Below are 135384 nucleotides of genomic sequence, written 5' to 3' on the forward strand. Positions count from 1 at the left end.
ATGTCCAGAAGCTAACCTTAGAGAGAGGGCTTGCTAGGTATTTGTCCATTCCACTCTTCTTTGTGAGTGGCCCCAGCTGCTTTGCAGACTTGTCTCCTACCTGTAGGGAATTTGCACCAACAGCACAGCATCTCACCAGCCAGTTTAGGACTGACTCTCTTGATTCTCTTGCACATTCCTTTCTAATTTCCCTGATCTCTTTGAGGGGATCATTGGAATCCTAGATATCATCCTTCTCCTCTTCCTCTAGTCGTCCTGGTTGTCCTTGACCTAGAAAGAGAACTTTCCTAAGAGCACTCTTAAACTCAAAGCCATCCTCCTTCTTGGCAGCCAATCTTGTATAGCTTTTCTTGTCAGAGTATTGAGATCTGAGTATATTGATCAGATCTCTAAGGCTGTATTTTTTGCAGCCTGTGACAGCACTCAAACTCCTTAGAGTCATCCTCTTTCTTGGCAGCCAATCTCAAAAAACTTCTCTCGTCACTGTATTGCAATTTCTGTATACTGGTGAAATCTCTAAGGCTGTGTTTCTCCTCTTCATCCTCTTGTGTACCAGAGGTGCCTTCTCCTAAATCCTCTCTTGACTCTCTCTTTGTCAAATGTTTTTTCTTAGTCTGTGCCTTTGTGGGAGTAAGAAAGGCTCTGGAATGACCTTTTAGTGGGTCTGAATCATTGAGGGTCTGACCTGATGCCTGTGAGTTTGAATCTGGCTTCTATCTGAGGAATTCAACTAGGTGAAGAGACAGCAGAGACTTGAACAGCTGGACCTGTTCTTTGGCTGCCTGCCGTGTTATTAGCAACAACTGAGACTTTGGCAGTTGACCCAGAACCTGAGGGAGGAGGTGCAGCAATGGACAGGGAGGACTCCTCTCCCTCTCCCCCCAAACAGACATTGTTTTCATTGTCTGCAGGTCTTGTCTCTAAATCTGTTTGTGAGGAAACTTGTCTCTTTTTCTGTTTCTTAAAGGAGCCACATTCAAATTTGTCATGCACAATGCTAGCAGTAGTGCCAAACCCAGAATTATTAGGGCTAAGATCACACATGATAAATACACCACTGTGTTACATGTGTAAAACTCGCTACAGGGATTTGGAAGTTTGGTTTTGGGCAAAATTACCCTCCTCACCATTGTTTCCTTTTCACCATCTATAATCTAATTTCTCTCACTAAAATATTCCAGCTAGCCACGAGCTAGCATGTGGCTAGAGAACTGCCTGGCAGGAAGGGATCTGGGGGTTGTAATAGACAGGCAGCTGAAAGTGAGCCAGCAGTGTGCCCAGGAAGCCAAGAAGACCAATGGCATCCTGGCTTGGACTAAAAATGCAGTGGCCAGCAGGAGTAGGGAGGTGACTGTCCCCTTCTACTCAGCTTTGGTGAGGCCACACCTCGAGTATTGTATTAAGTTTTGGGCATCACAATACAGAAGATATGTGGAGGAGATGGAGAGGATCCAGAGGAGAGCTACAAAACTGATAAAGGACAGAGAGAATAAGTCTTATGAGGAGCAATTGAAGGATCTGGGGCTTTCTAGTTCGAAAAGGATGAAGCTGAGAGTTGCTGTCTACAACTACCTGAAGGGACATTGTGGAGAAGCTGGTGCTGGTCTCTTCTCACAGGTAATAGGAGATAGAACAAGGGGAATGATCTCAAGCTGAGACTGGTTTAGATTGGACATTAGGAAAAAGTTTTTCATTGAGACAGTGGTCAGACACTGCAATAAGCTGCCCAGAGAGGTGGTTGAGTCACCAACCCTGGATGTGTTTAAGGGTTGTTTGGATGTGATGCTTATGGATATGGTTTAAGGTGATTCTTGTAGAGTAGAGTTATGAGTTGGACTTGGTGATCCTGAGTCTCTTTTCTAACCTGGATGTTTCTCTGTGTGGGATTCTGATTCTGTGTTCCGACTTTTAGAAAGGATTATTATATCCTATGGAAACAGTTTCATGGAAGACCAACAAAGGACTAATACATGTCTTGGCTTGCCCAGGCATAATCCCATGGTCCACTTCCCTCTGCTAGGGTGGAGAGCAGAGTGTGGGAGAGAAGACTAAAGGCTTGGAGACACGCCGTCTGACGGTCCAAGACTTGCCCAGACCTGTTCTATTTTGCAGTGGCAAACAAGATGCATACTTGTTTATGCATGGCTTATGTCTTTCCCAAATAACAGAAATCAAGCTCCTGACTTCACCTAATATGGCCAGTTTTGCCAAAATGCCATTCTGACTGATGAATCTCTGTGGACAAATGAGCCATGTGTACTCAGGCAGTTGATTAAAGATATGAGCTAAGTTGCAAGAATGCTCTTTGCCATGCTCTCTCTGCTCTGCCTCATGGCTCTCTGCCCTGTCACAATGTGCTCCCTGCTATCATGCTCTGCCTCGTGTTCCAATCTAGCTCTGCCCTGTTACAAGCTTTGATGTACAAGCTTAGTTCACCTGAAAAGTTTGCCATGCCTCAAGCTTACCAGGAGAAGGCATCAAGCGCCTTCACACTGTGGAAACACCAGCAAGACATCGTGTCTGCCTGCACACCGTCCATCCTGGATGGAGTCAAGACCAGTTCAGAGACTGTGCTGAACCTCCAGCATCTCTGCTAAAGCCTGGAGAAAACTCTAATGGCTGCCAACCGCTGACAGCAATCCCTCCACGTGCTTTGGGTACTGTCTGAAACTATAAAGCAGTCCCAGAAATCTGGAGATATCTTGTGAATAAATATTCTAAAGGGCCTTTTTGTAATTAAAGTTCTGATTTCATTTTGTAACTAAATTCCACTGTGTCTTCTCCCTTAGCAGAAATGAGCCTTTGAGGTCTCCCTAGAGGCCAAGCGGCACATTGCCAACAACATTCTCTTTCTAACTGAATCATTATCATTCACATTTTTGCTAGTTTCCTTAATTGTTCTAAATTGCCTATTTCCTCCCAACCATGAGATCAAACATTGTAAGTTTTCTAGTGAGATTTAATATTAATAAACAATTTTCATAATTATTAGTAACATATGCCTGGGTATCAAATTAATAACTGAAAATTAGTTTTTTTATAAATCATAACACAGAGATACCATTTAACAGCTGGGCACTTTCCCCCCTACCCCCCTTCTTCTTTTCTGTAGGGATAATTAAATTTGGCATGTTTGAGTTAAAAAAAAAAAAAATCTATTTAAGTGTACTTTGAGAGTAAACCTGATTTGCTAAATGCATTAAAAGGCTGATCTGTGTGAAATATATTAGAATTAGAGTGCAAACAGCAATTCAAGTAGTTTTGTTCCTCTAGCACACTACTGTGGTACTGTAAGTGGCAAATACTGTATTTTGTGTAAAATGACAGAGTGCCCCTGTCATGCACTGCCAGCTTTGCCAGGAGTTTGCTGTGGCAGACAGTGTCAAAAGCCTTGCTGAATTCCTAGTAGACTACATCCACAACCTTCCCCATGTCCACCAAGCAGGTCACCTGGTCATAAAATGAGATCAAGTTGGTCAAGCAGGACCTGCCCCTTCTAAATCCATGCTGGCTGGGTGACAAGGTCCGGTGGAACAGTGATTAACAGTATCTCTGTCCAGAAGAGCAAGACCAGTTCTTATGGATTCTGTGTTGTGAAATTAAGGTGCAAACGAGACCAAATATCACCATGAAACTGTTTATTAAAGGATAAGGTTGGGCAAAACAGAGGGAGAGAGGGGAGAAGGGGGAGAGGGAAAGATAAAGAGAACAATGGAGAAGAGAAGAAGGAGCAGGGAAGGAAAAAAACTGTGATCATATTACCCTCAGTCGCAGATGGAGAGGAGAGAGAGAGATGGGTGCGTGGCCCAGGGATGATCTTCTGTGGAGTTTGTCAGAGTTTCTTTGGGTGGTGTGCAGCTCTGGTGGTCTGATGATAGTCCGCCCTCGGTGGTCCAGTAGAGATGCCACTGGTGGTCCGATGGAGATGCCACTGATGGTCTGGTGGAAGTGCACTGGTGGTCCGCTGGGAATGCCACTGGTGGTCCACTGGAGATGCCACTGGTGGTTTGCTGGGAATGCCACTGGTGGTCCGATGGAGGCGCCACTGGTGGTCCGATGGAGATGCCACACTCTGGCAGGCATTTCTCCTGCCTTTTTATACAGTTTTCTGTTCAGTGTCCATCTGCAGCTCCCCAGGGCATCTTCCTGTGCATTCTCATGCATTCGCAGGGGTCTGGCACCCCCAGGGAGAGGGCCTCCGCCCCTTCCCTGGCTGCACCTGTCCATACCCTGAATACACATAAACCTTTTCCCTTGGGGGTAGCTGAGATAAGATGTAGGCCTCCTGGGCATTCCAGCCAGGCTGAGGTCCCGGAGTTTTGAAGGTGTTGTCTGTTGATTTGCATCCCTGAGCTTTGGGCCAAGCCCTGAGTCTGAGTCCCAGAAGTAACAAGATTAAGGAGAGATGATGCAATCTTCTTTATCTTTGTTGATTAAGGAGAGATGATGCAATCTTTATCTTTATTGATGAAAGAGAGAGAGGATTTAGACTCTCACACTGGGTCTGATCCCCTGGCCATCCTGTAGGTGCCCTGTGATTGCTTCATTATCTTGCATGGCACTGAGGTCAGGCTGATAGGTCTGTAATTTTCTGGGTCCTGGCCCACATTGGCCAGCTCCCAGAGGTTATCCTTGCCCATCTTTTTGTCATTAATATATTTATAGAAACACTTCTTGTCATCATTCACAACAGTGGCCAGACAAAGTTCTAACTGTGATTTTGCCTCTCTAATTTTCTTCCTACACAACCTAGCAACATCCTTAAATCTTTCCTGAGCTATCACCCCCTCTTTCCAAAGACTATATGTTCTTTTTTCTTCCCTTAATTCCTTCACAGGTCCCTCACCCATCCAGGCTGGTCATCTTCCTCAGCAGCTCTGCTTTCTGCACGTCAGCACAGCCTATTCTTGTGCATTCAAAATTTCTTTCTTGAAGTAGGGCCAACCTTTCTGGACCCTTTTGTTTTTAAGGGCTTTTTTTCCCCAAGGTACCCTTTGAGTTAGTTCTTCAAATAAGCTGAAGTCTGCCCTCCAGAAGTCTAGTGTGGATGTTTTGTTGATGCCCCTCCTATCTTCACTGCAGGTGGAAAACTTTATTATTTCATGGTCACTGCAACCCAGACAGCCTCCAACCACCACATCTTCCAACAGCCCTTCTCTATTCATAAACAGCAGGTCCAGCAGAGCCTCACCCCTGGTAGGCTGGCACACCAGCTGTGTCAGGAAGCTATCCTCTATACGCCCTAAAAACCTTCTAGACTGCCTCTTCTCTGCTGTGTTGAGTTCCCAGCAGATATTTGGCAGGTCAGAGTCACCTACAAGAACAAGGGCTGGCAGTCTTGAAACGTCTTGCAGCTGTTTATAGAGTAACACATCCACCTCCTCTTCCTGTTTGGGTGGCCTGCAACAGACTCCAACAGTATGTCAGTCTTATTGGTCTGCCCTCTGATTTTTACTCATAGGCACTCAAGTGCAGTAAAGTAAAGGTTGCCCCATGGTCAAAGAATCCAAACTGTCACTTCAGGTACCAGCCCTTGAGACACTTTGCTGGTGTTCCTGTACCTTTCATTGTCCATCCCTGTCACTTTAGGGACAGAGCAGAACACCACTTGTGTACTCTTTATGTCAATTTCATCACTGCCAGCCTGGACAACCAGCAGTCAGTAGTAATCAGAGGGATTAATTATTTTGGGTAGCCTCTTTGCGATACCCCATACCTAGGCCCCAGTGAGACAACAGACCTCCCTGTGGGATGTGTCTGGACAACAAACAGGGCCTTCTGTTCCCTTCAGAAGGGACTCACTATGTACTATGACCTTTCTTTTCTTTTTAATACCAGAGGTTGTAACGCATGAGGCTCTTGGCCTAGACTTTGGTGACAAAGCTGGAAGAGCCATCGTCCTCAACCCCTTGTAGAGGCACTGTACCTGTCTTTGTTTCCATCTTCATCCTCATGGCTGTTAATTCCTAAAGCCCCATACCTATTTTACCATGTCAACTGGGTAGCTGAGAGGAGCTGAGGAGGTTCTTGCTTACCTCTCCAATGAGGGAACTTTTTCCATTCCCCCTTGTCCCTTATGTCTCCTCCCTTTGTCTGGTGACAGGAGGAGAGGGTGTCCTCTGCTTGTAGAGCCTCTTCCTGCTGCCTTGGCCACAGAGTGTGGTTCCACCAATCTGTCTCGCTTCCACACTCCCTGATTGTTCTCAATCTCTCTACATTCTCTTTCAGTTCAACCACCTGCCTGAGTAGGTCATTTACTTGACCACACGATACACAAGCGGTGTCTTTGGCTCCTAGTTCAAGCACCAGACTCAGGCACTTCCTGCAGCCAGAAACCTGCACAGCTGCATGTTTGTGTGGCAGCATGGTCTGAGTTCCCATACTCTTCCACCCTCTGCCTCTTGGCTATGTTATGACCATAATCTTTTCTCTGCCCAGGAAGGAACGAACCACTGCTTGTTGGTTCCCACTCAGCCTGCTCCCTCACTCCTACACACAGCTGTTCCTCCCCTCCCCTTGGGGGCTGGTCACCCTAGAGCTGTGAACTTCTGTAGTGCACTGGCAGAAGCTCAGAGCCCTGCCCAATAAGCTGCAAACAGTTGAGGTGCCCCTTGGAGTATAGTCAGTCAGTGTTTGCCCTTTGGGACTGTTTGTAAGTCTCTCAGCATGCAGGCTGCTCACTGGGATCCAGTGAAACGTCTCCAGTGCTACCTCTCCTGAATGGCGTCCTGTTGCTGGCTTGCCCATCTTTGTCTCTTGCGCGGGAACCAGAGCCATGCCCCGAGTGCATCAGTCCCTCACGCAGGTGTATGAGTTAGCCAACCATGCTGCCCTTCCTCTCCTCTCTCTGAGTGCCTCCGCACTGGGGAGCGCCCTTTGCTTGCAAAGCAGAACTGCTAGTCGCTGGAGCTGTTTTCCATGTCGGATCTGGTCATGGTGCTGCTGCCTCACCGGATTGGCATAATAATGATGTAATAATGTAATATCCCCAAATAACTAGGGCTTACACTTCACCTGAAATTTTACATCTACTTTATACCTTTCCATTCAAAACAACAGCCATGCTGGTTCTGTCTGGCTTTTTGATGTGATTGCATGTAGGAGACTAAGGAAGATGAAGGAGTGTTTGTATATTTGAGTGAACTGGTCCACATCACACAGTGAAAATACAAAAAAAAAGAGGAAAACAAGGAACAGAAGAGGTGAGAATGGAAAGAAAGAGAAAGAGAAAGGGAAAGGGAAAGGCAAAGGGAGAGGGAGAGGGAGAGGGAGAAAGGAAAGAAAGAGAAAGGGAAAGGGAAAGGGAAAGGGAAAGGGAAAGGGAAAGGGAAAGGGAAAGGGAAAGGGAAAGGGAAAGGGAAAGGGAAAGGGAGAGGGAGAGGGAGAGGGAGAGGGAGAGGGAGAGGGAGAGGGAGAGGGAGAGGGAGAGGGAGAGGGAGAGGGAGAGGGAGAGGGAGAGGGAGAGGGAAAGAGGTGGGGAGAGGGAGAGAGAAAGGGAGAAGGAAAGGGAGGGGGAGAGGGAAAGAGGTGGGGAGAGGGAGAGGGAAAGGGAGAAGGAGAGGGAGAGGGAGAAGGAGAGGGAGAGGGAGAGAGGAAGAGAAAGAGGAAGAGGAAGAGAAAAAGAGAAAGAGAAAGAAAAAGAGAAAGAGAAATAGAGAAAGAGAAAGAGAAAGAGAAAGAGAAAGAGAAAGAGAAAGAGAAAGAGAAAGAGAAAGAGAAAGAGAAAGAACGAGAAAGAGAAAGAGAAAGAGAACGAGAAAGAGAAAGAGAAAGAGAAAAAAAAACACAAACAAACAACATTAAACCCAAACAAAACAAACAAAGAGGATCTCGATGCGGTTTATGGTGCTATAGTAGCTGAGGGGAAGATCTATACACAGCTAGTAAGAGAGTGAACTGCTAATCTGTATGTGATAAGCAGTAAGTAATTCCATAAAATAGATTTTAGAGTTGTACAGCATGAATCAGGACCATGCATTATCAATGGTTTTGTGGCTTTCCATAGCAAGACTGTTGCTAGAATTGCATATAACTTGGACCAAAGAGCATTTAGCAAAGGTATTTTAAAGTTGTTCACAAGATCAAGGCTAACTTTAATAGTGGAAATCTCCTTTTAATACATGTAGGTAATTCAGAAGTCTACAGAAAACTAATTTCTATTTCACTCAGGAATGTAAGTTGTTTTGTAGATTTAAAAGTAACTGATAGAGATAGTTCTAGAATCCTATTTTTTCAGCAGTTGTATAAACTTGTGATCTTTTCCCTAAGTGAGCAAATTTTCAAGCATAAACTGCGATCAGTTTGAATTGTCATATGTTGTGCATACTTACAACATTAGGTGGAAAAAGCCTGCTTTAGGAGAGCTTGTTGCTCAATGAGGGTATGTTTCTGAGACAATTTGGGGTGCTTCCATGTTACAAAAAAGAGGACCTGTGAGGTGACCTTATTGTGGCCTTTCAGTATCTGAAGGGGGCCTACAAAAAAGCTGGGGAGGGACTTTTCAGGATATCAGGGAGTGACAGGACTAGGGGGAATGGAGTGAAGCCGGAGATGGGTAGATTCAGGCTGTACATGAGGAGTGAGTTCTTCACCATGAGAGTGATGAGAGCCTGGAATGGGTTCCCCAGGGAGGTGGTTGAGGCCCCATCCCTGGAGGTGTTTAAGGCCAGACTGGATGAGGCTCTGGAAAGCCTGCTCTAGGGTAGGGTGTTCCTGCCCATGGCAGAGGTGTTGGAGCTAGATGATCCTTGTGGTCCCTTCCAACTCTGACTGATTCTATGATTCTATTCTATGATTCTATAAAGTAGAAAGACACTCCATTATTTTTTTTTCTGCAGCTTTCATAATAACTTCAAAGAATAGTACTTTTATTTTGCAGAAACACTTTGGACTGTGCCTGTGAAGTGATGCCAAAAGAAGGCTGATGCAGCAGAAGAATTCCATGCGCAATAAAGTGCATCCACATACCACTTACTCAGTAAGCACACCTAGAGATAAATTGAACTATGTTTCAGCTGCTTCATAGCAATGCAGTGGTTTATAGTTTATAGAGTTCATCTTGTGGTTCATACTTGCATTTATAGGTTTTGCTGGACTTATTTGTAAAGAAAAGTATAAAATATGTTTAAAGCTCATGTAGTTGAGTCCTAATGAAGCACAGGTGACAAATAGCATCTACATCTTCACATTGTAAAAGGAATAGCACTTGTGTAACAGCGCTTCCCTGAAATTCTTTCGTAGCAACAAAATTTCTGATGACTACTGAGGAAGAGCATGAAGAATAGGTAGGACTAGAGATTAGTCTGTACAAAGTGTCAAGCTTTCAAACAATTCCTAGATTAAAAAAAAAAAAGGATGTAATGAAGCCTTGCAGGGCAAGGTGGGAAGAGTAAACTAATGGTTGTAAAGACTCACTGTGGTGAAATGCACTCAGATAAAGCTGATTTTAAAACGAGAGCAATCTGAAGCATATGAAGGAACATGAAGACTTTGTTTCAGGGCATTTCTACCCCACTTAAATGAACTCTCGTTTTCTTTCTAAGCCTGAATTTCTATTACCTATCATCACACAATCATTTACTAAGATTTTTTTTCTTTTTTTTTTTTAAACTACTACCTTCTATGCTAAATGATGATACAATAAAAGCTGTTTGCTACATCTAAATCTTTCGTTGCTTTCTTTTAACACTATGGTTATGGATGTGACCAACAGGGATCAACTATTATCTTGAATCTCAGCCCCAACATAATCAGTATTTACAGGTCTCCATGCTCTGTTCATGGCGGGCTTGCAGAAGGTAAGTATTGTTTCCATTTCTGCATTGGTTTAATAATAATGGTTTAATATATTTCACAGTATCACAGTATCACAGTATCACCAAGGTTGGAAGAGACCTCACAGATCATCAAGTCCAACCCTTTACCACAGTGCCCAAGGCTAGACCATGGCACCAAGTGCCACATCCAACCTTGCCTTGAACTGCCCCAGGGACGACGACTCCACCACCTCCCCAGGCAGCCCATTCCAGTGCCCAATGACTCTCTCAGTGAAGAACTTTCTCCTCACCTCGAGCCGAAATTTCCCCTGGCGCAGCCTGTGGCTGTGTCCTCTTGTTCTGGAGCTGGCCACCTGAGAGAAGAGAGCAACCTCCTCCTGGCCACAACCACCCTTCAGGTAGTTGTAGACAGCAATAAGGTCACCCCTGAGCCTCCTCTTCTCCAGGCTAAACAACCCCAGCTCCCTAAGCCTCTCCTCGTAGGGCTTGTGCTCGAGGCCTCTCACCAGCCTCGTCGCCCTTCTCTGGACACGCTCAAGCATCTCAATGTCCTTCCTAAACTGGGGGGCCCAGAACTGAACGCAGTACTCGAGGTGTGGTCTGACCAGTGCAGAGTACAGGGGCAGAATGACCTCCCTGCTCCTGCTGACCACACCATTCCTGATGCAGGCCAGGATGCCACTGGCTCTCTTGGCCACCTGGGCACACTGCTGGCTCATGTTCAGGCGGGTATCAATCAGTACCCCCAGATCCCTCTCTGTCTGGCTGCTCTCCAGCCACTCCGACCCCAGCCTGTATCTCTGCATGGGGTTGTTGTGGCCAAAGTGCAGCACCCTGCACTTTGAGCTATTGAACCCCATCCCATTGGCCTCTGCCCATCTGTACAGGCGGTCAAGGTCCCGCTGCAGAGCCCTTCTGCCCTCCAGCTCAGTCACATCTGCCCCCAGCTTAGTGTCATCTGCAAACTTGCTGATGACTGACTCGATTGTGCAGTTTCCTAATATAATACTTGTGAAGCACTTACAAACTTTACTGAACCTTTCATGCTCAGTCCTCTATTGATGCTGAAACTTTTGATTGTGTTCAAGCTTTTAGGAAATTCAGTGGTGCTCTTCTGTAGCCACGTTATGCTTTACCATGTTTTCAAATGTCCCTAAAAGCAGGCTTCAGGAAAGATGGTGTGGCAGTTTGACTAACTCAGTCATAGGGAAATTAAGGAATGAAGCAATATTTATAGCGTGGCATATATAAATTTACAGGCATATATATACAATATATATACAGATATTTATGGCTATATACAAGTTAAAAGTAATACAGAAATACAAACCCCCCTCATGAACAGCAGAACTGCCCAGGACAGCTTTCAACCAACCCCCCACCTTCTTTCCATCCCTTCTCCCTTATCTCTGAATCTCTTGTGTGCAAGGGATGAGAATGCAGGAAGCCAAATAAGTAATTAGAAGAAGACTGGTTAGTTTGTGTCACTGTATATATTAATCAATGATGGACAAAACAACAGCAACGCAAGCAAAAGTGGACATAGCAGTCAAAGCTGAAGCCAAAGATGTTTATTGCTATAACAGCAGTCTTTCTATATGCCATCCTACAGATTGTGGTAACTCTAATAGAAGTTGTGGAATACAATGATTGGATAAAATATTGGGTTTTAATATTCTTATTGGATAACAGTGAGGTTATGGCACAGACTACTTTCAGTTCTTTGTTCTAAATTTACTATGCTTCTATACAAATGTTACATGTTTACTATGCATATGTTTACTGTGCTTCTGTACAAGTCAAGCATACCAGTTTCCTGTGTTTCTAACCTTAATCTCCCTGTGTCAAGGGTACACAGGGATACTCTCTAGCTGACTCCCTTCCTTGGTTCACATAAGTTTGAGTTATGTGGGTTCAGACAGAGGCATCAATGAAGCAAGAGCAACAGCCAGAAACTGATTTGCTTTATTTACTCTTTCTTGGGTTTGTATCTCTCAGCAGAACCTATGAGTGGTATAGACATCACTATTAATTTCTTTTTGTAGCCAATGATCTAATTTCTCTCTTTAAAATGTTCCAATTAGCCTCAAACCAGCAGAGGTGGTCTAAGATGTCACAGTAGAACTGTGTCTCTTTGGCAAGCTGTTAGCCTTCTCTCATATCACGCCAAGGTTGCAAGGCATTTCCATTCCATTAGATACAGAAAACTGAATAACAACTACTGTCATTATTGCTCGTTCAAATAAAATCATCACTTCAGAAGTGTGGTCTATGATTGGATGGCAAGTTATCTCTACTGTCAGTGTCACAGTCTCTTTCTATGCCTAGGGACGGGATTAAAAACAGAAGACAATTAAGTTCACAGAGCCTGGCTGAACTTGAAATGTTTGTAGCCAAAATGAAATTGCTTTTCATTACTTCTCCTTGGTAAGAAAAATCATTCCTGTGTGTATAAAATTTATTTTGAAAAAAATAGTTTTTAGAATTTTTTTTAATAAAGGAGCAGCAATAGCTAAAGCTGAAATGGCAAGTGATTTGAGAAAACAAGAGTGTAAGAAAGTGATCCCAGTCAGACCCAGTAAACAGCTTCCTATTTGATCAGTATTTACTCTCCAGGGAATGGGGCAATCACAGAATGGAGAGCTAGGAAGAAGGAAGAACTACAAAGCCAGAAGGAGTGTGAAAAGTCTTCAATTTTTCCAGACCAAGTTTCAAAATTAATTTCTTTGTTTTCCCGTTGTCTTAATGTTACTTCTTCAATATTTCTGATACTGAAACACATTAGAATATAGGAGTCATCCAGTGACCAGTGGTCCCTTGGAAACAGAGATGGAAACTTGTTTGCAACTTTAAACTGCTGTCATATTAGATTGCCACTTTACAAAGAGTACTCACCATATCTTTGCAATAAAACAATACCACTGCATATACTGGACCAGTATTTGCCAAAACAAGATTTTTAGAAGTGTCACTTCTTCCTTGTAATCCAGCTTATTTACCTCAGTTGCAAGGCTCAATAACAGAGTAATTTATCTGAACAGGAAGAATTTTAAACATAAAAATGCAATTTATGAAGGACTTTTTTATTATTATTATTGCAAATTTTCAGAGTACAAAAAAGCACTACTACTGTTTTGTGCATGGTATTTGTTAAAACAGGGTGTTTTATCAGCCAGATTTTACACCAAGATTTAATTAAAAAATTATGCTGCTTAGTGTGATATTGCTGAGGGGTTTTTTGATTGCTTTTCCACTCACATGATAAGAAGAATGGGGATTCTATGATTCTATGAATGGTCACAGTAATTTAATGTCAAATTAATGTAAAATTGTATACATCTGTCCTAGAATAGTCTAAAAGGAGGTAGAAAATTTGCCACCATTAAAAATATATGATTGAGATCAAAAAGATATTTTACAAACAGTTGGAGGCTGTCTCAAGATCATCATATCTTGTCCTTGTGGGTGACTTCAACCTGCCAGATATCTGCTGGGAACTTAATTCAGCAGAGAGGAGACAGTCCAGGAGGTTTCTAGAGTGCATGGAGGACAGCTTCATGACCCAGCTGTTAAGTGAGCCTACTAGGGGTCAAGCTCAGCTTGACCTGCTGCTCTCCAACAGAGAAGGGCTGGTAGGAGATGTGACAGTGGGAGGCTGCCTGGGGTGTAGTGATCACGAGTTAGTGAAGTTTTCAATATGCAAGGAGGTAGGGAGGCACTACAACAAAACCTACACCTTGGACTTTTGGAGGGCAAACTTCAGTTTGCTTAAGAAACTTATTTCCAAAGTCCCCTGGGCAGTAGTCCTCGAGAACAAAAGGGTCCAGGATGGTTGGACCTACTTTAAACAGGAGCTCTTGAAGGCTCAGGAACTGGCAGTTTCCATGTGCCAAAAGATGAGCCGGCGGGGAAGGCGACCAGCCTGGATGTGCAAAGAGGTCCTGAAGGAAGTGGGGGAGAAAATGAGGGTGTATCACCTCTGGAAGGAGGGGAAGGCTTCTCCTGACGTGTTTAAGGAGATAGCCAGACTATGCAGGAGAAAAATTAGAGAGGCTAAGGCCCAGCTAGAATTTAGGCTGCCACCTCTGTGAAAGATAATAAAAAGCACTTTTATAAATTTATCAACACTAAAAGGAAGGGCAAGAAGAGCCTCCACTGCTTACTGGACCAGGAGGGGAACACTATAACTGATGATGAGGAAAAGGCTGAGGTCCTGAATGCCTTCTTCGCCTCAGTTTTCAACAGTAAGGAGGGAGGAGTTCAGGGCAAGAGGCCTCTTGAACTGGGGGATGGGGTCGGGGAGCGGTGTGTTCCCCTGGGAATTCATGAAGAAGTAGTTCAGGACCTGCTGAGTCATCTGGACACCCACAAGTCCATGGGACCAGATGGGATCCATCCCAGGGTGCTGAGAGAGCTGCCAGCTGAGCTGGCCAAGCCACTCTCCATCATTTTTCAGCAGTCCTGGCTCACCGGTGAGGTCCCAGGAGACTGGAAAATGGCCAACGTGGTCCCCATCCACAAAAAGGGTCAAATGGAGGAATCTGGGAACTACAGACCTGTCAGTCTGTCCTCAGTGCCAGGGAAACTGATGGAGCAGGTTATCTTGGGGGCAATAACTGCATACCTGAGGAATGGCCAAGGACTCAGGTCCAGCCAGCATGGGTTTAGGAAGGGCAGATCCTGCCTCTCCAACCTGATCTCCTACTATGATCAGGTGACCTGCTTGGTGGGTGTGGGGAGGCCTGTGGATGTGGTCTATCTGGACTTCAGCAAGGCCTTTGACACTGTCCCCCACAGCAAACTGCTGGCTAAGCTGTCAGCCCATGGCTTGGATGGCAACACTCTGTGCTGGGTTAGGAACTGGCTGGAGGGCCGGACCCAGAGAGTGGTGGTGAATGGTGCCACATCCAGCTGGCAGCCAGTCACTAGTGGTGTCCCTCAGGGATCAGTGCTGGGCCCCATCCTCTTTAACATCTTCATAGATGATCTGGATGAGGGCATGGAGTCAGTCATCAGCAAGTTTGCAGATGACACCAAGCTGGGGGCAGATGTGACTGAGTTGGAAGGCAGAAGGGCTCTGCAGCAGGACCTTGACCGCCTGGACAGATGGGAAGAGTCCAATGGGATGGGGTTCAATAGCTCAAAGTGCAGGGTGCTGCACTTTGGCCACAACAACCCCATGCAGAGATACAGGCTGGGGTCAGAGTGGCTGAGAGCAGCCAGACAGAGAGGGATCTGGGTGTGCTGACTGATACCTGCCTGAACATGAGCCAGCAGTGTGCCCAGGTGGCCAAGAGAGCCAGTGGCATCCTGGCCTGCATCAGGAATGGTGTGGTCAGCAGGAGCAGGGAAGTCATTCTGCCCCTGTACTCTGCACTGGTTAGACCACACCTTGAGTACTGTGTTCAGTTCTGGGCCCCCCAGTTTAGGAGGGACATTGAGATGCTTCAGCGTGTCCAGAGAAGGGCAACGAGGCTGGTGAGAGGCCTTGAGAACAGCCCTATGAGGAGAGGCTGAGGGAGCTGGGATTGTTTAGCGTGGAGAGGAGGAGGCTCAGGGATGACCTTATTGCTGTCTACAACTACCTGAGGGGTGGTTGTGGCCAGGAGGAGGTTGCTCTCTTCTCTCAGGTGGCCAGCACCAGAACGAGAGGACACAGCCTCAGGCTGTGCCAGGGGAGATTTAGGTTCGAGGTGAGGAGAAAGTTCTTCACTGAGAGAGTCATTGGCTACTGGAATGGGCTGCCCGGGGATGTGGTGGAGTCACCATCCTTGGGGCAGTTCAAGGCAAGGTTGGACGTGGCACTTGGTGCCATGGTCTAGCCTTGAGCTCTGTGGTAAAGGATTGGACTTGAACTGTGAGGTCTTTTCCAACCTTGGTGATACTGTGATACTGTGAAAAAGGAACATCCTTTCTTGTAGTATGTAAGCACTACTAAATGTTCTTCAAATGTCTGAACATTCAGAAATTATTTCTGAAGTCACTTTAAACTGCTGCACACAGCATGTTTTAATTTTACAAGGACATTCAGCAGGCTACACAGCTCTGAAAGGAAATGTGTCTTGTCTTCCAGACTCATCTTCAAGTTATCAAGTTTTCAGAAGCATGGCAGCTGTTGCAATAAGGCATGGATTGTGATTTTTCCCCTTCCCTGCTCTGTTTTGCCTTTGTTTTAAATTAGTTTCTGTAACTACCTGAATATATAAAACACTCACCCTAGTGCCAGAAATTTGTTTGGTTTATTACTAAGGCATTTTTTGTTGTTTATTTTAGAAAATATTATTTTTCAAATAGCATATTATAGAAAATGAAAATCTTACAAATATGTGTCACTGCAATACTATGGCAACCAAAAAGCTGTGCAGAGAAAGGCTGTGGACTGTAGATTCTAAATAAAATATTGGTAAACACATTTTAAGCATCTTCCTGGGCAGCTTTTCTTTTCAGTGAGAACTGGTGCTGTACAAGTGGATTGAAAAGTTAGTATCAAAATAATGGCTGCTATCAAATGAGTCATAGCTCTTTGTCTATAATAAGATGAGAAAAAAAGTTGGACTTTGTGTGCCATTTTTTCTAAGGAAGTTACCAGTACCTGGTCAGGGGATAAATCCCAGAAAAATTGAGAAGTGCTCTCATACATTATATCGGTAGGTGAGAGAGCACAGGCTTTCACTCTAGCAAGAGTGTTAAAATTGAATTATGTCAACCTATTTACTCCTACTCCTTTATCACTGCTAGAATTTTGCACAAGTCTTGCCAGAAAAAGTCACTTCTAGTCTGATTTTCTCATAACTGACCCTATAAGGATTAATTTCCTGACATTTAAGAGAGCAGTTAGCCCAGGAGCCCTGGAACTTGGCTAAGGGAGAAAACTTCTAAGTTTTGTGCTGTAATGTTGTTAAGGGTTACCTTCTCCTGGAGGGTGGTCTGATCCTGATCCCAGGACCTCCTCACTCCTCCCTGGTGGTGGTCCGAACCTGTCTTCAGGTGCTATGGTTAGCCCATTCTTATTTTCTGGTTTGGATCCCCATAAAAAACAGAGGAACTTCTTGTTTCTCTCTCTCTCTGCCCTGCCTCACCTCACAGCAGCACCCTGTTCCTGTTGCTTCTGCTTTGCCACATGGCCAGCCGACCATATGGTGGACCAACTGCCTCCTGAATCTACCTCCATCCATTTCCATCTATCAGGTTTTGTATATATTTTGTATTTTTTCCACTTTCCTATACCCTTTTGTAGTTCCCCTTACCTTAAACATGTTTTATTTATTGTTAAAGTTTTCCCTTTTAACTTCCAAATCAGAGGAAGACTATTCTTTGGGTATTTTACCCCTTTTTCACTCGCTATTCCTAATTCTTTTCCTTCCAAAAGGAGAAGAGGGGGAGGTATCCTGTATATGTTATTGTTCTATTAGGCTTTGGGTCTCTGGGAAGCTTAAACCAGTACAAACAGTCAATGCTGGGAACACGGAAAACAATAACAACAATTGAAAAACCTCAGAAGAACTAAAATCCTTCAGTCAATGCAGAAAACTTCTTCATTTACGAATTGATGAGACAAGTGTTAAATGATAGGAAGTGAAACAAGGTCTGAAGGGAGGTTGTAGCCAGGTGGGGGTTGGCCTCTTCTCCCAGGCAACCAGCAATAGAACAAGGGGACACAGTCTCAAGTTGTGCCAGGGGAAGTATAGTCTGGATGTTAGGAGGAAGTTCTTCCTAGAAAGAGTGATTTCCCATTGGAATGGGCTGCCCAGGGAGGTGGTGGAGTCACTGTCCCTGGAGGTCTTCAAGAAAAGACTGGATGAGGCACTTAGTGCCAGGGTCCAGTTGACTGGATAGGTCTGGGTGTTAGGTTGAACTGGATGATCTTGGAGGTCTCTTCCAACCTGGTTGATTCTATGATTCTATGAAAGAAGCCTGCCCATTACAGTTATAATGACTGAGATTTTTTCAGCCAAACATATTCAAGCCTGTGAAAAACAAGAACTTCTGAAACTAATATCTCCTTTGCTGCATTACCAGCTGGTGAAGAGGACAGAATGGCTTAGGAAAGCAGGGGAGAAAATACCATTTCTTTCCTTACTACTGAGCACAGTGAGGGTGCACAGGGCATGTCTTTTTTCTTAGTAGGTCAAGTTCAGGTCCAGCTAGACAAGGAGAGCAAAACCCAAGCCACTCACAGAAAGTAAATTAATAAATTCTCTATTCCAGAGGCTTCTCAAACAGATCATTCAGGTGTATTTATTTGAGAGTACATTTGGGCAGTGAAAACCAGAATATCTTAAAAAAGTTTTGTTGCAAACTGCCTGTTCTCTAGAAGGGTGACCATGGACAGGCAAGGTCATGCCTTCCTGCAACTGTGTTAATGATACCTATCATGTAGCAGTAGCTGTTTGAGCCTTCATTTGGAAAGATGAACATGTGGACAGCACAATTTTGCCGCATGCTTTTAGGCAGACCAGAAATGTAAGGGAAGAGCACCTGATGGATGGGTCATTACCAAGTGCAATCATCAGAATAGAGGCATCCAAAAATGCCCTCTTTACCAAAGAAAAATATTCCTCAGGATGTCATTAGTGTCTCCTGATGTGATACATCAGAAACGTTCAGTTTTCTCACACACTTGGTGTTCTAGAAAATAGAGTTTTCTTTGTCTTTTTTATCTATTATTTATCCAAGGTTGTCTTCAGTACCGTACAAAGTAGATGGCTTACATGCACACAGCAGCTAACATGAGCTTGCAAATGGGAACAAAACATGGTCTATGAAAAAAAATTAAATCAGGGTAAAAAATGTTACCTTACCTGTGGCCTAGGTTATCATCAATAAAAGGCAAATGCTTCAAAAGCTGCTTGACTCTGCATGGATTTATTATCAGGACAAATGTACTTACACTGTCCCTGATGTCACACATGGTGACTCCAATGTCAGGCCAAACCAGAGGCCCATACTTTAGCTGGCACAAGTAAACCTGAAGGGTGTTTGGTTCACCATGTCTTCTGGCTTTGGTCAATAAAGGTCATACAGAAACTTACCAGGTGGGAAATTTTTTTCATCTTCTCCCTGTGAACCGCTTTGGTCAAAACACAGCTTCCCACAATAGCTTCCAGAATTTTGGAAAGCCTGAACAATCCTCTTCCCCATAGCCTTCTGGGCTCTTCTTTTTGTCAATTCAGGTGAAAATGTTACTTATTAACATTATTTATCCTTCTTGTGTGACATGGATACAGTAGTGTAACTATAAATTCACTCAGAACTCATTTCATTGAAAACAGACAAGTCTAGATACTATCTTGGTACGCAGTAAGTCAGAAAGACTTTTATTCCTTGTACATGGTTGGATACATTTTAGTAATCATTGTTTTGCTTTGCTTTATATTTTAAATATTTTTCATAAGCAAACATAGCCTAATGTCAGCCAAAGGATGTTGGGAATAGTCAGCAGGTTTAAGAGTGTTGATATTCAATTAATAAGCACATCTACGACACCTTAGGCTTCAAGTTTGAACAAAACCACCTTTTTATTGATAGTCTTTTTATTGATTTTGTTTGCAAAATTTAGAATCTTTAAGTTTGGGGTGGTTTTGGTTGTCTCCTATTTTCTTAATCTTTAGTCCTTTACATTTCCAGAGTGTTCAGATTGTAGTCAATGCAATAAGCGTTCAATTATACATGTCATTGTTAACACTCAGTTATACAAGATCAATCTCTAATGCAAGCTGTTATGGTCTACTTCAGATGCAGCTAAGATGGTTTACAAAGAAAAGAGATATATAGGAGAACATTTTCAATTCGCTGTTGAGTGATGTGCTGGTTTGAGGCTCATTGGAATATTTTAATTAGATTGATTAGATCATTGGCTGTGAATTGAAAATAATAGTGATGTCTATGTCAGTCACAGCTCCTGCTGAGAGAGATAAAAACAAGGAATAAACAAATCCAGTCAGTATCTCTGGGTACTGCTGCAGCATTAATTATCTCTGCCTGAATCTGCATAACCATATCTAACCATTTCCTTCTAGCTCCTTATCTGGCAATCTCACCCTGCATGCAAGCCGTCTGAAATAAAGGATGAGGGGTGGGGGAAAGGAGGTGTGCTAGTTTGAAGCAGGGTAGAATGTTTTAGTGAGAAAAACTAGATCATAGGCTGTGAAAGGAAAACAGTGGTGATGTCTACTGCCCTCAGAGTCTTCCTGAAGAAGAAAATAAACATTAGATAACACTCTCGACATTTTGTCTCACTCTGCCTCGGGCTGCTGGCTGAACAACATCTTACTCCCTAACCTCACCTTCCACTCACCTTTGCTTCTTAACCTCTTGGCTGAACCTCTATTCTTCTTTAGGGCTGGGGTAAGGTTGAGAGGGGCAGGGGGAAGGTGCAGTGGTGGTTGAGAGCCCCTCCTGGGAACTCAGGTTTCTGGGAGGGGAGTTGTGCTTCTGTATTACCTTTTACGTTGTATATTTCTGTATATAACTGTATGTACTGTAAATATCTTATTGTATATTGTGCTAGCTGTAAATAAGTAGCTTCATTTATATTCCCAGAGCTTCATTTATATTCCCAGAGCTGTCTGAGTCTAGTCTGGGCGATTTTCTAAAGTGTGGGGGGGTGGGGAACACCCAAACCATCACATGTCTTTATTTGGCTTCCCCAACGTGGGGCAAATTCATTTGAGTGACTGTTAATTAACTCTGGGAATCAGAATGAAGCTAATGAAGCAGCTGTTTTACTTGGTGGGGGATACTGCGTGGCCTGTTTTCTGTTTTCTTGCATACAATTGGATCAAAGCCCAAATTGTTTATTACTTTCTTAATGTAGCTTACAAGAAGGCTAAAGCTAAGCTCACAACCATTTTCTGGTCCTGGTGCAATCTCATTCTTGGGTATGCTAGTTTTAATGTCACTGAAAATTTTACCAGTAACATTACAGGGATATTTACCAATAATTTTACAATCAATGGAAGTACTGCTTTATCCACTGCATTGATGAGAGTAATTTACCCCAGAACTGAGATGACAGACCCTTGTTCAGGATTTTGTTCATGTAATACTATGATGTTTCTCTCAGGTGTCAATTTATGTCTTGTAATTTTGATTTTCATATTAATTCGGGCATTATGTAAGAAAAATTTGAGTGCAATGCCTGTAAGAACTAGGAAGGTCTCTGTGTCGAAAGTGAAAGGGACAGTGTCGCAAAAACAATGTACCAGTGGAAACCAAAACAAAGACGTCAGCTGCGGGAGATTTAAAATCCCGCCGCGTGCCGCGCCGGCCGCCATTTTGGCTGCCGAGCCGAGAGAGTGAAAAGCTCCGCGGGGGTTGCTGCTGGGTTCGGTTTTGCTGCTCCATTCTGCTGCTCTCCGTGGTTCTGAGACATGATAAGGTAAGCAGAGGGGACGGCTGGGCTGTGGTCTCGCGATACAGCGTGAGACTGTGACGGGGCTGGTGACGTCAGCCGCGGGAGATTTAAAATCCCGCCGCGTGCCGCGCCGGCCGCCATTTTGGCTGCCGAGCCGAGAGAGTGAAAAGCTCTGCAGGCCTGCCTGCGGCTGGGAGATTTTTATTTTTTTTTTTTCCCCTTCTCTTTCCGACTGTCGGTATCTCTGTTCACTATGCCTGTCACTCGTGCTACAAAGGGCAGGAGGAGCGTGTGCACACAGACTGACGTGACCTGGGAAAGCACAGGAGTCCAGGCCACTGGATGCAGGGAGTGCTACAGCCTCTCACTTGCTGCTGAAGGGGAAGGGGAGAACAATTGCACCAGGTGTGAGCAGGTGAACTTCCTTCTCACCTTGGTGGCGGAACTGAAAGATGAAGTGGCCGAGCTGAAGGACGAAGTGTCCAGGCTCAGGTCAATAAGGGAGAATGAAAGGGAGCTGGATCTGTGGGTGCAGGCTCTGCAGATCCCCCCTGCTAAGGAATCTGCCCCTGGAAACAGTGAGGGATGGGTGCAGATCCCTGTCAGGGGTAGTAAGGGAAATCCTCCCCAGCCCTCTCCTTCTCCTCCTCTGCCCTTGCGCAACAAGTATGAGGCGCTGCATGCAGAGGGTACAGAGGGTGAGAGCAATGAGGAGCCTCCAACTGAGACATTGCCTAGGGTGGAGCAGTCACCACCAACTGTGGTGACTAGCTCCACAAAAAACAAGAAAAAGAGAAGAGTTGTAGTTGTCGAGGACTCCATCTTGAGGGGGACAGAGGGACCCATTTGTCGTCCCGACCCGTCTCACAGGGAGGTCTGCTCCCTTCCTGGTGCCCAGGTTAGGGACATCACCAGGAGAATCCCTAACCTCATCCAGTCCTCTGATTATTACCCCTTGTTGGTAACACAGGCTGGCAGGGACGAAATTGAAAAGAAGGGGACCAGGGCAATTAAAAAGGAATTTAAAGCCCTGGGGAAATTGATAGATGGGGCGGGAGCGCAGGTGGTGTTCTGCTCAGTTCCCTCTGTGGCAAGGGAGCTCACAGAGAGGAACAGCAGAACCTACGATATCAACAAGTGGCTGAAGGGATGGTGCAAGCGGCGGCGTTTTGGGTTCTTTGACCATGGGGGAACTTTTACTGCGCCAGACCTGCTGGCTTGTGATGGGGTGCAGTTATCTAGGAAGGGCAGGAGAGTCCTGGCAATGGAGTTGGCAGGGCTCATTAGGCGGGCTTTAAACTAGGTCTGAAGGGGGTGGGTGAGGAAATTACTCTCTCTGAGAAGGAGAGAGATGGAAGGAAACTAAAGACAATTGAATCGAGAGCCCAGCTGAAGTGTATCTACACCAATGCACGCAGCTTGGGTAACAAACAGGAGGAACTGGAAGTCCTGGTCCACCAGGGGGACTACGATGTAGTTGCCATTTCAGAAACTTGGTGGGACGACAGGCATGACTGGGCTGTTATACTGGAGGGATGTAACCTTTTCAGGAGAGATAGGCAAGGGAGAAGAGGAGGAGGGGTGGCCCTGTATATTAGGGAGGCACTCCATGCCATTGAGCTTGAGGTGAGGGATGAAGGGGTAGAGACCTTGTGGGTTAAAATCAGAGGTAGGACTAATAAATCTGACATCCTGGTTGGAGTCTGTTATAGACCACCCAACCAGGATGAGGAAACAGATGAGATATTTTACAAACAGTTGGAGGCTGTCTCAAGATCTTCAGATCTTGTCCTTGTGGGTGACTTTAACCTGCCAGATATCTGCTGGGAACTTAATTCAGCAGAGAGGAGGCAGTCCAGGAGATTTCTAGAGTGCATGGAGGACAGCTTCATGACCCAACTGTTAAACGAGCCTACTAGGGGTCAAGCTCAGCTTGACCTGCTGCTCTCCAACAGAGAAGGGCTGGTAGGAGATGTGATAGTGGGAGGCTGCCTGGGGTGTAGTGATCACGAGTTAGTGGAGTTTTCAATATACAGGGAGGTAGGGAGGCACTTCAACAAAACCTACACCTTGGACTTTAGGAGGGCAAACTTCAATTTGCTCAAGGAACTTATTTCCAATGTCCCCTGGGCAGCAGTCCTCGAGAACAAAGGGGTCCAGGATGGTTGGACCTACTTTAAACAGGAACTCTTGAAGGCACAGGAACTGGCAGTTCCCACGTGCCGAAAGATGAGCCGCAGGGGGAGGCAACCAGCCTGGATGTGCAAAGAGGTCCTGAAGGAAGTGGGGGAGAAAAAGAGGGTGTATCACCTCTGGAAGGAGGGGAAGGCTTCTCCTGATGTGTTTAAGGAGGTAGCCAGACTATGTAGGAGAAAAATTAGAGAGGCTAAGGCTCAGCTAGAACTTAGCCTGCCACTTCCGTGAAAGTTAACAAAAAGCACTTTTATAAATTTATCAATGCTAAAAGGAAGGGCAAGAAGAGCCTCCACTGCTTACTGGACCAGGAGGGGAACACTATAACTGATGATGAGGAAAAGGCTGAGGTCCTGAATGCCTTCTTCGCCTCAGTTTTCAACAGCAAGGAGGGAGGAGGAGGCAAGTGGCCTCTTGAACTGGGGGATGGGGTCGGGGAGCGGTGTGTTCCCCTGGAAATTCATGAAGAAGTAGTTCAGGACCTGCTGAGTCATCTGGACACCCACAAGTCCATGGGACCAGATGGGATCCATCCCAGGGTGCTGAGAGAGCTGGCAGCTGAGCTGGCCAAGCTGCTCTCCATCATTTTCCAGCAGTCCTGGCTCACCGGTGAGGTCCCAGGAGACTGGAAAATGGCCAACGTGGTCCCCATCCACAAGAGGGGTCGGATGGAGGAACTTGGGAACTACAGACCTGTCAGCCTGACCTCAGTGCCAGGGAAACTGATGGAGCATGCTCTCTTGGGGCCAATAACTGCGCACCTGAGGGATGGCAAAGATCTCAGGTCCAGCCAGCATGGGTTTAGGAAGGGCAGATCCTGCCTTTCTAACCTGATCTCCTTCTATGATCAGGTGACCTGCTTGGTGGATGTGGGGAGGCCTGTGGATGTGGTCTATCTGGACTTCAGCAAGGCCTTTGACACTGTCCCCCACAGCAAACTGCTGGCTAAGCTGTCAGCCCATGGCTTGGATGGTAACACTCTGTGCTGGGTTAGGAACTGGCTGGAGGGCCGGACCCAGAGAGTGGTGGTGAATGGTGCCACATCCAGCTGGCGGCCAGTCACTAGTGGTGTCCCTCAGGGATCAGTGCTGGGCCCCATCCTCTTTAACATCTTCATAGATGATCTGGATGAGGGCATGGAGTCAGTCATCAGCAAGTTTGCAGATGACACTAAGCTGGGGGCAGATGTGACTGAGTTGGAGGGCAGAAGGGCTCTGCAGTGGGACCTTGACCGCCTGCACAGATGGGCAGAGGCCAATGGGATGGCATTCAATAGCTCCAAGTGCAGGGTGCTGCACTTTGGCCACAACAACCCCATGCAGAGATACAGGCTGGGGTTGGAGTGGCTGGAGAGCAGCCAGACAGAGAGGGATCTGGGGGTACTGATTGATACCTGCCTGAACATGAGCCAGCAGTGTGCCCAGGTGGCCAAGAGAGCCAGTGGCATCCTGGCCTGCATCAGGAATGGTGTGGTCAGCAGGAGCAGGGAGGTCATTCTGCCCCTGTACTCTGCACTGGTCAGACCACACCTTGAGTACTGTGTTCAGTTCTGGGCCCCCCAGTTTAGGAGGGACACTGAGATGCTCGAGCATGTCCAGAGAAGGGCGACGAGGCTGGTGAGAGGCCTTGAGCACAAGCCCTATGAGAAGAGGCTGAGGGAGCTGGGATTGTTTAGCCTGGAGAAGAGGAGGCTCAGGGGTGACCTTATTGCTGTCTACAACTACCTGAAGGGTGGTTGTGGCCAGGGGGAGGTTGCTCTCTTCTCTCAGGTGGCCAGCTCCAGAACAAGAGGACACAGCCTCAGGCTGTGCCAGGGGAAATTTCGGCTCGAGGTGAGGAGAAAGTTCTTCACTGAGAGAGTCATTGGGCACTGGAATGGGCTGCCTGGGGGGGTGGTGGAGTCGTCGTCCCTGGGACACTTCAAGGCAAGACTGGACGTGGCACTTGGTGCCATGGTCTAGCCTTGGGCACTGTGGTAAAGGGTTGGACTTGATGATCTGTGAGGTCTCTTCCAACCTTGGTGATACTGTGATACTGTGATACTGTGATACTGTGATAACTCAGGGGCACAACAAACCTTCTTCCCAACAAGGCACAGTCACTACGCTTCCCTCTCCAGATTCTGGGAACGCTGCCAACATTCCTAGCGGGAATGATAACACAGCAGGATTGGCAGGCATCCCAGGAGTACAGACAAATAATACTACTAATACTAGCAACACTAACTCAGCCAGTTCGAATCCCCACCCAGCCGACCCGAACCCTGTTAGCTCCAAGGCAGATCTGAACTCACAGACCTCAGGCCAGACCCCCAGTGATTCAAACCGTCAAGCAGACATGTCAAAGTCTGTCACTGTGCAGAACGCTTTTTTGGCACCTGTAAACCGAAAGCTAAGATGACACCTTTAACAAGGTGTGATTCAAAAGAGGATGTAAGAGAGGGGACCTCTGGTGAGCAAGAGGAGGAAGAGAAGGCATTTAGTCTTCAGGACCTGGTGAACATGCTCAGATCCCAGTGCTCTTATGAGAAGAGTGCTGCGAGGTTGGCTGCCAAGAAAGGATGGTTCCAATGAGTTTAAGAGTGCTATGAGGAAGATTCTGTTTCTAGGCCAGAGGCAACCAGATCAACAAGAGGAAGAGGAGGACAATGACATCCAGGACTCCAGTGATCCTCTCAGAGAGATCAGGGAAGTTAGGAAGGAATACACAAGGGAATCAGGTGAGCCAATTCTAAGCTGGCTAATGAGATGCCGTAGTATTGGTGCTAATGCCCTGCAGGTAGGAGACAAGTCTGCCAAGCAGCTGGGACCACTCACCAAGAAGAGTGGAGTGGACAAATACCTAGCAAGTCCTCTTGGTAAGGTTAGCTTGTGGGTGCGCCTGCTATTGGCTGTGGCAATGAGATATCCTTCCCGAGATGATTTGCCATGGGCTGCCAAGAAGTGGAATACTGCTGAGCAGGGAATTAAGCTTCTGAAGGAGTTTGCTGTGAAGGAAGTGCTTTATGGAGATCATGGCACACATGAGCCTGATGACATTCCTCTTGGAACAGGTCTCATGAAGAAGCTTATTAAGCTTGCTCCTTCATCCTATGCTAACATCTTGGCCAGCAAGTTTCTAGCAAGGACTGATAATGGAAGGTATTTCACTGTTGGTGAATTCACTGACCAGCTCAGGCAGATAGAAAACAGCTTGTCACATTCTGGTATAATCTGTGCCATAAAAACTCTAGGTATTGAGAATGGCATTAAGAATAGCATGAAAGAACTGAAGGAGGATCTTAAAAACATTTCCAATCTGGTAAAGGATACCATTCCTGCATCATCTGAATGGGTGCATGTTTCTGCCATCAGGAACAGATGCCCACCTCCTTCAAAGCAATTCCAGCCCAGGAGGAGACAAACTCCACCTAGACATCAGCAATCAGGTGCGTCACTGTGGATACTTTTGCATGACAAATATGGTAACAACATGAACAAGTGGGATGGTCAACCTACTTCAGCTCTTTCAAAGAGAGTCAGGGAACTGCAGAGTGGCAGAAACAGAGGCAGCAATGCCAGGAAAGTAGCTGTCACTTCTTCAGCTCCTGAGAACAACTGCAATTATTCCAACAATTGCAATTTCTCTCACAACAACACCAATCACTGTGTACACCCCACATGCCATGTTCAGCATTAGGGGTGCCCTGCCTCAAGCCAGGAGGAGGAGAGGGATAGTGGAGAAAACCAAATCTATTGGAATGTGCTCATTAGGTGACCTGGCAGTTCAAAAGTTGGGAAATACAGGGCTTGAGTTGACACAGGTGCTCAGTGTACTTTATTGCTATCAAATTGCAAAGGGACAGAGTCTATCACTATTTCTGGAATCACTGGTGGATCTCAGGAGTTAACTAAGTTGCAGACTGAAATAAGTTTAACTGGTAAATAGTGGAAGACACATACTACTGTAACTGGTCCTGATGCACCTTGCATTCTGGGAATTGACATTTTGGGACAAGGTTGTTTTGAAGATCGTAAAGGACACAAATGGGCTTTTGGAATAGCATCTGTAGAGATTGAGGATGGTAGATTGAAATTGTCCATTAGACCTGAACTTTCAGATGAATCTGCAGTTGTGGGACATCATGACATAGAGGATCTGGAGGTGCCAATTGCTACTCAGACTGTGCATCATAGGAAGTACATAACTAACCATGCCTCTTCATTGCCCATTCACCAGTTGATTCATCACTGGGGAGCCAGGCTGTCATCGAGAAAGCTCATTCACCTTTCACCAGTCGCATCTAGCCTGTGCATAAGACTAACAGAGACTGGCGTCTCACAGTGTAGAGAAAAACCGTTTGGTGGAGCGCTATGGGAAAATGACTCTTTGTTCACCAATATGGTTAGATGGTCAAATCCACTTTATTTCCGTGATGCAGTGACTTATATGCACTTCTAGCAACAGGTGTGCTCCACCAAGATTGGTTACAGTCAGAGGGTCCAGAGTTACATATAAGGTGTGCATAGGTTAACTTATCACAACATTCTAAGGGTCAGCCTCCACCACCACCCACTCCAGCCGCTTTGTTTATCTAGTCTCTGCCCACTGCAGCTGTGTGTGGGGTGCTCAGCTGTTTACAGCTTGATTTCCTGGGCTACCAGGGCTCCAAGGACGTTCCCAGCATGGGTTGCTCATGTTCATCAATTCTTGTGTGCTGTGCTAACAAGAATTTCTCCAACATCACAGTAGACTTTTGTGCTCTCAACGAGGTGACGCCACCCATGAGCGCAGCTGTGCCGGACATGCTGGAACTCCAGTACCAGCTGGAATTGAAGGAGGCTAAATGGTATGCAACCATAGACATTGCTAATGCTTTCTTCTCTATTCCCATAGCAAAGGAGTGCAGGCCTCAGTTTGCATTCACCTCGAGAGGAATCCAGTATCAGTTCAATCGTTTGCCTCAGGGGTGGAAACACAGCTCAATAATCTGTCACTCAGTCATCCACAATGCACTGGAGAAAGGTAAAGCTCCAGAGCACATCCAGTACATCGACGACATCATTGTGTGGGGCCAAACTGCTGAGGAAGTCTTCGAGAAAGGTAACAAAATCACTGACATTCTGTTGCAAGCAGGTTTTGCCATTAAGAGAGACAAGGTCAAAGGACCTGCCGGAGAAATTCAGTTTCTGGGAGTGCGGTGGCAGGATGGTCGCCGTTACATTCCTCAGGATGTGATCAACAAAGTCTCCACCATGGCAGTTCCCACCAATAAGAAGAACACTCTCTCTTTCTTGGGTGCAGTGGGATTTTGGAGACTACACATTCCTGGTTTCAGTCAGATTGTCAAACCTCTGCATGATGTGACTCATAAGAGAAACAATTTCGAGTGGGGACCTGAACAACAAGCAGCCTTTGATCAGATCAAGTGAGTAGTCGTCCATGCAGGGGGCTTGGGACCTGTGTGATCTGGTCCAGACATTAAAAACATTCTGTACACGACTGCCAGTGACAATGGTCCAACTTGGGAGCCTTTGGCAGAGAGCTCCAAATGAGACACGTGGTCATCCACTTGGTTTCTGGGGTCGTGGCTACAGAGGTTCAGAGGCAAATTACACACCAACAGAGAAAGAGATACTAGCAGCTTATGAAGGAGTGAAAGCAGCTTCTGAAGTGATTGGAACTGAGTCACAATTGCTTTTAGCTCCTAGACTGCCAGTTCTAAACTGGATGTTCAAGGGCAAAGGTTCATCACTGCATCATGCCACAGATGCAACCTGGTCTAAATGGATGGCTTTGATAACCCAACGAGCACGAATGGGTAATCTTGATTGACCTGGTCTGGTGGAGGTGATCACCAACTGGCCGGAAGGCACAGACTGTTCCAAACCTCCAGAGGAGAAAATAACTCGTGCTGAGGAAGCTTCTCCCTATGGTGATCTCTCTGATCAGGAAAAGAACTATGCTTTGTTCACAGATGGTTCTTGTCATCTTGTTTGGAACAAGTGAAGAAGGAACTTACTAGCCAAGATGTCCGGTGGGTGTAATTTTGTGTCTTATAATTTTCATAATAAAAGTATGTGATGGTTTGGGTGTTCCCTACCCCCCCACACTTTAGAAAATCTCCCAGACTAGACTCAGATGGCTCTGGGAATATAAATGAAGCTACTTATTTACAGCTAGCACAATATACAAGCAGCTATTTACAATATATACAGTTGTATACAGAAATATATTAGGTAAAAAAACTGAGTTCCCAGGAGGGGCTCTCAACCACCCCTCACCTTCCCCCTGCCCCTCTCAACCTTACCCTAGCCCTAAAGAAGAATAGAGGTTCAGACAAGAGGTTAAGGAGCAAAGGTGGGTTAGTCCAAATGGAAGGTGAGGTTAGGGAGTAAGATGTTGTTCAGCCAGCAGCCCAAGGCAGAGTGAGACAAAATGTCAAGAGTGTTATCTGATGTTTTCCTTTCTTCTTCAGCAAGACTCTGAGGGGAGTAGACATCACCACTGTTTTCCTTTCACAGCCTATGACCTAGTTTTTCTCACCAAAACATTCTACCCTGCTTCAAACTAGCACAGGAGGGGAGTTAATTCATAGCCCTCCTGGGAGGCCTTGCTGGTCAGGAGGAGGTTTGAACTTCTGTATTACTTTTAACTTGTATATAATCGCATATAGTTGTAAATACCTGTGTATATTGTGTATAAATGCTTGCAAATTTTGCCTTTCTGTAAACATAGTTTAACTTCTTTGACTTCCAGCTGGCTGAGTTAGTCTGGTGAATCATGGGGGAAGGGAAAACTTCCAGTTGGCTGAGTTAGTCTGGTGAATCATGGGGAAGGGGAAAACTCTGAAACCACCACAAATGAAAATAAGGTTGTCTGAATAGAAGGGGTTTGCCTCAACCAAACACTTGTAATAATAATAAAGCTGAGGGTAACAACAGATAGGATTTGAGTTTACAAAGAAAAGCCAGTAGATCAACATCTGATCTGCAGAAAAACTCTAACAGTTCTGCTGCTGTTCTTTGAAAGAGCTCATAAAATTGAATGAAGACTGACAGGGGATCTGATCTAGGAAATACATAGGACACCAACACATGTCTGCTGCCCAGGGCTGCTTCTGAATGAAGCAGAAAGATGCATCATTTCTCAAGCACTGTAGCATCTTGCTCAGCTCAGCTGCCAAGCAGTCAAAATCCTGTCAAAGTAAGTGATGCTTGTCCATATAAAATGGTGAGCTGCAGGACAGGGTGCACTCTCAGCTTTCTTAAAGCACTTTTTAGTTTTGTTCATCTACCCTCTAAGGCATTTGGCTATACATTCATGTGCAATACTGCAAGTGGCAGGAGAAACTGCATTTATCTCTTGCTGCTACATGCCTGGTGCTGTATCTCTGGAAATCTTCTCATATATTTTGTGGTATAAAGCTAGAGAGCAAAGTTATGTTTGTTGATTTGATTTCTTGTTTTCTCTGTGTATTTTTTGATTTAAAAAAAAAGTTTCATTTCCACATCCTAGCACCTAATTGAATCTTTACCCGACCTCTTATCTGTCTCCCAGCAAAATGTGCTATGTTGCTGTGCTACAGGTGTTATAATAAAAGAAATGACAAATGAAGCAATATGTTAAAATTTCATCATCTTCTCATTCCTAGTATACTTGTGAATTTGTAACTATGATGGGTTAGGGATGGGCAATTGAATATTTTCATGCAACACTTTTTGTGCAATATGGCTTATTTGGGTGGATGAGGGCACTCCTGATCTTAAGAGAGCTTGGAACTTGTAAAAGAAAACGTATGCTAGATTACAATGTTATCTGCAAATGAGAATATTTACTGAAGAAAGATCGATTTTCACAAGTACTTGCAGAGGAGTTTCATAAAATTGTCTTTCTGTCTACGCTTGGTGAAATTTTGTCAGGTGATGGGAGCTACATCAGGCAGAAGGGAGAACTGGAAATTCACAGTATCACAGTATCGTCAGGGTTGGAAGAGACCTCACAGATCATCAAGTCCAACCCTTTACCACAGTGCCCAAGGCTAGACCATGGCACCAAGTGTCACGTCCAATCTTGCCTTGAAGTGTCCCAGGGACGGCGACTCCACCACCTCCCCCCCCAGGCAGCCCATTCCAGTGCCCAATGACTCTCTCAGTGAAGAACTTTCTCCTCACCTCGAGCCTAAATCTCCCCTGGCACAGCCTGAGGCTGTGTCCTCTTGTTCTGGTGCTGGCCACCTGAGAGAAGAGAGCAACCTCCTCCTGGCCACAACCACCCCTCAGGTAGTTGTAGACAGCAATAAGGTCACCCCTGAGCCTCCTCTTCTCCAGGCTAAACAATCCCAGCTCCCTCAGCCTCTTCTCATAGGGCTTGTACTCAAGGCCTCTCACCAGCCTCGTCACCCTTCTCTGGACACGCTCAAGCATCTCAATGTCCCTCCTAAACTGGAGGGCCCAGAACTGAACACAGTACTCAAGGTGTGGTCTGACCAGTGCAGAGTACAGGGGCAGAATGACCTCCCTGCTCCTGCTGGCCACACCATTCCTGATGCAGGCCAGGATGCCACTGGCTCTCTTGGCCACCTGGGCACACTGCTGGCTCATGTTCAGGCAGGTATCAATCAGTACCCCCAGATCCCTCTCTGTCTGGCTGCTCTCCAGCCACTCTGACCCCAGCCTGTATCTCTGCATGGGGTTGTTGTGGCCAAAGTGCAGCACCCTGCACTTGGAGCTATTGAATGCCATCCCATTGGCCTCTGCCCATCTGTGCAGGCGGTCAAGGTCCCGCTGCAGAGCCCTTCTGCCTTCTCATATTTTATATGTAAGTGTTTTGAGATTAAAAAACAAATTACAACCAAAGCAACCTCCTTAACTTTAGCTCTTTCTCAGTTAAAGAGGAAGAGAGAAGTGCTGGGCCAGGGTTTTCATGCTGCAGGTCACAAAGAGGCCTGCTGACCTGTTCCTGTTTTCTGAAAACATGAGAAAGGTTTCGTTTAGACGATAGTTCAGAGACAAAAGTTGAAAGAAGCACAATATCAGTAAAATGAAGCTTGTTTTCCAGATAGTTTCATTGAAACCAATGTGGCATCCTTGTGGTGAAAATATTTAGACCACTGTAAGCATTTTACAAATAAACCGGGCAGGATTTGCAGAGAGGCAGCTTAGTGCCCGCCTGCTGTGGAGCTGTGCACAGCTTGCTGCAATGCTGACAGAAGCAGCTGGGTTCTAGTTGGTTTCACATTATGTTGCAGGCAACACCCAGCTACTTGAAGCACCAGGTACAAGAGGAGAAGGAAGAGCATGGAGACAGGAAACCTGAGAACTGCTCTTAACGCTGATACCAGTGACCTCTTGTGGCTCCGATGCTGCTGTGTCGGGAGTTTATTTTGCTTGAACCAAGATCGGAAGCTGTCTAGAGAATCTGCATGTCTCATCTGTTGCTCTGCATATATTGCTGCCCACTTCCCCCACTGTATTGGAAATTAATAATAAGTTATGAATTATTAATATTATTTTCTGTATGACTATTAATTTTACTACTAATATTTTTTTAATCAGGAAAATTGCTCAAGATTCTTTGGATTTTTTGGTCAAGAGGAAGTAGTTGCACAGAATTAACAGTTCAAACAATCAGAACTTGGAAAATAGGTACCCAGGAAAAATTCTCGCTATGCTTATGGAGTCTTAGCATTAACTCCAGTGTATGTAATCACGGCACTTTTTGGTCTCTGAGTAAGTCTCCTGTACCAAAGATTCTTTCTAACTCACTATAATAATCCCGAGGCAAAACACTAAATATCCCAGGCAGAGGGAAGGAGAGAAGAGATGCAGCTACTGAGCTACTAGGGCAAGCTGCATACATGTGGCCTCCTTGATTCCCATTTAATGAGCCACAAATGAGGACAGACAGAGAAGCAGAAAAGCGCAGTTTCTAAATCACACCTCCCCCATTAAATACTTCATTTTGAAGATGAAACTGGCCAATAGGCACTAGCACCATTGTTCTAGCCAAGGAATTCAAAGCTTCATGCCTTGCTTGACCATGCAGGCACTCTGAGGGGCAGCACAAGACACCTGACAAGTGGTGCTAAGCCTCTAGCCCTCAAGGCTTTGCTGGAGCCAAACCCTTATTTTTTGCTCATCTAACGCAACTTCCTGGACCTGCAAGAGGAGAAGGAGTGCAAGGTCTAAATCAGCCTGGTAGGATTTATGCCCTACTGGGACACCCACTCTGCCCTCCAACATCTGTGTATGAATTGTAAATTTGCATATACACCGAATCTCTCCTTCTAAGCCACATCTGAAGAAAAGGATGAGTTACACAGGGGATAGCTTTATGTGCTGCTAAAATCTTGGGATTTTTATTATCCCAGAGACTGTTTTCACCATGGTTTCTACCTAGTCACTTCTCAGTCACTCCCTTCTGCAAGCTGGTGGGTTTTGGCCACCGTAAATTCAAATCATAGGTGTTACAAGCCTTCTTCCATGAAGCCTGCCCCAGTTTATGTACCACATTCTGGAAAACTGTAAGTTGAGAGGGATTTTTTGGTTGCTTGTTTTTTGCATTGTTTAATTTTGTTTTGCTTGATATTGCTGTCTACAACTACCTGAAGGGTGGTTGTGGCCAGGGGGAGGTTGCTCTCTTCTCTCAGGTGGCCAGCACCAGAACAAGAGGACACAGCCTCAGGCTGCGCCAGGGGAGATTTCGGCTCGAGGTGAGGAGAAAGTTCTTCACTGAGAGAGTCATTGGGCACTGGAATGGGCTGCCCAGGGAGGTGGTGGAGTCGTCGTCCCTGGGGCAGTTCAAGGCAAGGTTGGATGTGGCACTTGGTGCCATGGTCTAGCCTTGGGCACTGTGGTAAAGGGTTGGACTTGATGATCTGTGAGGTCTCTTCCAACCTTGGTGATACTGTGATACTGTGAAAACCTCTGTGCTTTCCTGGACATGTGTCTGGAATTTGCATTTATGAGGTGTTATTGAAGTAAGTTGGCAAATAACAGGGTTCCATGCTGTAACAAACCTAGGCTAGGGAGTGTATCAAGTGCACAAAATGCCTGCAATGTCAACACTAAAAACAACATTGGCAAATCTATTTCCTCCTACTTTGAGGAGTCTGAGCCTTGAGCTCGCATCCCACTGACCTATTCTCATCAATTACTACCCAGTGCAGATAAGAATTGAGCAGACTGGGGGAAGAGGCAGGGGGTGCTGGGAGTTAAGCTCAGTGACAGATGCACAAGCAGTGGTAGCAGCATGACTACCGAGTTTATTGCTTGCATCTTCTGGTCAGTCCAAAGAATAGTTTGAATAGAGTCCAAGCAGCAGCTCCTGTATGTGGTATCAGGAAGCTTTTAGGAGCTTCAGGTAGACTGCAAGTGGTTGTCAAAGAGTATGGTGTCTTGGATCAAATGAGGAGAGGCTGAGGGTAAAAAGGAACATAGATTTTTTTGTTTGTACACCGTCAGAGCAAAAAAGATGAAAAGCACAGGATAGTTTAACTTGCCGTTCCTTGTAACTCCTAAGCAGTCTACTTATTTGCCTTCATAATCCATGCTGTTGAAACCAATGTTTTTTTCATACAATCATAGAATGGTTTAGGTTGGAAAGGACCTCAAAGAGCACATCTAGTTCCACCCCCCTGCCATTTCTGCTCATAGAATGCCTGCAAGACAAGTGTCCTTGGTTGCCTCTATTTCCTTTTGCCCACAGGTGTAACACAGAACAGAGTCTACTGTAGTAACACCAGAACTATGAACAAGTTGCTTTTCTGCAGTCCCACTTTTTGCCTTGCAAATGTACAGTCTACTGGCAGCTCTGGAGCATCGCTAAGCTGTTGTTTTGTGGAAATTGTGTGTTGTTTTTACAAAAGTTGTGTGGCTGAAACACAGCTAAATCAGCTACAGTGGTAGAGGGTAGGGGACACAGAACACCCGAGTAGCACTCTCATTCATACAAGGAACTGCTCTGTTTTTCTGCATGTACGTATCTGGTGTATCCCCACACAGTGATTTATGAACTGGCATCCATTAACAGTTGCCATTAATTAGTGTGTGCATTAAACACTGGCATCCCTTGGAAAGTAGTCATGAAGGACAGAGGTGTCCAGTAAGGTTGGACATTCCTGAAGGCACAGGAACAAATTGTCCTTGTGCATCAGAAAATGAGCTGGCAGAGCAGGAGACCAGCCTCACTAAGCAGAGAGTTTTGGGTAGAACTCAGGAAGAGAAGGAAAGTCTACTGGCTATGGAAGAAGGTCAGGCAATTCAGGAAGAGTACAAGGCTCTTGCAAGGGTATGTAGAGAGAAAAGCAGAAAGAATAAAGTTCAACTAGAACTCAACCTGTTTTCTCTTATGTAATAATGACTTTTTGTTTCAAATTCTTTTAACTTCAATAACCTTGTCATACCTACTGAACTAATTCGAGCTGCTCTTGTTCACTGCTCTGGTTTTCAGAGTAACAACTTGTAGTCCAGACAAAGTGTGCTAGTTTGAAGCTAGCTAGAATGTTTTGGTGAGAAAAAGTAGATTACAGGCTGTGAAAGGAAAACAATGATGATGTCTACTCCCCTCCAAGTCTTGCTGAAGAAGAAAGTAAACATTAGATAACACTATCGACATTTTGTCTCACTCTGCTTCTGGCTTCAGACTGAGCTGCAGCTCCCTAACCTCATCTGCCACTAACCTTGCTTCTTAACCTCTTGGCTGAACCTCTATTCTTCCTTAGGACTGGGGTAAGGTTGAGAAGGGCAGGGGGAAGGTGCAGGGGTGGTTGAGAGCCCCTCCTGGGGACTCAGGTTTCTGGGAGGGGAGTTGTGCTTCTGTATTACTTTTACCTTGTATATTTTCTGTATATAACTGCATATACTGTAAATATCTGCTTGTATATTGTGCTAGCTGTAAATAAATAGCTTCATTTATATTCCCAGAGCCAGCTGAGTCTAGAGGGGTACTTCTAAAGTGTGGGGGGGTGGGGAACACCCAAACCATCACGTATTTTATTTGGCTTTGCCCAACATGGGGCAAATTCATTTGAGTGACTGTTAATTAACTCTAGGAATCAGAATGAAGCTAATAAAGCAGCTGTTGTACTTGGTGGGGGCTATTGTGTGGCCTGTTTTCTGTTTTCTTGTGTACAATTGGATCAAAGACCAGATTGGTTATTTCTTGCTTAATGTAGTTTTTAAGAAGGTTGAAGCTAAAGTTACAAGCATTTTCTTGGGTATGCTGGTTTTAATGTCACTGAAAATCTTAGCAGTAACATTACAGGGGTATTTACCAATAATATTACATCCAATCAAAATACTGCTTTAACTACAGCCCTCATGAGGGTAATTAACCCCAGAACTGAGATTCCAGACATTTGTTCAGGATTATGTTCATGTAAGACCATGTTGTTACTCTTAAGTGTCAATTTATGTCTTGTAATTTTGATTTTCATATTAATTCTGGCATTATGTGTGAAAAATTCAAATGCAGTGCCTGTAAGAACTAGGAAAGTCTCTGTCTCGAAAGTGAAAGGGACAGTGACTCAACAACTTCATTTATATTCCCAGAGCTGGCTGAGGCTAGTGGGGTACTTCTAAAGTGTGGGAGGGCGGGGAACATCCAAACCATCACACAGAGTTTTTGTTTCTTTGCTCATCATTCATAGATAGAACACCGAATGCCAGATTTTCTGACAAAATAGAATCATAGAACACATTGGGTTGGAAGGGACCTTTACAGACCATCTAGTTCAACCACCCTGCAGTAAGCAGGGTCATCCCCAATTAGATCATAGAAGCACAGAATGGTTTGGTACAAAGGGACCACCAAAGGTCATCTAGTCCAACAGCTCTGCAGTGAGTAGGGACATCCTCCATCAGACCAGATTTCTCAGAGCCCTTTCAAATCTAACCTCGAATGTCTCCAGGGCTGGGGCCTCTACCACCTCCCTGGGTGACCTGTTTCAGTGTTTCATCACCATCATGGTGAAGAGCTTCTTCCTGATGTCCAACTTAAATCTACCCTTCTCCAGTTAAAAAACATTTCCCCTTGTCCTAATGATACAAGCCCTTCTAAACAGTCCCTCTCAAGATTTCTTCTAGGCCCCCTTCTAGTACTGGTAGGCAACTATAAGGTCTTTCTGGAGCTTCTCGTCAGTGGGTTGAACCAGTCTCTAAGCCTTTCTTCACAGAAGTCGTGCTCCAGCCCTCTTATCATCTTTGTGGCCCTTCTCTGGACCTTCTCTATCAGGTCCATGTCCTTCTTATCTTGGGGTGCCCAGAGCTGGACACAGTACTCCAGGTGAGATCTCACCAAAGTTGTAGAATCACCTTTCTCTGTCTGCTGGCCACACTTCTTTTGATGCAGCTCAGGATGCAGTTGGCCTCCTGGGCTGCAAGTGCACACTGCTGGCTCATATCCAGCTTCTCATCCACCAGCATCCCCAAGCCCTTCTCCACAGGGCTGTTCTCCACCAATCATCCCCCAGCCTGTACTGATAACAAGGATTGTCCTGATCCACTTGGAGCACCTTGCACCTGGCCTTGTTGAATCTCCTGAGGTTCATCTGGGCCTACTTCTCCAGCTAGTCCAGGTTCCTCTGGATGACATCCCATTTCTGTGGCATATTGATTGCATCATTCAGCTTGGTGTCATCTGCAGATGATGCACTCAGTCCCACTGTCTGTATCACTGATGGAGATACTAAATGGCTTTAGTTCCTGAGGGACACTTGTCACCCATCCCTATGTGGACATTGAGCCATTGACCACTAGCCTCTGCATGTGACCACTTAGCTAATTCCTTATCCCCTGAACACTGAACCCATCAAATCAATATTCCTCCAATGCAGAGAGAAGGATGTGTGTTCTGGTCTGAGGGGTTCCAGATTATCCCAGAGTTCCTAAAAAACCTATAGACACCAAGATCCATCCTAGGGGATGAACCAGTCACCCCCAGATATTGTAATTAAGTTACTCAATCCCATAAATCCTGAAAATACTTTAAAAGCAGCAGGGTCAATTAATTTATTTTCTCCCTGCCTCTCCAACTCTCCAGAGGGATCTTTATCTGGTAGCCAGGTAACTATATAGGAGGACTGTGCTAGTTTGAAGCTAGCTAGAATATTTTGGTGAGAAGAATTAGATTATAGGCTGTGAAAAAGAAATGATGGTGATGCCTACTTCACTCATAGGCTTGTTGAGATGTATAAGAACAAGAACATATAGATAAGAGAGTCACTCTCTGAGTCTCTCTCTGGGCTTTGGGCTGATCTCTCTCTAACCTAACCTAACCTGCCTTACTAATTCATCTGCTTCCTATCTGCCCTGGCCCACTCTCTAAACTACCTTGAGCGTAAGGCAAAGTCTTGGGTAAGGTAGAGGGGTGGGAGGAAGGTGGAAGGGTGGTTGAGAGCCCCTCCTATGGACTCAGGTTTCTGGGAGGGGTGTTGTGTTCCTGTATTACATTGTAATGTGTATATTTCTGTATATAACTGTATATGTTGTAAATATCTGCTTATATATTGTGCTAAGCTGTAAATATAAAGCTTCAGTCAATTTCCAGAGCTGCTGAGTCTAGTCTGAGTGATTTTATAAAGTGGGGAGGGGTGTGAGTAACAGAAGAGTGCAGAAGTGGGGAGAACCATCCAAAAGCAGGGATGGGGTAAAAATGAAAGCCGTGCAAAAAGGTAGGAGCCATCTAAAAGCAGGGACAGTCCAGTCATGACAGGAACCTGCCCTGTTGGGTAATCTGTCAGGAGCTCCTTTTTCAAGGTGGGGAACTCTCAAGATGGGGACCTTTTTGCCTCCTCCGTTGCTCTATTTATCCTTTTCTAGACAAAGGGTCCATTTACCATTTATACTGGGCGTGAAAACATAGCCAGCCACCAGCCTGATTCCAGTGTGGGCTTCCACATGGGTCAGTCCATATGTGGAAGGGCGCCTTTTGCCGTTCCCCCTTCAAGCCTGCAGGACAGGAGGGGAAAAGCAGTTTTCATGCCGCCTTCTCCCATTCAAACCCGTGGGGGAGGGAGAAGAAAGGAATTTGGGGTACCCCAGCACAGAGTCCTATTCCAAGTTCTTCAGACCTATTGCTGTTTGTTTCTATCTCCTGACATGATTGAAGTACACAACTAACAGTGTCCTGAAACACCTTTTGTAACTTCAGCTCATGTGTTATCTCAAGAAGCAGCAGATTGATGGCCTGGTAATTTCTGTTCTATGTTCCATTTCAGTGGCTTTGTTAGAAGGTGGCAGTGCCTGAAAATAAATCTCTGCTTCAGTGACACACGCTGCATGCTTATATGTCTGACTTTGCAGTACATAAGTGAAATGATTGCAAGGTCAGGCTAACTTTGGCAATCTTTGGTCCTTGATATAAAAATTCTAAAACAAGAAGCATGATGCTGTCTTTAGAAATCATGATTCAGGGGGCAGGGAGGGTTCTAAGCAGGAAAATGTGTTAGAAAATGGGTCATTGGAATGTAAATATTTAATGTGGCTGTAACTATTGCAAGCAAATTACATTTCAGGTACTGGGATATGTAGGAGTTGGATACAGTAAGATAGGGTTTTACCTGAGTGCAGTAATTTGAAGATTATCCACATGGACTGTTTTAGCACTAACTTCAGTATAGTTTGAGAAATGTCCTACTGTTTCTTCTAGAAAACAGAGATTAAGCATTTGATTTTTAGTGAAGCAGACAGAAAATTTATTGATTTAGCTTGAACAAAACTCAAATAAACCAGAACAATCTCTGTCTCCTAACAGAACAGCACAACTGATTTCCAATAGAAGACCTACACACAATTCAACCAGAAGCACACAGAACAACCTTCATCATGCAGTTAAGAGACATCATGAACTTGACTGCTTTAATTTTGCTACTTTTCTTAAAACATTACTTTCATTGTTACAAGACTGAATGCAGATGTCCTTGGCAAGAGTCTTGAATTTAGTATCTAAATGCCTGTAGTGACACATGCGCTGGAGAAAAGTAAGGGCACTAAGTCTGCAAAACTGTATACTGTATCATCTTACTCCAGCTCTAATTCCTTCTAGCTATAAGACTTTTGTAATGTTTTATCTTTGGTTTGGTTTTCTGTGTATTTTTTTCTGATAAATCAAAACTTAATGCCTACAGTTAGGCAAAAAGTAATTTATTGCCCCAAAGTTTTCACAGTGCTTTCTATTTTACAAGGCGAGCAGACAGTTGCATGAGAACAACAAAGCTGTAGGGAAAAGATCCCGAAAAAACAACAAACAATAGTAATTTGGGTCCTAGAAATAAATTACAGCAGTAGCTATCTGCCTTTCAATGTAAATGTGCCTCCTTCAGGACGCTCCATTAAGAACTTCAGAGGCAATCTTTGGGCCCAGCTTGTGCTCTGTCACCATTCTTCCTTGCAGCACCTACATCTTTCTGCAGAAGAACATAAGGTCTTGTGGCAGTACCTAATTCCCCAGACAAGAGGATAACATAAAATTTTTAAATCAAATGTTGCAATTGACTTGCATGATATCGGACCCATGGTAGCAGAAGACATCACCTTAAAAGGTCCTTATGAATACAAATTCTACCGCCAAAGCTTGGTAAGGGAAAACAGTGACTTGGGAAGTAATTTTCTCCACATCCCATGACACTGAAGAATTTTAAGCTTTTGAGCTTCATGTATGCTGGGAAGAAATGTATGTAACAGATATAAGAACCTCTTCACTTCTCTAGCCTATTACAGGTCCTTGCTTGATGGCAGTGTGAAATTGCATCATATTAATCAACAAGCATGAAGCATAAACATGTGGCTTGATTGTGGTAAAAGCCTGAGCTAGTAAAATTAGCTGAGTGCTAAAATGCAAAGCAAGAATCTCTGTTTATTATGAGCCATGTTCAAGAACTGTTCTAACAAAAGCTTGAGAAAAAAACTTGGTGGCTTTGGGATTTTTTTCTTCCAGTATAGGACCTGCAGGTTCATACAAAATAAAACGGCACTGTTCAGTTGACCCTAGTATTTCATAGGGCTAAAAGATTTTTCTATGGTTTTAACATTCTAACTGTTTAGAATTATAGCTGCCAATGACTGTTTGTGCAATGCCTCTAACTTAAAACAGTTCTCATCCATGAAATGATGTCTTCTTTGGTGAGTGCTCATGTAACAGGCCTTACCAGTATCTCGTTTTTTCCAGGATAATAAAACTACAAAAATGTGCTCCAATATTTTTTTAAAAGGGGGATTTTAGGGTGCTCTAGATTTCAGTTAATCTCTAGAATACTAGTGTGATTTCACTTATCCCCAACCTTTTCCGAAAGCTTTTTATTTATCCCCAGTTCTTCACAAGAGTTTAACATTTATCCCCAGTGTTTCACAAAAAATGCCTTTGTCTTTTCCCTTTTGTTTTCTTCTTTCCCTCTCCCCCTCTCATTTCTCTGAAGCATGATACAAACTCTGTCGTGGCTGAAGCTTAACTGCTACTAGAGAGGTTAGCAACAAAATAGAAAATGAGATTGTATCTCAAATACCTGTAACATTTTCTTACCATCTCAGGAAGGAAGGATTCCTCAACAGTGTAATATTTGGCTGCAGCTATTTGAGCAATCCGAAGAAGTATTTCTTTAACTCTGCAGGGAAGCCTGAAAGTGGCTCAATTTATTTTTTAGTTGTCTTTAATTCACAGGAATAAGAAGCAAGTTTTTAAAATTGTTATTTATCTTCAGATGCTTCTTCTAAAGATACCAGCACACCTGACAATAACTTGATGTACATCTTCCCTCATTCCTTCAAATATAAGTAAGCTTTGAGGTAACTCAGGACAAAACACAGAACACTTGTGAAAAAAAAAGCAAGAAATAAGTAAAAAAGAAAATTAGGCAAGATAAATAGAAAAACAGTCTATCTTACTTTAATTATTAATAGTTTCAGCATAATGCACTTCAAAAGCAAAATAATCAAGTCACTAAATCCAAAATTGAGTGTCTTTCTCAAGAAAAACTGACTTAAGCAAACATTTCACCTGAGTTTACATTTCAGGGATTGGGTCCATAGCAATAGAAAAGACAAAGCATGGAGGGCAGATTGTCTCATGTCATTCCACCTCTTATTTAGAGGGGTACAAGAAAGAATGAAGGTAAAAAAAATGCGAAAAAAAGACAACAACAAAATCACATTGAACTTTGTCTTGCTGGCTCCGTGTAGGCAAAAGATGGTCACCCTGTATGGCAGTACTTCCATTCATGCCTGTTAGACAGTGCTTACTCCACCAGTATTATCTGCATACAGCAACCTATATCCAGGAAGATTTGGGGAAATGTTAACAGTGGTGTTCTGCTGTCCAAGAGGAAGCTTTCAGTTTGAGGAACATATTCCATACATGTAAGGCACTTGCTGGGAAGGCCTGAGAAGAAACCTATGAGTTTCAAAGATGGTTCTCTGCCCATTCAATGATGTGGGTATGTCACACTTCCTCTCTGAACTAATTCCAAAGGAACTCTAATTCAAAATATGACAGCTTCTGTCACACGTAAAGATTACTCCTTTGGAAAGCAATATTTTACGCTCTCATTTATATGCTACATTGGAAGACTGCAATACTCTTAAGTAAGGCATTTTTACAGGTGTAAATATATGTTTTAGCAATGACATAGGCAATGTAAGTTATAGTTCTTTTATGGTGTATGAAGAAAACTAATCGGAGTCTTCATCATCGAGGTATTCCTCTGCATTACTTAATGTTCGGACTGCACCTGTAAAGAAACAAAACTCTCTCTTAATCCAGGATAAAATCAGAAAAAGCCTCACATTTGCAACGCTTATAATACAGGATCTAAGAAACTTCATTCCTCTACCATTTAGAGGTATTAGAGCTACACAGATGGGGCTGTGATACAGATCTCAAAGGCAGGGCTAAGTCAGTAATCACATCTCCTACATAAAAGACTTAGTCCTTCCATGACCCGGAAGAGCTATCTTCTGACTCCTTGGAGCCTGTACAGAAGAGGTGAAACTCTTCAGTTATATTTTCTGTGTAAGTTACCTTTAAATCAGAGAGGAAAAAATGAGTGAGTTGGTGGAAGAGTATCATGGGTTGAATTGAACCTGCTGCTGTTACTCATACCACGCTGCAGTCACGCCAGCTTCAAAAAGTGAAAATGCTAAATGGAGTAAAGTATCGTAGGGCTTGAAGTTCAGATTGCAACATGGGAAGCTTCCTGTTCCAGTTGTTGCTTCTGGGTTCTTGGGTGTGGGTGGCTCTCTGCAGGCATGGTGGCAGAATGGGTTGGAGTAGGATAGCTGCTGGGTTGGGTTTTCTGTTTTATGTTGATTTTTTCCCCTGTATATTTCACTGTGATTCTTCTGCAAACAGGCTAAGATAAGGTAATCATCAAATCAACCAGGTTGGAAGAGACCTCCAAGATCATCCACTCCAACCTATCCCCCAGCCCTGTCCAATCAACTACACCATGGCACTAAGTGCCTCATCCAGGCTTTTCTTGAACACCTCCAGGGATAGTGACTCCACCACTTCCCTGAGCAGCCCAACAGTAAATCACTCTCTCTAGGAAGAACTTCCTCCTAACATCAAGCCTACATCTCCCCTGGCACAACTTGAGACTGTGTCCCCTTGATTTGTTGCTGGTTGCCTGGGAGAAGTGACTGACCCCTACCTGGCCACAGCCTCCTTCCAGGTAGTTGTAGACAAAATGAGGTCACTCCTGAGCCTCCTCTTCTGCAGGCTAAACAACCCCAGCTCCTCCAGCCTCTCCTCACAGGGCTTGTGTTCCAGGCCCCTCACCAGCTTTGCCACCCTTCTCTGGACACTTTCCAGTCTCTCAACATCTCTCTTGAATTGAGGAGCCCAGAACTGGACACAGTACAGAAGGTGTGGCCTGACCAATTATTCAGAATAATTAGGTTATCAACTAAGTTAATTATGAACTGTGATTATGGGAACTCATGTTACATTAAACTCTTGTCTTGCCTCTTCATCTCAACCCTGAATTTTGTGTGTTACTCTCCCCCTGACTTCCTTGTTGGCGGAGCAGGCAGGTTAGCCATTGTGCTAAACCACTGCAATGAGTCTGTATGGTTTTATTCTGAATGCTTAGCTGGCTGCCATTCTCTGCTTAAATCCAAATATATTCTCTCCTCTCACTTTTTTTTTCTTGAATATATATTTCTTGAATCTAATTAATGAGCTTTTGAAAGACAATAATCAGGAAACAGAAGTATTAAGATATATTCACCAGATGTGCAGCAGTATCTGGAGAGCTACATCTACCTTTAGGACTATATAAAGATACACAGCATAGTGTTTTGGTGATATGTGATTATTTGCCTAGAGATTTTCAAGTATATGGGAATGAAAAAATACATAAAGTATAATACACTGCATTGCTGAGATCCAGGTACCACAAGATCCTTATCAGTCATACCTTTCCAACAATATATGGAAACCAAGTATCAAAAGTATCAGGTGCAAACATAGCAAGACTGGCACAAAGTGGGTACCTTTTAAAGTGGGGGGGGGCGGGTAACATCCAAACCACCGCACCATATTATCCCAAACTTTAAACAAGTAAATTTAAAACTGTGTTTTGGTAAAAGAAATGTAAGATGAAAAGATTTTTTTTTCCTTCTATTTGAGTAGAAAGAAAAGAAAGAATTTTAAAGTTCTGTCTTCAAAGAACCATACATTGAAAAGGGTAAATCCCATTTCTTCTGAATAACAACTGTTCCCCCATTCGGGACCACAAATGAGACAATTATTCGGCATTTCTATGACAGGATTTTAATAACTTTCTTGTCTGATAATATACTTCAGCAATCATGACATTTCTATGTGTGAGTACAAACATAAAACACAAACCTGAACATTTAACTGGAGAAAAGTAAGCTTCCTCAGCAAGAGAAAATGTTTTATAGATAGACTATGATAGAGGATATATCTCAAGAGGGACATATTTGAAAATAAGAATAGAATTACTGATATGGGACTGAACCTATGAAAAGGAATAATCATTTAAGTCACAGACATTGGAAATACTGAAATATAGGATCAGTTGCCATTGATGAATGAATCTATTAAAAATAACAAACAAACCAGAAAATATAAGGAAAGTATACAGATCAGTGGTGTCTCAAGACTATAAAAGACTAAATTAAGACAGAAAAGCAAACAATGAAGCTAACACTGAAACTGCAGTTAGACTGAGAACACTGGTATGAAGGCAAACAAGAAGAAATACTGTGCAAGATTATCAAAGACTGGTGATAGATTGACTAAAGACAAAAAAAATCAGTCAACCCTGAGACAAAATTTAGAGGGAGGGAAGCTAATGAACCAGAGGTGGAAGTTACCTAGTATCAGAAAACATGAAACAGTAATGCAATTATTAGGGACATTAGAATAGAAAATACTTTTGTATCAGCTGTGTACAATTGACAGGCAAAGAAGCTCCTAACAGGGATGAACTAACATCAGAAAAAAATACGGAAACATAAGAAATTCTGCCCTTTGTTACAACTGTTTTCTTCAGAGTCAAAGTTGATGGAAAAAATTGTGAAAGTTTTCTGTTAAGCCCTGATATTACTTGTTAGGTAGTGTTTTTGCTTTAAGTGCTCCTCGTGGCTTTCTAAAGCTACAGTCAGCTATTCCAGCATTTAATTCCCACCACCATTCACCACCCATAGGTTATCATTCCCCTTGTTCTCACTAGCCCACTAACAGTACAGCTGCTAAACTGCACATCCCACTCACACAAGTAATTCTGCTTGTTTTTTTCAAGTAATATCTCATTTTCTGTTTAAGTCATCTAGGGTTTCCACTCTGCCTCCAGACTCCTGAAAGCTACATGTAGCACTAATTATGAAAAACACTTCAGTCTTTCATTAGCTTTTTCAAATAGCCTTGTTTCTCTTTAACCCTTTCTTACAAGTACAATGTGTTATTAGGAAAGATTGAGACAAGTGCGAGGCAGTGAGACTATTTTCATAAATATCTCAAAACATTATTTCCTTGTTTCTCTAATAGTCACTTGGAGAGACACAGGAATAAGAAGTTTTTAAAAATCAGCATATGTTGGTATTTGTTTGGTTTAGCCTGAAGAAAGAGACAGGAGTACAAGGCAACATACCACATAATTTTATTTTCACACCCTGTCTCTTGTGGGATACTGCTCTTAAGGTAGTTGCCATCCTTGCTTTCTTTTTGTCTCTCCACTCTGAAGAGCCTGTTTTCCATTTCTTTCTCTTCTCTTGCTATTTCCACATCTTCAAAATTCTTTTGCCTCTTTCTGACAGAAGATGGCATTTTATGTGGAGTTCAGCTACACTGAATGTAATAGAACTCTATTATAGCTGTGCTGAACTAACCTTCTGAAGTGAACCCTCTCCAAATGTAACTTTTAGCCCATGTAGCTCCCAAGTGTTTTTAATGTCTATCGGCATATTGGTATTTGATGTAACTATTAAGTTTCCCCTTAGAAAGGGAAAAACGTATTAGAACAACAGAACTAGACATACCTGCACTCTGTTTTTTCTTCAGCAAGGATGCACAAGCTGCATTGGTTGCCATGTCCAAAGCCAGTTTCTTCTCATTGTTCTTCAGATCTATTCTTGCCCCTTTGTAATACAAAAACATAATCATGAATCACTGTTCCAGCTATTTCTTGAGCAACAGTATTATGAAATGAGTTTCAATAGCACGTGTAGAACAGTACACTGACAGGGAACGTCATCAGTAAACTGCTCCGAATCAGAATAATAGTTATGGATGCTCTTCCATAAGCTACAGTTGGCTATGAAACTTGCTGACTGTTCTCCCTTTCCAGGAAACAGACATGATTGCTTTTCTGGGGTTAAGGGCCTAATTTTATCTGCAAAGCAGGACAAAATTATTTGTGAGCAGGTGAGATGCCTACTTTCCAAACAGCTGCCAAATTTTTTTGCAAGGCTTACAAGTCAGGCAGGTAAGCTGGCTAAGGACTACACACAGGCTATAAGAAAACATTTTTTAAAAATCAAAATAGATTAATAAACATTCAGAAATCCAGCCTGCCACACAGACTGTTGAAATATTGGTGAAGATCTTTACCCTTTGCCAGCAGCATCTCTACAATATCTGCATAACCTTTCCATGCAGCAGCATGCAAAGCTGTGTCTCCCAATTTGTTCTGTGGAGTTAGAGGGAAAAGCAACAGGATTAAAACACAGAAGAAAAATTTCAGCTAGTACCAAGGATGAATAACACCACACCTTTACTGTAAGGGTCTGTTGGTTTAACTTACCTGTTGGTTTAATTCTAGGTTTGCCTGGGTAAACAGAACATCCACTATATCTGTAGAACATTAGGTGGGGGTGGGGTAGGAGGAATAAAAAGAATAAAATTACTGGAAACAAAAGAGACTTTTTATGCATCACAGCATAAATTTTGTTCAAGATTTAATGTAGAACTGATCCAATTGGTTATTGAAAGCCTTTAACAGTCAGACTGCATTGTGCAACAACCACTAGTCACCACAAAAAAATGCTGCTGCATAAAATACCCAAAACAATACAAGACTTCTTTTTAGATTGTCCTTCCTCCCACTCAGGTTCTAACAGTTACTTTGATTAGAATTACTGCTTCAACAGCAATAACAAACAGAGAGCATTTGATAGAATTTAATGTTGCTTCTATTGTTCCTTCTATCTTGATTTTATAATGACATTTCAAAAAATCTGGCTTTATTATTTAGTACTGCAATTCTAGAAATCAGTCTAACACACAAATCCATGTAACAGTCATTTCAAAATAATTCTCTGATACCTTTGTGGCCACCATGGCATGCCCAGTACAGAGCTGTGTTTCCGGCTTTGTCTAAGCCATTGACCCCGACTCGATTATCCAAACACTCTCTCAACCAGCTCAGGTTACCTGAAAGACAAACTCAGTTTTAATTTATTTACGTTAACAGAACCATACAGTTCTTTCTGAAGAGTGTCAGTCCTCCTGTGAACTTAGAAGAAGAAAAAGTGATTAACAGCAACACTTATAACAACTAGTCCAAATCATACTAAACACCTTTTCTTCTACTCTCAGAAGATCTTTAAATCTCTGTGGATAGTAACAATACTTTTTGTTGCGTATACAATCATAGATTCTATCTGGCTGTAAACCACTCCAGCTTCTGAAAGCTGCAAAACCTACTAACTGGTTCAAGATACCAGACAGTCAAGAACATGCAAGACATCTTTGTTCTAAATATATTATCTTGGCAGAAAACAAGCAAATAATCTTTTAGCATTACCCAAACAAAACCCAGTTCACACTTACCACGCTTGGCAGCTTCATGCAGTGGGTTATCAATAGACTCAGCTTGCTCTGCCACTGAAACAGAACAGAGAGTTAGTTCTAACTACTTCTGAACAGGTATTTGACACCTATGTGTAAATAAAAGTTTTATTTATTCTATAAGAACCAGTAGTACATATTTGATTCTGATGTGAAAAGGACTTGTGAGTGGTAAGTCAGTCACATACACTTCTATTTTCTGTGTATGGAAAAGCATTTCCAAGGACAGCTTGTGAAAACCTCAAAGAACAGAATCAAATTGATCAGTAGTTGCAAGCCACTAGGAATCCCACAATACTTCATCTTGGTTGTTACTTCCCTTTCTACTGGCTTTGAGCAGTTGCACGTGACTAGGCTTTCTACGTGCAGCTCGCCAAGTATACTTACAAAAGAATTGTCAGCAGGCTTTCTACTTGTTTTACAGGGACTTCTTCTTTTCTCTGTGTAGTGGGGTGCTCCACACTGGCCTCCAAACCCTCTCCGTCAGCGAAGATTTGAAGGGTGGAAGACAAAGGCGTGAAAGTGCCCTCCCCTGGCTCCCACCTTGTGGGCTTGCATGGGGAAGAGCAAAAGGCCTTTTCTTCCCGCTCTCACACATGTACTCACTCATGGGAAAGCCCACACTGGAATATGCCATTGTGACTGGCTGGATTCTTTGTGCCCAGTATATAATGGCATTGGACACATTGTATAGGAAAGACTTAAGTAAAGTGACCAGAAAGCGCATGCAAGTCCAGCAAGTCCACAAGCCCATTAGGTCCATTCAAGAGATTTGCCTGTGGCACTTGGTCTGGGCTTCTCCTCAGACCAGCGTATCTTGGCTTCCGGCTCCCCACTCCTGAGGCGGAACAACCCTGCCACAGATATAAACTGCTGAGGTTGGCAGGAACACGCCAGCAGTGTGGATTTCCCTGCGCTGCTAAGGCAGCGCCGGTCCATGAGATCTGCCTTGTGGAAGCTTTGCCTGCAGACATTTTGATTTTGGTGGGTTCCATTCACATTGGATTTATGCCACATGGTTTACAAACTGGATTATAACTTGCAGTTTCCAAAGGCTGCCGCAAAGAAGATCCAGGGACCATCTCCAAACTCCTACTCTGCCTTTGCAGGTCCCGTGCTGTCTCAGCTTTTCCCTAGAGCTCTGCTCTGCCTCTGATTTCTAAGTGGGGTAAAGCTGCCTTCCTTGGCCATTTTCTGATTTCCCTAAATTACCAAAATTGTCCATGAGCATCCTTGTGAAAATTCCTGAGTGAATTAGAACCTATAAATAAAATGTACCTAGTTTTGTATATAGTTTTGGGGTGAGGATTTTCATGAAAATAAAAAATAATTATATTTTAATAATTTCTGCTTTGTCAAATTATTCCAAATTAAATCACTCTGAAAAACTTGCAGGAGGTCTGCAAATAAAAAACACTTAAACAATGAATATAGAGATCAAAGTAAATGCTTCTGCAGACCTTTTCCTCCTGCAAGCTTTAGGTTTTACCAGACAGGAGTAGCAAAGAGTTCCAAGTCACTCTGCTGTTGCAACAGCAGAAAAACTGTACAGCTGGAAGTTGGACTGTGATCTGCAAACTTTAAAAAATACCCTCATTTTTCAGATGGAAAACCCCAGGACTACTAAGGGTACAGGCATATAAGACAATGTGCAATCTGAGATGACTAGGGTCTCTGAGCCCTTTCACTATGGCTTGTTAAAACAGGTGGAGTAAGAAAATGGGTTTCACCAAACTGTTACTGTTGTAAGCCTCAAGACTGTTGTGGCCTATGTGTTCCTCTACTACTTAAACACATATTCCTCCTGTAACACCTGTAATTGCAAAATTTCATATGCTCATCTCTCTAGGTGTCAGCAAAATAAAATGAAAATGTTAGGTTCTGATTATTTCAGTTTAAAAAAAAATAATTGTGCAAACAGTGAACAGAATCTTAAAGCAGAATGAGAGAAACCAGTTCCAGCATAGTCACACATAACACAAACAGGACTTGAAAGTGACTTCAAGCAGGGCCTGTTGCGCACAGCAGAAAACATTAACAACTCACATCTGTCTCAGGAGCCTAAAAATAACTTTGTTTTTAAAAAAATCTAGTCAGAAGTTCAGCAAGTAATTTTAATGCAAGTAACACCAATTCTGTCTTCATTAGATTTTCTGTTCACAGTCTTCTAAAGTATGTTCCTTCAAACCCAGCGGATGAAGCAGAAGACCTGACAGGACACAGCAGTTTCAGATCTGTCCTACCTTTTGCAAAAAAGTTGTAGAAGACCACAGGAGATTACAGTATCTTGATGGCTAAGATGGAGCCTAGGCAGGCAGTCCTAATGGTGGCAACCAGTGAAAATAGACCTTTGGGGATTTTGTGGTTTGCCTAAATCAGAAGACACATTCATGGTAGTCTCCTTTTTAAGGTACGCAGAGGCCACTCTTCTGCTTATGCATGAAATTTTTGCAACTGTTCAGGCAGAGACACCACTGTCCCCTATCCTCCCACTTGGCTTAAAACAGGGAACGGTTCTTTGGGTAAAATTTCAGTACAGCACTATGTGTTGCAGTAGGCCAAAACAGGCCCAATATGAGCCCTGACATGTCCAGGCATGGTCCCCTGATCTCCTTCCTCCTTCTGGAGTGGGGGGAGATGTGGGAAAGACGACATAGGGATGCCATAAAGCCTAAGGACCTGGCTTGTTCAGACTTGTTTTGCTCCCGTTTACATCTTGTGGTAAAAAAGGTACACACACTTGGCATATTGTGATGAATAGGAGTATGATTTATGTTAGGAGGAAACAAAAGGGGTAAAATGTGATTCCCTGAGATGGATAATTAGCGTGGGAACTGGCAGGATTTTTACTGCGCTTGTGCCAGGGAGGGTCAGTCAGGAGGACACACAGAGAAGATCACCAGAGGTGACTGGACAATGCAGGCGTACGAAGGATCTCTGGCATAGCAAGGATTTCAGGGACTGGTTTGCATACTTGATACATTTGCATGAACTGAGTGTATAATGTTGTGTGCCTGTGGTACTAAGTTGGTAGAGCACAGATTTCCCTCATGCCCAGAGCTGCTTATTCCTGTTTTAACAATTAAATTTTATATTGTCTTTGGTACTAATCAGTTTGTGCTTGAGATCACTTATAACAAATTCCTGGTGATCCCCAATGTGATCTTCCTCGCCTCTGGGTGACTGGGACCCACAGAGAGGGGCCCCCACCTCCTTAGGCAGCCTGTCCGTGCTTTCAGGAAACCCAGGAGTGCGGAACACACAGAGTTATGGTGGAAGCAAGGACCTGTATTCCTAAGGCATGGCAGATGCAAGGAATGTGGACAGACTGGACCTCTCCGGGAAGTTACTGGACAGCAAGTAACACTGCCTGGTTGGGTGGGAGGAACAGGATGTCGGTGAATGCATACAGATTGGACCTCTCTGGGATTAGGGGGGGGATCAATGTCAGGAGACACTCAGGTGGGACCTCAGACAAAATCTACAGAAATTGGAAGGGTGGCAGGAAAAAAGTTTACAAGAATTATTAAGAGAAGCACAGAAGGTGTATGTTAGGAGCAATGAGGAAAAGGTGAAGGATAAAGCCAAGACCTTTGTGGGGAGACTCAGCAGATGGGGCAGCCAGGGAATGCACAAGTGTATCCAAATAATGGTAGCAGTGGTCCCTGAATGAGCACCGCAGATGTGCAAGCTGGGGAGTGCTTTTACTGCAGGAAGAGGGGACACCCAAAGAGGGATCGTCTTAAACGACAGCAAGATTTGAAGACATTCCAAGAGGCAGAACAAGATTAGGGGGGTTGGGGGCTCCTCCTCCTGGGGGTAAATTAAAAGACTGAGCCCTTGATAAAAGTAAAACTTGGATGCCAGGAGGAGGAACATGAGTTTTTAGTAGATACTGGAGAGGAAAGATCAAGTATTAGACAGGTACCCCAGGGGTACAAAGAAGGAAAGGAGACTGTAAGGGTAATTTGGGCTAGTGGGGAAGGGGTTGAAGTACTAGTTATTAAAAAAGTAAGGATTAGGACTGGGGATACGATCATTGTGCAAGATCTACGCTTTGTACCTGAGGCAGGATGTAACTTATTAGGCCGAGATCTCCAGATCCAACTGAAAATTGGAGTGGTTCCCACAGAAAAGGAAATGGTAGTAAAACTAATGAAGTTAAAAGATGAGAAATGTATAAACCCAGCAGTGTTTGCCACAGATGATAATTTTGGAAAATTACATATAGAAACAATTAAAATAAGGATCACAGATCCAGACTACGTGATAAGGGTAAAGCAGTATCCCATCTCACCTGAAGGGAGGAGGGGGCTAAAGCCTGTAACAGAGAAATTAATCAGGGAAGGGATCCTAGAACCCTGCATGTCAGTACATAATACGACCATACTCCCAGTAAGGAAGAGGAATGGCACCTACAGACTGGTACAAGACTTACGTGCTGTAAACCAGAGAACAGTCACCCTGTTCCCAGTACTGTCAAATCTTTACATGCTGTTGAGTCATGCACCCCTGGAATATAGCAGTTATAGTGTGATAGACCTAAAGGATGCATTTTGGGCTTGTCCACTGGACAAAGAAAGTTGGGATATTTTTTGCATTTGAGTAACAGGATCTGGACACTCAGAGGAAACATCAATTATGGTGGACCATGCTACCCCAAGGATTTACAAAATCTCCTTATTTATTTGGTCAAACCTGGAGAAATTATTGTAAGTATTTGAAATATCTGAAAAGGCAGTTTGGTTCAATATGTGGACGATCTATTGGCAGCAGGAGAGACTCAAGAAAATACAATCAGATTGCTACGTTTCCTAAGTGATAGGGGATTGTGGGTCTCTAAACAAAAACTGCAGCTCACCGAACAGGAGGTGACACATTTGCATAACTTATTGGAAAAGGGATCTATATAGGGCGAACACTCCAAGGGGAGTAACCCTGAACCTGACCCTAGGTGGTCTTGACTCCTCCCCAGGGGTGGGTCTGGACACCACCAGGTGATGTTTAGCCCACTCCCCCTTCCTGTCTAGAGATCCATAAAAACAGAGGGACTTCCTGTCTCTCTCTCTCTGCATCTCTCTGCCACTCCCTGCTCCCTGCATACCACCATCACCATCCTGTTCCTGGTTTCTATTTGTTTTACCACGTGGCCATCACCATCATGGTCAGGTTGTATTTATGCATTTTGTATTTGCTTTCCCTTCCCTATAACCTTTTGTAAATTCCCTACCTCAGATACCCTTTTTAAGTTATTGTTAAACTTTTCTTTTTAACTACTAAATCGAGTGAGATTTGTTTATTTGGGTGTGATTGTTTTTCCTCTCTCCACATCTAATTCCTTTCTTTTGGGAAAGAATGGGGAGGAGGGAAGGGTACTCTATAAAATTGTTATTGGTTCTATCAAATTTATCTGAGTCTCTGGAAATTTAAATTAGAACCGAGACAGAATCAAAGAAATCAGACCATCAGTGGGTCTCAGAAATATTAGCCCTTCCACCTCCCCGACCAAAAAGGGAAATCAGGTGAGTTTTGGGTTTACTTAGATAACCAAGTAGACTGGATTTTGGAGTATACTCACTTGGTAAAATGTATGAAAAACTTGCATCTGATACCATTAAATGGACACAGGAAAATGATGAACAGTTCAGTAAAGTAAAAGAGGCACTGGTCATAAGCTTGCCAGATTTGAAATGTCCTTTCCAGTTATTTTTAAATATAGAAAAACAGGTGGCATATGGAGTTCTTACTTGGGACTGGGGAGGTCATCTCAAGCCTGAGGCATACTTCTCAAAACTACTAGACCCTGTAAGCTGCAGCTGGCCCACTTGTCTCCAGGTCGTGGCCGCCACAGCCTTGTTTGTCAAAGAAGCTCAGAAACTCAATTTTGGAAAAAAATTTAACAGTATGTGGCCCACATAGTGTGAGAAGTATTCTGGAGCAAAAGGTGGAAAGGTGGTTAATTGATGCCAGAATACTGAATCATAGAATCAACCAGGTTGGAAGAGACCTCCAAGATCATCCAGTCCAACCTATCACCCAGCCCTAGCCAATCAACTAGACCATGGCACTAAGTGCCTCATCCGGGCTTTTCTTCAACACCTCCAGGCACAGTGACTCCACCACCTCCCTGGGCAGCCCATTCCAATGCCAATCACTCTCTCTGGCAAGAACTTCCTCCTAACATCCAGCCTATACCTCCCCTGGCACAACTTGAGACTGTGTCCCCTTGATCTGTTGTTGGTTGCCTGGCAGAAGAGACCAACCCCCACCTGGCTACAACCTCCCTTCGGGTAGTTTCAGACAGCAATGAGGTCACCCCTGAACCTCTTCTTCTCCAGGCTAAACAACCCCAGCTCCCTCAGCCTCTCTTCACAGGGTTTGTGTTCCAGGCCTTTCACCAGCTTTGTCATCCTTCTCTGAACATGTTCCAGCACCTCAACATCTCTCCTGAATTGAGGAGCCCAGAACTGGACACAGGACTCAAGGTGTGGCCTGACCAGTGCTGAGTACAGGGGAAGAATAACGTCCCTCGTCCTACTGGCCACACTGTTCCTGATGCAGGCCAGGATGCCACTGGCTCTCTTGGCCACCTGGGCACACTGCTGGCCCATCTTCAGCCTGCTATCTAACAGTACCCATTCCATTACATAATGGGGAATTTAAATTTGTCATAACCTCAACAACTAATCCTGCCCAGTTCTTGTATGCTAGTCCTGAGAAGATAGGAACATTAGAACAAGACTGTCTAAGCCTTATGCAAATGCAGACAAGGTCTGTGAGGATTTAGAAGAAACAATTAGAAAAAGGAGAAAGACTGTTCATAGATGGATCTTCTAGCTGCAAAGAGGGGAAGCAAAACTCAGGGTATGCTGTGATAAACGGGCTAATCATGGAGGTGATCAAGAGCAGACAACTGAGCTCAGCTGGTTGGCCCAAGAATGTGAGCTATATGCACTCCAAAGGGCTTTGGGGTGGCTAAATAATGACGGAACGATTTATGCAGTTTCAATATATGCTTATGGGGTGGTCCATATGTTTGGCAAAATCTGGAAAGAGTGAGGATTAATCGGTGCCCAGGGGAAGGGTTTGATCCATGTGAAATTAATTGAACAAATACTGTAATCACTGAAGGGGCTTAGTGCTGTAGCTGTAGTACATGAAAAGGGGCATCAAAAGTGGCTGGCCTTCCAAATAAGAACAAATAATCTGGCTGATAAAATAGCAAGGGAAGCAGCAGAAGGAGGGTAAATAAAGATATCTGAAGTTAAGATGGACACAAGGAAACTAACACCAGAATCAGGGGTATTTAGTCCCACTGAGTTAAAAGTAATAAAGGACTTGGGGCAAGTGAAATTGAAGGAAAGTGGTTTCTGAACAATGGACAGGAAATGGTTCCCAAGCCTGTAGCAAAGAAGACCTTGAAAAGTATCTATGAATGCACTGAATGGGGAACCTGGGCTCTTTGTGATAATTTTTTGAGAAATTTTGGATGTATTGGAATTGCTCATTTGGCTAATCAAATTACCCGTGACTGTCTGACTTGCCAGAAGGCAAATAAGAAGGTTGTGTGTGAAGTCCTTGGTGGCGGAAGGCAGTTAGCATACAGGCCTTTTGAAAGGATCCAGGTTGATTACATCGAATTGCCTCAAGTAAACGGTGGAAGTATCTCCTGGTGATAGTGGATCGGTTAACACACTGGGTGGAAGCATACCCTACTGCCAGGGCAACTTCCCAATTTGTGACCAAAACGCTATTGGAACAAATCATCTCTCGGTTTGGGGTAGTAAGGGCAATTGACTCAGACAGGGGTAGGCATTTTAGTTCTAAAATCATCAGTGACTTGACCTCAGCCTTACGAATTAGATGGGACTATCATACCCCCTGGCACCTTCAGAGTTCAGGACAGGTTGAGAGAATGAATCAGACCTTAAAGCAAATATTGACTAAACTAATGGCAGAGACATAACTGTCATGAGTGAAGTGCTCATCCCTGGCCTTACTGAATATTAGAACACAACCCTGCATAGACACAGGGTTATCTGCTTATGAGATGCTATATGGGTTACCTTATTTATTTCTGGAAGGAAGGGTCACACGAGAATCGATGGACACCACCCTAGCAATGTATGCTAAAAGATTAAGGGAAATGAAGGTCCAAGGGTTGCTAGCCCAATCAGTTCCTTTGGGGTTTAAGATTCATAAGGTTGAACCAGCAGACTGGGTCTTAATAAAAAGCTGGAAGGAGATGACTCTAACCCCTTGTTGGGGAAGGCCATCCCAGGTTCTCCTGACTACTGAGACAGCCATTTGAATAGCTGAAAAATGGTGGACTCACACCAGACAGATCAAAGGATCAGTTGGCCCACCTTGGAGTTTGAAGGTGAGATCTGACCCAGGGAACTTGCGAGTCCAGGTAAGTAGAACCTGAATCTGGCCGATTTACCACACTTTGGTGTTCCATGCCTTCTCCAACAGAACAGAGGGTTGGGACTCTATAGGTTACCCTATGCAGAGATGCCCTCTGAAGTCAGTATATTTACATTAGCAAAATTCACAGTGGGAATCCAGGGATAATAAGAGAACAGATGGGTGTCCTAATCTACTGCATTGTGCACCCCGAGGGTCTGCATAGTTGGGGTAGATGTATTTGTAAGGTGTATAAACTGTAAGTGAAATTACATATCTTACCTCCAGTGGCCATACTGCATTAGATATTGTAAATATCTCACTAAAGATAGATATAGAAAGGTGGAGGGAGCAAAGATAGAGCAATCTCTGTGATTGAGAATGGCTGTTAGCTAATGAACAGTGTTCGAAGAAGAATGAAGTACAGAACAGGAAGAGTGACCCTAGCAAATAAACCCAGGAGAGGCAGAGGGCAAGGCCAGATTGGTGCACTCACTCACCTATGATCTGCCTGCCATGAGCAGCAACCTCATGATGACAGCGCATGGGAGTGGGACCCATACTGGACGTCTGCTACTTACGCTGACGTTTGGGGTCTCTAAGCCAAAAAGCAGATAATTGTACAGCCTGCACTCAAACTGTTCGCCAATGCAGCATGATAACTTGAACACTGGTTTACCATAATATTAGAATTATTGTGGGGTTATAGGGTTGGGATTCTGTATCAAGAAATGGCCACCAGAGTGATACATGAAATTGCCACTATTGCAAAAACTTGTTTATAATTGTTACTGGAATTCAAGTAAGATGATGTTATAACAAAACAAAAACCATCCATAGGCGGGGGCTTTCAAGTAAGGAGTACTTTTAGGTCTAATGATAATTGTGTTGTTGTTTATACCATGTTTACTACCTCTCTTCACCTCTATTATTAAATGAAGTTTCACAGTTCGTGGATCAAATAAATAGAAGGCTAGATTTATGATGAATAAATTTGAAAGGAAAACATGAATCAGTAAATGGAAAAACAAGAGGGGGATTGTGATAAATAGGGGGAAACAAAAGCGGGGGAGATGTGCTGCCCTGGGATGGACAATTAGTGCGGGAACTGGCGGGGTTTTTCTTACTGTGCTTGTGCCAAGGGAGGTCAGAGTCAGGAAGACACACAGAGAAGACCACCAGAGGTGACCAGATGATGCAGATGTATGAAGGATCTCTGATGTAGCAAGAATTTCAGGGACTTGTTTATACACTCGATGCATATGCACGAACTGAGTCTATAAATGGGACAGGATGTAGTGTGCCTGTGGCACAAAGTTGGTAGAACACAGACTCCCCTTGTGACATTTTAACAAATAAATGTTATATTGTCTTTGGTACTGTCTGGTTTGAGCCTGAGATCATTTATAATACGTATGCTTGCCTCATGCAAGGCCCTTGTCTTCCCAAATTTGGGTAAAGCAATGCCACAGCTTCACCTAATATTGTTAGTTCTGGTGAAGTGCCATTCTTCCTGGTTAATAGATCTGTTTATCACAGTTGCCCACTGGACCAATTTAGATCCTCAGGCAATTGATAAGAGTAGGTCAGAGTTGTAAATAACTTGCCTTGTTGCTTAATATCAAGCTTTGTTGCCTTGTCTACCCAGAAACTTTGCCATGCCTCAGTACACCAGGGAGAAGCACAACTACCAACACCTTAGGCAAGAAGCCTTTGCCAAAAGCTACCCAAAACCATGGCCAGTCTTAGCATCAACAACCCTGCCAGCAGGCAGAAACCTGCTGCTGTGTAGAAGGGTAAGACCAGGAGAGCTAAGTACCTCAGGAAGCTGTATCACTACAGCCTGCAGCTACAGCTCGCAAGCAGAGAAGACACCGCTTTGCGAATCAGACTTCACTGTAGCCTCTGCACCAAGACAAAAACCATGCTTGCCTGCACACCTATGAACCTCTGTACAGAGCCCAGAGCCCTATAAGGCTACCTTCCGCCCAAGAATGAATCAAGACCCAGTCAGAGGACCATGCAAACCCCAGACACTCTGTTAGAGTCCTGGGGAAATTGAAAAAGCTTTTACCAGTTACCGTATCGATGACAGCACCCCTCCAAGTGTTTTGAGTACTGTTAAGCACAGCCCTGGTAAACTCCAGAGAACTCAGGTCATGAGTAAACTGACCTTATGTCCTGGAGTCCTGTACCCCTAAATTACTCTCCTGCCCGGACTTTGGGGGGAAAGGGGAAAAGCTGCCTGGTTTCCCTCCCCCCTCGCCTGCCCTGCAGCCGTGAAGGGGGTGAGGACTGCCCCGTGAGTTCCCGCGCTGGAGCCAGGCTGGGATTGGCCGTGCGCTTTCGCGCCTAAGGTGTGGTAACTCTGCCCTTTGTCTAGCGAAGGTTGTAAATATTGGGGTCTTCCCATCTTTGGGGGTTCCCGCTTTGGATTTTGCCTGTGCCTGGACGTATGTGCCTGCCTGAGCTCCCCCACTCTCCTCGCCTTGGCTGCAGAGATCTTCAAAGGGACTGTTCCCTATTGACACCTTTGTGAGCCTAACGATCCTTAACGACTCTTAATCGTTCACTTGCAGCCGCTGAAAGGTGGAGAAAGACAAACCATCGTGAGTTATTTGGCTCAGCTTAACTTTAGTAAGAAACCGCTATTAATTAATAGCTAAAGCCTTTTCCAACTTCTGACTTCCAAAATAGTCAGATTATCGATAGTATCCCTGTAGGTAATTCTCATGCAACTGAAACTGCTAATTAAACTAAATTAATCTTTGTATATATAGTTTTGGGGGCGGGTTTTTGGGAAATAAAATTAACTATTTTTGTGTAATTTCCCGACTTGGACACATATTAATTCCTGCCTCCGCAACACCTTATTCCTATAAAGCCCCTTTGTAATTTAAGTTCTTTGCTTTAGCTCTGTCTACTCTTTACCTTATAGTTGCATTTAGCCTCTTGAGTCCCCCTAGAGGGTAAGCGGCACAGTGCACTGCAGGAATCTCCAAAAGTTCGCTGTTTTGCATTTTGCTAGTTTCGCTAAATTGTTTGGAATTGTCTTAACGTTGCCCTATGCACTGTACATAACCTCCAATCTATTTGCTCAACCAAGCACAAAATACCCTGTAAGTAATTTAATGGTTTTAAAAATTAATAAGTATAAATAATTTTGATATCAGTCTTATCATACTTTATAATTTAATAACAATCACATCATTCTGGAAGCAACTCTTCCCAATTACCTCAATAATACTATAAACTGAATTAGTAAATTGTTGCATTTATTTTAAACTTAACACATTTCAGTGCTCAAAAGAAATCTGAATGTAGGTAAGCATGTGTAAACTATTCTGTTTGTATATAAGTAACCACCTCTTGCAGACTGCAGTAACAGAATCAGCCTAGAAGTCACAAATTAAAGTGAAATTTCATATCATGGTCTCAGTGACTGCACTGCAGGCTTCTAATTCATGTACTTCTACCAAACTACATGTCAGGGCAGGGTAATCACACCATTGCATGTCCTAGTGAAAAAGGTTCAAAATAGAGCAAGCACAATTACTGAAATACTAGCGGTTTGTATGCAGTCTGTTCATGTGACACTGTTAATCTCCACATATTTCCTGGGAGAGCTTGGAAAAATGGTGCTGACTTGTCTCTACTCATGGCTTTTCAAAGTGATTTTAGTTGAATAAGAAAAAAAAATTTCTATTCAGTCTAAACAGGCATGGGAATGTGATGAAAACACTTGACTATGAAACTGCTTATGACAGATTACTACTATTTATTCATTAGTGATGTATGTTTATTAAGTGACATACGTATGATTACCAGGAAAGATGTAGCTTTCCTTACTTAGAGGTAGGCCACTAAGGCCACAAAGCCAGATTTCTGGCCTTGTGAAGGGGGTATGTGGTCAAAACCAAACAGATAAATACACTCCCTTGGTTTCTCCCTGAGCCCTGGCCACTCTGTGAGGAGAACCCAACCACGATGAAGTCAGATGTTTCCACATTTGAAGTGACATAAACTTTTTTTATTCAACAGTATAAAAAGCTGGATGCTCTTGCAATAACTTTGGAGACAATCTATGGGGGACACACTGCACAGAACCTCCCAACTGCCAGGAAGGCTTCTCTGAATCCTCTAGTGGGGATGGTCAGCTTAAACTGATAACACGTGGGCTCCCCAGTGATAGCATCTGGACAATAGTAAAGTATTACTGCAAGTGGTGATGTATCTTTCTTATTCACTGTAGCTAGCCACATGTAATAATGATTAGGTGCATTACCTTGCTGTATTATTATTTTGCTTGTTCCTCTACTGCTTTATAAGTAAGTAAAAGTTTATTACTTTAGCTTGGTGCCAGTGTCCTTTGTACTGACCCTGTCAATTTGCAATACAGGTATTTAATGTGATGCCATCCTCAAGAAAACAATTTTCTGTGGCTGAATATATCAATTTAAAGGTAATAAATAACAAACAAAATAGCCCTATTTCTTAAGTGAAAAAAAAAAAAGTGGATATCTACAAAATTGCTCACAACCTATTTTAGCTTCCTTTTCCCATGCAGATTACAATACTAGAATTGATTCTCCATTACTGTAAGAAGCCACCTCACACTGTGTCTTTCCCTCAAAACGGGGAACCTTTATGGCTGTTACCTGCAAAACCAGAAGTATGAACACTCTGCAAACTCAAGATGTGTCTAGCTTATAAAATCACATGATAGCCTGCCCATGGCTGATGTATACTTATGACTGATAGTCCAGACGTATGCTGAAATACTCTGCTGAAGAACTGTTCAATGCCAATATTGTGATGAGTTTTTGAAAATCAGTATATCAATTATTTTCATTTAGTGATTTCCTTCAACTGTGAATGATCTTACAAAATTAAAATATTCCAAACATTACCATAATTGCTTGGAATTAGTCCAGTTCTCCCTTTGCAAGTTCCTTTCCACCAATTTGTGTCACTCTGTAGAGAAAATGGAAAATATTTCAGAAAGGATATGCTGCATCTCAGAAGTATTCAGTCTGTATGGGATGTATTAGACTCACCATGTCTGATATGTAAATGATATCTCCTTCCTCAAAGTAGAGCTCATCTGGCTTTAAAACAAAACAAAACAAAAGCATAAACAAAAATCTGAACTTAGGTAAATCTGCACCTAGGTAGAATAGACATCTGGATAAAGCAGAGTACACGCAGCTCTTCTTTCAAAAGAACAGCAACACAGATTCTCTAGCAGAAAACAGTTTGACAGTCTTTCATACTAGACTTCAACTTGCCTACCACTACCTATTCCAGATGGTGGCATTCCAGAAACTAAATAAAAAGACTGAGACATTTCTAATAGAACACTCTGCAACAAAAGCAGTTAAATGCATCTAAGGTTTGTTAACTTCATTCCCTTTTTGATTGGTCCCAGATCATCAAATCTCTTCGTTCTCAGTTACCTTTGTTGTCAAAACACATATATTGATGATCTTAGATTGCAGACGAGACTGCTACTAGAGATGAAAACATGCTGCTTTTAAAAGAGCTGGACATGAAAAACTAGAGTGATGATTTATCAGGCATTTTTAGTCATATTAAGAACTGATATACATCAACAGACATTTTCACTGTCAACACTGCAGTAAGTCTAAGAGGCCAGCCGTAGCAGAACTGACAAAATGCTATTATAGACAGGATTAAAATTAAGCTTTTCAAAATCCTAAAATCTAGACGTACTTACCGTTCTGGGTTCAAATGTATACAGGGCCCTGAACACTTTCACCTGCCCTAAAAAAAAATAAAAAACAAAACACCAAAAACTATCAGTATCATGCCCTCTAAACACAACATATACATACAGCACCCACATCCAATCAAATTCCTTAACCCTTAAAGTCGCATGCTCAATTAATTTGTGCTATGTCTTTGTCAATTAAAATCATACTGAGAAGACTCAAACCAGAAGCACGAGTTCTGAAACAAATGGACCAACTGAGAATCTGAATGTAAGATGTCTCCTGCTCACACTTAACATGGCTGATGAGCTGAAGAAAGTGCCTTCCTGGATATGCTGGGTAACAGAGAAGGACTTGTACAAGAGCTAACAGTTGCAGGCCATCGTGGGATTAGTGATCGTGAAGTTTTCAATTCTAAGAGAAGCAAGGAGGGGCTCAGCAAAACTGCCACCCTGGACTTCTGTGGGGCAGACTTTGGACTGTTCAGGAGACTGATTTCCAGTGTCCCTTGGCAGGCTGTACTGAAAGGAAGATTTCAGAAGGGCTGGGCACTCCTTAAAAAGCAACTCTTCAAAGCACAGAAAGTGGCCATCCCCATATGCCAGAAGACAAGCCAGCAGAAGAGAAGTCTGGCCTGGCTGAATGGAGAACTTTGGCTGGAACCCAGGGATAAAATTAGAATTTATGGTCTTTGGAAACAGAGAGAGGCCACTCAGAAAGAGTACAAAGAAGCAGTGAATCTATGCAGGCAGACAACTAGAAGGGCCAAAGCCCAACTACAACTTAATCTAGCTACTGCCATAAAAGATAATAAAAAAGTTTCTACAAATACATTACCAACAAAAGCAAGGCTAGGGAGAATCTTTATTTTTTGTTGGATGCAGGAAGAAACAGAGTGACTAAGGATGAGGAAAAGGCTGAGGTACTTAATGACTTCTGCACCTCACTTTTTAGCAGGACTAGTTGTTTGCCCGGCAGCCAGCCCCTGGAGAGGAAGACAGGGATGGGGAACAGAACATCTCCATAATCCAAGAGAAAATGGTGGGTGACCTGCTGAACCACCTACATACATATAACTCTATGGAGCCAGATAGATTACACCCAGGAATGCTGAAGGAGCTACAAATGTGCTTACAAACCACTTTTCATCGTTTATCACTGATAAGAACTGGTGCTGCAAAGGTTTTTGCCTGCTTTTTGCTAGCTATTATCCTTATTACCCAAAAGCCTACCCAAAATAGCAATCATTTCAGAAAGTTAACTTAAGAGCCTTAGAAATGTCAGTTTAAAGGCACATATGTTGATGGGCTTGAGAAAAGATGATACACAACTATATCATCTGCCATTTTGCAGCATACCCCACAGTCCTGGGGTTCTTAATAGAGTTTTTTTAACTACTTCTTGACATTCCATAGCAAATGCCATGCCATGCCATTTGTTTATAAAGTCATATTCACCAAGGCATAACAACCAAGGAAAATAATTCTGTAGTTCTATGTCTCAGGGTTTTTTTTGGGTCGAAGTGTATGTAGAAGCATAGCCATAAAACTAATCTATGTAAACTTTCCAGATTTTTAAATACATGCAGACAATATCTACATAAGTTTTGGTCCAGTTTCTAATTGTATTCCATGCTTCTCCCAGATCGTATTTTTTTAATGATACCACAGAATTACTGGCTTTACTGGTTCTGTCTCACACACATCCATTTCCTATAGACAAAAAGTCCAACACTTCTCAGACCTTTCCCTCAGAGCTAAATACCTGCACTGTGGCAACAGCTAAAAAGGATGAAACGTCTGCTGTTACTCACAAAGAAATGATGAACAAGGACAGCGGACAGTAGATGTCCTACATCTGAGAGATTCAGAATGAAGTGTCTGAACTGCAGCTGGGGAGAAGTAAAACAAAACAAAGCACCGAAAAGAAGTGAAGTCCCCACTGTTTAAACAACCATCTTCCACTTCTAAGTACTGCCTGTTACAAAGTGGAAGTGAATACAGGGCATGTCGACCAGAGGGAAGGAAGCACAGAGAATGTATTAAACAAACGAAAAAGCCTCAGAATCACTTCAGGGACATGTCTGAAGGAATGCGAAGTGTAGACTGGTGCCAGGGTAAATGAGAAGCTGAGGTAGCCCAGGAACAACCATGGAATACATCAGCCAGTATCTGGAGAGGCAGTAACAAATAGCATTTGTCTACAGAAAATCAGAATTAAGGATATTCTCGCAGAAGATGTATGTGCACAAAATTTCACCAACTAATTTTGACCAGTAACACAAAGACTGGTTTCACTTTTACGGAACTCGTTTGTGTCCCCAAGAGCCTGCAGTTAGAAGAGTGTTTGGGGTCAGAAATGAAAGTTTAAAATTCATGTTAAAATCAGACTAATCAATCTTCTGATGTTCTTCTCCCATTAGAGCTGCTAATCATAGCATAACTCCCCACATACACATGGTCACATTTCATAGAATCATAGAATCAACCAGGTTGGAAGAGACCTCCAAGATCATCCAGTCCAACCTATCACCCAGCCCTATCCAATCAACTAGACCATAGCTAACAGAAACTTTTCTTTGACTACAAAAGGATGTAGTGGAAAGGATGGTGCTGGTCTCTTCTCACAGGTAAAAAGTGATAGAACAAGAGGGAACAGCCTCAAGCTGTGACTGAGTAGGTTTAGACCGGACATTAGGAAACACTTTTTCACAGAAAAAGTGGTCAGGCATTGTAATGGGCTGCCCAGGGAGGTGCTTATCAACCCTGGACGTGTTTAAAGGTCATCTGGATGTGGTGCTTGAAGATATGGCTTAAGGGTGAACTTTGTAGAGTAGGGATAATGGTTGGACTTGATAATCCTGAAGGTCTTTTCCACCCAGAATGTTTCTGTGTGATTCTGTGTGTGAAAAGGAAAGCCAAAGCAGCACTACCTATGGCAAATCTAAGCCTACTGCTCAGGCATGTGACTCAACACAAGTTTTCTGCTCCTGTAAATGCTGTCACGGCTCCTACTTTACCTAAGAATTGAAGTGAACTTGGCTATGATTCAAACAAAGTATTTTTCAGAAACCTGTTTTTAACTATGACAGTTGCTAGTGACTGCAAAGTCAGCAGGCCTACCTTAAGGTAGTAACCTTTTAGGCAACAAGTTTCTTCCTGCCTCCCCTTCTCTCAACTGGAATAATTTTCAAGGCTGTGATTTCCTTGGGAAAAAAGACTGGGCCCATCCTCCTGACACCTACCATTTAGATATCTCTAAGTATTGGTAAGATCCTTCCTCAATCTTGTCTAGACTAAAAGTCCCAGGTCTCTCAGCCTTTATTCATAAGAGATGTTCTAGTCCACTAATCATCTTTGCTGCCCTGTGCTGTACCCTGACAATGCACTGTCCTTCTTGAACTAGGGAGCCCAGAACTGAACAGAGTACTCCAGTAGAGGTCTCACCAGGGCAGAGTAGAGGGAGAGGAAAACTTCACGCAATCTGCTTGCCACACACTTCTTGATGCATCCCAGGATATCATTTGTCTTCCTTGCTACAAGGGCACATTACTGGCTCAAGGTCATCCAGTTGTCTACCAAGACTCTCAGGCCTACTGAGAGTATACTGACCCCTCATCCAGGTCATTGATGAACCCATTAAACAGGACTGGACCCAGTAATGAACCCTGGGGAACAACACTTATTACAAACCTCCAACTAGACTACGCCACTGGCCAGAACCCTTTGAGTTCTATCTTTCAGCCATCTTTCAATCCACCCCACTGTCCATTCATCTAACCCATACTTCCTAAACTTGCTTATGAGGATGCTGTAGGAGACAGTGTAGAAAGCCTTGCTGAACTCAAGGTAGATATCTACCTATTATCCACTGCCCTGTCCTTCCCTCATCTATCCATATATATGCATATCCACATATATATACAGAGGCATGGAATCATGTAACTGTTTTGGCTGGGAAAAACCTCTAAGATCACTGAGTCCAACCATTACCTAACTTCCAAGTCCAGTGCTAAACTATGTCCTTTAGCAACACATCTATGCATTTTAAAAACAGCTTCAGGGATGGAGGTTAAACCATCTCCCCGAGGAGCCTATTTCAGTATTTGAAAACCCTTGCAGTGAATTTAAACATCCCCTAGTCTAACTTGAGGCCATTTCCTCTCAACATATCACTTGTTCGTAGGAAGAAATCAATATTCACCTTGCTACAATCTCCTTTCAGAGGGCACTGTACAAGGAGACAACTTGAGCCACCCTAGCCTGTTAAGTACAACTCAGCGAGTAACTTTTTTAAATAGTGTTAACACCTGACACAGAATCTTTAACAAGTTTATGAACTCTGCAAATAATAATGTACTTTGGAGACATCAATAAAATTTTTGGAACATGACACCTGTATCCTCTATCATTTTTCCCCGAGGGTTAGGAGGGCAAAATGAACAATACAATGGATTGTTAAAGACTACATTAGGAACAACGGAAGGGTAAATCTTTCAAATACTATAATACACATTTAGCAGAAGTCTCCTGATTAGTGAACACTTAAGAGGATCTGTAAAACAAGCTGGCTCTGCCCAATAAGAATTTTTATGTACTGCAGATAGGGATAACATGTGTGCAACGCACAAAAAAAAAGACTAGGAAAAGCAGTTTGAGTTATTCTTGCCTTGGGCCAAACCAAATCCATTAATTGGATCAGTTTTGCTCCAGGGTCTGGGTGCACTTGGTGGGTAATGTAGAATTCCAACATGTGCTTCAAGGGCATTTGATTTTTGGTGAGAATAGTGAGTGAATTGTACATAACCCTGTCACTCTCCATCATCACTACTTTGTAATATTTTATATCAGTGTTATATAAATGAAGAATTAACTTTGCCAAAACCAAGTTTAGGTACCACAATGATCGAAAAAAACCCGACTTCAGTAAGTTAACAATCCAACACCACACACCATCCTTCAGCTGCACCCAATGCACCTGCCTGCAGCCCATACCAAAGCTTGATCTCAAAGCATATCAAAGGAGACTTTTCACCATATCTCCAGTCCAGAAAGACCATTATAACACATGAAGCCCGATGACCAATAGACTACACGAATGATGGCTGTGCATGTATTAAGAAATAAGAAAGGTGTTACTGATTAACTGGGAATTACTGGGAAGTGTGGGACCTGGGCATGAAGCAAATGGTATAAAGGGTGGGTATTATCCTGGTTTCTGTTGGGATTGAAGTAACTTCTTCTTAGTGGCTGGCAGAGTGTTGCATTTTGTGCTTAGTGTGAGACAATGCAGGTAACACACTGATGTTTCAGGTGTCACTAGGTTGGTCCTTATGCCAAGTTAAGTTTATTTCAGTTTCCCATGCTCTGACAGCAAGCAAGTGAACAAGAAGCTGTGAGGGGACACAGTCAGGACAGCTGACACAAACTAATCAAAGGGATATTCCATACCATAAAAGACAACACGCTGACACAGAAAAACAGTTCTGCTATTTTCAATTCCAGCTTCCATACCTGTATCTTCAATAGCAACAGAAAACACAGCAAGCAAACAATACAAATACAGAGAGTCTCAGGAGAAAAGCTAAGCAGTTGCTTAAAGACTTAAAAGTCTCAAAACACTAGAAATTAAAACTCTTCTAAAGCCTCTGAAAATAATCATGACCCCTTACTCAAGGGCTAATCACAGAACCCAAAATACCAGCTCAAACACTGACAAATGTATCAGGTGATATTCTAAAATATTTACACCAAAACTACACTTAATGCTACAGCTCACTGGTTTGCACCACCTTTTCTCCCTCATATTTTTTAAAGCATTATCTAGCCATTGAACTCTAATATCCAACACCCCTGTGATGATCAGTGAACACTGCTTTCAAGAGAATGAATATTTATTTCACAAAATATTTTCACTTTTCCAGTTACCTCCTATATCTCCTTCCACCTCTGCATCTTTTTTTTTTTATCTTTCTTTTTCCTGAACTCAAAGGAAAAGTCTACAGCAACCAAAATCTTGTATTGTCTTTATCTATATTGAGCTGTAACAAATCAGCAGAAAGGCAAGTTGGTTCATTCTTCCCTGACACAGGTTAAGCCCAGCTTATAGAATGGATACCTGGTAACAGTAAAGAAAAAATTGACAGCCCTAAGGTTCTAGAAACTGCAGTCTAAAAGAGGCAGATTTATGTTGCTGAAGCCACTATTTGACCACATGCAGCACATTTGAAAATCTGGAACCCTGTGAGACTTACTTACAATACCACATTTTATTATAGATATTATACACAGAACAAAGCCAATCATACAACTAAAGAAATCCTGAAAATGTTTTGGAAAAATATTATGCAACAGTCTCCATAAGGGTTTCTCTCTTTAAAAAATAGCAAAATTTATCTTACTACTCTTAATCAGCTCTGAAAGCCACTACCAAGAGCGTCTCATTCACTTCCTCTTCCTTCTTCAGTCAATTATTTCTGCCTATTTCCTTTTGCTGTGTCAAGCACTCATGTGGTAAACCAGCTCAGCAAGTTCATTAGGCATAACATAGAAAGTCAGAGCACCCATCCAGCTTGTCTTGTCACTAAACGGAGTGACAGGGGATGGTGGGGGTGTGGAAAGAGGGAACCTGTCTTTTTAACAGCAATCTGCATTTTAACAGATCAAGCATAACACAGCTCCTGCAAGTTATGCAGGGCCAAAGCCTATAACTCCTAAAGAATCTTTGGTTTAATTTAACCTTTTGCAAATCAGAAGACTGAGTTACAAACCTCATTGGAAAAATCTACTCTTCTCACATATTTGGTTGAAAAGAGCAATACCACATCCTTCCACAAAGCTGCAGATTTCCTCAGTACAAGATGTCAGTAAAAATCCACAAAAGCAATGCTTCTATTACTATCCCTTTTTTTCCAAGTAAGCTGTTTTCTAAGAGACTTAACAAACTGCATGGCTGAGAAGATTGCTGCAAGGATAAAATTCTACATTCAGCGATCTTCAACAGATTTTCGTTCTGTGCATAGGTTTCAACTGTCTAGATTGGAGTTTTACTTGACTTCAACATAAAAGCTTTTTTATAAGCCACCTCATTAAAAGGCTGAAAATATAGGTTATGTACTTAGACATTTCTAAAACCCAGGAGTGCTACTAATATTATTCTAATTGTAAATCCAGATGTATTTTAAGATTAGATAATCATATTTCAGGAAACACCAACCAGTCTTATCCACTTAATTACATTCATAATGAACTTTTAAATATTAACAATTTAATCTTTCATAGTGCGAGATGGTATGTGAACATGATACACAGCAACTGTATTTTCTGCATCAATTCCTTATAAAAAAAAGCAAAATCCTAATCCTAGTGTTTTATAGTCCAGAAGAATAACTGAAAGATGCCATTTCTATTGCAAGATTTAAAACTGCAACTTCCAACGGTATTTTCAGAAAAATCTGTGATTGGATCAATTTATTGCAGATAACTTGTCTGAAGAGTTCAGGAGCAGAAATGTATGTACCTGTCATTAAATGACCTAGAAAGCCCCTTGTACCCATTCACACTAGAATGTAGAAGGACACCTTGCGAGTTTGACTATTAAGAGTCTTGCAAGTGGAAGCAGTGGAAGCCACGGAAGAACAAGAATGCTGCATGGGACTATACCATAAAACTTCATCAAGGTACTGCTAACCCACGCAATCACAAGGCAAACCTTGAGTATTTCAATGCCTGTTTATTAGCAGAGTCAAAGGTTTTTCTCCCAAGAGCAACAACTGGCTGGGCACATCATCGAGTCTGGCGCCATAAGAGGGATGGTGGTTCCTAGGCCTGGACCACGCGTCAGAGAAGGACGGCTGGGGCGAGGGGTCTCTGCATAAGCCCATGACACTGGCGGCCTGTCCCCGGGCCACGGCTCTGCCCCGAGGGCATTCCCGAACCTCCTGCCGAGCCAGAGCAGGTACAGGATCCCGCCCACAGTCGAAGTCTGCGTGCAGAGAGCTCCTGCCAGCGGGGCCTCCGGCCGCTGCACCGCGAAGAAGCTACATCCCCTACTGACACTGAGCAAGCGGTACCAGCGTTAATGGCGTCGCGGAGGGGAAACGAAAGGGAAGCGGCCCTACCCCATTCCCCCCCGGCCGCTCTCCACTCTCTGACAGCTCAGATCCGACTCACAAACCGTCCACGTGTCAACAGACAGAAAGCTGCTCCGTGATTAGCACCAACTTCGTGCGGGGGGGGCGCGGCCGATGAGGCTGTCATCAGGCGGCAGGCCGAGCCGCTGGGACCTCCCTTACCTGGCTTGGCTGGTTTAGGTGGCGGCTTGGACATGACTGCAGCTGGCCAGAATACGGATGGGGAGCAGCGAGACGGCGAATGGACCGCAGTGCCGGGCAGGGTAGACGATGGCGAAAGACCTCAACGAACTCCGAGAGCAGTGCACAGCCGCCGGTCACGGGCAAACGAGGGAGCAAGGGAGGAAGCAAGGGCGGGTGCAGGAAGGGAGAGAAGGAAGGATGGGTGCCACGGGCAGCGCCCCCGAGCGGCGGCCAGGGGACTTACACGGCGTCAGGCAAGAGCCGGCCAATCCCCGCACCCGTGAAGCTCTGGCCCTCCCCTTGCTGCCGCCCTCCCTCTGGGTTGGCCATCCCCTCGCGGGTGACGCTACGGGAGAGGCAGGAGGTTGGCGGAAAGCCCCCGCCGGAGGCGGCCAATGGGGATGCGCAGCGGGAGCGGGGCAGCGGCGGCGCCGCGCGTAAAGCGGTGGGTCTCGTGTCCAGAGGGCTGTCGGTGGCGGCGAGGTGCGGAGTGGAGACGTGCGCGGCGTGTCCCGGCGGCACCGGTGGGTTGCGCGGTGTCCCGTCCCGAGCGCGTGACGGGAGGCTCGTGCGCGCAGGCTCTGCGGCTGGGCGGTAGGCGCGGCTTGAGCAGTGGCGTAGCTGGGCCGGGGAGGTGGGGTCTCCGCCGGCGTGGAAGCCCAAGCGCCTTCATGGAGTGGGTAAACTTGTCAACTCCGGAGGCACTGAAGTGTTGGGAGCTGTTGGAAGAGATGCGGGGTTCTGCAGCGGCCGGCACGTCCTCTGCTTGACCCCTTTGCCAGCCCAGGTGGGTGGGTTTGGTGACTGAAGACAACATTTCCCATCCAGGTGCCTAGAAGGGAAAAATGGTTTGGCTGTAACCGTGTGCATGAGCTGTGTCATGCTATGCCATTAAGACCAGGGTGATAACAATTCATCGTGTGTTCATCATGGGGTTAAGTTCTGTTTAAAGGTGCTAAACTGAACCCACGTAGAGTAGTTTAGGATGTATGTGTTGCATCAATGGCTACAAATTTGCCTTTGTAATTAATGTTATACGTTTCTATGGGAGGAGGAAGAATGGGTGGTCATCTTTCATCCTGGTGGTTTTTGCCTTAAAATGGGATTAACTTTCATATACGGCATGACGTAAATTAGAGTCCAAAGCTCAGCTTGTGTCCAGACGTTATTTAGTTTGTTACGTGGTCGCTTGGTTTTGGCTTTTTTTTTTTTTTTTTTTTTTTTTTTTTTTTTTTTTTTGTGTGTGGCACAAAGGCTAATCCTCTGGAACACAAACCCAAACCTTATTGATGAATTTTAGAAAAGAGGTGGGATTTTTGCATGCTTTTGTGATTGTTTGGTTATTTTTTGGTTTGTTTTTATAAAAGACTCCCATCACTTCTGAGAATAAATCATCCGTTGGCACTCTTTGAATAGATAAGCAATGCCGTAAATATGTGATGCATCTTTGAACTCGCAAATTACAGTATTGTTAGCAAATCCTCCCTCACGTATCAACTTGCAAAACTTGCCATTACTGTGTGTATTTTAGCAGCATTGCATAACAATGGCTACCGGTGATGATGTGGATTAGTCAATATGCCTTTAACTTTTTTAACAAGAAAAACATAAAGGAACGGTGCAAAGATCACATCAAAGAAGTCTGAAACAGTTAAAACTTCTGTCATTGCATCAAATGCAAAAATGTATTATTTCAGATTTCATCTGCACGTCTAAAATTCACTTTCACAAAAATAATGGGGTTTTATTTTCAGACCGATGCCCTGCAACAATATTTTTTTTCTGCTATGGGACACATACTTGTTTTGTTGGGGAGGAGCAATTAGGTTACCTACTCAGTCCTGCAAGGTCCTGAAGTGTGACTTAGAAAGACAGAGCAGGTGAAAAACAGAGTGTTGCATGTGGTTAGTTATTTGTGTGTGCTAGAAGAATGCAATGTTTGAGAAATGGTGAGCTCATTTTGACAGACTTTGTAGATTAGCGCTGCTGCCAGGAGAGGCAGCATTTCTACCATTACTACCTGTTCTTTGCAGGTAACTGGATTGTAAACCAGAGGGAATTTGTTCAGCTGCAAACTAACATGCTTCCCCTCCCTCATCCTTTGCAGAACTGTTTTCCTCCTGGAGTAGTTTTCCATTATAGTTCACTGACAGATGCAAGAAACTGAAGATTTTTGCAAACACCTAATCCAGAAGATAGTTCTGGTAAAAAATAGTTAGAAAAAGACAGGAATGTGTCTTCTAGCAGCTCTGACTGCAGAAGTTGCGCAGTCTCATGTTGTTTTCCTGGCTGCAGCAGCAGGGATATGGGTGGACAAATGAAACCTTTTTCAGAGTTTAGGCCGTGAACTTTTTTTTTGAGAAAATCAGGTATTGTCCCTCTTTGTCCTATGCCAGCTATGACGGGTTAAACTGCCTTTACAATAGTTTTAATGATCCCAGATTAATTAAGCTCTGAATATATTGTTTATTATAACCTGTAATGAAATTTTAAGACCATTTTTCTTGTCAGCAGGTCATCTCTTTTTTTTAAAGTTTTTGTGTTTGTTTTGCCATCACGGCTTATGTGTACCTAGTGCCTTTTTATATACCGTAAATGCTTGAATGTTCTGCTTTTCCTAGGGATTGCTATGGTATTGTTATTGGTAGAACTGAATCTCTGAGTTGCCCCACAAATTAACAAAACAGGTTTTAAGGTAAAATGCACTGAAATTTATTATTTATTATGTATCTTGCAAGGCTTTTGTTAGCATTGAAACAAGCACTTAAGGCTCTAACAATAGCCTTTGCAAAACGAAAAAAGCAAACAGACAAAAGGACAGAAAGGCTTACCCATAACTGGTATTTCTTAATACAATAGCAGCTTTCCTTGTTCCTTACTTGAGAGTACTCACTGACTGCTATTTTTGACAGTAAAAGGAAGAAAACGAACAATGAGAGTATTGGTTATTGGCCTTGGAGGGTAAGTATTAGCAAAGTAAATTTCCCCTACAACTTTCAGCTGATATTCCTTTCAGTATGAAGTGATGCCATTTCTACTTCTGGATTTTTTTTAACAGGTTACAAGTACAATACATAATTGTTTAATTTTATGGTATCCAACTGAAAATTTTGTTGTGTCTCTGTTAGTGGTCTTATGTGCCACCTCTCTTTAACCTCTTTCTTGACACTGCTAGATTTAGTGTCTGAAAGATGTTGGAACCTGCCATAAAATTTCTAGAGGGAGAGAGTATTTAATGTAAATCAAGATATGGGGAGATTTGGATTATGTCTTTGTGTATCTACATGGAAACATGCATGACAGCTTGTAGATACTAAAGATCAAAATTTTACAAGGTTGATTTTTGTCTTGATGCCATTTTTATTATGTTTTCTAATTCAGTGTAACAAATGGGGGAAAAACAACTCTGGCAGGAAAACTTAAGAAAATGCTTCCCAAGTGTGACGTAATCTCTCAGGATGATTTCTTTAAGGTAACAATACTGGTGGAAAGATCTGATGGGTACAAGTAGGCTTGAGTAAACTTTAATACCATTTCTTCTTTTCAGTTCTCCTATTGACAAACTTGATGCTATTTAAATAATGCTAACTTAATTGGAGAGAAATAAAATCATCATTGGGGTAGTTGAAGTTTCTGTAGCCAGAGCACAAAGAATGTTACTGTCTTTGATAACCTTATTTTAAATCTCTGGGATTGTTGTTAGAGTTGATTGTTAAAGGAAGTGACAAAGCTCATACTTCTGAAGTAATACTCTAATGAACTTAAAGGTACAATTTGAAGAATTTGTTATTCTAGATTAAATAAGCTATGGTGTATTTTGACAGTTGCATATAGCAGTTTAATGTTTATGACAACCGTAATCAATTGGAATGTAAAAGTGTGTAACTCTTATACGGATATATACTCTTTGGTTACAAATACTTGTGATCATAAGAGTAGCCTTGAAAATACTTTCCCCCTCCCTTTTTTCCCTTCATTTTCCTTGGCAGCCCGAGTCTGAAGTAGAAACAGATGAACGTGGATTTAAACTATATGATGGTCAGTGGCTTTGATACATTGTTTTTGATCACTTATACTGAAACTCTTTCACGCTGAACTTTTTTCCCCTATGCCTTTTGCCCCTTTCCCTTCTGAGCAGTAGACAAATGGTTGTTTCCTGCTCTGGCAGGGGGGTTGCACTGGATGATATTTTGAGGTCACTTGCAGCTCCCGATGTTCTGTAAATTCACAGCAATCCTTTCCTCTTTCAGCTCACAAAGATACATAATAATATTTGCCAAAATAGTAAAAAGCTCAAGCCAGTGCTTTACCTTTCATTTCCTCTTTTTACTTTTCTTTCTGTGTTTGTGTTTGGTGTGGTAGCAAATGGCAGTGTTCAGTAAAGTCTTGGCTTGCAGTACTGGCATAAGACTTTCTATGTAATGATGGATTTTTGGTTTTTTTTTTTTCCCTTTAAAAATGAACTCCTGGGGTACCACAGAGTCTCTTTCATTGTTCATATTCCAAATCAGTCACTCCTGTGACTGAACACAACAACTTTTATTTCATATCAGATCTCACATAGAGATTGAGTGTTTTGAGGTACATAGTGCTGGCTCAGTGTGCCACCTTAGTCTTAACAGGCTTCTGGATCCAGAGCCATGTCCAGCCAGTGCTTTGGTCCAGATCACACCTAGTTGCCTTTTAGCTAATGTCTGTTGATACTTCTTGATCACAAAAAGTAGTATTCTGATAATTGAACAGGACCTTAAATTATCTCTGAAAAAATACTGCTATTAGCTATGCACTCTAGGGCTCAATTTCTAGACTTTGTGTAACTGGAATGAGAAAGTGGAGGAATAAGTTGCATCTTTATATGTTGGACTTGGTGATCCTGAGGGTCTTTTCCAACCTGGATGTTTCTGTGATTCTGGTTCAAATATCTGGGTTTAGTGACACTCTTAAGAAAAAGCATTTTAGAATAGCTTGTTATCCAAAGGCTTCCATTTCTCTACCATTCTGTACTTAGTATCTTAAATGTCTGCAAAGAGGTAGGACATTGTACATTTGGATTTGTATGCCATCTTCCTTTCAGTCCATCCAACTCTACCCCCCAAATACCTCAACCTAATAAAAACCCAGAGGAAAATAAAATGGAGCCCATGCTCCTTTCTCCTGTGTCAGTGACAACTGACACAAGAGTGGAAATCTCATGGTAATTAAGTTTTTACAAGTTTTTGGGCATAGTAGAATAGTCCCTGCAGTGTCTATCATCAAGAGAAACACTACAAAGTGGGTTTTCCCACTTTTTGGTGCCACAGAATTCAGGGAAACCACATCCATCCAATCCTGGGAAAAGCTTTATTTTCAGGGTATCATCAGTTGCAAATACAGACCTGCTTATATGTGTGGCAGAAAATATTTGGGGTAGTTATGTTCCTTTTCATTTAGACTTGGATATAAATTATTTTATTGTTAGTCATTAACCTAGAGATACTTAGGAGTTCTTGTTGACTTTTTTTTAAGGAGTACCTAACTTTCTGTTTTCATCTAGTACTTGATGCCCTCTACATGGATGAATTGGTGAAAAGTATTCGCAATTGGATGAAAAGCCCAGCAAGCTCAGGTGTTTTGACAGAGCTGCAGAGTCCATGTGACAATCCGAAAAATACAGAAGATGTTTATATTTTGATTGTTGAAGGCTTTCTGCTATACAATTATAAGTAAGCAGTAATACATAACCTGGAATATTAAAAGCTGCCCTAAAAAGGAAGAGAGGAGTAAAAGTATTATTATTGTTACTGTTATCTTAGGCCACTTAATGAACTATGGCATAGAAGATATTTTTTGACACTTCCTTATGAAGAGTGCAAAAGAAGGAGGAGGTAAGATAATTCAGTTACTACTCACAGAGGGTCACTACCCCCTCACCTATAGTGGTTCTTTTGTACTAGCTTTTCTTTCAGTGCTTGCCAAATGTAAGCTAGTTAATCTGTCCTCTGTGATTCCCAGGGAAGGCTGTGTAGGTATTTAACCAACATTAACAAAAGCATGCAGAGATTTGTGCACTATTTTGGTTTGTTTGGGGAGTTTTGTTTGTTGCTTTGTTGTTTTTGTTTGGGGGTTTGGAGGTTTTTGTTTGGTTTTGTGTTGGTGTTTAGTTTGTTTTGTTCTTCATTTTAGACCACAGGGATATAATTGTCTTTTTTCTTTTTTTTACAAATGTGGAAAGGAGAATCTGGTGTTTGGGTACATTGTGTAGATTGCAGACAGTAAATTGGAATTAAACTATGTTTAAAATGAGAAACAAAAAATACTAATCAGTCTCATCCTTGGTTGAATATAGCTACATGATGATTATTGTTAAAATGGGTTTAGTGTATGCTTTCTTTAGACTGTGCATTTGTTGTACCATATATCTGATAAAGATTACTGAGTCAGTGTCTGACTTGCTCCAAATTTGGACCCATATTGTGTGCTTTGAGCAATATTGCATGTGCGTGGAGTCAGAATCTGCTGGCTGAGTAAGGAATTTTTTATTCACCTGGCTTTGATTCCACTTTTCTGTATTTCTCACTAGAGTTACTTTTAAAGGACTTCACTGTCCAGGCTGGAAGTGACTAGACAAAAACACTAGTTGTTTAAAACCTGAGAAATCTGCATGTCAAATCAAAAAGCAGAAAAAGTAATTCATTGTGTTAATACTTTCAAGAGAGCTTAATTTATGTTTATACCTTTTGCTACTAACAAAAACCCAAACAAAAAAAAAACCAAGCAAACAAACAAAACAAAAAACTAACCCAAACAACTTTTATTTTAAATGTAATTTAATTGGCAGAAATAGATAACTTAGCCAGAGTTCATGTTACAGATTATATTAAAACAGAAGAGCCTCCTTTGCTCCTAAAGTTATGCAGCCTGACAGTCTTTTAAACTTTTGAATAGATGCTCTTATTAAACCAGCTGACATTAGAGGTAAATGTAAAACTTATATGGGAAAGCAGATATGTTTTTGTGCAGCACCAGGGTCTATCAGCCAGCAGATACACCAGGTTACTTCGATGGACACGTATGGCCTATGTATCTGAAATACAAAAATGAATTGGAAGAGAACGCAAGTAACATTGGTATGGTGTCCTTAATTTTAGACCTGGGAAGTGCTTAAGTGTGGCACTTGTGCAGTGTTTTGGGTTTTTTGGTGTTTTTCTTTGTTGGTGGTTGGTTGGGTTTTTTAAATGGGACAAAGTTTTCTTCAGTTGTTTTTGTTTCAGTTTGGGCTTTTTGTTGTTTTATTTTTCAACTCTACGGGATTTTTAATATAATGGAAATTCTGAAATTAAAAAATATACATGTTCTGCTCACCAAATCCATTTAACAAGCTAGTTAGTGTAAGCTAAATAGGAAGCTTCTGAGAATGATACACTGCCAGAATTCTGAATATAACTGAAATCCTACATGAAGTCCTATAATAAGCTGAAGATAATTCCTAGGTGTTGACTGTATACACTCCAGTCACCAGTCTTGCATGAGCAGTGTAAAAGCTGGGCCATCTGATGGGCTGCTGTCACAAGCTTGTTTGATGTTCATACTTCTAGCACTTTGTTACTTCATGGGCAGCCTACTTCTGGAGTGGGGTCCAGAAAAAGAGAGAGTCAGGTGGCTGCTTTGTCAGCACTCTTGCTTCTTACTGTGCAGTGAGGATGGCTACCACAGTGCTCTTCCCTGACTTGCTTAAAACATGAAGTTGAGGAGGAACCTGTGGTCTTCCCCTGCATAGGAGCCTTTCTGATAAATTATTCCATTGCCCTACTGTCCTAAAGTTATTACTATTACCCTTATGGAGACTTCTGTATCACAAATTATTGCAACCTAATTATTAATTTCAATATTTTTTTCTTTTTTTTAACATATAAAATGAATTTGGAAAGAGTGAAAGTGATGTACTTTTATTGGGTTTTATTTTTTTCATCTGTTCTGATAGGAATATGGAAAGCTTTGCCAGTTGCTATTACAGATAACTAGCATAGAACTCACAAAAACTTTTTCTTTCATCTCGTAGTTTATTTGGATGGAACAAAATCCCAAGAGGAGCTTTTAGCCAGTGTGTATAGTGATATAATGCAAGAACTAAAAAAACTGATGGAAGGAAGTAAGTAATATTACTGGAAATTGAATCAGTTTATCCCATTCCAAGTTAACCAGAAGCTAATCCTTCTAAATGAAAATGCTGCAGGATTAGATAGATCCACATCTCTTTACATGTTACAGTCCTTGTACATGTTTGTCCATTATTCCAAGTCATTGTTAGCTATAACTTTAAAGTTCCTTGATAATGGATGTTCTAAAATAATAGATGAATCCACTGTTACCTAATTACAAAAAGGGGTACAGGAGTATGGAGCAAAACAGTAAAAACAGATGCATTAGTTTCTAACACATGGTGAAGCAGAGAAATTACACCTACAGGTTAAATGTGCACTTTCTGTTTTTATTTTAGCTCAGCAGGTCACAGAATAATAACGTAGGAAGCCTGGGTTCCCTTTGATACCAATTGGAAACCAAGACTCACACTTGGTGAGCCAACCGACTGAGCAGATGCTGCATGTATGTCCATACAACACAAGTGAATGCGTAGCTACTATTGACTGAGTCTCAGATACTCCTGAATAGTATCAACAGTGCAGTTCTTTAATCAGTCACACTTTGGTTGATCTTTAAATCTGATTGAACATGTACATTTTAAAGACTATGAACAGGTTTTTTGTGTACAAAACTAAATTGTAAAGATGCAGAACTGCTGGATTAGTAACTGTATTCAAACACAAATTAATGCAATTTGAAGTGTCCATACAGGAGTGACAGTTATTACTCCTAATATTTTTATGAGCTTCTAATCACTGATAAATCTGGTTAGAGGTACTAACTATATGCCTTGACAAAATTAAGATTGTATAAGCTGTTACGCCAATTATTCAGTAAGTGAAGTTGGTTCTGAAAACATCAAAACTGAGCTTACTTAGACTTGTTAAATACCTCTGTGGCGGGTGTAAAATAATTTTTGTATGATGTACTGTATGGAACAGTAAGGGATGGATATTTAAAAAAAAGTGTAGTTAAGTTGGGTTGTTGGAAAAAGTAAGTGAATAAGATGTTGGAAAGAATTCAGATGCATCATTTTCAAGATGAAGTACATGTATTGTGCTGAGATTGAGAATCAGGATGGCACAGACTACTACATGATGAATGTACACTTCAGAGAGGAGGAAGGAACATTCATAATTGAAACTATAGTAATGAAGCTGTTCAGAAAATGGGTATGTTAGATGTATGTAAAACTTCATTACAGGATTTGTGTACATAGCTTTAGGCAAACTTGGAAACTGGGAATTTGAATCTTATGTGGTTACTGTATAACTGATGTACTAACTTTCATTGTTTTCTATGCAATAGCCAGAATAAAAATGAAGCTACAGACATGAAAATGTCAAAGGATGGAAAGTACTTATTATGGGAAAACAAAGTACTTACCATGCGTTACCTAAACTGATCATAGAATGTTAAGGTTTGGAAGGGACCTTGAAAGATCAAGTCCTATGTACCAGAGCAGGATCACCTACAGTAGGTCACACAGGAATGCATCCAGGTGGGTTTTTAATGTTTCCAGGGACAGAGACTACAACCTCTCTGGAAAGCCTGTTCCAGTGTTCTGTCACCCTCACAGTGACAACATCTTTCCTTGTTTATGTAGAACCCCCTAGGCTCCCACCTTGCACCCACTGCCCCTTGCCCTGTCACTGGACATCACTGAGAAGAGGATGGCTCCATCCTCTTGACAATTCACCCTTCACATATAAGCATTAATGAGGTCACCTCTTAGTCTCTTCTCCAAGCTAAAAAGACCCAGGACCCAGCTCCCTCACACTTTCCTCTTAAGGGAGATACTCCACTCCCTTGTGAACAATATTAAAAGGCCTAAGCCTGTGTAAGCCGAAGGCCTTAAACAGACCAGAGCTCTGTTAAGATGTGTTTAAGACAAAGAGCTTCCAAATACTACTGTGTGCTAACTCTTTTGCAGTAATACTTTAGGTTGGATTTGCTAAAATGCAGTGATGGACTGACTCTAAACTGTCTTTTTGTTTCTATTTCCCTTTGGAAGTGGTACAATTCTGGGACATTAGCTTATACATGGATGGTTGTGGTAAGTTGACCTTGGCTAGCCACCAGCCCACTCGTAGCACTCCCTCTCCTCAACTGAACAGGTGGGAAGATGAAAATAGGGTTAAAGTCTCCTGGAGTCAGAAAAAGGACAGGGAGATCACTCAGCAGTTACTGTCATGGGCACAACAGAATCAACTTGGGGAGATTAATTTATTGCCAATCAAATAGGATAATGAAAAATAAGCAACCATGTGGCCCCCCCCCCACCTCTCCCTTCTTTCCAAGCTCAGCTTCACTCCTGGCTTTCCTGTCTCCCCATCTCAGTCCACGCACACACACACTGCTGGCCTCCAGAAGGGCAGGAGGACAGGGAATAGGGGTTGTGGTCTGGTCACAAGTTGCCTCTCTGCTGACTGAGAAACTGATTTTTACTTTCTAGATAAATCCCTCCTAGGTGACTGCACTTAGTGAAATCACTGGTAATGCTTGATGTTTCTAAGTTAATACCATGAATTGCTATACAGAAAGGCCCTTGCATATACTTGCTTCTGTGGAGACCAAGGTCACTGCTGAATCTTGCATACTGTAGTGGCATGCCATAAAGAGAGAGGCCACACCTAGAGGGAGGAGCAGACAGGACACGTGACGCTGAACTTTTCAACAAGGGATTCCATTCCATGTACATAAGTTTTAGGATAAAGCTGACAGATCACAAAGGTTATGTTCTCTTCATTAGAGACTAGCATTGAAGGAGTACTCTGTCTGTTCTGACTTTGATCCAAATCCATGCATTCTTGAATGCAGTTTTGGAATCCAGCTCCTGAATTTTTAGAATCATAGAATCAGCCAGGTTGGCACTAAGTGCCACATCCAGTCTTTTCTTGAACACCTCCAGGGACAGCAACTCCACCACGTCTCTGGGCAGCCCACTCCAATGCCAATCACTCTCTCTGTGAAGAACTTCCCCCTAACATCCAGCATTTACATCCCCAGGCACAACTTGAGACTGTGTCCCCTTGATCTGTTGCTGGTTGCCTGGCAGAAGAGACCAACCCCCACCTGGCTACAACTTCCCTTCAGGAAGTTGTGGACAGCAATGAGGTCACCCCTGAGCTTCTTCTTCTCCAGGCTTAACAGCCTCAGCTCGCTCAGCTACTCCTCACAGGGCTTGTGTTCCAGGCCTTTCACTAGTTTCATCACACTTCTCTGGACATGTTGCAGTATCTCAATATCTCTCTTGAATTGGGGAGCCCAGAACTGGACACAGGACTCAAGGTGTGGCCTGACCAGTGCTGAGTACAGGGGAAGAATAACCTCCCTTGTCCTACTGGCCACACTGTTCCTGATACAGGCCAGGATGCCACTGGCTCTCTTGGCTACCTGGGCACGTTGCTGGTTCATGTTCAGCCTACTATCCACCAGTATCCCCCAAGTCCCTTTCTTCCTGGCTGCTCTCCATCCACTCTGTCCCCAGCCTGTAGCGCTGCTTGGCGTTGTGGCCAAAGTGTAGAATCCTGCACTTGGCCTTGTTAAATCTCATCCCATTGGGCTCTGCCCACCCCAGCCCATCAAGGTCCCTCTGCAGGGCCCTCCTACCCTCCAACAGATCAACACCTGCTCCTAACTTGGTGTCATTTGCAAACTTACTGATGCTGGACTCAGTCCCCTCATCCAGATCATCAAGAAAGATACTGAACAGGATTGGGCCCAGCACTGATCCTTGGAGAACACCACTAGTGACAGCTGCCAACTGGATGTGGCACCATTCACCACCACTCTCTGGGCTCAGCCTTCCAGCCAGTTCTTGACCCATATCAGAGTCAATCTGTCCAGGCCATGAGCTGCCAGCTTGGCCAGGAACTCATTGTGGCAGGCAACATCAAAGGCTTTGCTGAAGTCCAGGTAGACTACATCCACAGCCTTCCCTACATTCACCAGGCAGGTAACCTGATCATAAAAAGAGATCAGGTTGGTGAGACAGGACCTGCCCTTCCTAAACCCATGCTGGCTGAGCCTGATCCCTTGGCCATCCTATAGGTGCTTTGTGAGGGCACTCAAGATGACCTGTTCCATCACCTTGCCTGGCACTGAGGTCAGGCTGACAGGTCTGCCATTTCCCGGTTCCTCCCTCCAGCCCTTCTTGTGGATGGGCATCACATTGGCCAGCTTCCAGCCTTTGGGGACCTCTCCAGTGAGCCAGGACTGTTGATAAATCATGGAGAGTGTCTTGGCCAACTCATCTGCCAGCTCTTTCAGCACCCTAGGATGGATCCCATCTGGTCACATGGACTTGTGAGGATTCATGTGGCTCAGCAGGTCCTTTACTTCTTCCTCCTGGATTACAGGGGGACTATACTAGTCTCTGACTCCATCTGCCAGCTCAGGAGGCAGGTTGTCCCAGAAACAACCTGAAACCTTCAGTTCCAATCTGCCACTATATCCAGTCCACGACTACTGCAGTGCCTGACCCACAGCATCAGTGGTGATATAACTGCCACCAGAAGTGGGGGTGATAGGTGTATGTGGTGTTCTTCTAGTGGCCAGCCCAGCCATAATCCTTTACAAGGAGGATGTGGCTCTTTCTCTGCTCGTGGCTGGCTGCTGCACTGAGTTGTACATTGACCTTATGAGAAGCAGGAGTATCCAAGCTGGCAGAGATTGCTGCCTGCAGAGGTGGTGCAGTGTTTTAGCTGATCTTTGTGGAAAGAATCACAGAATTGGTCAGGGCTGGAAGGGATCTCGAGGATCATCTAGTACCAACCCCCTTGCCGTGGCCAGGGACACCCTCCACTACATCAGGTTTCCCAGAGCCACATCCAGCCTGACCTTAAAAACATCTAGGGCTGAGGCTTTCACCACCTCCCTGAGCAACCTCTTCCAGTGTCTCACCGCCTTTATGATGAAGCAATTCCTATGTCTAATCTAGATTTACTCTTCTCTAGCTTGGATCCATTCCCCCTAGTCCTATCACTACTCAACACCCTAAAAAATCCCTTACCACCTTTCTTGTAGGTCTTCAGATATTGGAAGGCCACAGTAAGGTCTCCTTGGTGCCCTCTCTTCTCCAAACTGCACAATCCCCAACTCTCTCAGTCTGTCCTCATAGCAGAGATGCTCCAGTCCTCTGATCATCCTCATGGCCCTTTTCTGTAGACACTCCAGCACATCCAGATCTTTCTTGTAATAGGAGTTCCAGAACCAGACATAGTACTCCAGGTGGAGTCTCAAAAAATCCAGATAAACTAGACACACAGCCTCTGCCTGCTTGGCTAGCTGGGACTAGCTGCGTTCCACAGCGAGATTTTTCTCCCTCCATGTCACAGGTAATGCATGGATATGCTTTGCCACAGCACTGACTGTGAAAACTGTCCAAGGGCTGATTGTGCCTTATACTGAGGTTGACTAGGCTAGTGATGGAGTCCTTGCCCCTGCAGAATCACAGAATTAACCAGGTTGGTAAAGACCTTTGAGATCATCGAGTCCAACCGATCACCTAATTAACTGAACCATGGCACCAAGTACCTCATCCAGTCTCCTTTTAAACACTTAAAGCGATAGTGACTCCACCACTTCACTGGGCAGCCAATTCCAATAGGCTATCACTCAGTGAAGAACTTTTTCCTAATGTCCAGCCTAGACATGCTCTGGCATAGTTTGAGACTGTGTCCTCTTGTTCTGTCACTGGGTGCCTGGGAAAAGAGACCAACCCCCACCTGGCTACAACCTTTTAGGTAGTTGTAGAGACAGCAATAAGGTCTCCCCTGAGCCTCCTCCAGGCTGAACAACCCCAGCTCCCTCAGCTGCTCCTTCTAGGGCTTGTGCTGCAGCCCCCTCACCAGCCTTGTTGCCCTTCTCTGGACACATTCAACCACCTCAACATCTTTCTTAAATTGAGTGGCCCAGAAGTGGACACAGTACTCAAGGTGTGGCCTAAGCAGTGCTGCATACAGGGGCAGAATCACTTCCCTGGTCCTACTGGCCACATTATTCCTGATACAGGCCAGGAGGCCGTTGGCCTTGGCCACCTGTGCACACTGCTGTCTAAAGTTCATCTGTCAGCCAGTACCCCTAGGTCTCTCTGCCGGGCCACTCTCAGAATTACGATGTTAAACAGGTCTGGGCCCAGCACTGATGCCTGGGGGACACTCCTGGCTACCCGCCGCATGTGGCACTATGCACAAACGCTCCCTGCGCCCGCCACCCGCCAGCGCTGGAGGCCGCAGAGTGACCCTGCCCGCGCCACCACCGGCGCGCCCCGGCGCCCGCAGCAGCGCGCAGGCGCGTGCCGCCGCCCCTCATCTCGCGACTCTCCGGGACGGGACGGACGGGGCGGAGAGCGCCAGGGCACCGCCCCTGCCCGGCACCGGAAGTGAGGGCAGCGCGTGCGCGCTGCACGGGCAGTTGCCGGCGGCTGCTGCGGGGATGTCGGCCACGTGCGCCGTGTCCCGTAAAGCACAGCCGCCGCCGCCAGCGCCGCCGGGTGAGAGGGATCCGCCGGCTAAAGCGATGCGCAGGGGCCTGCGGCAGGGCCATGAGGAGGAGCGGGAGCAGCTGCCGTGGCCGGGAGAGAGCGCCAGTGGCGGGAGCGGCGGACCCGACGTGGAGCAGGCGGCCTCCCTGAGCGACGAGCGGCGGAGGCGGCAGCCGCAGGAGCCGAGGGCGTTGGCGGCCGCTGCCACGGCAGCTAGGGTGGAGGAGGAGGAACGGCTGGAGCGGGAGCACTTCCGGAGGATCATCAATGCCTTCCGATACTACGGGTAACCGGGACCTGCGCCTTGTGTGGGGGCTGTGCGAGGGTCACCAGCCTTCTGCCGCTTCCTTTTCTAGCCACCTGCCTCCGCGGGGGTCAGGATCCCGCCGTCCGTGCGGGTTTGCCCCGCCGCGTTCCGGGTGCTTGGGTCCCAGAGCTCCTCGCTCTTTTGTGCCTGCCGTGTCGCCATCTCCCTGTGTACTGCGCGGGGAGCGCTGTACCTGTAGCGGGGTGCGGAAGCCTGAGTCGGGAAAGCATCTCTGCAACCCATTACCTTCTGCCTACAGACAAAGTGTCCTCGATGTCCTTGTTAACCAGAAAGCATGAAAGGGGAAAAAAAGGTCTCCAGGATGTGAGAGGTCTCTTTTTATACGAGAATATACTCAAGATACTTGAAGTTCTCATAGCAGTAGTAGCTTTTACTGTCAAATGAAAGAGCGTGCTTCGGTTACTACGGAAAATTTTGGAAGACGTGTTAATTTGCACAACAGATAAGGCTTGTTGATGAAGTTAGTAGATGGCTTCTTTTTTATAACTTTAGCCTTCTCACATTTGTTGAGGCAGAGGAAGGCTGGATGGTCCTATAGGAATGAGATGAAGGGAGGGGAACGGACCCGGACATTGCTGAATGTAAAAAATGAGTTAGACAGATTGCCGGGAGAGGGGCTGGCTGAGAAAGTCCAGTCCTCTAGGGTGTATTAGTAAACTGTCTGCTGTTACTTTGGGTTTGGGAAGCAGATGTGGGTTGTAGGTATGCTACATATTTCTGTACTTCAGTTGATAAACCCACGGGATGTTTATCGTTATGTGCTAGACACTTTTCCCGTGTAATGCAAGCATATTTTTTCCGCGACAGTAAAGTTCTTGGAAGGAGTAGATGATATTTAGACTATTCTGCCTCCTGTTTTTATATTTTTTTAGTGATTTGGGGTTATTTTGCTTTCGAGGACTACTGTTTGAGCATGAGGTTTGTGTAGACACTTCAACATCTCTTCTGATATCTGAATTAGAGAATTCAGTCCAGAAAAGCCATCAAAGTATCATTTATGCTACAATGTCATCTACATTCCTCAGCTGAATTTCCTCATTCAGTTTGGCCACACCAAAGACTTTGTTATTCGTTGTTGGCACAACAGCCAACAGTAATTTACTTATATGAGCAATGTAATTATATCCTCAGGCATAGAAGCTGGAACATCCTTCTTATCCTTCTCAGGTTCATCTTTGACATTTGAATACTAAAGTTTTGTTAAACACAGAAATTTAATTACTTTTTCTCTGACTTGAAGGAATCATCAGATTTTTTTCAGCTGAAGAAAAAGCCTTTAAGATTGAGCCCAACCATTGTCTTAACTACCAAGTCTGGTGCTAAACCATGTTCTGTAGCAACACATCTACGCATCTTTTAAACACCTCTTATGATTTCTCAGTTAATTTCCTAAACTGACAAATGAAATCTAGTAAAATCTATTCAGAGCTCTTCAGAGTTAGTAAGTTAAACAACTTTACGTAAGGCCTGGTGAGTGCTTGAACGTGGTGAGGCCAGAACTGTGTTAGGTAAGAAGGAAGACAGAAAGAAAAAAATCCAGACTTTTCTCATAGTGTCAGATTTGCCTTTTTTATGGCACTTTTATTTTGAGGAAGTGGAAGACTTAGCCTTGGCTTGGATCTGTTACATGATCAAATTAACAGTAGCACTTTGGGCAAGTATGCTGTCAGAAGAATCGCAGAATGTCAGGGGCTAGAAGGGACCTTGAAAGATCATCTAGTCCACCCCCCCTGCCAGAGCAAGATCTCCTATACCACATCACACAGGAACGTGTCCAGGCTGGTTTTGAATATCTCCTGAGAGGGAGACTCCACCACCCCCCTGGGCAGCCTGTTCCAGTGTTCCGTCACCTTCAGAGTGAAAAAAATTCCTCCTGTTTACATGAAACCTCCAGTGTCTCAACTTCCACCCATTGCCCCTTGTCCTGTTACTGGACCTCACCGAAAAGAGCTTGGCTTCATCCTCCTGGCACTCACCCTTTACATATTTATAAACAGTGATGAGATCACCTCTTAGTCTCCTTTTCACCAAGCTAAAGAGCCCCAGCTCCCTCAGTCTCTCCTCATAAGAGAGATGTTCTATTCCTTTAATCATCTTTGTGACTCCATGACAGACTTTCAAGCAGTTCTATGTCCCCCTTGAACTGGGGGGCCCAGAACTGGACACAGTACTCCAGATGTGGCCTCACCGGGGTAGTGTAGAGGGGCAGGAGAACCTCTTTTGACCTACTGGTCACAGCCCTTCTAATATACCCCAGAATGGCATTTGCCCTTCTGGCCATAAGAACATATTGCTGGCTCATGCTCAACCTCCCATCAACTAGGACCCGCAGATCCTTTTCCCCTTTGCTGTTTTCCAGCAGGTCAGTCCTCAACCTATGTTGGTGCCTGGGGTGCTTTCCCAGGTGCAAGACTCTACACTTGCCCTTTTGGCATTTCATTAAATTTCTTCCTGCCCAGCCCTTCAGCCTGTCCAAGTCTGGCTAAATGGCAGCACAGCCTTCTGGTGTGTCGGCCACTCCACCCAGTTTGGTGTCATTGGCAAACCTGCTGATGGGGCACTCTGTGCCCTCATCCAGGTAATTGATGGATATACTGAACAGAAGTGGTCCCAGGGGGACTCCACTAGTTACAGGCCTCCATAGGTACCTTAGTATTATATATATAGTGTGACTATGATGCTGGTATGGTCCAGCTGCGACTCTTATGGTTCTTTCCTAAACGGCAACATGTGTAAAAGCATGGTGATAGAGAACTAGAGCTTAAAACATTTTCCCTAAAAATTGTTTGTAGGTTGTTCTCAAGTAAGGAATTACAAAATGATCACTTTCTGTACCTACAGAAAAGAATAATTGTAGTTGGAATTGCTTAGATTGAATTATCTTTTTGCTTTTTAGAACGAATATGCATGAACGAGTGAACAGAACAGAGAGGCAGTTTAAATCTCTCCCAGCTAAGCAACAGAGTCTTCTTCCCCAATTCCTTCCTCACCTTGACAAGATTCGGAAGTGCATTGATCATAATCAAGAGATCCTGCAGACCATTGTGAATGACTGCGTTCATATGTTTGAAAATAAAGAATATGGAGAAGATGTATGTTAAATGGACTTTTTCATACTCCAAAATTCTGTGTGCTTTGGCATTTTCTGCATTTGTTTTTCGCTCCTTTCAGGCTTCAATCTTTTTTTTTTGCCTTTATTGTCTCCTTTATGAGGTACTATTTGCTTCCATTTTTCTTTGTCTTGCCTTTCATCTCTTGTAGAGCTCGTATTTAATAAAAACTATTTGTTTTTAGTCCTTGTACTTAGAGTTAAGAAAACTAATGAGACTCTGGAAAGTGGTAGTTATCAGTTATTGTGAAAACACAGATTTTCTCTCTGGAGTTCTACCTCTACACTGGTTATAATCTATATTTTTTTTTCAGTTAATGATGTGGATCATAAGTGAAGTTTTCTGCCTTACTGTAGGTTATTACCTACATGTTGCATCATTCTCTAAATCGGTTAGAATTTTAGATAGGCCAATTATTTTTAATGTTCTTATCTGTAAAAACATTTTCATTACTGACCTGCTGCTTCATTGTGGCATCTCTATTAAAAAAATTGCACTCAGATTTAAAATACTGTGAGAAATAGAAATTAAAGTCCTTTTTTTTTTTGGTACCTCTGATATGAGGTTCTCAGTATTGCCTCATCAGTGCTTAAAGGGATCCATTTCCCACGGTAAGCAGTTCAGCCTCTACACTAGCTAAACCCTGTGCCTTTCCTCCTTTCCACTTGTGCTCTGCTATGCCATAGTATTTTTAATGTGGAACCTGGTCTCTTTTGTGTTCAACTGAGACCAGCAAACCTGGTTAGTTTAGGATTCTGAGTTCTGGTGAAATGCAAGTGCTTTCTTAGCCAAAGTCTCAGCAGACCATATAGCATGGCTTTTGTTTATTTATGATCTGCATTTTTTCCTCTCTTTTAAAGGTACTTGGTACATTTTTCACTAACTCTTTCTTCCCCCCGCCTTTCTAATCAGGGAAGAGGAAAGATTACACCAGCTTCAACATTTGACATGGATAAATTAAAATCCACTTTGAAACAATTTGTGAGAGACTGGAGTGAAGAAGGAAGGCCTGAGAGAGAGTCCTGCTACCAGCCAATCATTAGTGAAATTGTAAAGAACTTTCCAAAAGAAAGATGGTAATAGTGTTTTAAGTCTTATTTTGACATGGGCACACACTGTTGCATGGATCTAACCTGAAATCTGAAAAATGCCTTGCTGCATATGTGAGGGTAGCTTTGTAACTGTGTCAGTTTAACATTGCTAAAATAATCATCACTGTATGTGGATTTAGGTAATATACTGGTAGAACGTCAGAAATTACTACTACTGTAGTAAGAATTCTATATTTAATGGTCACTGCCACAGAATCAGTCCAGTCATAATGTAGATTTCAATTTAATCTTAACACTTTTTATTTAAGATTAATGGGAAAACTTGTGAATTTTGTGTACTCAAAAATGTACAGGTCAGAACTTAGGTTTGATATAGCTAGGTGCTACTGTGAGTTTGTCTTGTCAGTAATTGCTAATAATGCACTTGTATCAATTTGAAAATACCCTTCACTGGGTTATCTTTTCATTAGTAAAGATTGTTAATAATGGCAGAACACAGTGCAGACACAGTCACTTCCTCTTTTGCCTTGTGGTAACTTATCTCAAGGTGGGTGCAACACTAAACATTTATCTGAAGGTAAACTTTGTGCAATTTTTTTAGTGTTAATGTTGCCCTATATAAGGAAAAAATGTATTAAATGCTACAGGTTACCTCACATACATGTGATACACAGATTTGTAGGTAAAGTCATGGTTTTGAAAGTCATCTTTTAAATGTTCATGGTAGCATCTCACCTTTTCTTTGTACGCTAACTTTTAAAGCATTTTCATTGTGGGAGGTGTAACTTGCCTTAAGAGATACGTGACTAAAATTGGAAAGTCTTAACTTTTATACTTAACTATCAATTAACTATTTCAGAACCTCCAGTTGGTATTAGGAATCAATGTGACAGTGTATCTGGTGAATCTCAAGTAAATGGCTATGTGCTTCTTTACCAGGAACTCTGTTGTTGTTTTCAAACACAACTAATGTGGCAGTGCTTCTGTCCCTCTTGTGATGGTTCTGAAATATCAGTTGTTGTTTTTCCTTTGTCTCTTCAAAAATCTCAAGTCATTACTGTATAGATCAAACATCTCTATTACAGTTTGGAATTTGTCAATGAAACTTTTAATTTTATTTATAAAATGTGTATTATGTATATACCTATTTAAATGTCTAATATTAATGATGATTATGGATCTGTTGCAGCTTTTATGCAAACTTTCTCTGTTCACTTACTGTTACATACTGTCATCAGCTTGCTTTTTTTTGCTACTAACCAGAGACTGTTCTATTCAGGAGTACTTACCTCTTTCAGGAGAGAAGCAGAGTCATTCCAAGAGCCTGTTCTCATTCTGTGTATTATGAGGCGTAACAGGCAGTTCTACTTCACCTTTATGTGAGAACTTCTCTGGCAGGGCAGGCCAGCTGATCAGTCTAGTTACTTTATTAGAATGTTGGAGGGGGGCTGTTTCAGTTTGAACATGTGGACACCTGAACTGCCCACAGTGAAGCTATTCTGGCTGTTTTGTATAACAGGTACAAAGTCCGTTTCCTGTGGAGAGTTCTAATGTGGAAAGACAGCTTGTAGATGGAAGCTCAATGTATCTTTGTATTTAATCCTTAGAGTTCCCTTTTCTTGTACAGAGTGCTGAAGTCTCCTGTGGTGACGAAATCGAAGTGCTACGGAAGCAGTGTATTGTTAACAAAGTGATGAAATCAGCTTTCAGAATTGTAGAATAACAGAATCAGTTTTGACTGGAAAAGATGTTTAAGATCAAGTCCAACCATTAACTTAGCACTACTAAGTACATCACTAAAACATGTCCCCAGGTACCACATCTATACAACTTCTAAATACCTTCAGGGATGGTCACTCATCCACTTCCCTGGGCAGCCTGTTCCAATGCTTGACAATCCTTTTTGGGGAAGACATTTTTCCTAATACCCAACCTAAACCTCCCTTGGTACATCTTGAGATCTTTTCCTCTTGTTCTGTCCCTTGTTACTTGGTGAGAAGAGACTGACACCTACCTTACTACAGCCTCCTTTCAGGTAGTTGTAGAGAAGGTATTTTTTATTCTCCAGAATAAACAATGGTTGCCTCAGCTGCTTCCTGTAGGACCTGCTCTCTAGATCTTCCACAAACTATTGCTCTTTAGACATGCTCCAGTACTTTGATGTCCTTCTTGTAGTGAGAGACCCAAAAGTGAACCCAGTATTCAAGGTGTTTCCTCACCACTGCCTTTTACAAGGGTACAATCACATCTCTGGTCCTGCTGGCCACACTGTTCCTGGTACAGGCTAGGATGCTGTTGGCCTTATTGTCACCCTGTCACACTGCTGGCTCACATTCAACTGACTATAAAAGCATACTTCCAGGCCCTCTTCTGCCAGGAAAAGGTCTTGATGTATTTTGCATTGTAAAAGATTGAGAAATATTTTAAATTTAAAGCTTGTCAAGTTTTTGAGACTATTCAGTTAGGTTTCACTCCATGCATGCACATGTTGTGTTATTACTCTTTGTGAAACTGGCCTGTATTTGTTCTGTTACTATGCAAACAACAGAAGAGGTGAAGTGCTCTATGTGCTTGCGCTTCCTGGAAGCAGCTGTAAATTACAGTGATCTTGTGAGTAGGTGCTACTGTGTTTCAGTCCAGTCGTCTGACACGACTGTCACCTAAAAATAAGATGTCAAAAAGATGTTTCTGCTTCTTATTTTTCTTCAGAAATTCCTTCTTTCTGCTTGGCACTTTAACACAGAATCTGTTATCAGGATAACAAAGCAGTTTTAAAAGAAATTACATGAGATAAGGTCTTCCTAAAGAACTGGTGCATTTCCTGTGTTACTGATGTTGGAATTTGTGTTTCAGCTTATAGGGTCTTTATATTGTCTATCTCTTGATGAAGCCATTTAAAATTTTTGGATCTGGATGAACTACTGTTTTCTGTAGGAGAAAATAGTAAAATATAGATACATTTTTATTTTTATGGGATATTTCATTGAGGCATTTTTATGAGGAAACACTAAATTGAAATTCAAAATAAATATACCAGTATATTATATATATATACATATATATACACAATTTTTTTTTTTTTCTAATTCCCTTTTTGTCATATTGGTTTTCTTCTACTTCTGTTTCCCTACACATAAGTAGATGTGAAAAGGTGTATAGATCATCAGCTTTTCTCCAAAAGGAATCAAATAAATAGTTAACCTTTTGGTTAATTATCATTCCATGGCCAAGAATGGTAAACAGGTATTTTCTCAAATCTTTCATTCATTAACTTGGCCTCTGGAACCACTTAGAACTTGAAATTTAAATACATCATTCTATCCAGTTACTGACTGCATTTTCCAGGATACTGTCAGGATAGCCCAAAAGAAGTCACCACTGCTTATTTTCCTTTTTATATGAAAAAACATGCTTTATTAATTCTAAGCCTGAACTTGGCTATACTTCATGCATGTACTTGGTCATGCTAATATAGTTGTTATAAATTTTTTACTTCATACAGTTTTGTTTAACTTATATATAGAAAACATCTTGCAGGGGTTTTAAAGTTATCAAAAATTGTCCTTAAACTTTGTTTTAAACATTAAGAGTAAATTGTACCTTCAGTATTACTACAGTCCACTGAAGGCTTTACAGGTCTTGAGACAAAGCATATAAACCTCAGTTGCTGAATTTGGTGAACAGGTCTTTAAATAATTGTGCTTTTTAGCTACCTCTTTAAAAAAATAGTCTGAAAATATGAAAGTAAAATAATGAAAAATAATAGACTGGGAATTGTATGTATTTATTACCTAAATTTACAAACAATGCAGAGATAAGACATTGGGAAAGGAGGACTCCCACAGTGCAATCTTACGCTGATATTGCCACTCATATTTTGTGTGTGGCCTATAGATTTCTGACCACTTAATCTCATTAGATAACAGTAAATTGCAGTGCTCAGTTTATGAAAACAAAGTTTTTCTTTGATTGCACACTAATTTTTCTTTTGCTGCACTGCAGTTTCCCACTTCAGCACTATATATTTTTTTTGTTAAACAAAATAGCCATAAAAATAAGAACTCAGAGAATCATTAAGGCTGCAAAAGACCTCTGAGATCAAGTCCAGCCCATGACCCAATACCATGACATCAGCCAAGCCATACCACGAAGTGTCACATCCAATCTTTTCTTAAAGACCTCCAGGAATGGTGACTCAACCACCTCTCTGGTCAGTCCATTCCAGTGCCTAATTGCACTTTCTGTGAGGAACTACTTCCTAACATCCGACCTAAACCTCCCCTGGTGCAGCTTCAGACCATGCCCTCTTGTCCTGTCACTAGCTGTCTGAGAGAAGAGCCTGACACCTACCTGACTACAACTTCCTTTTAGGTAACTGTAGAGAGTGATAAGGTCCCTTCTAAATCTTCTCCAGTCTGAACAACCCCAGCTCCGCCAGCCTTTCCTCACACAACTTTCCCTCCAGCCCCCTCACCAGTCTCATTGCTCTCCTCTGGTGCCACTCCAGCACCTCAGTGCTTTCTTGAAGTGAGTGGCCCAGCACTGCACACAGTGCTCAAGGTGAGGCCTCACCAGTGCCAAGTGCAGGGACAGAACTACATCCCTAGTCCTACTGGCCACACTTCCTGATACAAGCCAAGATGCCCTTGGCCTTCCATACCACCTGGACACACTGCTGGCTCATGTTCAACCAGCTGTCAGCCATCACTCCCAGGTCCCTCTCTGCCAGGCTGCTCTCCAGCCACTCATCCCCAGTCTGTAGCTCTTTATGGGGTTGTGGCCAAAGTGTAGGACCGTGCACTTTGTCCTGTTGAGTCTCATACCATTTGCCTCAGTCCACTGACCTTCCCTCATGTATAATTTTTCCTTTAAGAAGTACACCAACTAAAATCTTCGTTAATGGCAAATAAATTCCTAAGAGCTGAAAAATCTATCACAGTTCAAAATGCGGTGTAAAAATGGCATAACGAATTTTAGTTGTTTCTCATACTTCTTCACTTTATGTTTAAGAGACTGCTGCAGTTTCAGTAATTGAGCTAAACTACCACACAGCCCTCTTCCCTGCTTGCCACACCTATGTAACGTTAGTAGGCCAATGTTTCTTCCCTATTGCTCCACTGTGGTGGGTTGTGAACTCCTCTGCCCTTCCCCCCCTGCCCAGTAAATTTACCAGACCAGCTCATATGGCTTGGAAGTAAGATAAAGCTATATTTAACAGCAAAGCTAAATTTAAAAGCATATATACAAAATATATTTACATGTGTTTACAACTATACACAATTTAGAAATAATACAGAAATCCAATCTTTCCCTCCTGGACAAAGAAAAGCCCAGAAGGGGCAAACACCACCCTCTCTCTCACCAGATAGAAAACAACCAGCAAAGCTCATGTGTTAAGTCAAGGTTAGTGTAGGAGTAGGAGAGAAGCAAAGGAAATGCAAACAGATCCAGTGTCCAAGAGCTAAGAAGCAAGAATTGTTTGTACTTTGGCTTTTTATACCTCTTGGCAAATGAATGAACAATACAGACTTTATCATTGTTGTTCTTTCACAACCAATGCTCTGCTTATTCAGATTCTGCACTGAACTTTCAGGGAAGTGCCAGTTTCTTTTCTTAGTTCAAGGCTTATTGGAATATTCTATCACATCCACATGTTTTTAAATGGATACTTACTTGTCGGGTACCTGTTTATGTTCCTAAGCAATGCTACATCTGTGTCACAGAAATGTCATACTGCTGGCTAGTTGAAAGCTGGTTTCATTGTGGATAAACCTTGAGTTATGAGTTACCACAGCTCAGGATTGGGGTTTTTCTATTATCTTTGCTTCTGCTGCAATTACATATCCATGAAAAGAAAGCAGGCTTTTCTAGCTTTCTAAATTATCTTGTAACTGTAGCCATTAAGAAATGTATCTTCTGTGCAATTAAAAAATTTTAGCTGTTCTAATTATTCAGAAATTAGCATAATACACTGCACTGGAATGCTCCCACTGCCACTGACTGTACCTTATATAATTTTTTAAATTCGACTACAATTTGTCACTAACAATTCTTTCTAAGCCTAGAAAAGCAAAAATGTGTTTGAGCTTTTTTGGTTTGGGGCTGGTTTTGATCGCAGGACACTATCAGCAATTACTGTTTTGTTTTTTTTTTTTCAATACGTTTGTCATGTACCTAATTTATCTAATTGTAGATTTTTTTTTTTTTAAGTACTCTTGAACCTTTTTGGAGGGATGGTGTCAATGTTAGTGGACTTAGATGTACTTGATTATATTGTATCCTACTATCTGTGCTCTGTATGCTGAAACAGAATCAGTGACCAGCATCAGGCCCTAGCAACTCATGTGAGGAGGATGGATAGAAATTAAAACACTTAACAAGTTTCTAGACAGACTAAAATCTCTTAGTAAAGGTGCAAAGTAAAGAACAGTCATAATCAACTGTCTTCTAAAAACTGGAAAAATTAGGTCAGAGATACAAAGGCATATTGTGAATAAAAAATTTGTAAGACTATTAGAAACAATTTCTGATCAACTTGCTTAGACTGTTAGAGGCTTTATTTTGGGATGAATAAAGGTGCAGATTTCCAAATGTGTTTGCACCTTCAGATCTACTTGTTAATTGTTTTAAGAAAAGTATTTTCTCAGCAATGTATGATAACCTTGGAGGTTGTGTAAGACTTAAACCGACTCATGGAAGTGTCCACATGCAGGTGCAAAAATCTGTGTAGAGTTAGTCTAAATATATAATTTTTAAAAGTTAAATTGCAAGGAAATTAAGAAATAGGTTAGATGGAAATATATGTGGAATGACTGTATCACTACAAACAAAACAATGTAAGATTCAGTCTAATGGAACAGAAGTGAGAGTTGGGAATGAGTAGTGGTTTATTTTCCATTTGGGAGGCTTCACTAATTAGATGATTAAGACACAAAAAATACTGGTGAATATGCTTTGTTATTTTGCGTGGCCTTCTAGAAATTTCTTTTGGTTTTGGGTAACAGAAGAAGTAGCCTCCTTTTCAAGTTTTACATTTATCTTCATGCTTATGCAGCCTACTAACTCTTTTGAATATCTTTTGTTATCTGGATTTTTTCTATCTAATCAAAGGACTCACATTTTGCCTTCTTTCATTGTATGTCTGAAGTGCTGATTTCAGCTACATTTATTTGCCTATATTTTTATGATACACATTTTGTCTTTGGAGGTGACATGCAAAAGGGAGGGTAGCTGGGAGAATTCACTCTTGGGTTTTTGGTATACAAAATGATGAAATTCATGACTTGAAAGTGGAAAATTAATTCTTTATGAAAGTATGCTTTCAGTTTGATGTTGGAGTGGGGTTTTTTGTTTGTTTTATGACTGAAGGATGGATTGCATTGTGGTGGATGTCTAATGGCTAGAATATGTAGTTAGTGTCTTTTCTGTCTGAAAGAGAAGCTTCGAGATCCTTAGCTGCTGAACTTGAAAGAGAGGAGAGGTTTTTCTAGACATGTCAGTAGAGACGCACTGCTGAATGTCATCTCACAGTCTTGATGCCTGGTTAAGGGAAGTGAATAGATAGAGAACTGCAGTGTACTTTGATTTGGGAAGTCTTAAGTCATTTTCAGTGAAATCAGCTGACAGCATATGTATAACCCACAGTTGCTGAGAAGATAACAACCTTTAAGTTTCTTAGAGATTGAACTGATTATCAGCTTTTACAGGTTTTTTATTTTCTGTTTCTGATGTCAAAATACTTGTTTGCTCTTCACTCTATAGCTAAGATGATTTCTAGAATATTTGTTATCAGTTGATCTCAGAATAAATTAAATGGTGCTATATCTTGATAGTCTTTCTTCAAGTCACTTACAAGATTTTTATCTTGATGACTGTAAGAGTTTCCAGGGGAAAAAAAAAAAGTCATTATGCTCCGTATTCTGAATGAGGGTTGTGTATGTTCTTTGAGTAATTTGTGTGAATTATTTTAACTGTGCATTAAGTTAATATGATCAGAACTGGCTCAGTTTGAATTTAAAAGTATAAAATCATACATGAAATAAATGACAGTATATAAGTATATGGGTGAAAAATGTGTAACTGGACCTCTGTAGGTTTTGTTAAGAGGTATCAGATAAAGACTTAACTGTTATTTTTGTTCTGTTGCAGGGATTTCTCCAAAGTTAATATCCTGGTACCTGGTGCTGGGCTAGGTAGATTGGCGTGGGAAATAGCTATGCTCGGGTATGCTTGCCAAGGAAATGAATGGAGCCTCTTTATGCTCTTTTCTTCTAACTTTGTACTCAACAGGTACATAGCTTATGTTTTACTTGCCGACTGATATCTAGAGAGGCAAAATTCTAAATAAGAAAAGCCTGAATAAATAAAACTTACAAGAATAGCTTTGTAAGTCCTAACACAGGACACACAACTACTCTGTAGAACGTTTTAATGAAAAAATAAATCAGTGGGATAAACTGGGGAGGGAGGAGGGAAGCATTGTGTCTGAGTCATTAAAATAATAGCATGAAGCACAACTCACAGAAACTTAAAATCTCTAGATTGTACTACAGACTTTCTGCATAATCTTGAATCCATTTTATGATTTATTTCACATCTGTTTCTGTAAAATGCACAAGTATCCCACTGGCATCAAATACAGACTAGTTAGTATGTGTGTGGTACTTAGCGGTTGTGGTTAGTAAGAGGAAACTTTTTAAAGGAAGCGTTAATGTTACATACTACAATTTTAGGCCCCATTTTACATGACATTGTTAATAGTTGTACAATTACACTGAAATGCTACATCTGGATGTAGTAAATTCACTGTATAAGTTTAATTTACAATGGCATTTCTGCATTTGTTATTCTGTCACTTGCATTGTGAATTACTGGTTTCATAATGAACTTGTTAGAGGAATGAAGATGGCAAATGCAAGTGTTCTTTTAAGAAACAGAGTGGGAAAATCACAGGTGGGCAAGTGTGAAAGAAGTTTGGAGAAGTGTTTTGGGAGAGTTGGCATCAAGTTCAGAAAAGAGAATTTGCCAATTCACTCTTCCATTTTAAATTATACAACTTTTCTGGAAACACCTAAACTATTTTGCTGTAATCTATATTATCATGGTGTTTTGGAGCCTGGTTGGTAGTCTGTCCACAGTGGACTGTGATGATTTTAAATGTATTACAGCTTACTCTTCAAAAACAAGAGGAAAACACTATTATGGCTGCTGCATGTCTTCTTGAAAAGTAGTGGTCAATGTAATGAAAACATATTTGCTGGAAGCCTGTCTGTTTTTTTCTTACATTACTTTTAAATTACTCTCATCTAGTGATGAAACTGTGTATTATAGTTCAACTGATCTAATGCTTTGCAGCTCATTAAAGGAGGCCACATTCTTCTTGTCCTCTACAGGCTCTTAACATTCTGGAACTTATAAAATTATTCAAAGCAACATGAAAGTATTCATTCCCCATCTCTGGGAGAACTGATCAGCTATCATAGTGTTTCACATGTGAAAGTCAACTTAACCCTTGCCTATCTCTGATATTTTTGTCTTACTAAAATATTGAGTCTTTGGCCTATTTGTGAAATTCTTCTGAAGATCCATGCTGAACTTACAACAGATATCATTCTTTGCATCTGATGCTCATGTGAGGTTCCTATTTGTGTAAGGTATTTAGTAATGTGTTAAGCATTAGACAAGATTGAATTGTTGGGGTGTGATGCTCATTAAGATTCTAAGGACCTCTGGGGTCTTCATTTTAGTCTCAAGTGGTTGATCCCAGTTAGCTTTTAAAATGGACATGTTTGCTTTCCTGGAACTGGAGGAAATAGGAATGATCAATATAAGCTTGTGGCCGTTTGAGCTGATCTTCTAGCTCAGACATAGGGGAAAGATGAACATTCCAGGGATAGGCCACATAATAGCAACAATAGATAAATTAATATCATTTCATTGGAGCATCAAGAGCTCAATGTCTAGAAGCACAGCTTGTTCTCCCCCTTTCTCCCGCTGGCTTCTGCTGGTGCAGCTTTCGCCTGTCTTCCCCGGCTGCTGTTTTGGCTACTGCTGCTTCTGCTGCTTCGCCGCCGCTTGACCCCTCCCCCATCTCCCTTCAGGTTATTGGGTTTTTTTTGTTTGTTTGTTTGTTTGTTTTTTGAAAGTCAGGGGAAGATGAAATTGTATTTTCTTATAGTATAACAATGTAAAGAGAGATAATAACTAGAGAAGGAAGGAATGTTCATCTTTCCCCTACGTCTGAGCTAGAAGATCAGCTCAAACGGCCACAAAGCTCAAAGTACTAGTTAAAGGAGAGTGGTAAGAAAGAAGGATTTTGTTAATTAGTTTTTAATTGCAGTCTTATTTTCATTAATTTTATTTTCAGTTGATAAAAACATGAGAATTTTGCTAGTATGTATTGGCAGTTTGGATATACCATCTTTCTCTGACCTTGGTTTATTTTTAGGAAGACAAAGTACTGCCAACTACTACAGTGACTTCATTCTTCTGTGAATTAAGTCGTACCTGCTGATTTTTATGCATATAAACAAACAGTTCTCTTAAATTGTGAATTTTTGTTACTATGGTTAAAGTTGCATAGCATGGTATGTAGAGCATGTCAAGGCATATCTTGTTTTGGTCACTGTAAGTATCTGAAGTTAATTAAATGGCATTACTCCATTGAAGAAGCTGTGATTTGAAAATTAAGTGACACTGGAGCAGTTAAACTGCTATGACTCCAAGGCTGCTGCAGTCCTTATATGGGAAAGGTTCTTGTTGCTCATGTATTTTTCTAGTATTTACTTGAGTTATGGATATAATGACATGTGACAGACGTGATCATTGGTGATGTACAGAAACGCTTAATTTATTGAATATTTTGGAAGGACAAAAACTGTGAGAAGCATAGTTTGCTTTCTTGGTTCTTGAAAGCATACCAAAATTTTCAGAGAGTTGAGCCCCAAAGGACATATGTTACTCCTCTTCAACATCTGACACAAAGGGAAACAACACTAGGATGGTAGCTAGGTGGAGAAGACAGGATCAGCTGGTTCCTGACTTGCTGTTTTCTGCAGCTGGAGATACAGAACACAAGGGTCAGAAGCCTTGTACTAACAGCAGTAGCAGTAGTCTGACTTAACAAGTATTTGAGAAAGCTCAGCTGAAGTAACCTAAAACTTTGTACCCAGGCCAGAGTACAGTTAGTTTAAAAAGCTTTAATTAATCCCAGTAGAATAAATGCTTAATTGAGTATCTTTACATTCTGCAAAGAATGCAACTTTTGATAAAGCTTGACACTTTGGAAGATGCATTAGAATGAAAACAGGTAAAGCATTTTATTTAAAAGTCAGTGGTAAGCACTGAGATTTAACCTACCCACCTATGCATCTTTTCCAGAACCATCTTTTCGATTGAATACTGAACAGTAAATGCCATGCCCCTATGGGAAATGATGACATGCATCACAGTTAAAGGTGTTTTGTAACATAATTTGCATCGTATTTTCTGGGAAAGAGGAACTGCACAGAAGTGCAGTGCTAAGTTTGGAAGTATAAATTACAGAATCTGGAAAGAGAGGTTTTCAAGCTCGAATGTGGGGAGGAACTTAATGAAAATGAGTTTTGGAACTGTTCAGAAGTTTACATGAATATATTTTGTGCTGGGAGCAAAAAAACCTAAGGAGGTGTGCTCCCTTACAGCATAGAAAAAAATATAACCTACTCAAATTTTGTTTGGGTTTTTTGAGTTTGTTTGTTTTACATTGCTTTTCATGAAATTTTAATTGTTAAGAAAAAAATCTGAGGGCAGTACAAATGAACTGGGAACATCAATAAAATGCTGGAAAGGTTAACAACTTTTGTTGGCTAACAAGGTGGGATTGTTTCATTGTTCTTACAGTTGAGCTTTGGTTTTGTTTGCTTTGGGTTGGTTGCTTAGAGTTCTTTTCTGTAGCGTTTGAGGGTTTTTTGGTTGGTTGGGTTTTTGTGATTTTTTTTGTTTTATTTGGGGAAAAGGAGTGATTGGGGTGTTTTTTCCCTTTTATAACCAAAATAGAAGGTGCCTTTCCTGGAGAAAATTATGCTCATGTCACCAGGGATTTTTCCCTGCTTTTCTGCTTTTGACTGCATATATCTAAATATGCATGATATATGGTTACCACAGTGTACCACTGCTCACACACACAGGATGGTTTTGAAATTTTTGTTTTACTTATAAGTATGACATGAAGAAAGTAAAAGATGTTACTTCAAAGACTAGCACAGATGTTTTCTATCCACCAGCCAAAAAATTGCACTTTCTGTAACTATTAGATTGCTTGTAGTTTATGAACTGTTTGATATGTTTTATGGGGCAGATGTATTCTCTGTTTGCTCTGAAAGAAAATGGCTTAATTTTTAAATTACAGATTTTAGTGAACTGTGGGAAAAGCTTCTTTTAAAATAGGGATTGACTTTGTTGATCATGTCAACCCACAAATTTTATTTTAGCCTATGTTTATTTGTTAGCATAATTGCAACACTACTATGCTTCGCAAAATGTTATTTACTAAAAGCATCCTTTCAGTTAGCATCTGAAAAATGCTTTTGTTTTGCTGTGCTTCAAAATCTGTATGAGTATAGTTCAGAAAAGGCAGAAAATCCAGAGTGAGAACAGATGTTTCCAATAAAATTAATGGAACTAATGTTAATTGCTATCTTTGTTGTTGTTGTTGTTTTTTTTTTTTTTTTTTTTTTTTTTTTGGGGGGGGGGGAGGGGTTGTTGTTGTGTTTTGGTTTTGTTGTTGTTTGATTGTTTGTTTTTATGGGAAAAAATAGGCTCCACAAAGACTTAGCTTTACTGAATATATGAAATAATAAATTTCATTAATCTTACAAAACAATCTGATGCATTTTCAGTGGGGAAAAAAGTCAGAGGAAATAGTAAAATATGTGGAAAAAATTAAATGACAAGCTTTCTTTGCTAATAATTTGTGCATCTAAGTAAGAGTGTTGGGTTTGGGTATTTGGTGGGGTTTTGTGTCTGTGTATTCTGGGTGTTTTTTTAGATCATAAATTGTTTGGCAGTTTGAGCTTTTATGAAGTAGTTAAAAGTCCCTTAGAAGACTTACGGCTTTTTAAAGAATTTATCAGAATAATTCACTGGACATTGGTGAAAGCCTTGAACTCCTGCATTTCTAGATACTAGGTAAGCAAGTAGCTGAAACTGAATTTCTGTTGATTTCTGTATTTTGCAGATGCTCTAAAGTTAATTCATGTAAGCTCTATCCCTGGATTCATCAGTTTAGCAATAACAGAAAATCTGCTGATCAAATACGTCCAATTTATTTCCCTGACGTTGATCCTCACAGTCTTCCTTCTGGTTCAAACTTCTCTATGACAGCAGGAGATTTTCAAGAAATATATTCTGAGTGCAGTAAGTAAATGCAATCTTTTGGGCTATCCATGTAACCCTATCTTCAGACTATTTGTTAGGGGATATTTAATTATGAATAGAAGGGTACTCTATCTACAAGCATTAAACAAAAAGTACTACCTGTAGACAGCTCCTCTGATTTTTTTCCTTTCTTCTTAGTTATGAAAAAAATACAGATACCTGCTTGCCTAAAAGGTCTTAGGTGCACTACTGACTGACAATAGAAGATATTTCAGAGGCACATTCTAGAAATAAATATGAAAAAAAATAGACTTCTGTCAGTACAAGTAACTTTTGATGATAGTTGTGCTCTCCTCATTGCAGCCACAAAGTAATGTTTTATGAGAAACATAATGTTAACTTGCAAACTGTTAACATGAAGACTGTTTCTTAGTACCTACTGTACCAGTTACAGTACCTTTTTAGAATTTGATCAAGGGTAGCACTTAGTTCTCTTTTGTGTAGTCTAATATTCTAATATATTTCAAGTCAATATTTTTGGCTTACATGGTATTGGATTATTACTTCACCTTTCTGTCCCTATTAGACCCAAAGCCATTTTTTCACTAGGATTAAATAGCTATTGGGCTGCCCTTTATTGTGCAGCCAAACTTCCAGATATTTTCTTGCAGGGGCTTTCCTTATAATTCCTTAATTTTCTGAAAGTTCTGTCTTACAGTAGCACATCTGATACTTGCAAAAAGAGAGACTTTTTTTTTAATTTACAAAAGTTAAAGCTTCTCCAGTTTCAAGGATACATGTTTAGAGAAAATCAGGAAGGCTCAGGTAGACTTTATGCTGTTTGTTAACTAGTAAAAACACAGCTAGAGAAATATTCATAGAATCATAGAATCAACCAGGTTGGAAGAGACCTCCAAGATCACCCAGTCCAACCCATCCCCCAGCCCTATCCAGTCAACTAAACCATGGCACTAAGTGCCTCATCCATTCTTTAAATACTTAAGTATTTTGAAGCTATGTCATTTGTGAAAGTTCACTTTAGTGTACAAACTTGTATAGATCTGTTATGTATGAACAATTTTATAAAATATATAAATATGTATAATGTTTTCGTCTGCGTATATGCAGATACATATATATGTCACATGAACCCACACTTAGCTGTCATTAACATAAAGCGAAGTATTTTATTTACTAGTAAATAGAAGTAAAAACCTGCAAATGTTGTTAGTTGAGGTTTAATGCTTGATTATATAAAGAAATACTGGGGTTAAATACTGAATTTTGTACAGATGCAGAAACAATGACACTAATATCTGTCTACTTCACTCTTTTTATGCAGATACATGGGACTGCATAGCAACTTGCTTTTTTATAGATACAGCACATAATGTTATTGATTACATTGATACTATATGGAAAATACTGAAGCCTGGAGGAATATGGATAAATGTAGGCAAGTGTGACCAACCTCTCTTACTTTTAGCCCTGACTTACAGGCATCTACTACTTAAAAAGATTTGTGGGGGTGAATGTGTCTGTGCTGAAAATTCTGTAGAAACAGAAACATCCAGACTTTGGAAATTATTTCACATGTTCAGAGCTTGTCCTTATGTTTGTGAGTTACAGTCAACACCATGTGATTCTTAATTAGAGAAGAAAATCTTCCCACTGGTGTCCAACATTTGTTATTTGACAAATGTAATGTCTTACATTCTTTTTTGCTGTCTTTCTGAGAAAACAGAACATGTATTATGTGTACATCCTTGCATTTTTTTCTTCATCTCTTGTCTAATTTATATTGTACTTCTGGCCAGAGTCCTCTGGAATAAGATGTGAATAAGATGTATGTATGCCTTCCCTCCAAAGAAGGGAGACTATTTAAGTCTTTCATAGTGAACGAATATCAGAGAAACTCAGGAGTTAATCATTTTTCCTAGCAGAAATTTATCAGTCACTGGTCGGTCAGTGACTAGTCAGTCCTGGGTAGTCACAGAATGCAAATAGAGCACCTTCCTTGTGTTCTGCAGGGGCAGCAGTGATGCTGGAGACATTTTAAGAGAATGAGCCTTTATTGTTAAATAAATAGCTGAATTATTTTGTTTTCATTTTGCATTGACTTTTTATAAAAATTGTACTCAAGTGATAGATTTGTCTGTATGTAAATATTCTTTGCACTTTAGTATATGTTTCAGATTTTTAAAGCATGTTTCTCTTTTTAATAGGCATTTCTGTTGTCTTTCTACTCTAGGTCCTCTCCTTTACCATTTTGAAAACTTGGGAAATGAACTTTCAATAGAATTAAGCTATGAGGACATAAAAAATGTTATACTGCAGTATGGATTCCATATAGAGGTAAGAAGATGCTGTAGTCTGCAATGAGTAGTATTGGTATAAACCAGACTATCTACTTTGAATAGATGTTTACCTTAAATGTAGCTTGGCATAATGGCATATACTAATGACTGGTATCAGTGCCAGGCAAGGTCATGGAACAGGTCATCTTGAGTGCCATCACAAAGCACCTACAGGATGGCCAAGGGATCAGGCCCAGCCAGCATGGGTTTAGGAAGGGCAGCTCCTGTCTCACCAACCTGATCTCCTTTTATGATCAGGTTACCTGCCTGGTGAATATGGGAAAGGCTGTGGATGTAGTCTACCTGGACTTCAGCAAAGCCTTTGACACTGTCTGCCACAAGCTGGCAGCTCACAGCTTGGACAGATTCACTCTGTGCTGGGTCAACAACTGGCTGAAAGGCCAGGCCCAGAGAGTGGTGGTGAATGGTGCCACATCCAGTTGGCAGCCAGTCACTAGTGGTGTTCCCCAAGGATCAGTGCGGGGCCCAGTCCTGTTCAACATCTTTATTGATGATCTGGATGAGAGGATTGAGCCCAGCATCAGTAAATTTGCAGCTGACACCAAGCTAGGAGCAGGTGTTCATCTGTTGGAAGGTAGGAGAGCCCTGCAGAGGGACCTGGACAGGCTGGATGGGTGGGCAGAGGCCAATGGGATGAGATTTAAGAAGGCCAAGTGCAGGGTTCTACACTTTGGCCACAAGAACCCCATGCAGCACTACAGGCTGCATGAAAAGCCCGGATGAGGCATTTCGTGCCATGGTCTAGTTGACTGGACAGGGCTGGGTGCTAGGTTGGACTGGATGATCTTGGAGGTCTCTTCCAATCTGGTTGATTCTGTGATTATTTGCTGCTGTTGTATTTTTTGAAAAGTGTATAAACAGTCTAGCAATTTCTTTCTTATTAAGAGAAACACATCTTGTAGAGAAGGTATTTTGAAAGCTGCTACTTGTTTTTTCAGGTGGAGAAAGAATCTGTACTGTCAACATACACTGTGAATGAACTCTCCATGATGAAATACTACTATGAATGTGTGTTGTTTGTGGTGAGAAAACCAGAATAAAAGTGGTCTGTATAGGTTAATCACAAAACGTTACTGGCTTGAAAGCTAGAAATAAGAATAAAATGGACTGGGTGATGTCTGGACACAACCTCAAATCAGTGGTGCCTTCTTACTCCTTGTAGGATTTAGATAGTGTCTATTTTCTTAATATCTCTATTGGTATCTGGACATGTACTATGCCATGCATATTTGTAATATACTTGCGGAAATAGAGGAAATGTTCACAAGATGCATCAAGAATAAAAAGCAAAACAAAGTTTTCCTGAGAATAAAATGTTTGCCATAACTAGGCTAATTCCTTGCATATGCTTCATTACTTTTCATAAATTTTAAAAGATTTTCTACTTCCTGATGTTAGGAATGCATAGACGTACTTACTGTACTAGCTGTATGACTTTTAGATAAGTGTTTCTAAACATACACTTAATTGTGAAGTCTGAAATGGTTGGAAAGTGATCTAATTGTTCCTGACAGACAAAACAGCTATCAGAACTATTAAGAGTATTTTCTGTGGAACCAAAGCAAAGTAGATTATTACACAAATTCTAATATTTGACTGTATCACTGTTACCAATTTAATCAAAACAAAGAACCTATAGGCAAATTGAATACTATGTGAAAGCAGTGTTTAGTGAAGAAAAAGCAGCATGTCACAAAGAAGCAGTATGTTAACCTCTGTTCAGGACTAACACCAATTTTTATTAATCTCTTAGAGTTGAAACTGAAATATATTAGATGTTTTGCCATCTTAAAATACATTGAGTTCACTCGTTTACTGCTTAAGCCAAAACAGTGAAGCAGTATTTTTGGTTATACATAACTGATAGAGCTCTTTTCTGTCTTTCAAAGCTGGTAACATAGCTGAGTTATCCATGCTACATGTAGGTAGTGCAATGCAAAAAACATCCTGTTCTTGTGGGGAATTGGTGTAGGGGGGATAATACATGTAAATAGTAGGTGATGTAATGTCATCATTTCTACCTGAATCAGTATATCCAGGGCAATTGGTAGAATATTTCCTTGTGATTTCATGCACTTTACCATTGTGACTTAGTGACTTCTTGGTTCTCTATCATAATGTTTTTGGGGTTTTTTTGTTTGTTTTTTTTCCCTAGTAGATGTAGCATAGGTGAATATTTAATCTACAAATCATGACACTGTACAAGAGGCATAATCTCTTGTGACTTTGAAGTACCTGAGAAGACAATAATCACTGTGCTGAGAGATGTTGTCACAGCCATTTCACTTCTAAAATGTATTTGTTACATTTGTACCGTTTAAATCAGTTTAATTTTTTTTTCTTAAAAATATAAAACCAGTATGATACAGAATCAAGGGTTTTCATAACTGGTCATAGTGGCACTGGACAGCAGCTTGTTTGGCAAACAAGTAATAGGAAATGATGACACAAAGATGTGTGGCAGACTCATTTGAAGGATAAGATGCCATCTAAAGGGGCTTAGACAGGCTTCAAAAAAGGGTCAGTGCAAACTGCATGAGATTCAACACGTCAAGTGCAAGGTCCTGCACCTGGGCTGGGCCAATCCCAGGCACAGATATAAACTGAGTAGAGAGTGGGTTGACAGCAGTCCTGTAGAGAAGGACTTAGAAGTGTTGATAGATGAGAAGTGCAACATGAGCCAACTGGCGGTGTGCTCAACTGGCCAACTGTATCCTGGGACACATCAGGGGGAGTGTGGCCAGAAGATCAAGAGAGATAATTCTCCCTCTTTACTCTGCTTTTATGAGACCCCTATCTCAAATGCTGGTGTCCACACAGGAAGGACATAGATCTGTTGGAACAAGTTCAGAGGAAGACACAAAGATGATCCAGGGCGTGAAACACCTCTACTACGAGGATAGGCAAAGGGAACTGGAATTGTTAAGCCTGGAAAACAGAAGACTCCTGGGGGACCCTATAACTGCCTTCCAATACCTGAAGGGAATCTACAGGAAGAGTTGAGGGGGACGTTTTTAGAAGAGTGTCCACTAGTAACACGCAGGGAAATGGATTTCAATTGAAGGAGAATAGGTTTAGTTTGGATCTTGGAAAGAAACCCTTCACTATGAGGGTGGCAAAACTCTGCAATGGATTGTCCAGGGAGGTTGTGGATGTCCCCCCATGAAGATTTTCAAAGCCAGGTTGGATGGAGCCTTAAGTAACTAGTTTAGTTGAGAGGCATCCCTGCCCATAGCAGGGAGGTTTGATTAAATGATCTCTAAGGTCTATTCCAGCCTAGGCCATTCACCTGAATCAGGGAGACTTCCTATTTGTTTTTCTTAGAGTTAGAAACTTTCCCAGTAGCTAAGAAAGATTAGCCTCTAGATTTCTAGACATAAAGACTGATGCCTTGAGCTGGCTAGAGTGAACATAAGACACAGTGGCAGAGAACAAAGAAACTATGATAAAAATTCACATACTGAGCTGACCAGAACATCAACAAGAGGAAGGTCAGAAAGTGACAAAAGAGACCAGGAAATAAAAGGACTTTATATTAAATAATTCATGCATAGGTAAAAAAATTCCCTGAAATTAAATGAACATGTACTACTGTAAGTGTATATAAAGCATGTGGGGAGTATCTTTGGTTATGTGGACTGGAAAGGTTACCCCTTTGCAACGTGCCATGAGTAAAGGCAATACCTGCCCTAACAGCTGTCAGCTGTCAGGTTTCAATTGATCTTCCCATGTCACTATGATTCTGTTGTATTTCCTGTCCCCTTCTTTCATGGTGATGTATCAGTCACATCTCTAGCAGACCTGTTGCTGGTTTTTGGTTGGGTTTTTTTTATTTGGTTTGGGGGTTTTTGTTTGTTTGTTTGTTTTCCCAAATGGTTTCAACACTGTAAGAGAGCACACAACTGATTATATTTCAGTACTGTGTCCCTCTCTGCTCAGAATCCTTATATAGAATAAAAACTGCTGGTCTACAGAAGATTTAAATTAAAGCTTTGTTTAAACTAGACTTACTTGAACTGTCATCTTCCTAAATGTGCACCATGAAGATTTAGCTCTGTAAATGAGCTGTCAAAGTCTAACCTACTCCAAGAAAATCATGTTCAAAGCTGTAAAACTGCCGTTACAAGCAGCAAACTAAAAGTCCCTGCACACCTAAAGAAAAAGAAAAAAACTTGCTTTGATCATCATACTATTTATTTTTGAGGAATTTTATTATTCTTTGCTTTAACAGTTTTATTTTCCTTAGAGCACACGTTATGATTATTTTACTTGATTTTCAAGATCCTTGAAATAAGATAAGTTTAGGTAAATATCCATTGTGCTGTTGTTGAGTAGTATATGTCTGTGTAGTCGTGCCCAGTTTCTGCCTTCCCACCCAGTCTGCAGTTACACTTGAAAAGAGTTGTTGTTTTTTCACAAATAGGCAGTAGGGCTCTTGCTTTCTGATTGAATGTCAGTATCCTGGAGAGGGTCCAGTGGACAGCTCAGAGGATGATTAGGGGACTGGAAGGCATGCCCTATGAGGAAGAGTCTGAGGGGCCTGGGACTTTTTAGTCTGGAGAAGACTGTGAGGGGACTTAATAAATGTTTATGAACATCTGAGGGCTGGTGGGGCTGGGTGGGACAGGCTCTTCTCACTTGCTCCCTGTGACAGGACAAGGATCAATGAGTGTAAGTTGCAGCACAAGAGAGGTTCCACCTCAACACCAGGGGGAACTTCTTGACTGTAAGCGTCACAGAGCACTGGAGCAGGCTCCCCAGAGAGGCTGTGGAGTCTCCTTTTCAGGCAACTTTCAAGGCCTGTCTGGATGAGTGCCCCTCTGATCTGTGCTAGATGTGTAGTCCTGCGCTGGCAGGGGGTTGGACTCTGATTGCCTTGGGTCCCTTCCAATCCCTAATATCCTGTGATCCTGTGATCTTTTTGTTCTGGTGGTATTGTTCTTTGCCACCCCGTGTTGTGCCATTTTTTGGTGTTGTTTTTAGGAAATACTATTTAGTTATGCCAGGTATGTAGTGAGGTAACTTCAATTTCTGATCTAGAAAATGCCATTTTCCACATTGTTTTTCTTTTAAATTATAACAGCTGCATTAAGGGTTGTAAACAGAAGAATCTTGTGAATAAAGTGTACAAATTAGTAATTTTTAACTTGCAGTACTATTGATGAGCTTTTAAAATGCATCACATGTGTTTTTATGCACAGGGGATAATTGTGTATTACTGAATGTGATCACATTCTTTTACTCAGTTGTACACAGGGGGGAAAATGTGTAAGGCTATTATCAGCTGAAGCCGGGGCACTATTAAACCGTACATGGCATTGGATGTAAAATAAAATGCTGCATAAGCTTCGATGTAATGCTCTCTATAATGGAGTAAGTTTGGCAATGTAAAGCGTCCTGTATTTTCAGTTGTATGTTAATACACTCTGAAGTGTCACGTCTCGCTGAACTTTCTGCTATTTTCTGTGTGTAACAGACTGCAATTTTCTCTGCTATTAAAGTTTGCAGGATGACACGGTCTCGCTCGTGTTTGAGTTTTATACTTTACTGTTCCTGCAGATTTAGTTCTTCATTGAAGTTACGTGAACACGGATAAGTAGGCAGCCCCACACAGCGGCCCAGCCCGCCCCTGGTCAGGAGCCCGTCCCGCCCCTCACGGCCGGGCGGGCCCAAGCGCCGCGCGGAGCCCCACCCTCCTCCCTAGCGGCCGCGGTGCTGGAGCGAGGGCGCATGCGCCCTGTGGTGCGTGGCTGCCGTGCGCGCAGTCCCGCGGGGAGCGCGCTCCGTGGGGCCGCCGGCGTTCGGCTCCTCATGGCCAAGCGGCGCGCGGAACCGTTAATGTGTCACGTGGCCATCAAACGCCTTCTGCGCGAGCCGCCGCCTCCGCCGCTTCTCCGTGCTGCCGCGCCGGAGCAGCGCCCCCGGGGCGAGAGGGCGGGTGCCTGCTCCGCCGCTCCGAAGCGGAAGCTGGAGGAGACTGAGGTGCCGCCGGGCAAACGGCCCGGGCTGCAAGGGAGCAGCCCCCGCGGGGAGCAAGGGGATGCGGGGGGCAGGCAGCGCGGCGAAACCACGGCGCTCGAGAACGAACGGACGGCGGAGGGATGCGGCGGTGGCCGAGCCAAATTGCGGACTGCCTCAACTGAGGTAAGGGAGTGGGGCTGGGAGGCCTCCTGGGGGTGATGCATCGTGCAGCCGTGGGTAGGCCTAGGCCGTTCCCTTCCGGCGAGAGAAAAGGATGGACGGATGGGTTGCGTTAGGGGCAGCTGAGGCCTTGCCGTGAGGTCATGACCTCACCCCGGGGCGGCCCCGGGCTGCGAGTGTCACCCGGGCGAGCGCGGGCCATGCGGCCGGCGGGCCAGCGAAACGTGTGAAATGAGGCCCGGCCTTAGGCATAGCAGAGCGCTTGGTGTCTTGTAGTTGGCCAGTCGTTCGCGCCATCCGCATGCATCGGCCGTGGGCCTCTTGAAGCTTATATTTTCTTACATTTCTAACAAAGCAAAAGAAGTAACATGTCTGGCTATTTTTTTTTTTTTTCCCCTCCAATTACAGAAAAATATGTGAAACAGATTGTATTCTGGAGCTCACCTTAAGCACATCTTCCACCACATCCCCATACAAAAATACAGTGGATGCTTGTATAGAGTCTTTGGTATTTCAGGTTGCGAGTGAGGTTTTACTGACAACTTCCTTAACTTTTTGTTCAGGATAGTCATGTAGTAGCAATATCGACTATATTTTAGACAAAATATTGAGTGAAGATGGTGGTCAGAGGAAAAAGATCACTTATTTAATGATCAAGATATACTGAAATATGCAGTTGACTTGTGAAGTTTTGAACAATGTACATTCTTCTCTGTGGCCTTCAGCAAAGAAAACAAAATACTTAATAGAAACCGAGTTTTTGCACTAGAATTTCATAACCTATGTTGAAAGATAGCAGGGTGAGTGTAATAATTTGATATTTTATTTTGCATTTCATGTATATGAACTGCATTTGTGCCTGTGTTTTATACTTCTGGAATTTGTTTTATATTCTTAAGAAGAATATACTTAAATACTAAACTTTAGATTATAATTTCTTTGAAACAACATTGCAGAATTATAGAATGCTAGATGTTGGAAGGGACCTTTGGAGATTATCGAGGCCAACCTCCCAAGGCAGATTCATCTAAAGAAGGTCACACAGGAACGCACCCAGGCAGATTTTGAATGTCTCCAGAGATGGAGACTGCTGCCTTTCTGGGCAGCCTGTTCCAGTGCTCCATCACCCTTAAATTAAAGAACGTTCTTCTCATGTTGAGGTTGAACTTCTTGTGTTCAGATTTGCGCCCATTACCCCTTGTCCTGTCACTGTGTGCCACTCTAAAAACACTGGTCCCATCCTTCTGGCACTCAGCTTTCAACTATTTTTAATCATCCCCCATTGGTCTTCTCTTTTCCAGACTGAAAAGACCCAATTCGTCATAAGAGATATGTTCTATTCCCCTAATAATCTTTGTAGCCCTTTGGACATAGTATGCCAGATATGGCCTCATCAGGAAAGAGAAGATGGGAAGGATAACTTCCCTCCACCTGCTTGCTACACATTTTGTAATGTATTTCAGGATGCCATGGACCACTGCTTATCACCAAGGCACATTTCTAAACAAACACTGTGTTTTCTAAAAGATTTAAAAGGACCAAGCTTGTGCTGCCGTACTAAAGTAGCACATAAATACACGTTCCTCCAAAGTTTTTCTGGTACTACTTCCCAGTTTTTAAGATTTCCTCTCTCTGCCCTAGAAGAGATTATAATTTTTCTCATCTCTACTTGAATGTAGATACAGAAAATAAGAAATGGAATATGGTATAAAGACTACCAAATGCATTATGTTTCCTGCAAATGTTGTCCTCTGAGTTGATGTGAAATAGCTAAATACAGTCTTCTGAACACCAGCTTCTAAATGCTCATGAAATATATACATCATCATGAAACAGGAAGAATAGTGAACACTTGGTATGCAAAGTTCAAAAATTGCACAAGTTTTGTGCAAAGATTACAAGTTGAAGAAATTGGTGGACTTGAGGAAATACCTCTCAGATGTTGTAAGGAAGTTATTTGCAGGAGTATTTGAAAAGACTAAATTATTATTTGGTTGAGATTTTATGTGCTGTTTTCCTTAGAAATAGCTCTTTTTTTTCTGTATAAAATAATGAAACAGTGATTATGTAAAAGCTGAATAACTCTTCCTTGTTTCAGTATTTTTTATAAAAGTTTCTATTATTTTGTAGCAGTATAATGGCTACTAATATTTTGTTGCCTTTTTGGCTTTTTTTTGTCTCTTTTCAAAGCGAGAGGAAGAATTCTCTCAGTATAACTCATTCCTGTACTGGAGAGCACCTTTGCCTGCTATTGATTTGTCTGATATTCAGAACCTAGATGGAGAGACTTCACCAGAAGCTAAAATTCCATCAAGGACTGATACCATGGAGACTGAAATGGAGACCTGATCAATCGTTTCATAGTTGTACATTTACTTGGCAAGAAACTTGTTTCCATTTGGATTCAGGTTTTTCTACTGGGGATAAAAATTAGCATGCTTCTGCCTTCTTGAAGAAACAGTGTTATGTCAGTCTGCAAAGGCAAGTCTGAGTTGTCTAAGTGGATGCAATAATCACTATTAGGTACTTAATAGTAAGATATCTGGAGGTGTACAGTGTGAAGGAAGCCGTGACATCCAGCAACAATGCTTGAAAACATGAAGGTAGGCTAAGAGTACAGAATATTAGAACTTTGAGATGCAGTTAAAAGAAACATGGATGTGTCACATGTCAAAAGGAACACAATTTTGCCTGTTCCTCAATAAAAAAATACAGTTGTGGTACCTGAAAGTGAAATATTTACCCTGTGAATTTAGCACAAAGCACACAAACTGTAGTGATTTTTAATATGATTTTTTTTCTGTGTAATAGCTAAACCAAAAAATAACAGCCTACCAAAACCACAGAAAACATTCCATTTTCTATGCAAACCAAAAACAAGTGTGGCAGGGAGAGGAGAAGGAAAATGACTTTCTGTAAGCTATTGCTGTTTTGATAGTTTTTCTCATTCTCCTTGTGAAAAAAGTTATTTTTCCTCACTTTCACAATATCTAAAGCAGTGGCCAGCAAACTACTATTTTTTTTTAGTCCATTCTCAGGTTAATGCTGTTCTTAAATCTCTGGATTGTTAGCTCTGAACCAGTTGCTATCATCAAAATGGCAGATGTGTGCAAGAAAAATTAATGCAATATAAAATGACCATATACCACATTAAAACTTAAGGTGTAGTTTTTGCAGAGACTATAGGTCTTGCAGAAAGTCATTACAGAAGTTCATCAGTTTAGTGAGTTTTGCTGTGAAACAATGTTTGTCTTCTGTAATTCAATTTCAAATTGAAGTACAATTAGAAATACTTGTTTTCAGTAATAGATTGAATGGGAAGAATGTCAGACTTCACAAAATGTGATTTATCTTTAAGGAGAGTAAGCACTGTATTTTTGATGGAAATCACTGAAGAAGGCAACGTGTGAATTTGTAAAGTTTCTTTAAAAATATTGTATTTGCTTAAGGATATTCAATAAAGTTTTGCCCATGTGCATTTTGAAACTTTGGGACTATTATTGTGTGAAGTTTCTGACTATGTAGTTGCTTCAATAACTTTATCATTTTATTAGGTCTTTGTGCTTAAAGTGGCTTATAAGCCTTTTTAGTAAACACCAGGAAACTTCTTTAGTATTTATTTGTCATATTTGGTGTCTCTGTCTGTTGCTTATTTGTTTAGATGGTTAGAGTCTCTTAGTACCTACAGAAGAATGGAGGTGGCTTAGTAACTCAGGCATTTCCTGGTGCTTGTTCAGATATGCTTCTGCCTGCTATGAGTTTTGCTAGATCCCTATTTAAACACTTTATTTTTCATGCATGTTAATAAAAAAAGTTAATTTTTTTAACTGCAAATACAGGAATTTGTATGAGGTACCTTAAAATAGTTATAAAACAAACTCATTTTCTGGCAAGAATTCAATTGGTATTTCATGTTTAACAAAAATAATGAGGAAATAAGACTTGATAATTTCCTGATCTCTTTTTTTTGGGGGGGAGTTTTGTTTGGTGGTTGTTGTGGTCGTTCGTATTGGTTTTTTTCCCCCCAGTTAATACATACATTTATACGTTTATGTTATTTTCTATTTTACAACATCTAGTATTCTTAGAATCCTGTATTTTGCATTATTACCCTGTGTTTTTGCAGACATAATCACTTAAAATCTGCTTGGAATTTCATACACAGTAGCTATGTCTTTGTGATAGACTGCATTTTAGCATTGAAATCTGTCTTTGCTGCATTTACAGGACAGAGGAGATTTTTCTTACTGTCTTTAAAATTTAATTTTGAGCTATTCCATAACAAGTTAGTTAAGACAAATGAAGCTTGCACTGTGTTGTAGGCCATGTTTATTTTATTTGCAATTGTGCTGTAGGCTAGCACTGCACTTTCAGCTTGTTCCAGTCATGGCCTCAGGGTTACTGGTGGGAATGTTATGGATGCTTTCAAGTGCACTTGTTGAGCTAATTAATTTTTTCCGTTCATGTGCTTGCAAATAGAGGCAAATTTAAAAGCCTTGGAAAACATTTTGAAATGGGTCTGAGAGTTTGGCTTGTACAGAAGGCTGGGTGAAGTGAGGCAGGAGCGGTAGTAGTTTACATAAAACCTGCCTTAGGTGTGATTAAGACATGCCATTGATCAGTGTGTGGTGTCTCCAGATACCAGGTGTTACTTTGGGTTGCCAAAACACTGCTCTTGACTTTCAACTCCGTTTTTCTAGGCAGCTCTTGTTCAGGGGTTACACATACAATATAAGTAAGCTAAAGATGCTTTAATTTGCATTCATATCCAGTAAGAAGAAAATGTTCTTTTGAAGTAACACAATGTTGGCACAAATTCAAAATAACTCGGGAGTAGTACAATGCCTACTAACTGATCTTTGTTTGGTATGTTCTTTCAGGAAAAAAATAATTTCTTTTTAGGTTAGTTTGCTTTTCTCTAAAACATTACCCCCTAAGAGGAAGAACAAGTGTCAGTAGAATAAGAAAATGTACAGAACCGTAGAGATCATCCAGACATTACCTAGGATCGTAAGAGTTGAATCTGAAAGTAGCATAGTACGGGTATGGGCATACTAATGAGAGATGCTGCAGTTAAATATGTTTCAATAAGGTATTACCAGCTTGTCTGCAATTCAGGCAATTGAGGAACTACTATGCAGACTGCACTGATGATCACGTTTTGGGTGAGCACACTCTGGTAGAAAATTAAAAAAAAAACAACACTAAATGGGGAATGGAAGATGGGGGCTTGGCCTGCAGAGCAAAGATAAGAAGTACTTTTTGCTCTGTCTTCAGCACAGCAACATTTACAGTGGTGGTTAACAGTAAGTTTATTAGTTTCCTTGCTGTTTTGAGTTACTGCATGGTGCTTTTTCCTGTTGTCAAGGCCAAGAATTCAATGGGCATTTTAAAAAGTATGATTTTATATATATAAGGGTATTTGGAAAATCCACAGGATCCTTCATTAGAAAATAGAAGTGGTACCAAAGACAATGACTGACTGTGCAGCTAGTTCTGGTTATGGCAGATTCACTGTGAGAAATTAGCTTGCATTTTTGTGAAAGCATCTGATAGCAGCCGCAGTAAGAGATAGTAGATCGCATAGACTTACTGAGATGACAAAGGTTATTTTTAAAGAAGCATTCCAAAATAGCTAGTGTGCTTGGACTTGTTTAATTCTTTTCATGCCTACAGTTATAACCATGACACTCTAGGTGGCAATACACATACACAGTAAACCACAGCGTCTCTGGATAATGTTTTGGCTATGCTTTTATTCTGAACTGCTACTGAAAATTCAAGCAGTGACATCATGAATGTTAATCATTTCCTTACTGTGATACATAAATAAAGGCATATCAAGTCACAAGTTCCTGATTGTAAGGTGACACAAGGTCTTCAGCATAACGAGTAAAATTTTGTCAAGAACTTTTGAGTCATCTTTTGGTTCTCTCTCCACCCTACGCTTCCCCCCCCCAAAAAAAAAAAAAAAAGCCACTGGTTCAACACATGGGAATTTGTTCTGCTTCTTAGCATTGTTTCCTTCATCGGGAAAGTGAGCTTTATGTGATTGTGTTTTGGATGAAAACCTTGCTTGATTGCTGAAGACTGCTTGAGGTGAGGAAATTTCGAAAAGGTAAGTGCTAACTCATAAGAAACTAAGTTAGAAAGTAGTGCTTAAATATTGGTATATAGGTAAGAATATGTTTTAAATGAGGAAATTCCAAATACGGATTTTCAAGTAGTCATTAAAAGGTTGCTTATTAAAACATTTCAAAGTTCTTTTATTAGACAATGTGATGTTGATGCAGAAAATGGTATATTTTAATTATTCATATTATTCATTTGTAAGTAAACTGAGAAGTATATTCTAAATGTATTTGGTCAAAAAAATCCAGTATTTGTGAATTTTCTTAGTTACTTCCAACGACTTAAAAATCATTGTTCTTCCCTTAAAGCTGTGTAGATCAAAGCTCTTAACTGCGGAAGTTAAAAATATTTTGCTTATTACTGATATGTTGCCATTCCATTCCCAGAGGGAAAAATTGTGGAAGGAAGATGGAAGCAAAGTAATTTTTGTTTGTAATTTTCTTTTAGGAATGATTGTGGTGGATCTGAGTTTTCCTGCCTTTGTTTTATCTTCTTTTAATAGTGGATTTTTGAAACATTGGATATGAACTGGCTAAACAATAGTCTTCTTTTTTTCCCCCACTTTTATTATATGAATAGGGTTCATGTTTGGATTGGAACATGATTAAGTAAGTGGCTTAGTATGAAATTGAGAAAAGTAAACAAAAATAGTACTGTACTATCTTGAATGAAGTGTAAGCCACAGGAAAGTTTTCCATGCAGAGCTGTGAATGGAAATGAGCTACATTTATTCATTGTCCTCTTGCACCAGTGAATTTTGTGATGCCTTTCATTTGAGTAGCACACAGTGCTATTCTACTTAAATTGGAGTCCACAATAATTGATTTCTTTTGATGCTATAACCTGCAGAATACAAAATTTGCTTTCTTTTATTTTTTTTAAACTTCCTGCCATTTTGTAAAAGTAATTTGACTTCTGATTGCACAATAAGTAATTATTGCATATAGCATCTGTGTATCATGTATAAGTTTTTCTTCTTTAACCTTTCAGGAATAGGAGAAATCTGTGATTCAAAAGATGATCTACTTCAGACAAACCTCTGTTTTTCCAAATTTGTAGCATACCAATACAGAGACACCAAAGACATCTTTCCATTTTTTAAGCTGAACTAAGACTCTGAAAGGTATGGCTATCAAGCAAAAAATGTTGATACTTTGGAATAGCACTATTAAGCCTGGACTGTAAATAACCAAAAGCCTTAAAATCTATGACATCGCAAAGCTGCGGTGAGAAACTGTGATGGTTCTGAGGTCCACTGTGTTGGGTTTTTTTCCATTAGAGTTCTTATATACAGCACACATATGTCTGAAATGCTTTAAGTATACCCCTTGGTCAGTGGAGTCGCTTGAGTCTGACTCACTGAAAGTGCCTACTTGCCTACTTGTATTTACACCACCAAATAGCATTAGAATAGGCTCCCCATTATCTTTCCTTCTCATTATTTTGAGATGTGAGAGAGGTTCTGGTATTTGCATTTCAATACACTTTTTTCTCCCTTACGTTGTACAGCTTCTCAAATTGTTTCTACTAGCTTTATTGAGTGGTCTTGAATTATTGTGAGGCCTGAATTGCTAATTTAGAAAGATTAGCCCTTTCAGTAATGAGTTCAGCAATCAAAGCACTTATACTCTAATTCTTTAAACCATATTATATGGTGATTATCAGTATCTATCGTTGACTTAAAAGACCAATAGAAGTATGTTGCTGTATTTTCTTTTTCAGTAAGAAGAATTAGAAATTCTTTGCCTCGTAAAGGTACCATTTAGGAGGACTGTGTATTTCAAGGGTATTTTTTAACTACAGGTTAGAGAAGTGGAATTTGATTTTTCCGAGGTGTATTCTGACTTAGTTCTCTAAATGCACTTCCCAGGACAACTCACAGTAGTGAGCAGTAATGCTGTTAGTGCTTACAAGAACAGGTCTTTTTTTTTTTACCTTGATTCTTAAGCAGTCAAAGAAATAATTAACAGGATTGTTGTTTTCTTCCAAACAAAAATGAAAGCCTGTCTAATCACATCATATATTGGCTACTTTGAGCTAAGGACACAACCAAAATCATTTCCTCTCCTAGGCTGGTCAGTTTTTCCTCACAAAGGAAAACTTCATAAGGTGTTTTATTACGAGGTAGGTATTAAAGATATTTTTTTCAGTTACCAATACTGTTTCTTCTGTGTTAACTACAGAATGTAGCAATTAGCAAACACGTTGATGTAAAAATTGTGTAAAGGCTAGCAGACTGGGTCATAACAAAAGTGGTTTTAGAAAGGCATGAATGGCATAGAGAAGAAATCCAGTATCAGCTTCTTAATTTACTGAATAGAAGTATTTCAATTTTGTCCTGCTTTCTTAGAAATCTAGGGACCTAAAGGTGAAACTTAAACGAAACTTAAACAGCCAGCAACAAACTGCCAAGTTGGTAAGTTTGAAGGTTCGTGATATGGCACATTTTTAGCATTTAGTGTGTGACAGCTCCTCAAAACACATCTTGAAAGCAATAATATTCAAAGCAGCATCCTGTTGGCTGACACTATCATGTCAATATTTTTATGTGGGCATTCTGCCTGCAGTTTACTACCAGCTGCTTTCAGTGGACAGTGATAAAAGTGATGCCCTGCACATGCAAGTCTGTCTCACAGACTGAACCCATATCATCATTGGCCTCTTGTGCCATGGCCTTGCCATGTGGTAAGCCCCTGCCTAAATCCCACAGTTAGCATAACGGTCTGAGAAATTTAACAGCCAAGCACCTTGGACTTGCCTGCAAAGCAATCATCAGTTATATCTTAAGGGTGCAGTGTCACTTGAACACAGACAAGCATGTGGCTGTCTGCAGTCTTTGGAAGACTGGCCTGAAACAATGCTATGAATCAGCTCGTCTTTTTACACTGAATAATCTGGTGTTATTTTAAATCTACACAGGCATATTCCACAGGATCACATGAACTAGATGTACTTAACTGAAACCTTAATAACTGTCTTCAGGTTATCCTCTTGCCTTCAGCCAGGGATCACTAAAGAACAGATTTCTTGCTTTGTGAAGCACTGTGTGGGCCCTGTAGACTCACAGAATCAACCAGGTTGGAAAAGACCTCCAAGTCTAACTTATCACCCAGCCCTAGCCAATCAACTAGACTATGGCACTAAGTGCCTCTTCCAGTCTTTTTTTGAACACCTCCAGGGATGGTGACTCCACCACCTCCCTGGGCAGCCCATTCTGACGGCAAATCACTCTCTCTGTCAAGAACTTCTTCCTAACATCCAGCCTATACCTCCCCCGGCACAACTTGAGACTGTGTCCCCTTCTTCTGCTGCTGGTTGCCTGGCAGAGGAGACCAACCCCCACCTGGCTACAGCCTCCCTTCAGATAGTTGCAGACAGTAATGAGGTCACCTCTGAGCCTCCTCCAGGCTAAACAACCTCAGTTCCCTCAGCCTCTCCTCATAGGGTTTGTGTTCCAGGCCCCTCATCAGCTTCATCGCCCTTCTCTGGACACGTTCCAGCACCTCAACATCTCCCTTGAATTGAGGGGCCCAGACCTTGACACAGAACCAGACTGAGTACAGGAGAAGAATAATGTCCCTTGTGCTACTAGCCACACTGTTCCTGATACAGGCCACAATGCCACCTGGGCACACTACAGGCTCATGTTCAGCCTACTGTCTACCAGTACCCTCAGGTCACTTTCTGCCTAGTTGCTCTCCAGCCACTCTATCCCCAGCCTGTAGCACTGCTTGGGGTTGTTGCAGCCAAAGTGTAGAACTCTGCACTTGACCTTGTTAAATCTCATCCCATTGGGCTCTGCCCACCCATCCAGCCTGTCCAGGTCCCTCTGCAGGGCTTAGCTACCCTCCAACAGATCAACACCTGCTCCTAGCTTGGTGTCTTCTGAAAATTGATGATGGACTCGATCTCTGCATCCAGATCATCAATAAAGACATAGAACAGGACTGGGCCCAGCACTGATCCTTGGAGAACACCACTAGTGACTGGCTGCCAACTGGATGTGGCACCATTCACCACCACTCTCTGGGCTCAGCCTTCCAGCCAGCTCTTGACCCAGTACAGAGTGAATCTGTCCAAGCCATGAGCTGCCAGCTTTGCCAGGAGCTAGTGGCAGATGGTGTCAAAGGCCTTGCTGGAGTCCAGGGTAGACTACATCTAATTTTTAGGCAAACAGTTTAAGTTACTTCAAAAGGAAGAGGTCATCTTTTTTCCAGCTTCAGTTGGGAAGCTTTTTCTCTCCCTCTAAAGTGTGAAGCATGTACTTTGGCATGTCTGCAAGTGTAAATAACCTCAAAAACCTCTAGTCTCCCAATTCCTTCTCTATAGTTCCTGTGAGAAAGTTGCATTACACCTGGTATGAAAAAGGGTGGGAAAGAAAATAACAGCTTTTGAAATTTGTTTCAAAAGGAGAATTTGGACACTGGAATGGGCTGCCTGGGGAGGTGGTGGAGTCGCCGTCCCTGGGGCTGTTCAAGGCAAGATTGGATGTGGCACTTGGTGCCATGGTCTAGCCTTGAGCTCTGTGGTAAAGAGTTGGACTTGATGATCTGTGAGGTCTCTTCCAATCCTAATAATACTGTGATACTGTGATTTGAAAGCTCTGAGATCATATCTGGAAAAAAATCTCACTGAAGGATTCACGTGCCTGTGATTTCACCCAGGCCAGGGAGCTTACAAGTTAGAATTCACCTTTTCTAGGAGTGCTCCAAAATATGCCAAGTTTGAAAAATCTGTTAAGCAGTCTAACGGATACAAGAAATGATAGAGCAGAATGCATTTCAGGAGAGTTAATGCTTGACTACTTATAGCTAACCACCAAATTGAAAAGACCTACCTCACTATGTTCCTTGCAACTCACAAACTATACTAAAAGCTTTTTTAAAGCCTGTATTTCTACAGAATAAATTCCATGGAGACCTGTGCTCACTTTGGGTGATTCTTCCTGAAAATACAGTGCTGAACATCTGCATTCAGATGACAGTTACTCCTTGTTGCAACCAATGAACTATTTAAAAAATGCCAAAAGAATAAATGGCACCCTATCTGCCTATAATTCAGTTTTCAAGACCATCCTCATTCTTGCCTTGTGTTGAAGCACATCTATCACATGAACCAGTAGCTGATGGACATTTATATGCCTGACTGGGTTCTGCTAGCCTCAATTTTAATCAAATAATCATGGTTTTTGTGATGATGGAAGTAATCAGTTCTTTTTGGAGAAGCATTTCTTGGCAGATAAGTGTCTAATAGCAGTCTGCTGTGGGAAGAAGGAGGGAAGATTTACTACAGTCAAACCTGGAATAATCATTGCATATTCTCATGCTGTGAAATAAACAAGAAAACATGACCTCAGTCACTCTAGGAGGCTGCCTCTGGACAGTGAATTGAAGAGGAAAAGACAAAGGCAGAAAATGTTATGTTGTAGTCCAGAATCTGCATGATAAAAAAAATGTTCATTTTATACTATAAAGAAAAACAACTTGCCATGGTGCCCTTCCACAGCATGCTAAGTCAGTAGGTGAAACAGTCATCATCTGATGAGTGTGTGTTCAACATATCAGCTGCAAGCCTTGGGCATTGGACTATAACTTTCAAGACCATGTTAAGAAGATAAAGGTGAATAAGCCTGGTGTCAGGTTGACTTGATGATAATAAGGAACAGAGAGAGAAATCTAGAAGCAGTGTTTGCCAGTTTCTTTCCTTGGTCCTTTGCTGCTTCATCAGCTCTAGAAGATCTGCTAAGACAGTAAGGCAAAGGTAAAAGTTTGCAGATGGTCTTACAAAACAGTGTCTTCAGTGTGTTTGGAGATGATGAAACAGTGAAACTGGGAGTTCCCTCTAAAGTGTATTAGTGCATAAGATGTAGATTAGTTTTGACTTTTTAATTCCAAGACAAGGACACACCTTTATTGGATCCTGCCTGATTAAACACAGTTGGTGGAAAGCAACTTGATGCAAAGCATGATCTAACAGAACATAGTGAATATTTGGATGCTTATGCTTTTACCAGCATCCCATGGAAGCAACAGAAACAGCTATTCCTACTTTGGTACAAGTTTTTGTTAAGAGTATTATCATCTGTTAAGATCACTTTTTGGTAGATTTTTGGACTTTGAAGACAATGGGATGTTATGCATGAATCAATGAAGTCATACTTTGACATGTCTACATTTCACTTATTTTGGACAGGAAAAGCAGAAGGTGTGATGCATTGTTCCTAATGGCCATCCAGGAATTGAGCTGGCTGCATTGCTACTGAAGTGACAGCTTATACACTTGGAATACAGGACTGGTGGAAAAAGAGCATAAAGGATGGACAAGCAAGACAGTGCTGATGTTAAGGTAAGTCTCTAGAAACAAGATTGATACTCTGCACTAGAACTGCAAGAAAACACATCTCAGCAGTTTCGGTTTCTAAAGATAACAGCATAAAGAGTACATGATAGTTACGTGCACTTTGAACTACAAGATGTCTTTTATGAAACGTACCACATGTGTTTTCTTATCAGTGAAATACATTGGAACTGGGTGTGAGAATTTGCAGCATAAGAATTGTGCAGCTTTGCAGAGTAGATGTTATGATCTTTATACTGTATTACAAATAGCAGTTCTCAATTTCTGGGAAGACAGGATTTCTCATGTCCCAAATAAGATGCACAGCTTAGGAATAGCAGAAATGTGGAATTAAGGTAACACTTGCAGTCAGAGTTGCATCTGCATCGGCTGTCATAAAGTCCAAAGTATCTGCATGTGCTGAAATACATGTGTTTGAGGGTTCTTAGAGGGTTCAGTTTCATATGAGAGTGGGTCTAGTAACAGTGACCAATATGTCCTATTAAAAGAGCATTTATTTATTTATTTATTTTATTTATAAACATTAGTGGAACTAGTAAATTGAGATTAAATTTTCTGTGCTATCTCAGAATGACTTGTTGGAGAAAAATTAATTAGAAATAGCATCTTAAAAGATGTAGCTAGGAAAACAATGAACATGCTGTCATCACCTACTAAAATTTCTAGCAATTCACTGCTATTGGAAGCTGTAATGCTTATTTAAGGCTTACTGTGTAAGACATGCAGAGACAAAAGAGAAGCTATGTGAGAAGCAGTAACTTGGGTTTGGCATGGGGCTGGAGGCAGTTTTCTTGTCTTCCCGGTGCTTGAACAAAAAGCTTACGTGAAACCACTACTAAACTTAACAGCTGAAGTTTCAAAAGGGATGCCCTGGGGCTGAGCAAATTTTTTTGCTCTGGTTTTCTGGGTGCTGCTGAGCCTGGATGCTTGACTTAACAGTCACACAATGGAGGAGTTTGAAAGGGACCTCTGGACCTCTTGTCCAACTCTGCCACAAACACAGGTACACCTACATCAGATTGTACAGGAACACTTCCAGGAGGGTTTTGAAATCCTCCAGAGAAGGAAATTCCACAGCCTCTCTGGTCAGCCTGTTCTAGTGCTCTGTCACGCTCAAAGTAAAGAATTTTCTCCTCAAGTTCAAGTTAGCCTTCTGTGTTCCTTGTCCTATTATAGGGCACAACTGAAAAGAGCCCATCCCCAACCTCATGACCTCCACCCTATATATATATATATATGCTTTTAGAAGACCCTCGTCTTGATCTTCTCTTTCGCAGACTAAAGAGCACCCAGGTATCTCAGCCTCTCCTTGCAGTAGTGATGCACCAACCCCCTAATCATCTTTGTGGCCCTCCATTGGACTCTCTCCAGTAGTTCCCTGTCCCTTTTGAACCAGGGAGCCCAGAACTGGACTGCACACAGTATTGTAGGCACAGTCTCATCAGGGCAGAGTAGAGGAGGAGAATAACCTCCCTTGATCTTAATGCATCCCAGACTTTTCTTCATGTACCTCACTGTGAGTATCTTGTGTGGTACTCTTGGAGGCCCAGCTCCTGTGGTTGAAACAGCGTGGTTTGAAGACAGGGCTCTGATGTTGGTCGGTACTAGCTACAAACAGCTATAATTGCTGCAGGTGCTTGATTTGGTCTTACGATTATGAGCTTCACTGCATTGTCCCTGAAGGAGACAACAATAACTGCCGATGAGATGGTGAGGTTTCTTCTTGGAAGTTTCTTTGTTAGTGTGGAAAAAGTGATACAAAAGGTATATGAATAAGAATAGGAAGCTCAGGAACTCCAGTATATAAAAGTTTGGGCTTATATCCAGGTTTCATCACTTAAGAATCCAATTAGTATACTGGCCATATACTAGTTTTGTTGTTCTGTTTGAGTCATTTATCACTGCGAGTTGTGCTGCTGTAAGTTTTTTCCAAGTTTTCTTTCTGAGTGTGTTGATTACGTATAAATAAACTCTTTGTAATTCAAGAGAGAATTGTTGGTTTCCTCTTGGAGCTTCCCTTTAGCTTTTAATGAGTGCTGTAACTTCGTCTAAAACCATGAATTCTTTTCCACAACACCCTTAAAAGTGGCTAGAGGAAAAATATCAGGCTTCAGAGGTAGCTGAGACGCAGAAAAGCTCAAACCAGAATCCGTATGACGACTCTGAGATACTTGTAAAACGGCTTGTAATGAAGAATTTGGCATGGTCAATGCAAACTGCTGCTGGGCTGGGTGAGCGGACGCTCAGCCCAGCTGTCGGGTCCCCAGAAGGGCGGCAGCCAGAGACTCTCCCACTGGGAAAACCTCACCTGCTGCCGTGCGACAGCGTGCGGCTTCCCGCACCGACGAAGGCAAAGAGCCGAGCCAACAACTAATGAAAAAGGCAGGGGTCAAGGACGACGCCCGGGAGCCGCCGCGCCCCGCAGAGGCGCCGCCTGCCCGCTCCGCAGCCGCGGACCAGGCTTGCCGCGGGCATGGCGGCGTGGCAGGACGTGTTCTTCTCGCAGCTGGATTCCGTCTGCCGGGGTGGCCGGGGCTGGCGCGGCGGCGGCCGGCGGCATCCGCCTAGCCAGCGCTTTTCGGCGCAGTGCCGCCGCGAACCCGCAAAGGTGAGGCGAGGACGGCGCGGGCGGGGGTCTGGCGGCTCTCTGCCCAGGGATGCTCTGCGAAAGCACTCCCGCTAAGGGCAGCTCCGGAGGGGTAGAGATTCGGGCTGATTATCCTTGTCCTCATCCGGGCCAAAGTGCCCTCGGCTTGGTAGAGGCATCTGCACAAGGAGCGGGTGACGGGGGCGGCCCGCTCACCGGAGCGCGGCGTCAGGCTACAGCTCCGCTTTGTCCAGCTGCACGTCTTGGCGTTTGCCGTCTCCTGAGTGACGTCTGGCACGTGGGTAAATAGCATCAGACCTCATCTGAAAGTCCTAGCGACTAGAGGGACAGAGCAGATCTGCTGGACTGCGGCAAAAGGAAAATAGCTCAGGCTGCAGCAGTTTTGCAGTGATCTGATGTTCTGACGCTGGTGCTAATTATCCCCAGTGCTTCCGCAGATACGGACTTCGGTGACTTTTATATGCACACGCTTGCTTGTATTCTAGCGTTTTCCATCAAAAATACTGCCACGTGCAGAACTTCGCGCGGCTTCTGTGATAGCACTGTTTGAATGCCAGGAGGTTCGCAGTGGTTAGAGGTAACAAGTAAAAGAAACGAAAGAAACTGATGACTTTTTTTTTTTTTTAAGCTAGGTAGCTGACCAAAGCCTTTTTAAAAAAAAAACCAAACCAGCCAACCAAAACACAAGCAAAAAACCCAACCCAAAACAACAACAACAAGAGAAATTAAAGATTAAACAAGTGTGGTTTCGATGTTGAGGTTTTAAGAACAGCACTCTGCTACTACAGCTAAAATACTGAGACTGCATTATATTTAACAGAGCATCATGGTGGAGCAAGGTATCTGAGGTATCATTTTCTGGTACCATTGCTGATATATTTTTTATTTTTTTTTTACTGTGGAATATTCCTTGTGGATGTTTCTGTTTGTGAATATGAGTTTAAAATATGCAGTATCTGCTTATATGCAGTATCTGCTACCAAAAAAAAAAAAAAAAAAAAAGAGTTGTGTCCACCTAAAGTTAATCATCTTTTCCTGGTACCAGAAAGGAGGTGCCAGTTTTCAGAGAGTTAGTGTATTCTGGACCTCGCAGAGGAATTGTAGTGTTACCTATAAAGTTAAGCTTTTACTGGCATGAGGCTTAAATGAGTTTAAGGAAGCAGCATCTCAGCATCTGTCTGTCCATGAGTACTCATAATTATGCTTTGTGTACGTTCTGGACTGAAAGTAATGTTTTCCAAAACATTAAATTATTTATATATCTGGGTTCCAAGTTTCAAAAATGTAGTGACACCTGGGAGTGTATTTCCCTCAGGGACCAGTGAAACTTTGTGCTGTTTCTCTATTACAGCAGTCCAGCACAGTTCATGCTGGACTGATGTATCTCATCTCTAGACAGCGTCCATCAGTGTGTATCTAATTTGGCTACATGTGCTGAAGCTGAAGGAAACCTTCCCAGGAGCAAAATCTGCTTGAACTATGTGCAGTATTCTTCCTACTTCTCTTACTAAATAGTTCACTCCTTTGTCCATCCCTTTCATGGCTCACTGAAATTTATTCTTCACTCAGCGCTAAGTCATCTGAAGAAGTGGGTTCTCTCATATATATTTCCCCAGCAAGCTGATCTATAGGCTTTTGAGTGGTATTTGAGACAGTGGTGAAAGCTGAGGAATCCATATTTTTGAAAACTGCCCTAACAGGTTTGAGACTCTTGAGGCACTTCACAGCACAATGGGAAGCAGAGATAGGTATAAGTTAGCAAGTTCTGTGTTCAAACTGGCTCTATCAACTACTGTGTAAAGCTTTCCTGCTTCTTGTAATATGTAAACAAGTAGGGCATATGTTAGGTAAGCCCCTGTGGTCCACTCTGTATGCTTTGAATTATAAGTTATTTTGTTTTACCTTCTCATCTCTAACATTTCACCTCCGTTTTTGAGGGCTAGTTGCACCTTCTACCAGTTTTGAAAGAAAAGAGGCCCATTTGAGGAGCTGTAGCTCTCAATAAAGAGCTTAAGCCTCAAGAAAGGCAGGATTTATTAAGCACTTGTCTTCCTCCTTTCCTTGAGATTGGCATTGTTTTTTGTTTCTGTCATAGCGCAGTTTCTGGTACACTGTTCTGAGTTGTCCATTTCCCTCTGTCCATTATACAGGAACAGAAGGAGGCATCTAATAACATTTTTCTTTGTTATTTACAACACTGTTTTGCTGAATGTTGATAAATGCAAACCAGAAAAGCTGTTTTTTAAAAACCTACTGGTGGTGGTGTGACATCTTGTCACAGTTTCTGGATCAAATGTTCTTGGGTTGCTGATGTGTGCATCTGTTTTTTTCCTAGTTATTAGGTCTCAGTAATGAGAATTGAGTTCAGCTGTCTTCGGTGCTGTTGTCAGTAATGATGTATGCCAGAACTGTGACAGGAAAGGCGCCCATGTCGTAGCCTTTGGTGGCTTCAGGTGTAATGGTCTGGAACTTGGTAGTAGCCATGGCTGTGCATTGGTGCCACCCCTAAAGTGAAAAAAGAGCATATTTTCATTATAGAAGCAGTTTCCTAGCTGCTGTGTAGTGTTAGGAATCACACAGTTGGTAGCCTCTTCTGACTAGTGTCAGTTGAGTTAGGCTACATCTCTGAAGCTGGACTGCAGATAGGATTTATTTTTAAATGTATACATTTTAGTTTGATCACACTCCTACTGCTATAAACCACTGCATTTGTTATGTTGGCATAATTTAACCCCAAAGAGAAGTAGAGGAGCTTCTGCTAGTGCATGTTAAGTGCTTATGAAATATGTCTCTCCCTCCACCCACTGGCTTATCAGCATTTTGGAAAGGCTAGGGGGGTGGTGCCATGTAATTTCAACTGTTTCAGTGATCTCACCCTATGCCTGCCCCTTGCAGTGACCTCCTTGTTCCTGGTCTAGCCCTTTTCTCACTGCTTGTGCCGGTGCACCTCATGGGACTGTTAGGACACAAATGCAGCGGGGCAGCTTGGTAAGCAGAGTACTTCTGGAAGTCTGAGTGTGGGCTTTGGAACTGCCACCCCTGGAAGAGGAGGGGTTTTTTGGCAAGTTGGTGGAGTGGATAGAGTCAAAAGTGGTGAGCTGTGGCCAGATGAAATAAACAGAGGTGGGACTTCACTGTCAACCTCGTCAGGAATCATCCAAGCTATTCTACCTCTCTTTTTGGAAAACAAGATTCCTATGACAGTCTTGAAACGTGTGTGAGGGCTGCTGTATCCAGTTGCCAAGCTTGTGACGATTGTATTACTGTGTGAGACGAACAATGGAGCAAAGAGAACAATGCTGACAGGAGTGTAGTGAAGTCATGTAGCTGCAAAAGTGAGCTGTGTGGGTCACTCACATCCTTTAAATTTGCAGTGTAATTTGTTACAGACTGCTGTCAAGCTGTAACTTACTGAGGCTCTTCCTGCTTTCTCTAGGCAAATTTCACAATCTGCATTTGTTTTTCACTTGATATCCTGTCTTCAGATACTTAGATCTCTAGTCAGTATTTATCCCTGTGCTTTGAAAATGTAAAACTATCAAAAGGTCTGAATTTACCAGCAGGTAATTTTCTTTTCTTCTTCCTCCTAATTCAAGCCGGGAAGAGCTTTGTGCTGTATAATTTTTCAGTCAAAGAGTTTTATTGATTTAAGTTTGGGATCAAAATATTATAAACGTCTTTATGAACCTTTTATGTAAGCCCCCAGTCCACAAAAGCACTTAGGCATACATACTTAGCTTTTAAGTGCAGCTGATTAAATGTGAAAGTAAATGTCATAATATACTGTTTGTTAAAGACTGAATTTTTATATTTCTGAAAAGCTTACTTGCTCTATTTCTGCTAAGAAAAAATCTAAAATCTCTCTTTAGCATGATTGAGTATTTTTTTAACAAGTTCTGTCATCTGCTGTAATTTGATTCTACGTTTACCCTGATAACACAGATAACTTCTGTCAGTGTGGATAGTATATCTCTGGAGATTGGAGAGTATGTTTGCAGTCGATGTGTTTGAATTAATTACTAGGAAATAATCAGAAATTCTGGTGTGGTGTGAAATGGTATGCCATGTTTGGTAAAATAGAGGAACTTTTCAGTGCTATTGAACCTGCAATGTTGTCTACAAAGGCAAAATGGTAATCGTCTTGTTATTTCGTATGTGAACTGGTGAACAACAGTGGGAGCATTCAAATGAAATTATTTGCACAATATTTTTCAAAATGCATTAATGCAAAATCAGTTGCTTGTTATGATGCAGTATTTCCACAGAAGTACTGAGTCCTGAACACTTCGGCAAAGGAGTAGATAAGAAGGATGCTTGTTAGTAACATATGTACTGATACACTGTGGTGGTGGGGAAAACCACAGCATGCTTGTGTTACAAAGCTAGGCAGCTGTCCTCTGACAGGGTAGCCTGAATACAGATTCTAGAAAACTTGAGAGCATGTTGAAAGCCTCACACTGGGTTCATATTTTATTGCACATGACCCTGGAGTTTTACAATGCACTTCTACTCCACGAAATGGTGTTCTTTGTTACAATCAGTTGTTATATTACCTCATACCATAAGCATGTGTGTAATTGATTCTGAACCAGAAAGTTCCTGCCTTGGAAAAGCTTAGGTAAGACTGTTAAGTTGGAAATCTCTTTAATGCTGGCAGTAATTTACCCGTTGCCATGGGATGCAGAAATACTGCTGAAGTCTTGTTTTACATTTCAGAATTAGTACAGATAAAATGATGACACCTGCAAAGCCATGTTAGCTTTTATAGCTCGGAAAGAGTTTCCAGGGGTAAGGGTTCAAGAGATACCAGTGTGCTTATAGGCTAAGCTCTTGTGAAATAGTCTTGAGTGCTTGCTTACAAGAGCTCTGGCTTCATTTCAGCTATGTAATGTTCTTGCAAATAACTTACTCTTTGTGTAGTTACTTTTTAAACGCATTTAAGATACTTAAGTTACTTGCAGTGGCTGTAATAAGGAGAATATCATCTTTCCCTCCACTTGTTGTGTATTTACTTAAGAATTGGTCACATGCTTCACTACACTGACTTGTCACAGGTACGCCTTTACCTGAAAATGATGCCTCCCTTCTTCCAAGGCACAGAAAGTGAGTTTTGCATCTTTTGGGTATTTCTAATTCTTACTATCAGCAGTAAAGGCTCTACAGGTACTGTATAACGGAGTCCTAAGGCAAATTCTTTAACACTAGGTTTATCTGTTAGTAGTATTTGCTTTTCTCTATTCAGTTTGAGGATGACAAGTAATTTCTTAACTGCAAAAAGAGTTATAACTATATACATATATAGATATATATATTTAAGATGCTGCTGAACCTGCGCAACAATGCAAAAATATTGTCTGAAATAGTTAACATATTTAGAGAAACCGAAACTCTCGAGCAATGGCATAGAAAAGTTGTTGTGTATAGTGGATTCACTACACATAGCATGTGCAGAGCTGAGGTATAGTGCTTGGCAGTGCTTTTCAGCTCTTGAAGTAATGTTTTGGCTAAGACACCAGATAGAATTATTGCCCTCTTATCAATGTAAATTCGCTGCAGTTTCTGGCAGCAGCTTGCAGGTTGATTGTTCTGGCTAGTTTCCACCAAGCTGTACTTTGCAGACATGAGCTAACTTGTTACTTAGACTGGGTGGTTGTTGTATGATGTCGTATTGTCTCCCCTGTCTGTATCTACAATGTGTCATGAAAGGCAGTTATCCAATAAATGGTTATATTTCAATAATGGATAAAATTATTCTCACACTGAGTAGTGTGCCATTTAATTTCCTTTTCAGGGAGCTGAACAGTGTCTGGAGCAGCATGCTGTTTCATCAGAAAGTGTGTGCATCTGTGCCTTTCACCCCAAAGGGGACATAAGTACAGCTAAATCGTTGTTTAATATTGGCAGTGTAACCTAATTTTCCTGAGTTTCTCAGCCAATGAACAGTGCTTATTGTCTGGTCTTGAAGGGGCTGAATGTTTCTTGCAGATCTTAGTTTAGTAAAGCTAATTCCAGAGCAGGACAAATACACATTAGCCCCTACTTATCAGTGTTTAATTGGTGCAGTGCATCTAAAGGTTTTGACTCTGGCAAGTCCTTTATGAGGGGGTCGGGTGCCCTACAGTGAAAGGAAAACATCAGTAAAAATGGAAGCATTCACCAGTTTGTGCTGGGTGGGCGGGTGGTGAAGCCAGTGAGGGCACCAGTGCAGGAGCTGATCACAGAGTTAGACTGTCCCATCCTCTGAGGTTGGTGAGCCAGACACTGAATTCTTGCTTAGTGACTCTGGCAGGATAGTGGCATTACTCATGCCACTCACAGATTTTACTTTTTTTCTGCTCTCACTCATCATCAGCAAGAATTTGAAAGAAATGAGTGCTGTTTGTCTGAATTTTATGCTCTGATCTCTTTATTTTTAGAAACTTTTAACTTTTACATTTAACCAAATTTGACCTGACAGTGTCCCTTTAATAGCATATTATGCAAGCATCTCAGACATTAAAGATATTGGAGAAGTGATTAAAAGCAGTTTTCTAAAAACTACTCATGTGCCTTAAATTTCAGAGCCAAACTCTTACCACTTCATTGACTAAATCAGTCTAGAAATCTCCAAAGCCTCTCTGTGTCAGGGAAGTATAAGCAGCAATTCTAATCCTCAGACTGGCGAGAAAAGAGAAGGCAAAACTTCCAAACAAAAGTCTCAGGACTTTACTGGAAGGAAGATCGGAATGAAAATTGCAATATAAATTTGGCTTTAGATTTTATTTACTTCAGAACAGAAATTTGCCAATCAAAAGGAACATGTACGTGTATTTTTATTTCCTTTAGGGTTTGGTGGTAGAAAGGATATGAGCTGGTGCTAGCTGAGGTATATAAGTATCTCACTGTAGTGATGGGAGAGGTTTTAATTTGGTGTTGAAATTTAATTAAATGATAGCAGCTTTAAAATGCTATACAGAGTTTTGTGAAAGGAGGTACAGATATTACATAGGACTTTTACAAAGCCAGGAGTCAATAGTAAGCAAACAACAGTTCAGAAATCTCTGTTCACTTGCACTGGCCCAGCCCTGAAGTCACCGATGGCTGTGAAGAGCAGGGAGAGTTAAAGCTTTTCCTGATTGTACAATTAGTTTAGAAACCTAAGTGAAACTTTCAATTAAGAAATGAACAGTATTGTTATGGAGTGAATTGTAAATACTGACTGAAGAGTTCACCCTGTATAAGATTAATGGTAAATGTGTTACATCTCAGGATGTTTCAATTTTGAGGTTAGTGCTTTGTAAGATTAAATACTGTCATGTATTTTGTTTTTCTGTCTCCCATATTTGATGTTGTAACTTTGGCTCACACAGTGTATCATCACTGAGGACTGTAAATTATGTTTTGATTTTAAATTATGGCCTTGAGCAGGTGGTGTGTACCTGAAAATCTTTTCTCCCTTTAAAATCATTGATTTGTGTTTTATCCTGTGTCACATAGCTTTATAATGAGGAACACTGAACTGTGGAGATTAAAAACTTCTTCGATTCCTGTTTTCAAGTGTATTCACATATAGGTTAGCTGAGTGCCAGTGCCTTGCTCGACTGGCAATGTGTTTTATTGGTGGTGCCTAGGCTAATCTTTCTAAGATAATTGATTTTCTTGCATGCACATGTTCTGTCCAGTCCTGAGGATCCTCCATGCTATTACTCCTTCAGTTGAGCTCAGCCAGACACGATTCAGTTAGTTGCTCACAGAAGAATACACGTGCATACCAATACCTGCAAACTGCTTTTTAATGGTCTCTTTCATCTTTGTCCATGGGGATCTGTTTCAGAGTACATTAAAGACAAAAGCAGGACAAATTAGACTTAGTGGAAGTTGGGTCCCCACCTGCAAACCAGCTACCTGGTGGCTCTCAATAGCTGCTTGGCTGGCTGGAATACTATGTGGGAGTATGTAGAGATGTGAAAAGGAAGTAAAAAAAAAATAAAAATCAAATGGACCTGCTTTATTAATGATCATAGTACTATTCAGGAATAAAAAAGAGGGGTATTCTCTCTTATAAGCTTCATTGCAGGATTCCATCTGTAAAATGCTTCCAGCAGCCCTGATAGTAAGTTGAGTAACTGGCATTCACATGAATTGCATTATTCTCTGTGTCACTGTGTGAAAGACATTTTATAAACAAGCAGGGAGACAAGTACTTACCCTAAGTATTTTTACAGAGTAGGCATTTTGCAGACTAATAATTGTTTTTAAACATGAGAT

General features: G+C 42.0%; 4 protein-coding genes across 8 annotated transcripts; 3 read left to right on the top strand and 1 right to left on the bottom strand.

The window, feature by feature from the left end:
- Positions 1 to 40432: 40432 nt before the first annotated feature.
- On the bottom strand, positions 40433 to 71468 carry OSTF1 (osteoclast stimulating factor 1). Its single transcript, XM_064176544.1, has 10 exons — positions 71047 to 71468; positions 62759 to 62805; positions 62079 to 62129; positions 61932 to 61995; positions 48598 to 48651; positions 48091 to 48198; positions 47570 to 47619; positions 47377 to 47455; positions 46806 to 46904; positions 40433 to 43027 (listed from the first exon to the last, which is right to left on the bottom strand). The coding sequence occupies exons 1-10, from the start codon at positions 71078 to 71080 to the stop codon at positions 42969 to 42971; spliced, it is 645 nt and encodes a 214-aa protein (XP_064032614.1). The 5' UTR covers positions 71081 to 71468; the 3' UTR covers positions 40433 to 42968.
- NMRK1 (nicotinamide riboside kinase 1) lies at positions 71392 to 80528 on the top strand. Of its 4 annotated transcripts, none has more exons than XM_064176540.1 (9): positions 71392 to 71591; positions 73980 to 74028; positions 74449 to 74539; positions 75057 to 75105; positions 76601 to 76769; positions 76860 to 76931; positions 78067 to 78173; positions 79106 to 79195; positions 79544 to 80528. In XM_064176540.1, the coding sequence occupies exons 2-9, from the start codon at positions 74000 to 74002 to the stop codon at positions 79561 to 79563; spliced, it is 627 nt and encodes a 208-aa protein (XP_064032610.1). In that variant the 5' UTR covers positions 71392 to 71591; positions 73980 to 73999; the 3' UTR covers positions 79564 to 80528. The 4 variants fall into 4 exon arrangements, with proteins under 4 accessions (XP_064032610.1, XP_064032611.1, XP_064032612.1 ...); XM_064176541.1 differs by having other exon boundaries at positions 71548 to 71591; positions 73986 to 74028; XM_064176542.1 differs by lacking the exon at positions 71392 to 71591 and adding an exon at positions 71699 to 71854.
- A 5014-nt stretch (positions 80529 to 85542) lies between these two features.
- Positions 85543 to 111414, top strand: CARNMT1 (carnosine N-methyltransferase 1). 2 transcript variants are annotated; one of them, XR_010309086.1, is made up of 8 exons: positions 85543 to 85961; positions 88900 to 89095; positions 90026 to 90189; positions 98314 to 98454; positions 103382 to 103560; positions 104864 to 104973; positions 105773 to 105876; positions 106838 to 106927. XR_010309086.1 is itself a non-coding variant. In XM_064176539.1 (8 exons), exons 1-8 carry the CDS (start codon positions 85627 to 85629, stop codon positions 106937 to 106939), a joined length of 1335 nt encoding a protein of 444 aa, XP_064032609.1. In that variant the 5' UTR covers positions 85544 to 85626; the 3' UTR covers positions 106940 to 111414. The 2 variants fall into 2 exon arrangements, 1 of the variants encoding a protein (XP_064032609.1); XM_064176539.1 differs by having other exon boundaries at positions 85544 to 85961; positions 104864 to 104977; positions 106838 to 111414.
- Positions 111415 to 111614: 200 nt separating this feature from the next.
- Positions 111615 to 115526, top strand: CZH9orf40 (chromosome Z C9orf40 homolog). Its single transcript, XM_064176617.1, has 2 exons — positions 111615 to 112043; positions 114231 to 115526. Exons 1-2 carry the CDS (start codon positions 111630 to 111632, stop codon positions 114387 to 114389), a joined length of 573 nt encoding a protein of 190 aa, XP_064032687.1. The 5' UTR covers positions 111615 to 111629; the 3' UTR covers positions 114390 to 115526.
- Positions 115527 to 135384: the final 19858 nt, after the last annotated feature.

Source organism: Pogoniulus pusillus, chromosome Z (genome assembly GCF_015220805.1).
Source record: "Pogoniulus pusillus isolate bPogPus1 chromosome Z, bPogPus1.pri, whole genome shotgun sequence".
NCBI lineage: Eukaryota > Metazoa > Chordata > Aves > Piciformes > Lybiidae > Pogoniulus > Pogoniulus pusillus.

Bases quoted from the DNA above. Each gene is read 5' to 3' on its own strand.
- OSTF1 (XM_064176544.1), bottom strand. From the start codon at position 71,080: ATGTCCAAGCCGCCACCTAAACCAGCCAAGCCAG. The intron at 62,806-71,046 runs GTAAGGGAGGTC...ATTTTTTTTTAG, and splicing joins ACCTAAACCAGCCAAGCCAG to GGCAGGTGAAAGTGTTCAGG. The intron at 62,130-62,758 runs GTAAGTACGTCT...TTTGTTTTAAAG, and splicing joins ATACATTTGAACCCAGAACG to CCAGATGAGCTCTACTTTGA.
- NMRK1 (XM_064176540.1), top strand. From the start codon at position 74,000: ATGAGAGTATTGGTTATTGGCCTTGGAGG. The intron at 74,029-74,448 runs GTAAGTATTAGC...TTTCTAATTCAG, and splicing joins TTGGTTATTGGCCTTGGAGG to TGTAACAAATGGGGGAAAAA. The intron at 76,770-76,859 runs GTAAGCAGTAAT...CTGTTATCTTAG, and splicing joins TTTCTGCTATACAATTATAA to GCCACTTAATGAACTATGGC.
- CARNMT1 (XM_064176539.1), top strand. From the start codon at position 85,627: ATGTCGGCCACGTGCGCCGTGTCCCGTAAAGCACAGCCGCCGCCGCCA. The intron at 103,561-104,863 runs GTAAGTAAATGC...CTTTTTATGCAG, and splicing joins AGAAATATATTCTGAGTGCA to ATACATGGGACTGCATAGCA. The intron at 104,978-105,772 runs GCAAGTGTGACC...TTTCTACTCTAG, and splicing joins AGGAATATGGATAAATGTAG to GTCCTCTCCTTTACCATTTT.
- CZH9orf40 (XM_064176617.1), top strand. From the start codon at position 111,630: ATGCGCCCTGTGGTGCGTGGCTGCCGTGCGCGCAGTCCCGCGGGGAGC. The intron at 112,044-114,230 runs GTAAGGGAGTGG...CTCTTTTCAAAG, and splicing joins TGCGGACTGCCTCAACTGAG to CGAGAGGAAGAATTCTCTCA.